This window comes from Diceros bicornis, chromosome 2 (genome assembly GCF_020826845.1).
Source record: "Diceros bicornis minor isolate mBicDic1 chromosome 2, mDicBic1.mat.cur, whole genome shotgun sequence".
Classification (NCBI taxonomy): domain Eukaryota; kingdom Metazoa; phylum Chordata; class Mammalia; order Perissodactyla; family Rhinocerotidae; genus Diceros; species Diceros bicornis.
This window is the reverse complement of record NC_080741.1, coordinates 51,036,714-51,153,234: the sequence shown is the minus strand read 5'-3', so window position 1 is coordinate 51,153,234 and position 116,521 is coordinate 51,036,714. Positions and strand designations below refer to the sequence as shown.

The 116,521-nt window shown below is 40.7% G+C and overlaps 1 protein-coding gene across 6 annotated transcripts; it reads right to left on the bottom strand.

Moving 5' to 3' along the window:
- Positions 1–2,024: 2,024 nt before the first annotated feature.
- Positions 2,025–116,318, bottom strand: RBM6 (RNA binding motif protein 6). 6 transcript variants are annotated; one of them, XM_058559082.1, is made up of 21 exons: positions 116,223–116,318; positions 96,556–96,666; positions 91,281–92,559; positions 89,104–89,193; positions 87,454–87,523; positions 66,373–66,446; positions 25,530–25,604; positions 20,379–20,439; positions 18,214–18,489; positions 17,644–17,804; positions 14,599–14,696; positions 13,845–13,887; positions 13,622–13,703; positions 13,083–13,168; positions 12,415–12,561; positions 10,457–10,552; positions 9,039–9,299; positions 7,320–7,394; positions 6,229–6,326; positions 3,010–3,139; positions 2,025–2,259 (listed from the first exon to the last, which is right to left on the bottom strand). In XM_058559082.1, exons 2-21 carry the CDS (start codon positions 96,597–96,599, stop codon positions 2,134–2,136), a joined length of 3,372 nt encoding a protein of 1,123 aa, XP_058415065.1. In that variant the 5' UTR covers positions 96,600–96,666; positions 116,223–116,318; the 3' UTR covers positions 2,025–2,133. The 6 variants fall into 6 exon arrangements, with proteins under 6 accessions (XP_058415065.1, XP_058415074.1, XP_058415085.1 ...); XM_058559091.1 differs by lacking the exon at positions 116,223–116,318 and adding an exon at positions 115,356–115,459; XM_058559102.1 differs by lacking the exon at positions 116,223–116,318 and adding an exon at positions 106,405–106,456.
- Between the last annotated feature and the right edge of the window lie 203 nt (positions 116,319–116,521).

The window sequence follows — 116,521 nt, the reverse complement described above, 5'->3', positions numbered from 1 at the left end:
ATGTCTATCTTCCCCAGTGAACTGAGTCCCATGGGCACAAAGACCAACACTGGTCTTGCTATAAGCTCCAGGAACAAGTAGAGTAGGCTCTCATAACATTCATAGAATGACCACTTAATAACTTGAGGGTGCTTCTGCTGGGCAGCCAATAACCTGGGTCAGCTAAGTAGCCTCTACAGGAGTCTTCAGTAGTGAAGCACTTGATATGTTCCACAGCTCACTAAAGGCCCAAGAGGATGACACAGAGTTAGAAGGAAAACCTGGTCTGGCCAGCTCAGGACAAACTTGGACCAGCTTCCAAAAAGTGTTTTGACCTACTCAGTGAAGGTCAGACAGAAAGTAATGAGATGTACCACAGATGTACCTGCAGATCATCAATTAGACCAGAAGGGCTCTTGGAGTCATCTGTCTGGGGCTGAAAGATGCAAATTGTCCATCTTCTGTAACGCTGCACTAGTGGTAGCAAGACACAGAACCTGGGACTCTTGATGCCTAAACCAATGTGCTCCTGATTTTGTTTGTTCTCCCTTTTGGAGGGGTAAAAAGACTTAAATATTAGAGATTAAGAGAAAGGGATTATATCTGGACACAGCATGGCAAACAATTTAAATTCACACTGACCATTCCTGTTGCTGGAAATGTTTTCTCTTTGGTATACTCCCACCTCCCCTTACATCTCTCACCCCTCACTGTGTATCCCCTCCAAAACGCCAATCCCTCCCCCTTTCTTTTTACAGAGCCCTCTTTGGTCCTGTCTTATGCATCCAAACTATGCCCTTGGACCAGAAGTTGGCAAACTGCAATTCCTGGGCCAATGCTGGCCTGCAACCTGTTTTTGTAAATAAAGTTTTATTGGAACACAGCCACAATCACTTGTTTATCTATTGCCTACGACGGCTTTCTCACTACAACAGGGCTGAGTAGTTGCAACAGATCATCTGACCTGTAAAGCCTAAAATATGAACTCTCTAGCCCTTTACAGAAAAGTTTACAAATTTCTGCCTTACACCATCAAGATGCTCTTCTAGACATGCAGCTCTCTTCCTAAAAAATATTCTTCCCCAAGACATCTGAAAAGTACACTTCTTAGCACTATAATGTGCTACCTTGAAGAATTTTTTTTTAAAAGTTTTAATAGGTTCATAAGATATAGTCCTTTTAACTGCAAAGAATTTAAAAACAAACCAAGGGCCGGCCCCGTGGCTTAGCGGTTAAGTGCGCGCGCTCCGCTGCTGGTGGCCCGGGTTTCAGATCCTGGGCACGCACCAACGCACCGCTTCTCCAGCCATGCTGAGGCCGCGTCCCACATACAGCAACTAGAAGGATGTGCAGCTATGACATACAACTATCTACTGGGGCTTTGGGGGAAGAAAAATAAATAAAATTATTAAAAAAAACAAAACAAAACAAAACAAAAAACCACCTCACTTTTGGAGCAAATCCTGTGAAATGGTATGAGTGATATGATGGGAAATTAAGAAAGATTTTAAAGAGGGCAAGCACCTCTTTGGAGAGTTTTAGCTATGGAGAGAAGGAAGAGCTGGGGCAGTGGCTGGAGAGTGGTAATTCTTACTATGCCAACTTGTTGTGGTGATCACAATGTGTGACGCATTGAGCACCCAGCAGATACTCAGAAAAAGAGTTGTCACATTGCTGCCCCAGCCCCGCCAACCATGGGGAAGTCAGAAAACTTCTGAAGGTCTAATGAGTAGTAAACCAACATAGGAAATATGTTCAGCCTCAGCAGTTATCAAAGAAATAGAAACAAACAATAAGATGCTATTTTCACTAATTAGATTAGGAAAATAATTTTAAAAATCTGACAGCATTCACACAGCTAGAGTTCAAAGGTCAGTGCAACCCGCCCACTCACACCAACAGAGGGCAGTGTTCCAGGGCTCAATGCAGCACTCCTTGCCATTTTAGCATCACCTTAAATGGGCCCACAACCAAGGCACTCTCTCCCTCCTACCATTAGCCTCACCCTCCAACCATCTATAGGAGAAAAATTAACAACCAAAAAATCACATTGAAAAAAAGTTTATTTAAAAAAGTTCTAGCAGCAAGAACAGTAACAAAACAAAAGGAGAGACAAACAAAATAAGAAGGAGCTGTGGGACTTCTCTCCATTCTTTAATCAAGTTCTTTATACCGAGCAAACATGACTCTTCGCACAGCATCTCGGTAAGTCTCATTGGACTGTCTCTTGCTGGTTCTTCCTGGAGCCCCCATACTGGGCCCCCTTATCCGGCCTTCAGTCTGCAAAACAAAACAAACAATGAAGCAGGCTCTATGAATTAATTAGCCTCAGGGCTGGTCTTTGACTACAAGCATTTCTGGACCAGTAAGGAACAGGATATAGGAGAATTTTTTAGAATGTTTAATTAATAAACACCCAAGATGAATAAGGAAGGTAGTGATGCCATAATTTCAGGATTCAACACGAGAAATATGAGAAGCCAATCTCCTATAGTTGGCATTTTCAGAGGGGGATCAGCCAACATAAAATGGGCTGTGTACCCTTTTATCACCTTCTCTCTCTCTCCTCTCTTCTTCTTGAAATGTGAGGGGCAAAGCCCTTCCTGGGAACCAGGACTAACTTCATGCTCCTCAAATTTTAGCCATTAAAGACCTCTGATGACAATCCCTCTCAGAGATGCCTTTGTACCTTTTATTGCTGGTTCCCTGGTTCTTTTCACCAAATGATTCTTCAGTCTCGAACTGCCTGATTCCCACACTGCCCCACCTCTAACTCCACGTTAAGAATAAGATTAGCCCCATTCCAACTTCTCCCTCCCCTTCCCACTGCCAACCAAACTGCAAAGGGCCCAGCATGCTTGGCTATAACCCAGTAATCAAGACCAACAGGGTCCCCACGTTTCATGTCCTTAGCCAGCAGTGGAGAAAGCCCAGCTAAAAGGCAAGGACACAGCTCTGGGGCACAGAGTGAGAGAAAGTTAAGGATATTCCAGGTTTATGCCACTCCCAACAAGATGGAAACCATTTCACCTCCTCTGCAGAAGCCAATCCAGGATGGCCATATCCAAGCCCTGCCCCCTTCCTCCAGTCAGTGGCCTGCTGGACACAGCCTCCTTTGCTGCTATTGTCAATACCTTCTTTACCAACAGGTTTACGATCACTGCAAAAGAAGGAGACATACTTAGACACCATCACTTGCAAAGTGACCTGCTTGTGAGCCTAATAAAAAAACCTCTCTCCTCTAGATTCAGATTTGCCTCCTCTTAAGTGTATTAAATATCTCTGAGAGTGCCTGCTCTCTATTTAACAGGCTTTGTCCTGCAGATACAGACATGACTAAGACCTGACCCTGTTCATGGGGAAGGATATGAGAAGGATAATATGTCAATAGACGCTTAAAGCACATTGAAGAGCTCAGCCATGAATGTGGCAACAGTAGATATCTGCTATGGAAACACAGCAGAGGGACCACAAACTCTGAAGGGGCATTATCAAAAATGACAGGAATTCCAACAAGATGGTACATGTGAACTGGGTCTTGACAAGTGAGGAGTTTGTAAGCTACAAAAACCATGGGAGGAAAAGAGGACACAGGCAAGGAGAAGTGAAAGAATATACAATTTGTCCAGGAGAGGAGTGGTAGGACCTGACAAAAGGCTGCTTGGGCCAGACTGAAAAGCCTTGAATATCATGCTAAAATCATGCCTCTTGACGTCATCCTCCAGGCAAAGAAACCCTGGGACCCAGGCCTCCCTCTAGGCAAGGTATATGTTCAAAAAGAGGCAAGTTTTAGGAGCAGATTTCTGCTTACAAAAGTCATTTTGGTGGTAGGTAGAGAATGGACTTAAGATTGAGGAGCAAAGATTGGAAGTAAGGAGTCCAGTTTGGAGGTGAGCTAGAAAGGAGGGCAAGGCTTAATTAGGGATGTGGCCAGTAACTCGATATAGGGGATAAAAGACGAAGATTGGGTCAGATCAGGTAGACAATTATGCTATGATGTTACTACTCTGAAACAGGAATGCAACAGTTTGAAGAGGGGAGGTTTCTTATTTAAAAGAAATAATGGGCCAGCCCCGTGGTGTAGCTGTTAAGTGCACGCGCTCCGCTGCTGGCGGCCCGGGTTCGGATCCCGGGCGTGCACCCACACACCGCTTATGGCCACGCTGTGGCAGCATCCCACATAAAGTGGAGGAAGATCGGCATGGATGTTAGCTCAGGGCCAGTCTTCCTCAACAAAAAGAGGAGTACTGGCATGGATGTTAGCTCAGGGCTGATCTTCCTCACAAAAAAATAATAAAAAATAAAATTAAAAAAAAATAAATAAAAGAAATAAAATTATCAGGGCCAGCCCGCTGGCATAGTGGTTAAGTTTACATGCTCCACTTTGGTGGCCTGGGGTTCACAGGTTCGGATCCCAGGCATGGACCTATGCACCACTTATCAAGCCATGCTGTGGCAGGTGTCCCAGATAAAATGGAGGAAGATGGGCACAGATGTTAGCTCAGGGCCAATCTTCCTCAGCAAAAAGAAGAGGACTGGCAACAGATGTTAGTTACACGCTAAGGTCCCTCACCAAAAAAATAAATAAAAGAAATAAAATTTTCTTTTATTAATTACCTTAATAATATTAAGTAATTGTTTAGTGTGAGAAGCCTGAGAGGTGTCCAAGAGGACATGCTCAGAAGGTAAATGGAAATAGTGATTTTGAGCTCAGAAAACAGAACTTGGGATGGAGCCATAGGACTTATTAGCCTGTTAGTGGTGACTGAGACGTTGGGTACCTTAGACAGTCCAGGTCAAGGGGATGGAGCAGCAAGAATAAAGGAGCACTGAGGGCAGAGTCCTGGAGAATATCTAGAATTACCCAGAAAAGGAAGAGGAGCAGGAGAGAAGACTAAGAAGGAGGAGAGCCAGTAGAATGTGGTGTGAAGGGTGCCAAGAACAGAGAAGGGTCTCTTTCTGCACCCAGCCCAACTGACTCAGAGCTAAGGTGTCCTTTCTCCTCTGTCCTAGTCCAGTATATTTCAGAGAATGACCCAATGAGATGTCACACTGACTAAGTGGCCCCACCTTAGCACTTCTTAAAAATGCAAACAGAATATACTAGAATAAAAATATCAGAGGTTATTGCACACAGTAAGGAAGTATTTTTCACGAAGATTTCTTTTTCAGTACTTACATACATAACACACACGATTACTGGGCCATGATTCAAAAATAATCTCTTATTGTGGGCTGTGAGCAAATAAGTTGGAATGCCAGAGCCCCAGAGCCCATCTAGCCTGCTTAGGGGCCTTTCTCCATCAATCATCTCCCCCTTCCCACAGGTATAATCTACCCTGGCTACTGCTTCTTTCGATTACCAACATATAGAACTGCTCAAGTCTCAGTAGATCAATACTCTGCTTGAACAACTTCATAACCTACCAGTGCCCTAAGACAAAGTCTCAGTGTGGCATTCAAGGAGTATGAACTGCATGAAGTGGCCTGTGTCTGCTGAGCCAACCTCATCTTCTGTCACTCAACCATATATCCCCAGTGTTTAGCCCCATGGAGCTACTTACAACTTCTCAAACGCATCATGACCTCTCTCTCTCTCATTCATGGTATATGCAGTTACCTCCAGTTGAAATGCCCTCCCCTTCTCCACCAGATTTCTATGTCTGCCCTACGAGACACAGCATCACTTAAGCCTTCCTTATTCTGTGTTCAGACAGTCAAGGATAATAAGTCTTGTCCACCTGAATATTCTTTGCACTTAATGCAGAACTGTACACAGTGGGTTATCAATAAATTCTAAATAACTCTGGGCTCACGACCTGGGAACTATCTGACCAGAAACAAGCACCAGGAGGCTAGAGATCATATATCTCTATCAGCAGCCAACCACATATTCGGCACCTATGCGTGAGAATGGAGGTTCCCTAGAGAAAAAGCCCCAGAGTGTGACATTTTTATCAGGCCCATAAGGAGGTACAGCATTACTAATGTAGAGAGAAAGCATTCCTAACCATGGCCACTCCAGCCCCGGCTTTGAGCAGCTGAAGCAGCCAGCCAGTCTTCCCTGCAAACACACATAATCCCTGTGGTCAAAAGGGTGGAGTGAACTTCATGCTCAAAAAGTTCAGACAGAACCTGCCCTTGATAACCTCACTTCCCTGAGAGAGAAAACAGCAGCACAGTTGGAGGAGGAGATGGTTTCACCAGTAGGCTTTGAGGCCTACACTGAGTGAAGAGTTCCTGGCTTACCTGTCAGTTTCCCTGGAGTATTTAATTCGTTTCCTTTCCGGAGAGTCAAAAGATTGGAGCTTTTCCCTGCGATCATTTCCTCTTTCTTTAAACCTTCCCTGTTGGTAAGCAGAAAAAGAGATCTCAGATTTCCATCTGAGGGCGCTGGCGAGTCGGGAAGCTTTACTTTATTTCTAATATTTCTTCTAATGTGAAGGGAGTTCAAATGATAACTCCTGGAATCTCTTGATCCTTCACACACTCTTCTTGAGAACGCACTGGCTTTTCTGACTGGTAAATTTGGGAATAATAAGCTGATATGCTTGGCTCAGCCATCTTTTCCTCTTCTGAAGAGGAGATGGTTGCCAGTAGGCCTCTATAAGTAGAGGCCTACTCTACTTATACTCTAACCATCACATAAGACCTGCCCTAGGCCAGTGAAGTGTGTGGCTGGATAGGTGAGTCTGCCTAACTGTGTGGTCCAGAAAGCAAGTCCACTTGGCTCTCACACTAAGCTACTTCCTCCAACTTAGCCTTTAACAGTAAAAGATGTTATTTCAGCAGTCCTATCCAACACTCCTTCATTGATTTTAAAAGCTGGGCAGGAAAGAGGAGTGTTATTTATTTGACCTTCTTGGAGATTCTAACATCACCTCTAAAAAAAATATGAACATGGGGCTGGCCGGGTGGCCTAGCAGTTAAGTTTGCACACTCCACTTTGGCTGCTGAGGGTTTGCGGGTTTGGATCCTGGGCACAGACCAAGCCACACTGTGGTGGCGTCCCATATAAAGTAGAGGAAGATGGGCACGGATGTCAGCCCAGGGCCAACCTTCCTCAGCAAAAATGAGGAGGATTGGCAACAGATGTTAGCTGGGGGCTAAGCTTCCTCACAAAAAAAAAAAAAAAAAGAACTTTATTGAGGTATAATTTATAAACAATAAAATATACCCATTTTAATGTAGTTTGATGAGTTTTGAGAAACATATGTACCAACTTCTAAGGCCACTTCGTTCTCTGTCTTCTTTTCAGCAGGGATCAGCAAAGCCTACAAATTCTACACCAGAAATCAAAAAGAATTGGGGTCAAGGGAATACAGATCACCAAAGCTTACCTCCCGTTCTCTCCTCTCCAGATAGGCTAGCTCCTGCTCAGACTGTTTTATCTTCCGGTGGATTTCCAGGTTTTGCTGAGAAGAGAGGGAGTTCTATGAGTATAGTCTAAAAAAAGTGGTCCTAGAAATGCCTCTAGGTCTTTCCTAATAGCTGCTTTACGATTGTAGCTCCTTTCACTGACCAACTCTCCTAAATGATCACTGCATGCTGCAAGCAACAATCCCTAACTGGTCCTACTTTAGGCTCACCAATGCGAATCCAGGTTCTAATGCTGGCTTGTTGCACAGATTAGTTATGTGGTGTGGCATGAGAGGGAACTTCACTCTACTTTTCTCCAAAAAGTAGAAGACACAAATCTGGTTTATATCCCTTTATCTAAGCTAAAAATTATGAGAGAAGGGAATGTGAGTATACCAGTGAAGAAAACCAAATGCCCATATGCTCTGCCTACCACCAGCACCACCCACCATCCTCAGACACTATTCACTCTTTCAAGCCACCAGAGAAACATGAAAAGGAACCCCAAGGTCCTGAAAGAACAAACAGACTGCTCTGTGAGTCCTGTACTCATTGAGGGTCCCATACTCCTCAAGCATGGCTCCACTACACAATGCCCTCAGGCATATATAAGAAACTTAAGGTGTCCAGAGCAGCTCTCATACAGAGGGGATTCTTTCCACCGGATCACTGCAAGGAAAGGAAAAGTCTACTTTCCACTGTCCCAGGGACAGTTCAGCTTATGGATTCTCAGACCTCTAGCTCCTTTTTCCTGACAACTATTTTTTATCTCTAGCCATTCATTAGCATTTTCATCAGAGAGCTGAAATTTAAATGCGCCAGGCTGATGACTCAGAATTCCATATGGTCAAAGAGACCTGGGAGGTAGTCTGTTGCAACAATTGTCAGAAGGAGCTTCTCAGAATCCTAGAAGCTTTGCAGAGACTCCACAGAGGCAGCTGGGAGAAAAGTGTGCCTATTACCAAAAGCAAACTTCTCAGTTTTCAGCTACATAAGACTCTGGGTTTTATATTGAGAAAAAGTCTAAATCTAATCCCCTCACCTGCTCTTGCAACATCTGCCAGAGAAGGAGTGTGAAATAAATTATACTGAGAACGAGTTCACCCTAGGGGCTTTGTCCAGAATTTGGCTCCTTCATCAGTACTTATAAATGGAAGATTGCAGGGGAGGACCAATGTATGTCAGTTTAACACTCCAAGAAGAGCTGTTGTGCCATGGCTTATAGCAATAAGAGCTGGCAGAATGGGACCCACCTTTAGGGAAAATTGTACACTGTCAGAGCTAGACAGAACTTGGTGAAGCGACCAAGTACCAAAGAAGAGAAGGGGCTTATCTGAGGTCCAAATATTAGGTTAATGGTAGAGCTAAGATGAGAAACGCCACAGGTGAGTTTCCTACTCCATGACCCCTTCTCCTCCTGTCTTCAGTACAGCCTCTGTGTTTGGTGCCCTAGCCCCAGCCATGCTGCTTGCCTTGGGTCTACACACTTAAGTTTTTTGAAGGTTGGCACAGCCTTAATGCAGAGCAACTCATGAACAAAAGGTAGAAGAGCAATTCATTCTTGAATTGGACTGATTTAATTATAGGAACTGGGGATGATATAGGCTAACGAAGGACAGCATAAGCTTCTTTATTCTCTGTAATGCTCATCAATAGTAAGAGTTAAAAGTGTGACGGGTCAGGGTCTCTTCCCCTAATACCTTGTGCAGATCTGAGAGCTGCTGGTGTTTGATCAGAACTTCTTTATTGGGAAACTGCCTTCTGCAGAGCAGACAAGCCAGTTTATTCCAGTCAGTGAGTTTGTCTTCTTCGTTTTCCTTCTTGGTCAGCTCCTCCTGCTGCTGGGGCTGTGCTGTGCGTGGCTGTGGAGGAGGGGTCTGCTCTTCTTCTTCCTCTTCCTCATAGTCACTATCTCCTCCATATTCACCCAGGAGGCCAATCAGTGGGTTTACTACCTTAGGCTAGAAGAAGAAGGCCAGGGATTAACACCAAACTCAATCTATATTTTGGGGCCTGTTTTCTGGATATTCTGATATGGGTATCTCATTTCTTCTGTTTTAGTTTAAATAATGAACTGGGTTCAAAGTAGGCCCACTAACCACATTGCTCATTTCCCAGATAGAAGTAACATGGTTTGAGCTTGACTTTTCTCATTGCTCACTGAGATAAGCCAGAAAAGTTCCCTTAGAAGTGACTCTAGCAACAGAATGGTGAAGACAAGGAACAGAAAGGGGAATTGACATAGAACACACAGGAAAAGAACTGAAAAGTTACAAGTTACAAAGAGGAAGAGATAGAAACCACCTCCAAGTCACTGGAGAAAAGGAAAAATAAATTTCATCACAGCTATAGTAACCCCTATAGCAAATGGGATTTAGGAGGTGGACTAAAAGCAACTGAAGGATAAGCGCTCAGGCAGACAGATCCAGCTCCTGAGTAAGGTAAAGGCAAAGGCATGGTTAGGATAGATGCTACAGTGAACTGAATTAACAATGTGGAACAGGCAAAGAGTATTTATCAGTAGCTTATAGGAAACTATTAAATGATGCATGGTCACTGGCCTATGAGCAATCAAAACACAAAAATAAACTGCAGTCACTATTGTTACATATTTACATTTTATCAGAATCACTTGTGATTAGATTGACACTATCACTCTAAGGCACCTAAAAAATAGGTACCAATGTTAGCATTGTTCACTCCGGCCAGGCAGGCAAACTATCAAAATGACCATGCATGCACTCCACATCTAAGAGATTCTTATGCAGTACCAAAAGGCAGGAAACATCGCAGCCAGGAAAATGGGTTTCCTTGGTCGTTTAGAAGAGACGAATTAACAAGAGCAAGATTATAACTTAAAAAGGGCCAGGCATTCCCTGGTCTGGTGGGAATGGCACAGGGTAGAGGGAAAGAGGACAAATAACTGCCTCTGATTCTCCAGTTATATCCCCATTAGCAGACAGGAAAATTTACATCATGCTTATACTCAAGAGTAGTCCTTGTTTGTGAGACAGAGAGAGCTAAAGGACCAACACCAAAGTGAGGCATCAGCCTTTGAACTTTCTTTCCCATTCAGAATCAGCCCCAGCCCTAGCCCAGGGCACTGGCTTAGCCTTACTGGTGGAGGACTCTCTTCCTTCTTCACAGTGGGAGGCAGGGGCTTCTTAAAGACGTCCTCTTGGGGGGCTGTCCCCTCACTGGCATTTTCCTGAAACTGATCAAACCCAAGGTAATTCTTATATGACACTCATAACAGCTGGGTTAAGAGTTACTCCTGTTGAAATTAGTCTGATTTCCCAAATTTCCTAATTTGGGAAATATCTGTAATGCTGCTATAATGATTTCAAAATAAAAAACCTTTAAAAACATAACATTTAGTATATATTGAGTGATTACTGTATGTCAGGCACCAGATGAGGCATTTACATTCTTCAGCCTTTACTACAATCCTCTTAGATACGCCTTAATATTCTCATTTTAAAAATGACTGGGGGGGCCAGCCCCGTGGTTTAGCAGTTAAGTGCACACGCTCCGCTGCGGGCAGCAGGGGTTCGGATCCCGGGCGCGCACCGGCGCACCGACGCACCGCTTCTCCGGCCATGCTGAGTCCGAGTCCCACGTACAGCAACTAGAAGGATGTGCAACTATGACATACAACTATCTACTGGGGCTTTGGGGGAAAAATAAATAAATAAAATTAAAAAAAAAAAAAAAAAAAGGCTGGGAATACAGTTAGAAAAAATAAGTGGCAAAAGCAGAACCCAAATATTAAGCCAGTATGTCTTTAAAGTATAAGTTCTCAGACTGACACACACACACACACTTTTCCCGCCCCCCCACCAACGATTCTCTGGATAAACAACTAGCGGTATTACAAGGGAAAAAAAGACAAGTTATGAATTGAGCCATAAACAAATCCATTTTCACTAATGCATAACTGGTGACAGGGTAATTCAATATAATTCTTTGGAAAATAATATGATTTTATGTCAGAAAGTGTAAAAATGTTCATCTTCGAACTTGAAAATTTATCCTAAGGAGGTTATTTAAAAGGAGAAATAAATGTCAAATGCTGCATATCATGAAAGTATAGGATTAGAAAGAGGAGACGGGTCAGCCCAGTGGCGCAGCGGTTAAGTGCGCTTGCTCTGATTCGGCGGCCTGGGGTTCGCAGGTTCGGATCCCGGGTGCACACCAACACACCGCTTGTTAAGCCATGCTGTGGCGGTGTCCCATATAAAGTAGAAGAAGATGGGCACGATGTTAGCCCAGGGCTGATCTTCCTCAGCAAAAAAGAGGAGGATTGGCATCGGATGTTAGCTCAGGGCTGGTCTTCCTCACACTCACTCTCTCTCTCTCTCTCTCTCACACACACACACACACACACACACACACACACACAAAGAAGAGGAGACAAAATGCAGGAATGACAAAGAAAATGAAGGTACAGTTTTACTGTGAATTTTTTTTTTTTTTAAAGATTTTATTTATTTATTTTTTCCCCCCAAAGCCCCAGTAGATAGTTATATGTCATAGCTGCCCAACCTTCTAGTTGCTGTATGTGGGACGCAGCCTCAGCATGGCCGGAGAAGTAGTGCGTCAGTGCGCGCCCGGGATCCGAACCTGGGCCGCCAGCAGCAGAGCGCACGCACTTAACCGCTAAGCCACGGGGCCGGCCCTTACTGTGAATTTTCACCATGCAGGCATTAAAATAATAAAGAGTATTATAGAAACATGGAAAAAATACTTATGATCAAATATAAAATGAATAAAGACTACAAAATGGTATCCTCTGCTACAATTACACCTATAGAAATGTATATACAGAATCAAGCACTGAAAAGGGAATGTAGGAAAGTGTAACTGTGAAGCTGCGGTGTTTGGGTTCGAGCTGAGTTGCTTTGTTCTACCATCCATAGCTTTTGCATTTGTAAAACAGAGAGTTACCACTGGCTGAAACATGGCTGCTTTGTTAGTTATTTTATACCTCAAACCTAGATATCCTCGGTCTATGACTCCTTTATTTTAATCTGTAATTATGTGGTGAAAAGACAGCAGATTCATAAGTCCTCTTACCCTCGTCACTCCTCGGTCTTTTTTGTCTTTGCCATCTCTTTTAGACGTTTCCTTCTTGCTACTTGACTTTCCTTGACTGGAGGGTTTCTTGTCTTTGATCTCTTCTTCCTCAGGTGACCCAGGGTCCTGGGGCACATAGACTTCTTGCTGTGATACAGTTGCAAACAGTTAAATCTATAGAATGTTTCACTGTCCCAGTAATTCCAGGTTTAAGGAGTACAGTTCCCTTCGGGGGGAAAGAACTCTCTCACAAGCCTAAGAAGGGACTACGTCAAATAATCTAAAAACCCACTCCAGGGGCCAGGACACATCCTGCTGTCCATTTTTCCAAGAGCAGCACTGTTCTTACCTGTAATGCCACAAGGCATTGATTTTCCATATAGGTAACAGTCAACACAAAGGTCATCATCTTTAAAATCCCCCTGAATAAATACAACTCAATGTAAGACCTGGACTTTTAAACACCAGACTAGACATGAGGTATGGACAGTACAATAGTCAGAGCAGCTGCCTGGAATGGAGAAATTCAGTTTCCACAGATTTAAACTTTTCCACTTTTTATGTGATGAGAAACCAGACAATCCAGGGAATTAAATCTCCAAAGTAACAAATTATAGGTGCTTTTTTCAAAAGAATCACTGACAAAGTAAACAAAGCCAAACACTCACCTGGGTGTTGGGGTCATAGTAAGTTCCCGCCAAGGGGTCATAATAGTAGCCAGTAGCAGAATCATATACATAGCAGTCAGATGATGCTAGAAGGAATAAAACCAGAGCCAATGTTAGTGCCTGTCCAATGACGCCCTTGCTGGGGACTCACCAAGAACAACCTAAGAATGAGGCTGGCTAACCCAAACAGGTGCAGAACCTATAGATAGTACCTTCTCTGAATGAGTACTCCCAGTCAACAACATCTCTTGCCAACTTGTTTTTGTTTTTGCTGAGGAAGATTGGCCCTGAGCTAACATCCACGCCCATCTTCCTCTACTTTGTATGGGATGCCGCCACAGCATGGCTTGACAAGTGGTGCATCGGTGTGCACCCGGGATCCGAACCTGTGGACCCTGGGCCGCCAAAGCAAAGCACGTGCTCTTAACGGCTTACGCCACTGAGCCAGCCCCTCTTGCCAACTTTGTGACCACAGAGATTTCAATTAATGAGCATCCAAGCCAAAAAAAACCCAAAGGAAATAAGACAAGGTCACTTACACTGTTGTCCTTGTCGATTTGTATCAGAAGACCAGTCTGAATTTCTGCCACTTCCTCTCCTATCTCGGAAATATTTTTTACCCTATCACAGAAAGGCAAGTTAAAATTATGGAACTTCTGATAGACATTAACCTTAGCAGTCACGCAGTGGAGAGAATTCAAGATCACTCTTTCAGTCATTTGAGGATTTTAACAAGAGCACTCCCCACCTGCTGAAGCCTACCTGATAGTAGTGCATGTGGTCAGAATGGTCCCCAGAATCATTTCTGCAACAAATAACACATGTCACGAGCCTGATACAAAAGCCACTTGAGGAGTGCCTAATGCTACAGATTCGCTGAGAAACTTTTTCACTCTTTTCCCCATTTTGCAGGGAAAGGAACCAACCCAGACAGCAAGCAGGCCTGATAGTGCAGAGACTCCCAAACGGAGGAGCAGTGGGACTCCTACAAAGCCGTCTGCTGGAGCAAAACAGCAACTGAGTTGAAGTGCTAGAGCAAGATATGTCCCATCCCTGCAAGCCTGCTGCTCTGATGCAGCCACTTCCCAGTCACCTCTCCTAGGTCAAGAAGAGTGAAGGAGTAAAGAGGAATTAGATTTCCCAGTGCTATGTAGGTATCAACAAGGTCAGGGGAATGGGAAGTCAGGACAGCATTTTCTTAGGATTCCAAGGGACAGGGATGTATCGAGATTTTTCTGCACATCCAAGACTGTATTATCCTTTCAGACCCAAAAATACCAGGCAGTCAAGAGAGAAAGGACTAAAGTACCTAGCACTACAATTTAAGAATAAAAAAAATTTAGAATCAGAACAAGGTAAGCTTCAGAAAAAGAAAATATACATGCACGTATTTAAAGCAACCCACACTGGGAAGGCATCATGTCTTACTATCTCCGTCTCTCTAGCCAGGAACAGGAGTTTCCTCCCAAAAACTTGAGTTGGGGAAGCAGAAGGGAGCCCTACCCCTCTGCCTTACCTTCGTTTTCCAGTGGCCAGGTTTACAGCTACCATCTTCCCATCAATGCTAAATGGTGGATCAAGGTTCTGTAAGATCTTTACTACGCGGAGAGCTTCCTGGGGAACCAAAGATACATTTGAACCCAAAGAGAAAAATGGCCATGTCCTTTGAAAGAGAATTGAACATAGATTTTCCTTCTCAAAAGAAAAATTTACTAAACATTATGTTCTGGTTGTAACTGTAATAGGAAGAGCACATTGGCAAAAACAGGCAACTCTTAATGAAAGGTTGCTCAGAACAGTGGTCGGAGTAGACGTCAGTTTCTGGTATAAATTTCAGAGATTCAAATCCTCTTCTTTTAGGCTACAATTGTCATCACATCAGATCCAATTTACAAAGTCCCTTGTGATTTTTGAGCAAGAAACCCCAATGATTTTCATTATTATCTTCACGTTACTTCCATATAAAAGGGCCCCACAACTAAAAATTCAAGCTGCGAGACACTTAAAGCGACACTGAGAGAAAAAGAGGAAATGTCCTGTTACCATCAAATATAAAACCGTCTGTGACTGGGACTGGGCAAAACAAGTTTAAGAAACTAGAAAATTCACTACAATCTTGAAAAGTTCAGTACTCAGATTCTTCACAAGTGACTAAGTTCTCACTTTATTTTAACTGGAAATTATAAATGCTGTAAGACAAAAATGGATCTGGAAAACTACTTAGAGTTCTAACTTTCAAGGGCAGTCACATCACCTGAATGAACATTAAACCAAAAGGAAAGAACAAGATGGGTTATGATACCAGGTAGCACATGAGAATTCTAATGATAAAGAAGTCATTCGAAGCACGTGAAAGACCTATACAATGAAAACTATAAGACATTATTGAGTGAAATCAATGATGACATAAAGAAATGGAAAAATATTCTATGCATTTGGATTGGAAGAATAAACATAGTTAAAATGTCCATACTACCTAAAGCAATCTACAGATTCGATGCAATCCCAATCAGAATCCCAAGGACATTCTTCACAGAAATAGAACAAAGAATACTAACATTCATATGGGGCAACAAAAGACCCCGAATAGCTGAAGCAATCCTGAAAAAGAAGAACAAGGCTGGAGGTGTCACAATCCCTGACTTCAAAACATACTACAAAGAGACAGTAATTAAAACAGCATGGTACTGGTACAAAAACAGACACACAGATCAATGGAACAGAACTGAATGTCCAGAAATGAAACCTCATATCTACGGGCAGCTAATCTTTGACAAAGAAGCTAAGGACATACAGTGGAGAAAGGAAAGTCTCTTCAATAAATGATGCTGGGAAAACTGGACAGCCACTTGCAAAAGAATGCAAGTAGACCACCCTCTTTCGCCATACACAAAAATTAACTCAAAATGGATCAAAGACCTGAAGATGAGACCTGAAACTATAAAACTCCTGGAGGAGGGGCCGGCCCAGTGGCGTAGTGGTTAAGTGTGCACGCTCCACTGCTAGCGGCCCGGGTTCAGATCCCAGGCGCACACTGAGGCACAGCTTGTCAAGCCATGCTGTGGCGGCGTCCCATATAAAGTGGAGGAAGGGGCTGGCCTGGTGGTGCAAGCGGTTGAGTGCGCGCACTCCGCTGTGGCGGCCTGGGGTTCACCAGTTCAGATCCTGGGCGCACACCGACACACCGCTTCTTAAGCCATGCTGTGGCAGCGTCGCATATAAAGTAGAGGAAGATGGGCACGATGTTAGCCCAGGGCAAGTCTTCCTCAGCAAAAAAGAGGAAGATTGGTACTGGATGTTAGCTCAGGCCTGGTCTTCCTCACAAAAAAATAAATAAAGTGGAGGAAGATGGGCACAGATGTTAGCCCAGGGCCAGTCTTCTTCGGCAAAAAGAGGAGGATTGGCATGGATGTTAGCTCAGGGCTGATCTTCCTCACACACACAAAAAACTCCTGGAGGAAAATATAGGTGATACACTACTCGTCATCAGACATAAAGGGGTCTTTTTGAATTCCATGTCTACTCAGACGAGGAAAACAAAAGAAAAAATAAACAAGTGGGACTTCATCAGATTAAAGAGCTTCTACCAGGCAAATGAAACCAGGATCAAAATGAATAGGGAACCCACCAGCTGGGAAAAAATATTGGCAAACCATATATCTGACAAGGGATTAATCTCCATAATATATAAAGAACTCACACAAGTGAACAAAAAAACAAACAACCCAATCAAAAAATGGGCAGAGGAAATGAACAGACACTTCTCCAAAGAAGATATACAGATAGCCAACAGGCACATGAAAAGATGCTCAACATCACTAATCATCAGGGAAATGCAAATCAAAACCACACTAAGATATCATCTTACACACGTTAGAATGGCTATAATCACCAAGACAAAAAACAACAAATGCTGCAGAGGCTGTGGAGAAATGGGAACCTGAATCCACTGCTGGTAGGAATGCAAACTGGTGCAGCCTCCATGGAAAACAGTATGGAGATTCATCAAATTAAAAATAGAAATACCTTATGATCCAGCTATCCCACTACTGGGTATCTACCCAACGAACCTGAAATCAACAATCCAAAGAGGCTTATGTTCATCGCAGCATTATTCACTATAGCCAAGACACGGAAGCAACCAAAGTGTTCCTCAACTGATGATGGGATAAAGAAGATGTGGTATATATATACCATGGAATACTACTCAGCCATAAAAAAAGACAAAATCATCCCATTTGCAATTGCAATGGATGGACCTGGAGGGTATTATGTTAAGTCAAATAAGCCAGAAAGAGAAAGACAAACACTGCATGATTTCACTCATATGTGGAAGATAAACCAACACACGGACTGATAGAACTGTTTGGTGGTTACCAGGGGCAAGGGGGGAGGGGATGGGCACAAGGGGTGGAAGGATGCACTTATATGGTGACTGATAAACAATTATGTACAACAAAAATCTCACAATTAAAAAAAAAAAAAAAAGAAGTCCTTCAAACCTTCTTGAGGTTTCCATAGCCAGCTGTCCCTAGGCCATTCCAAGCTGGGGGAAACTCACCGCATGGGAGTCGAGGTCAATAAAGCCATAGGTGTGGCCCATGGGGCCGGTTCTGTTCTTGATGATACGGACGTTGGCAGTAGTAAGGTGGACGTAGGGCTCTAGCACTTCCACTATCACCTCAGGTGGAGTGGAACGATAGATGCGTTTTAGCATGATTGCTGAACAAACCAAGCACAAATGGGAGAGGAGCAAGGAAAGAGAAACATTAATTTTTGAAGTCCTCAGAGCCTGATTGTCGTTTTTTACTGCAGATGACTGCAGATGCTACTCCACTCTAGCAAGGCTGGTTCTATAAAGAAATTCTAGTCAAATACTTCATACTTTTCTTTCCCAATACTTAGAAATCTAAAGTTATGCCTTGCTGCATTTGAATAGCAACTTGCTACGTGGAGGATGTAGATTCCTTCAACTTGTACAGCAAGGTGTGCAGAAAGCAATAGCCTCTACAGTCAGGCTGAGCAGTTTTACTGGCGTATGGGAAGCAGCTGGTCCCTAGCCAGAGCACAGGTCATCTATGACCCAACTGTGGTGGTTACAGTCTGGTATGTGCCCTGATAAACCACTTACTTTTGCTCTCCCCATCCTGGCGTGTCTCCCCAGACCATGGCTCCTTTTCTCGGTCTCTTCGGAAGGTGAGCCCTTCCCTTCGAGAAGGAGGCAGATACCTTTCTGCTTCTCTCTTTTGATGTCCCAAGCGTAGTTCTTGTCCTTCTTCCCACTTCTTGTGCTCAGGTTCTTTATCAGTTGACCTTAGGGGCTGGCTGGGTTGTTTTTCTGATGGTGTTGGTATGGATGTTTTCTGAGGCTGAGGGTAGGTTATTAATTCTTGCTTGGCCTCTGTCACTACAGGAACAGAAACAGAAAGAGACTCTCCAGCAGGTTTTATCCAAAAAACACTACTGCTATGATTCCTCCTTACCTGCCACCAAATCCTCATACTGAAATGCTTTTAATAATCTCAGAAATACCTATAAAACAGTCTTCTGACAGAGTTTAGAGCAGGCTAATGAGACAGCACATGAAAGAGGTCACAGAAGAAACTATCCAAGTATCTAAACAATTTAATCTTATGAGTTTTCTATCACTTTCCAAACATTTAAATTTAAGAAATCCTTCATGACACCCTGGACCTCATTATTATAACCAATGATAAGAAGAGATATGGGGACAAAATTATCAAAGATATGGCCTTTGCTAGAGGTTTGGTAGAAACATATATCCCAAACATGTATATCTAGGAGCCTTGCTTCTTCCATTGTTATGGTACTAAGACAGCTGTCTCAAACTCAGTAAGACCACAGGCCCCCTTTTCTCCAGCAAAGCTAAGAATAGACCTACCTGCATACAGCTCACTTACATGCAAATAATTTTAATGGGCAAATGTCCTTCAAAATATAAATGATTAATTCTAAATCTCCTTCTATAGCAGGATAATTTTTCAGTTAATTAAGGACATATTTTTGCAATTCATTCATTCTTGGAGGATTCACTAGAAGCCATGTGGCTCAAAAAGAGACATTCTATGGGAGCAACTAGTGAACACTTGCCATATATGTTTCCAGGTTAATGTTGTCTTGGCCATCTTGGAGGTATGGTGCCCAAGGGTTTCTATAAACCATCTATTCATTTGTTAGAAAAGACTGAGAAAGAAGGCTTTCTTGAGGGTTAAAACTCCACAATTTTGCCTAATCTGAAGTACTACAACAAGCTAAAAATCTCATTTTTTTTTTTAATAATTTTATTTATTTATTTTTTCCTCCAAAGCCCCAGTAGATAGTTGTATGTCATAGCTGCACATCCTTCTAGTTGCTGTATGTGGGATGCGGTCTCAGCATGGCCAGAAAAGTGGTACGTTGGTGCGCGCCCGGGATCCAAACATGGGCCGCCAGCAGCGGAGCGCGTGCACTTAACCGCTAAGCCACGGGGCCGGCCCATAAAAAAAAAAATCTCAGTTGTTTACTTACCTTCCCATATGTTGGTTTGGTCTCTAGACCATGTAGAGCCTTCTCCCAAAGATTTTCAGATGTTCAGCTAACATCTGTTGCCAATCCTCCTCTTTTTTGTTGAGGAAGACTGGCCCTGGGCTAACATCCCTGTCCATCTTCCTCTACTTTATATGGGACACATATAAAGGCCACAGCATGGCTTGATAAGCGGTGCATATGTCCGTGCCCAGGATCCAAACCTGAGACCTCCAGGCCGCCGAAGCGGAGCGCACCAACTTTACTATGCCACCGGGCCGGCCCCTGATTATTTTCTCTTGTTCGTATTTTTACTATTACTTTAACAAATGTTTTTCTGTTGAAGATCCTGAAATGTTTAGATAGAGTGTAAATGAGAAAACAATATCGATAGCAAATGATTCCCAATAACTTCAGAGAAGCAGGGGGTGGAGGGTCACACAGACTAATACCATGGAGACTCTTTCTCAACCTAACACCCCTAAAGGTATTCTAAATAATAACACTACTGACTTCTAGTTAGCTGTCTACTTAGGCCCCTCAGTCTGAGGAGCCCGCAACCCATTTCTTTCCCCTGGTGGAACTCTGAGATCCAAAATCATCCACTAACAGGTCGCATGAAGTTAGATATCACATTGCACTTTTAAGAGTTTTACAGATCAACTTGTATTTAGTGACGACCACTCTTTAAAGCCAAAGAAAGCATGAAACTTGTTTTGCTCAGTGCAGAAAATAAAAACCACCACCACCACTACCTCCACTACCACTCACCTTCCCTTGGGCACTTGCAGAATGAACATGAAGATCGGTGTCCACCAGTGTTGGCCTTACACTGCAAGGGAAAAAGAAAGAATTCAATTTGACCAAAAACATTTTAAAAAACCTTATGTATATCCAACACAGTAATACCCGCCAAAAATGAAAGAAATAAGCCATATCCCAAATCACCTTAAAGGCTAACGAGTCTGATGTCCCCCGACTCATCAGAGCTGGCAGACAGAATCTGGTGAGCTGCTGTTTGAGAGCTACCTTCTAACAGGGCATCTGGACTTTGGAGCAGCCCAAAATGCCTTTGCCCTGGACAAGAATTTCTATAAGAAATAAACTTAACTAAGAAAACTAGACTGTTAAATGGTTTACAGGATACTACTGCTCCAAAGCTGTTGCCATTCTCAAATCTGCACCCAAAATTTGGTCCCGAAATGATTATGACAGCCCCATTCAGGTTTGGCTGGAAGAATTCAATTATCAACTCCTTTCTCAAACACTGATTTAAAAAAGGGCAAAGGAAGGTAGAGGAAGACATACAGGTAGTGCCTCTGACAGCTATTGTGAGGATGTTAAAAGGAAAAGGAACATTTACTGGCCCAGAACAAGGGAAGAGAGGCTTTGTGATGTAAATGTAGTTCTTCTTGTCTGAACCTATGAAAAAAAAGGTAAGCACACTGCCGAACCTCAAAGCTCCTGAACCTTTGCCACTGAGCTTTCAAGTGCTTTGAGGGCAACGGTGACTGGCAGGAAACCAAAGAGCAAGAACTGAAGAGGATGCTATTTGAGTAGGGCCTTGTAGGGTAAGAGTATGCCAGATGGAGGAGAGGAGAGAACAATAATAACAGCAGCAGCAGTGGCTAATGATTAAACAGCAGACACCAGGTACCAGGCCTACTTCACAGGTCATCACTTATTGATCCAGACAACTATTATCTCCCCCTTTTGTAGACAATAAAACTGAGGCCTAAAGAGGTGAAGTAACTTGAATAAGGTCATTATAGTTATTTCATTATTCCCTTCTCTGTACGCGGATCATACACACAGCCCTGCCCACTGTCAAGTGACTGTGATGCCTGCCTCCTTGTAGGGTGAGTGGACTTCTCCTTTCCATTGTCAGCCTTGGCCACGTGTCTTGCTTTGGTCAATGGTATGTGAGTGGACATGACCTACACAGGTCTAGCAGAAGCTTTAAGAGCCATTGCTTGTGTGAAGGGGCCTCTTGTTCTTTCCCTTGGCCAGGAGAAGAGTAGTCCCACACTGGGACTGCTCCTTACACCTGGGTCCCAGAATGAGAGACCATGGAGCAGAACCATAGCAATGACCCATAGTCCCCAACATGTAATGTGAGTGAAGAATATGTTTGTTAATTTAAGCCACTGAGATTTGGGGGTTATTTGTTATTACAGCAGAGCTGTAAGTGGCAGAGTCAGGATCCTAACCTCAGTAGGTATAATTTAAATACCATAAAATTCACCTGTTTTAAGTGTCAAATTCAATAATTTCTAGTATATGTAGACTGCAACCATCACCATAATCTAACTTTAGAACATTTTCATCATCCCCCCAAAAAAGCTAGTGGAGTCATTTCCCATTCTCACCCCCAGTCCCATGGAATTGTGAGATATACGGTCTTTTTGTGTCCAGCATAGTTTTTTTCAAGGTTCATCCATGATATAGCATGTATCAGAACTTCACTCCTTTTTATTGCCAAATAGCATCCCATTGTATGGCTATTACCACATTTTGTTTATCCATCCGTCAGTTAATGGACATTTGGGTTGTTTCCACTTTTTAGCTATTATGAATAATACTGCTATGAATATTTTTTTTAAAAAGCAGGTCCCACAGCAAGGCAAAGGTCACACATGCAGGGTTGGTACCTCAACCCTTCCAAAAAGGCACAGAAATTACAAAGTTATCTCCAAGACAGCTAAGCAAGTGGCCTGTCATTTTAGGAGACAATGTAACCAAGCCATTCTGTTCTTTCAAGCAACAGTCTAGGCAACAGCTGTATAATTCTGACATCAGATAGTAACATTTGTTTTCTGCCAGTTAACAGAAAACAGAGTTCAAAAATTTCCCTTTAGTGTTAGCTCCCTCCATCTCCAATTACGAAAGAAACAATACATGTGCATTATAGCTGATACGTAAAGTATAAGAGAGAAGGGAGAAAAACCACCCACAATCTCAAGACATAGAGGCAATCACTATTAAAACATTGTTATCAAAATTTTCATGACCTTTTTGCAGAAATGGAAAAGCTGATCCTCAAATTTATACGGAATTGCAAGAGACCCTGAATAGCCAAAATAATTTTGAAAAAGAAGAACAAAGTTGAAGGACTCACATTTCTTGATTTCAAAACTTAATACAGAGCTACAATAATCAAAACAGTGTGGTACCAGCATAAGGATAAAAATATAGACCAACAGAATAAAACTCTAAGTTACAGAAATAAACCTATAGATCTATGGCCAATTGATTTCCAACAAGGGTGCCAAGACCATTCACTCAATGGGGAAAGAACAGTTAATTCAACAAATGGTGCTGGGATAACTGAACATCCACATGCCAAAGAATGAAACTGGACCCTTCCTCACACCATAAACAAAATTAACTCAAAACAGATCAAAGGTCTAAAAATAAAAACCAAAACTATAAAATTCTTAGAAGAAAACATAGGGGTAAATCTTCATGACCTGAGTTTGGCAATGGTTTCATGACATCAAAGCACAAGCAACAAAAGAAAACAATAGATGAATTGGACTTTATCAAAATTAAAACTTTTGTGTACCAACGGACACTATCAATAAACTGAAAGATAACACACAAAATGGGAGAAAATATTTGCAAATCACATATCTGATAAGGAATTAATATCTAGAATATAAAGAACTCTTACAACTTAACAACAAAAAGATAACCCAATTAAAAATGGGCAAAGGACTTGAATAAACATTTCTCCAAAGATATACAAGTGGCAACAAGCGCATGAAAAAATGCTCAGTGTTATTAGGGAAATGCAAATAAAAACCAGGATGAGATAATATTTCACACCCACTAGGATGGCTATTATCAAAAAAATGGAAAATAAGAAATGTTGGCAAGGATATGGAGAAACTGCTGAGAAATCACCCTTTTTTTGTGAGGAGATCAGCCCTGTGCTAACATCTGCCAATCCTCCTCTTTTTTTTTTTTGCTGAGAAAGACTGGCCCTGGGCTAACATCCATGCCCATCTTCCTCCCCTTTATATGGGACGCCGCAACAGCATGGCTTGCCAAGCGGTGTGTCGGTGAGCGCCCGGGATCTGAACCGGCAAACCCTGGGCTGCCGCAGCAGAGCGCGCACACTTAACCGCTTGCGCCACCGGGTCGGCCCTGAGAAATCACCCTTATGCATTGCTGGGGGGAACGGAAAATGGTACAGCTGCTATCTGTGGAAAACTGTTCAGCGGTTCCTCTAAGAGTTAAAATCTAAAAGTACCATATGACCCAACAATTCCATTCCTCAGTATATATTCAAAAGAATTAAAAACAGATGTTCAGGGCCGGCCCGTGGCTTAGCGGTTAAGTGCGCGCGCTCCGCTACTGGCAGCCCAGGTTTGGATCCCGGGCGCGCACGGATGCACTGCTTCCCTGGCCATGCTGAGGCCGTGTCCCACATACAGCAACTAAAGGATGTGCAGCTATGACATACAACTATATACTGGGGCTTTGGGGGGAAAAATAAATAAATAAAATTATAAAAAAAAAAAAAAACCAGATGTTCAAACAAAAACTTGTACACGAATGTTCATAGCAGTCTTTTTTTTTTTAATTTTATTTATTTATTTTTCCCCCAAAGCCCCAGTAGATAGTTGTATGTCATAGCTGCACATCCTTCCAGTTGCTGTATATGGGACGCGGCCCCAGCATGGTCAGACAAGGGGTGCGTCCGTGCATGCCCAGGATCGGAACCGGGCCGCCAGCAGTGGAGCGCGCGCACTTAACCACTAAGCCACGGGGCCGACCCCGTAGCAGTCTTATTCACAATAGCCAAGAAGTGGAAACACCCCAAATGTCCATCAACTGATGAATGGATAAACACAATGTAGTACAGCCATATAATATTATTGAGCCATAAAAACGAATGAAATACTGATACATGCTACAACATGGATGAAGTTTGAAAACATGCTAGGCGAAAGAAGGCAGACACAAAAAGTCACAGATTATATGATTCTGCCTATATGAAATGTTTAGAATAGGCAAATCCATAGAGGTAGAAAGCAGATCAATAGTTTCCAGGAACTGAGAGATAGAGGAATGGAAGTGACTGCTTAATACATAGGGGGTTTCCTTTTGGGGTGATGAAAAAGTTTTAGAACTAGATAGTGTTGATGGTTACACAACATTGTGAATATACTTAATGCCACTAATTATATGCTTTAAAATAGTAAATTTAATGTAATGTGCATTTTACATTTTACCACAATTTTTTAAAAAGTTAAATGTTTTTACTGAATTTTATCAAGTTCTATAATACTTTTAATGAATCATGGTTCAGAAACTATAAATTTTTCATAATTATTTTTGAAATAAGTAGTAGTAGTGAAAAATGAGAATTATATTTTAATGCTCATTTGAAATTAAACTGGCCTTCTAATAAGCGTATAGCCTAAAATCTTTAAATATGCCATTCTAGAAGAATACAGAGTTTAACAGAGGTAAAATGCCATGGTACCTGAAGTTCTACATCATTGGAAACCCTTGAATATCCAAAAAATGTACACCTCCCTCAGAACCAGCCTCTCTAAATTCACCTTTCCAAACACTAATTCCCCTGTAACCACCCCCAAGAAGGGTAACCAGGAAGAGGTTATAAGTCAAGGGACTGTTAAATTCTTTCAGTTCATAATGAACAGAAAGCATGGCATATGTCCCTGGGAAAGGGTCGTGTCTCCAATCGCAAGCCCAGAACGCTCTACGGCCAGGGGAAGCAGCTGGGAAGCAGAAATTATGGATGACCTGCCCTGACCTCTAGTTCCTCTAAAAGGAACCAAAGAAGAGCTTTGCCCTTGACAATGCATGCCAGGTAGCATTCTTGCAGACATGGAGGAGCTGTGATGCCAGATCCTTATGTTTCTAAGGAAAGGGATTCCTGGCACTTACCTGTTTGCAGTACCAAAAATCCAGGCTTGGTACATACTCGAGGGTGATCTCTTTGTCATGGATCGTTAGAGTTCCCTGTGAAGACAAAGACAGAAGCCATCAACGTCAACCATCAGAGAAATGGAGAGACAGGAAGGCACAGGGAGCCTTTCCAGTCCCCAAGCTGAAACGTTTTACAAAGAGTGAGCTTATTCATCGACAAAAGGAAATGGCTGTTTTAAGCCACAGACTTGGGGCAGTGTGGCAGAGCAAGCTTAAGCTTAGGTAAAAGGAGTGGGAGAAGGTGAAATCAGTCTTCGGCCTTGGCTCCTGTGGGTTGGGGTGCTGTCCTTGGGCAGGTTAGACTCAGTCTACTCCTCCAGAGGTCGTGTAGTGCACTCTTATTTGAGAACCAGCAAGTTCGCCACCTGGCTCAGGAGCTAGCACACTATGAAAACTCTTCCTTCTGCAGCACAGAGGCACAGGAGCCCTCTCAATTATCTTCTTTTCCATGGCTAACTCAAATCTCCTTGGAGAGGTAGTAAGCGTTCTTAACTTCGGTGCTCGAACACTGGCTGCGTGGCAAAAGCACCAGGAGAAAGAGGTACAACACCGAAGACAGGAAGAAAGGAGGAAGGTGAAAGTTTCATGGCAGGTCACACCCTTATATCAGGAAACTGAATGGCTGGTGGTGGCAGCATCAGTGGCAGCAGCATCATTCTGGCTCGGAGCCTACAGAGTGAGCTGGCCATGAGATCTGAGGAGCAACCATTGGCAGATAAGCACTTTGGGAAAGTCTGGCACAGGAACAGGTGGGGAAAGGGGCTCAACAAGCCTGTAGTTACAGAGCTCCTTGGCCTCTGCATTTTGTACAAGTCACAAATTCTACTTCACGTCAAGAAAAAACAAGTTTTGTTTAATAAACACTAGCCAGCAGATACATGTTAGAGCAGAGGAAAAAAAATCTCTGCCTACTGACAGACCCTCACCCACACTTGTAAGTGAACTAACCGAGGATGCGATTCTGGAACTAGCCCCTGCGCTGTGTTCATTCTCCGCCCTCTAGGGTCCTCTGTGTCTCCTCAGACAGGGCTCTGAGTTATACAAGGCATTTCTTTGCAATTGGACCTCAGTTTCTTGCTTGAATCCATACATCTGTCAAATAATGCTTTACCTCTCTGCTTTTCACACCAAAAGAGTCAAGAGAAATACACAGAATAAAATTATTGTCTCGTCAAAACCAAAGGAAAACTGCCTGCCTATTTAGGTCCCAGAATCCAGTCTCTGAGAAATTGTTTCCTGACTTGTTCTCAAGGCTAGAGGAGGATAATAAAAATTTGCTAACATTTATTAAGTGCTTACTCAGAGCCAGAAACTGTTAAGTATGTCATCTTATTTAATCCTCTAAACAATCCCATGAAGTAACATTATCTCCACTTTACAGATTGAGGAAACATGCGCAGAGAGGCAAGGTCACCTAGCTGGTGAACGGCAGGGCCAGATTCACATCTGGGGCTGTAGATAAGGGACCTCCTGCTGCATTCACCAACTCCTGCTCAGTATTAAGGATAGGCAATTTGCCCTCAGGAGCCAATCTAGGAAAGAGAAAAGTTCTGCAGTCAAGGAGAGTCAGGAGAAGATCACTCTGCCAAGCTCTACCCATACAGGAGGCTGGTCAAGATGGCACCCTTCCACCTACAGGCAGTATATCATATCACCTAAGAACATGGACTCTGGGTCAGGTTCTCTAAATTTGAATCCTGCCTCCACGTCATGACCTTCAGCAAGGTCCTTAATTTCTCTGCACTTCAGTTTCCTCATTTGTAAAGTAGGAATACCAGTACCTACTTCATAAGGTGGTTATAAAGATTAAGTAAATTAATACACGTAAAGCGCTTAGCATGGAATATAGTGAGGGCTGAATAAATGTATTTTGAGCCCTAAGTGTTAGAAAAGGACTAGAATCAGCAGGTGAGACTAGACAGGGTCAAAGAGTCACTCACTTCATCTTACTTGCTTGTCAGGCAGCAATATTTTACAACCCATTTCAATCTACTGAAAGATTAAGCTTTCTTAGGGAACGGTCACTGCATGTCAGAACCTGTATCTTTATGATAGCACTTAGTGTTAGTTGTCAATTGCTGGGCCGAATCTTAGAGTCTAGGCTAAATCTTGCTGGCCTTTTATTATCAGTACCAAGTGCAGTACTTGGTACAGAAAAGGAACTTAATAAGCAGCTGTGTAATGAACAAAAGACTGAATGGATCCAACTATCCCTGGAAGACTGCAGTGCTTAGCACACAGTGGCTCTGGAGGGAGGTATTGTTGTCATAGTGTACATCTGGACACCCAGTCCGTAAAACGTGTGGGGTTGCCATCAACAGTGAACAGTGCCATCGGAACAAGGCATTACTGTGAATTGCAGTCAATTGCAAACTCTTGATTTCACCACCTGAAGGCATCAGTAGATTCAGGAATTTCTAAGGCAAGGAGCACTCTATACTTCTCAGATAACAAATATGCCATTCCAGGAGCAGTGGATGACTTTCTGTCAATAATAGGGAACTCCCCCTGCCAGGAGTACTCATCAGCATATCAACTTTGAGAAGACTACCCTCACTTCATGTGTTACAAAGGCAATGATTTCTTATTCCTCAGAGTTCTCTACAACTAAGGCCACCCTTTCTTTTCAACCTGCACATGGCTAGACATAAGGCTGCCAGGGACCACTGTTAAAGAATATGAAATGGGGGGCCGGCCTGGTGGCGCAAGCGGTTAAGTGCGTGCACTCCGCTGTGGCGGCCCGGGGTTCGCTGGTTCGGATCCTGGGTGTGCACCGACGCACCGCTTGTCAAGCCATGCTGTGGTGGCGTCCCATATAAAGTGGAGGAAGATGGGCATGGATGTTAGTCCACGGCCAGTCTTCCTCAGCAAAAAGAGGAGGATTGGCAGATGTTAGCTCAGGGCCGATCTTCCTCACAAAAAAAAATAATAATAATATGAAATGGTTTTAAAATACTGTTGAAGAACTGCCAATTGTTTTAATAAGAATAAACAGACACAGAAAAAAGTTGAATGAGAACAATCAGGTTTATCTATGATTTGATGTCCCAGCTGCTATCATACAGAGGCTGCCCAGATATACCAAGCACAGGCATGACATACACTGTACCCCTCCCTATCCCTGCAAGGCCCTTTCTTCAGATTGCATAGAACAAAGATCTGCCAGTGTCCCTAGTGAAGCCACCTGTGGGGAGTTGGATTAATAAACGGGTAGGATGATTTCATCACTTTTTGGTTGTCCACCTTTAATTGTCTATTATCTACCATCTTCACACATTAGAATTTTTATTCATTATTTTAATTATTGGGTTATTTCTTAAGCTACTAAAGCAAAGGCACCAGGAAGAACACGAGTCTGATTGATTAGGTCTGGTTCCTAAAAAGGCACCATATATTTGAAAGTAAAACCAAAGACACCTCCTTTCTCAGTAGTGTTAGATTAAGCTTTGATTAAAACCTGCTAAAATCCTACCAAGCCCAAACCCCTCACTCAACAAAGTCACATATAGGTGTTCCTAAGTATATCTAAAGGGGTCTTAACTGTGAAGTTGCAAAAAGCCAGAAATAATTGCACTCCTGAACAGCAAAGCAAGTCCTACTCTTCACCTCAGGGACACTATAGAGGAGCAGACTCTGGGTCTGAGAACTGCTGAATTTAACATCAATATTTCCATTTCCCTTTTCAGCTGCTGCTCTTGGAGACTCCTAACTCCATTTTGCGACTGTCAACCTGTGAAGAGGACTTGGGTCAGAGAATTGAGACTCTACCATATGCTCCAGCTGGCTCATAACCAAGCCCAAGGCTGCTTGTTTTTTTTCTTTGCTGAGGAAGATTCACCCTGAGCTAACATGTGTTGCCAATCGTCCTCTATTTTGTATGTGGGTCGCTGCCACAGCATGGCCGCCCACAAGTGGTATAGGTCCACGCCCAGGAACTGAACACAGGCCGCCAAAGTGGAGTGCGCCAAACTTAACCACTAGGCCATGGGGCCAGCACTCCAAGGATTCTTAAGGTACTGGGGAGATACAACAGAAAACAGAAAGGAAAGAACATTTCTAGCCAGCAGCTTTGCATCTTTGTTGAAGATCTCCAACACAAGCACAGTCACAGTTAAACTCTGTACTGAGAATACAGTTGCTGTATGACATAACAAATCATCCTATTAAAGCATGTAGAGAGAGAGACAGATAGGATCAAAAGGCAGGAAAAAAGTATGTGAGCCTTTTAAATACAACTCACACTGAAAAATCAGCAATCCCTCTTCATAGATCTGTGCTTCTTCCAAACACAGAATGGGAGAATCAGGTTACTGGTGGCTGAGAACTGGTACTGTTTATCAGAGATAGTAATCTTTATTCACAAAGCAATTACAGTTTACAAAGGCATTCTTTACAAATGTCATCTTGCTCAATTCTCACAAGTAGGGCATATATAAAACTTATTTCCACATGGGAAAGTATGGCTGAGATACATGGAGCAGGCTGCCGAAGATCACAGAGGTAGTTAGTAACACATATGGGACTAAAAGTCAGGTTTTCTTTTCACCATATTGCTTTTCTTTGTTTGTAAACTTCCAGAGACTCAGCCAACACATAATGCTTGCCACACCAAAAAGGTGGCTTCTGATGAAAAGATGCAGAAGGTAAAGTCTAAAGAAATTCACAGGCAACGGACCCATAGGAAGTTGTTTTTTTTTGTGTGTGTGTCAGGATGATTGGCCCTGAGCTAACCTCCGCCAATCCTCCTCTTTTTGCTGAGGAAGACTGGCCCTGGGCTAACATCCATGCCCATCTTCCTCCACTTTACATGAGACGCCGCCACAGCATGGCCTGACAAGCGGTGCGTCGGTGCGTGCCGGGATCTGAACTGGTGAACCCGGCGAACCCCGGGCCACTGCAGCGGAGCACGCGCACTTAACCGCTTGCGCCACCGGGCTGGCCCCCCCATAGGGAGTTTTTAGAGAGACTGCTGTAAAGACCCTGCTTCTTTTTTTTTTTTTTAAAGATTTTATTTATTTACTTTTTCCCCTCAAAGCCCCAGTAGATAGTTGTATGTCATAGCTGCACATCCTTCTAGTTGCTGTATGTGGGACGCGGCCTCAGCATGGCCGGAGAAGCGGTGCGTCAGTGCGCGCCTGGGATCCGAACCCAGGCCGCCAGTAGCGCAGCGGACTCACTTAACCGCTAAGCCACGGGGCCGGCCCAAGACCCTGCTTCTTAATAGCACTGCCAATCCCCCAAACCAGGCTGCTCAGGTGCTCTTTATGCTCTTAAAGCACCTACAATTAGTTTAGGCACTAAGCCTAAAACAAAGAGGGCTGCTAATAAGTAGCTGCTATTAGGAGTTTCAGGACCACGACAATCAAATGTACCTCCAGAAAGAGTAAAGCTAGAGGAACAAAATAACAGGTTTAAAACAGATGTATGTCATTCCTCTTAGTATAAAAAGGTAGTTTTTGTAGAAATCTTTTGCAAAGCAGCCAGGCTCATTCTTTCTGGTTGCAAGGATATGTTACAGTTCAAACATTTTGTAAAACTCAGTATTCCCAAAGGCCAAACTAAAACGAGACAGAAAGAGGAGGGGAGGAGAGGAAGGAAAGAGGGAAGCAGAGGCCAGAAATCCTGAGGGAAGCACATAGAATGCTCTGCGACTACTCTAGCTCTGTCCACTGATCTTGCACCCTCTGCTTATACTGGTCTTTCACCCAACAGGATCTGAATTGCCCTCTGAGCAGCCAGGAGATGAGGCACTGATGGGATCTCCACTGGAAACAGAATCCCACTTCAGGGTCCAATTTAAGGTTGAGAGGCAAAAGAGACACTGCCCTCTTGGTTGCTACTTATCTTGAGACATCTTTTCCTGTTCAGATGAAAGCACAACAAAAATATTTTCTAAAATGCTCCTTAATAACATTTTTCACTACCTGGCCAGTTTATCTGTCATTTCCTAAGAGCATACAACCAGCCATCTTGCTAAAACCTTGTTTGTGCTCTTTGAAGCAATATGGCCGGCCTGTGTTTCACTGAGCCCCACCCACCGGGCTCAGAGCTGGCCAAAGTCAGAATCTCAAGATAAATTCTGCTCAGGAACGCAATACACTCTAGATCAGGCCCTGATGCACAGCAACTCGATTATTTTAAAGGCATCTGTTGCTGAGAATATATTCCACCTACTCCACCACCACTCCCTGCCAGTCTTTTGTGTATTTTAAAGTAAGATCCCAGTTCCTCTAGAAAAGGCCTCTTGTCATTATGAAAGAAAATCAGTGATCTGCAATCTTGGAGATAATTTCATTAACTTAGGTACAGGAAGACTTAGAAGAATAGACCTGGGGCCGGCCCCGTGGCTTAGCGGTTAAGTGTGTGCGCTCCGCTGCTGGCGGCCCGGGTTCGGATCCTGGGCGGGCACCGACGCACCGCTTCTCCGGTCACAATGAGGCCGTGTCCCACATACAGCAACTAGAAGGCTGTGCAACTATGACATACAACTATCTACTGGGGCTTTGGGGGAAAAAAATAAAATAAATAAAAATTAAAAAAAAAAAAAAAAAAAAGAATAGACCTGTCTATTAGAGGATCCACAAGACTCTCCCATTCTGAGTCATTTGAGTCAAAAATAAAGAGGCAAAATATAAGCAAACAAATAAATAAATGAGTAAGCAAATAATAATCAAAACAGCCAAAAGTCTTTTCTCTCCTTGTGAGAAGATAACGTTCCATCATAGGGACTGAGACTGCCAGGCAGATGGGGCACTCAGTAAATGCCTTTACCGCAAACATCTTACCATAAAGAAATGATTTACAAGCTCCAGCTATTAGTACTTAGAATAAGTGAACAAATGTGAACCACTAAAATGCAAATATTTTTTAAACTTTCAGTTTGTTATAATTTTGTATGTTTTAGAGCAATGTTTCATCCAATGTTTATAAGGACCTCAGTCTAGTTAAGATTTCTCTGATTAATCAATAATTTATTTCCAAACAGATATGACTTAATTCTCAGTGGAACAGAAGATTATGTTTGAACATATCTTATTGATAATATTCAGAATTCAGGTTTCTATAACTTCCATTTTATTTATCATTTCTCAGTTGGTTTTGATCACATCATAATGAAATAAAAGTACTCATAAAGTAGAATAGATACAGAAACAAGATACAGCTTGTTTTTTCCTAACAATTTTCTCAGATAACCCTAAAATAATTGTGAGGTATGCAGCGCAGAGGTTTTTTGTCCTAGATAAAAGAGACTCTCCTATTGCAATTAGGGCCACTTTTTCCCAACACAGCTGAAAGGCAGCTCTACAACGCTCTTTCATATTCTGAGATGACTATTGTTCTAGAACCCCAGGCTCTTTTCTTCTGGAAAAAATGGACCCTAAATTCAACATACATGCATGCTTCATTGTCTACATCTCTAAATTGAGTCACTGTAGGGGAAGAAAAGGGAGTTTCTAAGATCAATGTGGAAAATATAAAGCTTCTTATTTTCCTTCGTTTATTGAATAATGTAATCAAACCATTTCTTTCATTTCTTTTTCTCACAGAGCTGATGGCAGAAGATGGCAGGAACAGCCAAGAGCAGATGTGGCCCACAAATTCTAAGACACTGCACAGACCACACCGCTGAGCCCACCACAAAGGCTGCACAGTGTCCCCCAGGCATCCCCCAAAAAACCAGCAGCTGTTCTTCCAGCTTCACCACTGGAAAGAGATTATTTCTACTGGCTCTTTATCTACTACCTTCCACCCAAGAATGTTAGCTCTCTCTCTCTCTTTTTTTTTTTTGTGAGGAAGATCAGCCCTGAGCTAACATCCGATGCCAATCCTCCTCTTTTTCGCTGAGGGAGATTGGCCCTGGGCTAACATCCGTGCCCATGTTCCTCTACTGTATATGGGACGCCGCCACAGCATGGCTTGACAAGCAGTGCATCGGTGCGTGCCTGGGATCCGAACCTGTGAACCCCGGGCTGCTGCAGTAGAGCGCGTGCACTTAACAGCTGCACCGCCTGGCCAGCCCCACGTTAGCTCTCTTGAAGCCTGTCTCTCTATTAGCCTCTCCGGCTTCAATGTCCTTGCTCAGACATTTCAGAGAACCTTGTTGACATTGTTTTTGCAGGAACAGTGCCCTGAACAGCTGAATAAAATACAGAGCTGCGAGACTTCTGAACACACGCTGTTCAACCACCATATTAGAGAGGTAATCACCCACCATTCTTTTTTTCTTAGGCAAAAAACTATAGACCCAATGCCACTCTGACAGAAGCTACAAAAGACTAAGAATGGAAGCGTCGAGTCAGAAAAGGTCCACTGGGACAGGAGGTTAGGTCCCTAATCTTTTAGGTCTACTCATTCTCACATACAAATAGCACAAAATTATCAGACTTCAGCCCCTAATAAAAACAGGGGGTGGCTTTCACATTTAAGACATGCTCAGGTTAAATTAGTTCATACTTAGGAAGCAACACTTGCTGAGCTATAATATCATGGCTGCCGTTGCAGCAGATATTTATAGAGAATGAGGGAATAATCTCTGCACATGGCAGAAATCTCTGGTAATCCAGGAATTTGGCAGAAGACAAAGCCAGGAGGTCTCTAAGGGTACCTCAGCTGGAGTTGCTGCCAAGTGCTATAGAGGTACAGCCCACAGCCATCAAGAAACCCACCTAAGCAGACCTGTATGCCCTCAAAATCTAACACAGACTTAACCCTTGGATGCCTTTAAATACCCTTGGACCTAAGATACAACATCCAGTGCATTAAAAGGCATCCCTTATACTTGTTTGAAGGCTATCAAATAACCAAGATAATCATATAACTGAGAATTTCTCCCCTTTATAAGAAAAACTGGGAAAAAATACATTAGAAAAGGAAGAGCCTTGGCAGTATTAGGAAGAATCTTAAGGTTTCTACTATACAGAATAGCCTGCATGTCTAGATTTTCTAGCATCGTCCCAAATTTGTGTTCTGTCCTGTTGCAAGGCTATGTGTTAGGCAGTGCAAAACAATCTGAGGTTCAGGAAGATGGTCAACATTACAACACAGGACTGGCTCCTCTCCAAAAGATTTCAGTTCAGTGTACTGAGATTATTTCTTCTTGAGGGAAGACGTCTAGAGTTTCATAGATTAAAAAATGTCTACCAGCTCCTCATCCCCCAAAATCATTAGCCAGAATACGATATGTATTCTTTATTCAAGAACAAATATTTTCTCACAGCTGACTAGGCACGGGGGAGTTCAGCAGTGAACAAAACCTAGCAAGACGTTCATGGAGATTGTTTTAAGGTATGAGAACAATAAACAAGTATACTTGTAAACAAATAAGAAGCACAAATCTCTATCTGAAATTCTTATCAAGTGAAGTACAGAATGGAAAGAGTTCTTTAATATTGCAGAAAGTGAAGAGAGACAAAAAGAGAGAAAGTTTATGCTAACAGGTCAACTGTACTGACAGTTCACCAGGTATAAAACGTACTGTGAGCTGCACACACTATGGAAAAGCTGAATGTGACCCAGAGAGGAGAAAATGATAAAACACACTTAAACAAAGTGAGAGTGCCCAGAAAAAAATCAGATCAAGATATATTCTTATTCTTGCTAAGACAGGCCTGGTAGAAATGCTGGTGCTTTCAGATAGGAGGCATTCTACTTCTGTTTTCTATGAATTGTGTATGTTTACATGAAATAAGATTTAGAACAACTCATGCAGAAAAACTACATCCAAAGCTGCCCAGGTAAGACATGGTCTTTATCACACTGCAACTTCTCTAGCTTCTGAATCTATTGATCTTATATTCAAACTTTAGACACTGACACCAATGCTACTCTATTCCACAGCATATGCTTTAGCTACTAGTCATCAGTCTAGGTGTCATTTTAAAGAATACAAGAACAGAAGTGTACATTTTTTATTATATTTTATTACTATTTAGTATATTTTTTATTAATATAAGGATAATTAAGGTTTGGAGAAACAAGTTCTGTGACCCAAAAGAATTTGGAATCTGGTTCTCAATCTGGAAAATTAAGGCACTCTGAGTAGTCTCCCAATGCCTATTTGCTTCCTTTTCCTTGGAAGCAAATCCTTGATTTTTAACTGGGCACATGGCTGCCTGGAATAAGAGGTTTCCCAGCTCTCCTTGCAGTTAAGCATGGCCATGATTAAATTCTAATCAACTGTACATAAGTAGAAATAGTGCATGCCAAATCCAGGAAATTCTTAAAGGGAAGGCCAAGTCCATTTGCATCCCTTCTTCTTTCCTATTGGTCCACAAGTCAAAGCGATGGCTGACACTCAAGCAAGTCACTGTAGACAATAAGGTAGAAGTCACATGTTTAAGAGGATAGGGCTACAAGACTGAAAGAGCCTGGGTCCCTGATGATCACGGAACCACTATAAGAAAGCCTGGATGGCTTACACTTCATTTACATTAGACAGAAATAAAGAAATTCATTTAAGCCACTGTTATCTTTAGTGTTCTGTCACTCACAGCCAAATCTAATCCTAAATAACATAGATGCTTTTGGAAATTACTGGTGATAGGTAGAGTAGGTATTTTGCTCAAAAGACACAGACTTTGAAATAAAGAGAAAGCCGTGGAATAAACTAGTTAAGTAGTGGAACAAAAGGTATAAAAGAATGAGCATGAAAAAAACTTCGTGTTTTTTCTGCCAAGTTCCAGTCCTGTGTCTCTAATGGTTACCTAGAGGTCCTGCTGTCACCTCACACTCAACATATCTAAAACAGTCATCTTCATCCCTCCCTCCCAAATGCCTTCCCATTCCACACGCTTTATTTCTGTTCAAGGTAGTACTGTTCTTCTAAGCTCTGGGTGGCCTTTGAATCCGCCCTCTCTTTTGCCCCTCTGTTCAATATCCGTATTATCAAACCCCAGAGATTCTTTGTTCAAACTCTCTTCAAATCCTTTTCCTTACATATCTACTCCCAGCCCCTAGTGCAAGCCATCATCTCCTCACATCTCAATTACTGCTTTAGATCCTAAAGACCCTTTCTTCTGCAGTTTCTTCCCTCCAGTCAAGTCTATATACTACCACAAAAAGAGGTTCCCTATAGTGTCATTTTGATTTTGTTACATTCTTGTGGCTCTCCCATGTCTTCAAATTAAATACTAAATGCAAGGCCCGTGACAACCTGCCTGAACTACCCTGCACTTTCCAAGCTATTCCTTCCACTATTTCCCAGAGTTCGAGGACGAGAATCAGACAGGAATTTGGAAGCTAGAACAAACGAGATGCGGTTACCTCTGTCAGAACAGAAGTAGTACATTACAATTCACTATCAAAGATTATAGAGCAGAAACCTAATATAAGTAGCAGAATCGGGCAAATGAAGAGGTTCTCAGGGTGAGAGGACAAGAGCCTTCTACATTATTCGGAAACTAAAAAGATCTCTAAGTGTTTATAAAGAAGGAATACAGAGTCAGAAACCACTTTATTCAACATTAATTAATCCAGCTAAATATCTACAAATCATATGTTGCTAGGTACAGCTCTAAACCATTTTGGCAATGAAGGGGGAAAAAAAGTGGAAAAAAAAGAGAAAAGCAGGAGAGAGGAGTCAAGATGGCGGCGTAAGCAGACTCGGAACTCACCTCCTCCCGTGGACACAGCCAATTTACAACTACTCGTGGAAAAATTACCCCTGAGACAGAACTGAAAACTGGATGAGAGGAACTCCTGCAACAACGGACAATCCTAACTGAGGTGGAAGAGGCAGAGACTCCCTTCTGGAGAGGAAAAACGCCGCCTTCACAAGCCGCCAGCTTCACGGCCGCCGGGAGCAGCTCACAGGTACGCAGCCCTCCCTGGAGACACGGGGCCCTGAGGCGGGGAGCGCCCCCGCTGAGGGCATATTGTGGACCCAGCACAATCGAGACCAGCGGCATAATATGTGACTGTGCCTGCTACTAAAACACTGGGGAGCACCCCCAGAAAACCCGGTTCACAAAGAAACTAAAACTGCCTCTTAAAGGGCCCGTGCGCAAACTCACCCGTTTCAGGAAGCACCCTAAAATCACCAGAAAGAAAGGTGTACAGTGCTTTGGTGACAAGAGACTCACCTAATAGGCTCTGAGTGCATCTCGGTGAGGGGTGAGACCTCTCCAGGGACTGGGACATTGGCGGCGGCCATTGTTGTGGCCTGGTGTGGGTGTGCTGACAGACACCATTGGAGTTCTCCCTGAGGCCTGGTAGGCCAGGGTCTGCCCCACCCGCTAGAGCACCGATTTAATCCAGCTCAGCCAGGGCAGGCAGCCCACCCTAGAGACTGGCCCCACCCAACAACAAGCACTCAGGCAACTTGTGGGCCTGCATAGATTGGTGACTGGATTCTCTGCAGCCTGGCAACTGACCCGACTTGAGCGGGGCAGGGTGTGCACAAGGAGCGGGTGGAGAGTGTGTGGGGCTCCCGCCGTGGAGAGACTGGGTCCGCTTCGGGAGGTCGGGGCGCTCACACAGGGCAGGACTGTGTTGACTGTGTGTGTGGACCTGTGGGTGGCAGGGCTTCTCAGCCGCAGAAGACTTGTACTTCTCAAAGACCCACATAGGAGGTTTGCTCCACCTTCCAAAACCTGAAACAATTGGGTGCTCCTGTGCCTGAGGACAGCCCCACCCAGGTGCAATCCTCAGAGAGCTGACAAGAGACCTAATAGGCTAGAGGCTTACAGCAATTGTAAGGCCCTGAGCCTAACAACCTGCCACGTGGGGGCCTACTCACTTAAAAGAAATACTGCAACACAAATGTGGTATTAGAACTTGCAGCCAACTGTGCGGGGGATCCCCACACCTGATAAAGAGACTGAAGGGCCCACAACAACTACAAGCAGCTGAGCATTACAACAGCTGGCCAGGAGCATAACTCAGCCTCCCTGGGCGCCTATAGGGACAGCAAACAGGCCACAGCAGAAGGACACACATAGCCCACATAGGGGTCACCCCTGGAACATTGAGAACTGAGGGAAGCACACTGGAAGCCTCCTAAGCCATCACTTACATAAGGTCACCTATCCAAGAGCAGGAGACGTAGCTGACCTACCTAATACGTAGACACAAGCACAGGGAAAGAGGCAAAATGAAGAGGCAAAAGAATACATTCCAAGTAAGGGAACAGGACAAAACCCCAGAAAAGGAACTAAGTGAAACAGAAATGAGCAACCTACCCGACAGAGAGTTCAAACTAAGAGTGTTAAGGATGCTCACTGATCTGGGGAGAAGAATAGATGAACTCAGAATGTCAACAAAGAAATGGAAGATATAAAAAAGAACCAATCAGAAATGAAGAATACAATACTGGAAATGAAAAATTCATTAGAGGGACTCAAAAGCAGAGTAGAGGATACAGAAGAACGGATCTGTGAGCTGGACGAAAGACTAGAAGAAATTACCCGAGGTGAACAGGTAAAAGAGAAAAGAATTAAAAAGACTGAGGACAGTCTAAGGGACCTCTGGGACAACATCAAGTGCACTAACATCCGTGTTATAGGTGTCCTGGAAGGAGAAGAGTGAGACAAGGGGTCAGAGAATCTATTTCAAGAAATAATAGATGAAAACTTCCCTAACCTAAGGAAGGAAACAGACATCCAGGTGCAGGAAGCACAGAGAGCCCCAAACAAGATAAACCCAAAGAGGCCCACACCAAGACACATCATAATCAAAATGTCCAGAATTAAAGATAAAGAGAGAATCCTAAAAGCCGCAAGAGAATGTCAAGTTACATACAAAGGAAACCCCATAAGGCTATCAGCTGACTTCTCAGCAGAAACCTTACAGGCTAGAAGAGAATGGCATGATATATTTAAAGTGCTAAAGGAAAAAACTTACAGCCAAGAATACTCTACCCAGCAAGGTTATCATTCAAAATGGAAGGAGAGATCAAAATTTTCCCAGATAAGCAAAAATTAAAGGAGTTTGTCACCAAGAAACCAGTGTTACAAGAAATGTTAAAGGGACTGATTTAAGGGGAAAAGAGAAGACCACGAATAGGAAAAATTATCTATTTCCATGATTAGAACGTAATGGATACAAATGCACAACAAAGAGGTTAGATATGATATCAAAAACATGAGGGAGGAGGGGAGTTAAAGAGTACAGCTTTCAGACAGAGGTCAAACTAAAGTGACCATCAATTCTGTATAGAAGAAGCAAGGAACAGAGAAGGACTACTAAAACACTGAGAAAAAAAAAAAAGTTAAGAAATGGCAGTAAGTACATACTTATCAATAGCTACTTTAAACATCAATGGACTAAATGCTCCAATTAAAAGGCATAGGGTGGCTGACTGGATAAAACAACAAGACCCATATATATGCTGCATACAAGAGACACACTTCAGACCTAAAGACACTCACAAACTGAAAGTGAAGGGATGGAAAAAGATACTCCACGCAAATGGCAATGAAAAGAAAGCTGGGGTAGCAGTACTCATATCAGACAAAATAGCCTTTAAAACAAAAACTGTAAAAAGAGACAAAGAAGGGCATTACATAATGATCAAGGGAACAGTCCAACAAGAGGATATAACACTTGTAAATATCTACGCACCCAATGTAGGTGCACCTAAATATATAAAGCAATTATTAACAGACATAAAAACAGAAATAGACAGTAACACAATAATAGTAGGGGACTTTAACACTCCACTTACACCAACGGATAGATCATCCAAACAGAAGATCAATAAGGAAACATTGGCCTTAAACGACACACTACAACAGATGGACCTAGTAGATATATACAGAGCATTCCATCCAAAAACCGAAGAATACACGTTCTTTTCAAAGGCACATGGAACATTCTCCAGGATTGATCACATATTAGGCCACAAAACAAGTCTCCATAAATTTAAGAAGACTGAAATAATACCAAGCATCTTTTCTCACCACAACGGTATGAAACTAGAAATCAACTATAGGAAGAAAATCAGAAAAGCCACAAATACGTGGAGATTAAACAAAATGCTACTGAACAACGACTGGGTTAACGAAGAAATCAAAGAAGAAATCAAAAAATACCTGGAGACAAATGAAAATGAAAATACGACATGCCAGAATTTATGGGATACAGCAAAAGCAGTTCTAAGAGGGAAGTTTATAGCGATACAGGCCTATCTCAACAAACAGAAAAATCTCAAATAAACAATCTAACAATGCACCTGAAGGAACTGGAAAAAGAAGAACAAACAAAGCCCCAAATCAGTAGAAGAAGGGAAATAATAAAAATCAGAGCAGAAATAAATGAAATAGAGACCAAAAAAACAATAGAAAAAATTAATAAAACCAAGAGCTGGTTCTTTGAAAAGATCAACAAAATTGACAAACCTTTAGCTAGACTCAACAAGAAAAAAAGAGAGAAGGCACAAATAAGTAAAATCAGAAATGAAAGAGGAGAGGTTACAACAGACACCTCAGAAATACAAAAGATTATAAGAGAATACTAGGAAAAGCTATATGCCAATCAATTCGACAATCTGGAAGAAATGGATAAATTCTTAGAATCATACAACCTTCCAAAACTGGACCAAGAAGAAGTAGAGAATTTGAATAGACCAATCACCAGTAAGGAGATCGAAACAGTAATCACAAACCTCCCCAAAAATAAAAGTCCAGGACCAGACGGCTTCCCTCGTGAATTCTACCAAACATTCAAAGAATACTTAATACCTATCCTTCTCAAACTCTTCCAAAAAATTGAGGAGGGGGGGAAGCTCCCTAACTCATTCTACGAAGCTGACATTACCCTGATACCAAAACCAGACAAGGACAACACAAAAAAAAGAAAATTACAGGTCAATATCACTGATGAACATCGATGCAAAAATCCTCAATAAAATACTAGCAAATCGCATACAACAATACGTTAAAAAGATTATACACCATGATCAAGTGGGATTTATTCCAGGGATGCAGGGATGGTTTAACATTCGCAAATCAATCAACGTAATACACCACATTAATAAAATGAAGAATAAAAATCACATGATCATCTCAATAGATGCAGAGAAAGCATTTGACAAGATACAGCATCCATTTATGATAAAAACTCTGAATAAAATGGGTATAGAAGGAAAGTACCTCAACATAATAAAGACCATATATGAGAAACCTACAGCTAATATCATCCTCAATGGTCAAAAACTGAAAGCCATCCCTCTAAGAACAGGAACCAGACAAGGATGCCCACTGTCACCACTCCTATTTAACATAGTACTGGAAGTCCTAGCCAGAGCAACCAGGCAAGAGAAAGAAATAAAAGGGATCCAAATTGGAAAGGAAGAAGTGAAACTGTCACTATTTGCAGATGACATGATTTTATATATAGAAAACCCCAAAGAATCCACCAGAAAACTTTTAGAAGTAATAAACGAATATGGTAAAGTTGCAGGATACAAAATCAACATACAAAAATCAGTTGCATTTCTGTACACTAACAACGAAGTAGCAGAAAGAGAAATTAAGAATACCATCCTGGCCGGCTCTGTGGCTTGGCGGTTAAATGCGCGTGCTCTGATGTTGGTGGCCCGGGTTCGGATCCCGGGCGTGCCCCAGGGCACCGCTTCTCCGTCCAACGCAGGGCCGGGTCCCACGTGCAGCAACTAGAAGGATGTGAACCTGTGACATACAGCTATCTACTGGGGCTTTGGGGGGAAAAAATGAATAAATAAAATCTTTAAAAAAAAAAAAAAAGAATACCATCCCATTCACAATTGCAACAAAAAGAATAAAATACCTAGGAATAAACTTAACCAAAGAGGTGAAAGATCTGTACACCGAAAACTATAAAACATTTCTGAAAGAAATTGAAGAAGACACAAAGAAATGGAAAGATATTCCGTGCTCTTGGATTGGAAGAATTAACATAGTTAAGATGTCCATACTTCCTAAAGCCATCTATAGATTCAATGCAATCCCTATCAAAGTTCCAACAACATTTTTCACAGAAATAGAACAAAGAATCCTAAAATTTATATGGAACAACAAAAGACCCCGAATAGCTAAAGGAATTCTGAGAAAAAAGAACAAAGCTGGAGGTATCACACTCCCTGATTTCAAAATATACTACAAAGCTGTAGTAACCAAAACAGCATGGTACTGGCACAAAAACAGACACACAGATCAATGGCATAGAATCGAAAGCCCAGAAATAAACCCACACATCTATGGACAGCTAATCTTTGACAAAGGAGCCAAGAACATACAATGGGGAAAAGAAAGTCTCTTCAACAAATGGTGTTGGGAAAACTGGATAGCCATATGCAAAAAAATGAAAGTAGACCCTTACCTTACACCATACACAAAAATTAACTCCAAATGGATTAAAGACTTGAATGTAAGACCTGAAACTGTGAAACTTCTAGAAGAAAACATAGGCGGTACGCTCTTCGACATCAGTCTTAGCAACATCTTCTCAAACACCACGTCTGACCGGGCAAGAGAAACAATAGAAAAAATAAACAAATGGGACTACATCAAACTAAAAAGCTTCTGCACAGCAAAGGAAACCATCAACAAAACGAAAAGACAACCTAACAATTGGGAGAAGATATTTGCAAACCATACTTCTGATAAGGGCTTAATCTCCAAAATATATAAAGAACTCATGCATCTTACCAACAAAAAAACTAACAACCCAATTAAAAAATGGGCAAAGGACCTGAACAGACATTTCTCCAAAGAAGATATACAGATGGCCAACAGACACATGAAAAGATGTTCAAAATCATTAACTATCAGGGAAATGCAAATCAAAACTACAATGAGATATCACCTGACGCCCGTCAGAATGGCTATAATTAACAAGACAGGAAACAACATGTGTTGGAGAGGATGTGGAGAGAAGGGAACTCTCATACACTGCTGGTGGGAGTGCAAACTGGTGCAGCCACTATGGAAAACAGTATGGAGATTCCTCAAAAAATCAAGGATAGAACTACCATATGATCCAGCCATCCCACTGCTGGGTATTTATCCAAAGAACTTGAAAACACCAATTTGTAAAGGTACATGCACCCATGTGTTCATTGCAGCATTATTCACAATAGCCAAGACTTGGAAGCAACCTAATTGCCCATCAAGGGACGAATGGATAAAGAAGCTGTGGTATATATACACAATGGAATACTACTCAGCCATAAGAAACGATGAAATCCAGCCATTTGTGACAACATGGATGGACATTGAGGGTATTATGCAAAGTGAAATAAGTCAGAGGGAGAAGGTCAAATACCGCAGGATTTCCTTCATTAAGTAGTAGATAATAACAACAATAAACAAACACATAGGGACAGAGATTGGATTGGTGGTTACCAGAGGGGAAGGGGGGAGGGAGGAGGGTGAAAGGGATAATTCGGTACATGTGTGTGGTGATGGGTTGTAATTAGTATTTTGGTGGTGAACATGATGTAATCTATGCAGAAATAGAAGTACAAAGATGTACACCTGAAATTTTTACAATGTTATAAACCAATGTTACTGCAATAAACAAAAAATTAAAAAAAAAAAAAATAACACACAAAATGATGCAACAGTGTGGACCTCAGCACTCTTACCACATAATCTTTTCTGCAGTATTTTATCCTTTAAATGTTTTACTGAATCTTTACCAGGATAATCTCATTTAAAACAATCTTAAAATTTACAAAGTTTACCTTTTCCATGAAAACCTGTGATCCACCTAGACCTTTCTGAGAAGATGGCAAGATTCACGTCAAGAGACTTTTCAAACAACTTTTGTCATTAACATTTATTTCAATTAAAGAAATGTGAATTCAGAATTAATGTAAGGTAAAACCTCAAAGTATCTGGCAAAAGAAATGCTCTTAAGAGTTTGATTAAAATGTTTGTGGTACCTGTGCTATGTATTACAGACAGACATTACGAAAATAAAAAACAGTCTGAAAAAAAAAAAAAAAGAGAAAAGCAACAGTTCCTGCCCTCAAGAACTTTTCAATCTAGAGACATCTAATTATATCTGGTGATATTTGCTTTTTGTACATAGATCTTCACTGGTCATTACTCAGGCACTTTGTCTGGTTTCACTATTTACTCCTTTATTCCATATGTCTCAGGGCTCCAGTACTACCTTGAAAGTATGTAAGCAAATGCCTGACAATGGAGAGCCTCCTTCACCCCAAGCACTCAGAAGAGCCATAAGAAGCATTTTCCTAGGCAAGGTACCCAAATGAACGTTCTCTGACCTTAAAGAGATCCAGCTGAGCTTGGAAATCTGCTAGGAACAAACGCAAACCTGTCTCTAAGCTGACTCCTCCAACTTGTAAGGAACCCAACATATTCTGCACTGCTCTCGAGTCACAGTAAATAGGAATCAGATCAAAGGAAAAAAAAAGACCTTTACCCTATACCTTTAAATTAAAATACCTCAGGAACTAGACAACATGAGCATTATCAGATGCATAGGTAGAAACAATAAATGTGCCATTTAATGGTTGACTCTGAGCAGGAGAACCTGTAAGGAATGGAAAGAAGAAAATTAGCTGTTCAAGTATCAAATGCCAACCCTAGATATGCTCAAAACCCAAACAACAAAGACTGATCCAAGTCCAAGGCAGCAACTGCCTTGAGGCACCTGGCAGAAAAAAACCCCACAGCCCAAGGGAGAATTCAAAATGGCAATGTGGGCCAGCCCCGTGGCTTAGCGGTTAAGTGTGTGCGCTCCGCTGCTGGCGGCCGGGGTTCGGATCCCGGGCGCGCACCGATGCACCGCTCGTCCGGCCATGCTGAGGCCGCATCCCACATACAGCAACTAGAAGGATGTGCAGCTACGACATACAACTATCTACTGGGGCTTCGGGGGGGGGGGGGGGAATAAATAAATAAATAAATAAAATTATAAAAAAAAAGAAAGATGTGCAATTATGACATACAACTATCTACTGGGGCTTTGGGGGAAAAAAAGGAGGAGGATTGGCAATAGATGTTAGCTCAGAGCCAGTCTTTCTCAGCAAAAAGAGGAGGATTAGCACGGATGTTAGCTCAGGGCTGATCTCCCTCACAAAAAAATAAATAAATAAATAAATAAATAAAATAAAAACAAAATGGCAATGTGAATGCCCAAGGCTTCCAAAACAGAACTGAAACCTGGCCAGTGGAATTGTGAGTACTTCCTGTTTTCCACAACACAATACAGGTAGGCTATCCATTGGAGAAAGCTCCTGAAAAAAAACCGAAAGCTTTGGCATTTCCACTCCTAGATATATACCCGAGAACTGAAAATATAAGTCCACACAAAAATTTGTAAATGAATGTTCATAGTAGCATTATTCTTAGTAGCCCAAAGTGGAAACAACCCAAATGTCCACCAACTAATGAATGGATAAAGAAAATGTGTTATACCCATACAATGGAATACTCTTCAATCATAAAAAGGAAGGAAGTACTGATTCGTACTACAACACGAACTTTGAAAACATTATACTAAGTGAAAGTAGTCAGTCACAAAAAAGCGTATGATCCTATTTATATGAAACGTCTCGAACAGGCAAATCTACAGAGACAGAAAGTAGATTAGTGGATGTCTAGAGCTTGGGGTGGGGGAGAGTGGAGGGAAATGAGGAATGACTTCTAATGGGTACAGGGTTTCTTTCTGGGATGATAAAAATGGTTAGGAATTAGACAGTGGTGATAGTTGCACAACCTTGTGAATATACTAAAAACCACTGAATTGTATACTTCAAAAGGGTGAATTTTATGGTATGTGAATTATTCCTCAATTAAAACAAACAAAACAAAAAAAGCTTTCAGGGCTGCAAGACTATTGCCAGAACAAAGACATTCAGGTATTTCATTCCTCCCTCTCTGCTATACCCTGGGCCACTTAACCTGTCCCTGCCCCATTGCCTCTCAGTGAGCACTCTGCCTCCAACTTTTTCTCCTCTAACCATGCACACCACCGCCGCACTCATCCTCCTTATCACACCCCAAATGTTGCCCAAAGCTCTGGTTCCCAGTGACCATATATAACTGAAAATTAGAGGACTCTTACTAGAAGGGAACATCCATTTTCCCAACAAAAAGATGGCTGAAAAGCAATCTGACTGACCTTGAATGAAGAAAATTTTAGGAACGTAAATGAAATAGTCAAATGTCTATTAACACGTAATTTATTAATTTAATTAGTCTTAAACACTTAAATTATAAAATAAAATAATATGGTCTTAATTACTATTCTACCCCCTATACCTACACAATGGCAGACATATAAACATAGGAGGAGGACCAATAGCCATTGAATGATTGTATCTAGGCAGCGATCAATGAAACTATAAACTACTAGGTGACAGACTGAAGATACACTCAAAATCCAACAAGTCCACTCATGGGTATATATTAACAGAAATGAGTATGCCTATTCACCAAGAGAAATAACAACTTTGAAAGAGCCCCAAATGGAAAAAAACTACATGTCCTTTAACAGTAGAACTAATGAATAAATTGTGATATATTCTTATACTGGAAGACTATATAACAAAGAAAATGAACACATCCCAATTATACACAAGATCAATTTCAAAAATAATACCAAGTATAAAAGTCAGATAGAAGAATACATCCTGTGTGATTCCATTTACATAAGACTCAAAAGCAAGTCAAAGGACTCAATACTAGTAGAACTTAGGACAGTGACTACCTCTGGGTAGAAAAGAGTGAAAAGGATAACAACCAGGAGAGGGAAGAGGGGCTGTTGCATATGGAGCAGCACGTTCTGTTTATTGACCTGGGTGTTAGCTACATGGGAGCTACAGACAGAATGTTGTATTACCCCAAAAATTCATATGTTGAAGCCCTTATCCCCACTGTGATGCTATTTGGAGGGGAGGACCTTTGGGAGGTAATTAGGTTATGAGGGTGGAGCCATCGTGAATGAGATAGTACCCTTAGAAGAAGAGACAAAAGAGAGATGATCTCTCTATCATGTGAGGATATAGCAAGAAGGCAGCTATCTGCAAACCAGGAAGAAGGCCCTCACAGGGAACCAAACTGGCTGGCACCTTGATCTTGGACTCTCTAGCCTCCAGAACTGTGAGAAACAAATTTTTACTGTTTAAGCCACCCAGTCTATGGTATTTTGTTATAGCAGCTCCAACCGACTAAGAAAACGGTTATATTCAATTTGTGATAATTTACTGTACAATACACTTATAATCTGTGGCCTTTTCTGTATGTATGCAATATTTCAAGGAAAAAAAAGAAAGAAATAATGATTTAGAAACATTGCCCTTTCCATTTGTACACTTCTATTTCATTCAAGCTGTTTACATGCTCCATTTCCATCACCAACAGAGCCATTTTAGGTCATCTAGCAATTTTCTAGAGCACATCATTTTAATGGTCATCAAAGTTGTTTAAGATATACCACATTTTGACTTTGTGAATAATGTCATCGTGGGGATGTTTATCCTAAGCCACAAGTACCTTTTGGCATAAAATTATAATAGTCAATTCCTTTATTGGTCCTTTAAGTGAATCTGAATACTTATTTTATTTGTGAGACTATAAACCCCAGAATAATCACTGAAATTCTGTTCAATTTCTTTGCCTCCTTGAAAAAAAAAAAAACCAACAGATTCTATTACTTGACCTCTATAACCATCCAAAACTAGCATGGACTTGGGTCAGTGACTAATATATCTTCCTTAAATAATAGTTTGTGACTCAAAAGAAGTAAATGAGAAAACCACCCAGAAGAGTAAAGACTTTATAAGACCTTAAAAAAACAAAACAACGAACTTTGTAAGACCTTAAAATTATCTCTTTTCTAAGGGATAAATTCTTAGGAAACCTGACTTCATATTCAAAGTAATATATATATTTTCAACATTTCAAAAAGTCTAATAGGGGCCAGCCTGGTGATGTAGTGATTAGGTTCATGTGCCCCGCTTCAGCAGCCCATGGTTCGTGGGTTCAGATCCTCGGCATGGATCTATGCACCACTCATCAAGCCATGCTGTGGCAGGCATCCCACATATAAGGTAGAGGAAGATGGGCACAGATGTTAGCCCAGGACCAATCTTCCTCAGCAAAAAGAGGAGGATTGGCAACAGATGTTAGCTCAAGGCTAATCTTCCTCACACAAAAAAAAAAAAAGTCTAATAGATATCTCATATGTATTTACCTTAAGACTAGACAGGGTAACTAAGATATCCTGTTTTATTTACTTTTAGCTGAATACATACCAAGAACCAGCAATTCACAAAAGAAATACAAATAACTAGTAATCAAATGTAAAAATTTTCTATCTCATCAGTAACCTAAGACAGGAAAATTAAATCACTCCCTTCTTTGCTACACTGGCAACATTTCTTTAAAAACTTACGAAATATTTCAAACACACAGAAAATTAGAGAATACAATAACAAACATCTATGTACCACTACTCAGTTCAAGTATTTTGTCACTAACACTTGGCACTGGTTAGGATGCCGAGAATACAGGTACTCTCAAACACCATTAGCAAAAGAATAAATCAGGAAATTTCTGGATGGCAATTTGATTACATTTATGAAGTTATAAAATATACTTAATCTTAATCTGGCAAGTCTACCTGGAAGAATTAACTAAAGAAGTAATTAAGGATGTGTGACTCTTTAGCTACAAGGATATTCATCACAGAATTGTTTAATATGATAAAGAAATAACCTCAAAATGTCAAATGAAGAACTAGTTAAATCATGGTCATCTATATTATGGAGCATTATAGAGCCATAAAAAGTGATGTGATAAAAATTAATAATTTAATGACAAAGGATGTCCACAATATTTGAAGTGAAAAGGTTATAAAATCATGTGTACAAGATCATCCTACTTTATAAATACAGAGTTTATAGATGATATGTGCATAGAAAAATCTGGAAGGGCACACATCAAAATAATAGCAGTAATCTAATCAATATTTATAAAACATTTCATCCAACAAGAGAAGAATAAACACTCTTCTCAAGCTCACACGGGATATTCACTAATATAGACAACATTCTGGGCAGTCAACCACAAACTAACAAATTTAAAAGAACAGAAATCATACAACGTATCCTCTCAGACCACAAAAAAATTCAACCAAAAATCAGTAACAGGAAGATAGCTGTAAAATCCCCAAATACAGTACTTGAAGATTAAACATTTCTTTTTTTTGGGGGGAGGAAGATCAGCCCTGAGCTAACATCCATGCTAATCCTCCTCTTTTTGCTGAGAAAGACCGGCTCTGAGCTAACATCTATTGCCAACCCTCCTCCTCTTAATTTTTTCCACAAAACCCCAGTAGATAGTTGTATGTCATAGTTGCACATCCTTCTAGTTGCTGTACGTGGGACGCGGCCTCAGCATGGCCAGAGAAGCGGTGTGTGGGTGCGCACCCGGGATCCGCACCCGGGCCGCCAGCAGCGGAGCGCCCGCACTTAACCGCTAAGCCACAGGGCCGGCCCTAAACAGCATTTCTAAATAACACGTATCAAAGAAGAAATCTCTCAAGAATTTTTTAAAAATTTGAACTAAATGAAACTGAAAACACAACTTACCAAAATTTGTGGGATGCACTGACTTCAAAACATACTACAAAGCGATAGTAATCAAAACAGCATGGTACTGGTACAAAAATAGCCACACTGATCAATGGTACAGAATTGAAAGCACAGAAATAAAACCTCACATCTACGGGCAGCTAATCTTCAACAAAGGAGCTAAGAACATACAGTGGAGAAAGGAAAGTCTCTTCAATAAATGGTGCTGGGAAAACTGAACAGCCACTGGCAAAAGAATGAAAGTAGACTATCTTCTTTCACCATACACAAAAATTAACTCAAAATGGATCAAAGACCTGAAAGTGAGACCTGAAACTATAAAACTCCTGGAAGAAAATATAGGCAGTACACTATTCATCATATAGGCAGTACATTATTCGCCATCGGTCATGTACAGATCTTTTCGACTTTCATGTTTACTCAGACAAGGGAAACAAAAGAAAAAATAAACAAGTGGGACTTCATCAGATTAAAGAACTTCTACCAGGCAAATGAAACCAGGATCAAAATGAATAGGTAACCCACCAGCTGGGAAAAAATACTGGCAAACCATATATCCGACAAGGGATTAATCTCCATAATATATAAAGAACTCACACAAGTGAACAACAAAAGAACAAACAACTCAATCAAAAAATGGGCAGAGGAAATGAACAGACACTTCTCCAAAGAAGACATACAGATGGCCAATAGGCACATGAAAAGATGTTCAACATTACTAATCATCAGAGAAATGTAAATCAAAACCACACTAAGATGGGCCGGCCCCGTGGCTTAGTGGTTACGTGCGCGCACTCCGCTACTGGCGGTCCGGGTTCGGATCCCGGGCACGCACCGATGCACCGTTTCTCTGGCCATGCTGAGGCCACGTCCCACATACAGCAACTAGAAGGATGTGCAACTATGACATACAACTATCTACTGGGGCTTTGGAGAAAAAAAAAAAAAGGAGGATGATTGGCAATAGATGTTAGCTCAGAGCCGGTCTCCCTCAGCATAAAGAGGAGGATTAGCATGGATGTTAGCTCAGGGCTGATCTTCCTCACACACACACACACACACACACACAAAACACACTAAGATATCACCTTACACACGTTAGAATGGCTATAATCACCAAGACAAAAAATAACAAATGCTGCAGAGGCTGTGGAGAATCGGCAACCCTAATTCACACACTGGCACAGCCTCTATGGAAAACAGTATGGAGATTCGTCAAAAAATTAAAAATAGAAATACCTTATGATCCAGCTATCCCACTACTGGGTATTTACCCAACAAACCTGAAATCAACAATCCAAAGAATCTTATGTACCCCTATGTTCATTGTAGCATTATTCACTATAGCCAAGACATGGAAGCAACCCAAGTGTCCCTTGACTGATGAGTGGATAAAGAAGACACAGTACATATATACAATGGAATACTATTCAGCTATTAAAAAAAGACAAAATTGTCCCATTTGCAACAACATCAATGGACCTGGAGGATATTATGTTAAGTGAAATAAGCCAGAAAGAGAAAGATAAACACTGCATGATTTCACGCATAAATGGAAAATAAACCCATACATGGACAAGAGAGAACTGTTTGGTGGTTACCAAGGTCAAAGGGGGTGGGGGTGGGCACAAGGGGTGAAGGGATGCATTTATACGGTGACTGACAATAATGCACAACAATTTCACAATAAAGAAAAAAGAAAGGTCATCATGGGTTGCACACTAATGTGACTGTACTTAATGCCACAGAAATGTACACTTAAAAATAGTTAAAATGGTAAATTTTATGTTATGTATAAAAAAAAATTTGTGGGATGCAGCAAAAGCAGTATTAGAGGGAAATTTATAGCACTGAATGCACATAACAGAGAAAAAGGAAGACCTAAAATCAACAATCTAAGCTTCCACCTTAGGAAACTAGAAAAAGAAGGGCAAATTAAATCCAAAGTAAGCAGAAGAAAAGAAATTATAAAAATTAGAGCAGAAATCAATGAAATAGACCAGGAAATCAATAGAGAAAAATCAATGAAACCAAAAGCTGGTTCTTTGAAAAGATCAATAAAATTGATAAATATCTAACCTGGCTAAGAAAAAAAGAGAGAAAATATAAATTACTAATATCAAAAATGAAATAGAGGCCATCACTACTGATTTCATGGACATTAAAAGGATAATAAAGGAATATTATGAACAATTCTATGCCCACAAATTTGATAACCTAGTTGAAAAGAACCAATTCTTAGGAAAATACAATCTGCCAAAACTCCTACGAGAAGAAAAAGACAATATGGATAGGTCTATATCTATTAAAGAAATTGAATCAGTAATTAATAATCTTCCAAAACTCAAAGTACCAGGCCCAGATGGGTTCACTGATGAATCCTACCAACATTTATTTATTTATTTATTTTTATAATTTTATTTATTTATTTTTCCCCCAAAGCCCCAGCAGATAGTTGTATGTCATAGTTGCACATCCTTCTAGTTGCTGTATGTGGGATGTGGCCTCAGCATGGCAGGAGAAGCTCCCGGGATCTGACCCCGGGCCGCCAGCAGCAGAGCGCGTGCACTCAACCGCTAAGCCATGGGGCCGGCCCTACCAAACATTTAAAGAAAGAATTATACTAATTTTCTATAATCTCTTCCAGAAGACAGAAGTAGAGGGAACACTTCCTAACTCATTCTATGAGACAAGCATCACCCTAATACCAAAACAAGACAGAGACATAACAAGAAAATAACTACTGACCAATATCTCCCATGAACGCAGATGTAAACATCAACAAAATATTAGCAAATCAAATCCAACAACGTACAAAAAGAATCATACAGCATAACCAACTTGAATTTATTCCAGGTATATAAGGCTGATTCAACTTTCAAAAATCAATTAACGTAATCCATCGCATCAACAGGCTAAACAAGAAAAACATCACATGAACATATCAATAGATACAGAAAAAACATCTGACAAAACTCAACACCCATTCATGATAAAAACTCAGCAAACTACGAATAGATGGGAACCTGCTCAACTTGATAAAGAACACTGTGTGTGGAGGGGACCTATAGCTAGCAAATAAGCATAGGAAAAGATGAAAGATGCTCCACATCATGTTATCAGGGAAGTGCAAATTAAAACAATGCAATACCCTACACACCTATTAGAATGGCCAAAATTCCGAACACTGACAACAAATGCTGGTGAGCATGTGGAGCAGCAGGACTTCTCATTCATTGCTGGTGGGAATGCAAAATGCTACAGCCACTTTGGAAGACAGTTTGGCAGTTACAAAACTAAACATACTCTTACCATGCGATCCAGCAATCATGCTCCTTGGTATTTACCCAAAGGAGCTGAAAACTTATGTCCACACAAAAACCTGCACATGGATGTTTATAGCAGCTTTATTCATAATTGCCAAAACTTGGAAGCAACCAAGATGTTCTTCAGTAGGTGAACGGATAAACTGTGGTACATCCAGACAATGGAATATTATTTAGAGCTTAAAGGAAAAAATAAAAGAGCCATCAAGCCATGAAAAGACATGGAAGAACCTAAAACGCATATTACTATGTGAAAGAGGCCAATCTAAACAGGCTACATACTGTATGATTTCACCTATATGACACTCTGGAAAAAACTATGCAGACAGTAAAATGATCAGCAGTTGCCAGGGGCTTGGGGGAAGGAAAGGATGAGTAGGTGGAGCACAGCGGGTTTTTAGGGCAGTGAAACTACTCTGTATGATACTATAATGGTGGATACAGGTCATTAAAAATTTATCCAAACCCATAAAATGTACAACATAGAGTGTACAACAAGGGTGAACCCTCATGTAAAGTATGGACTTTGGTTGATAATGATGTATCAATGTTGTTTCATTGATTGCAACAAATGTACCACACTGGTGCAGGATGGTAAGAAAGCCTGTGAGTGTGGTGGTGGAGGTGGGGTAGGTATTATGGAAACTCTGTATTTTCTGCTCAATTTTTTTTGTGAACCTAAAACTGTTCTAAAAAACAAAGTCTATTTAAAAGGATAGGAAAAAATCCATTAATTAAAAAAATCATAATAGCAGCACATAGATTACTGAAGATGTTAACTCCTTTTCTTTTAACCTGTGTTTTCCACTTTTTCTACAGTACAATGAGTACCAACTACCCTGAAGAGTGGGTGGGGTGGTGAAGAACTAACCTAAGTAACTTTGGAAAACAGTATTTTGACTATATACTCTCAGGCTAAAGATAAAAAGAACTGTACCCAAATACTGTACTCTAGTTCTTCACAGGGGTATGAATTAACAATTCTGAAACTACTTTATGTATACCCTAGGATTGAGCACATAAGTAAACATGTTGTGCATAATGAGAGCTAGGATTTTCACTGTTAGCAAAAGGAATTACAAATAAGGAATGGAGTAAAGCTAGAATAAACTCTGATATTGGATTGGAATTGGAGTTATCATCATGAAATCACGGTTTTTAATATATATACACAGAGAGATTGATATAGAAATGCGTTTGTGTGTATATACCATATATTTTTAGTTCTGTTCATTGAGAGGGCCCAGAAACAATGAAACCTTAGCAGCAATGAGCATACCTACTGCCCAGATCATGGTTTCTAAATACCATTCTCCATTAAAAAACCTGAGATCTTTGGAAAAATGGCTGATTCGAGGGCTGGGGCAGGGAAAGTATAAGATGAACTTGGAATATCTTGTGGTGCCAGAAAGTAAGGAAGTGCTTAAAGAAAAAAAACAAAACAAGATGAAGGCATGTTGACAGGACACAGTAGCTAATTTAAAGGCTCCCAATGGCCAAACCCAAGACAATTTTAACAAAATAATAATAATAGTAATGGATTATAACTCATAGGATAAAAATCCATTAATTTTTTCTGATACAAATAAATAAATAAAATGGAGAAAGGATGGCTCTTCCTTACAGTAGAATTCTAACAAATGTGGAAGAAATGACAGAAATAGATAATTACCATTAGACAAACCCCACAGTAATAACTGCTACACACAAGAATCACCAATGGATGCTACAATTATTAAGTGAAAAAAGTGTGCTGAGAAACCAGATAGTTATATAATCTCAAAGTATGTTCCCCACAAGATACTTATCAATTATCATGAATTAACAAGTTAATTATACCTAAGGTAGTAACTTTACAGTGCAGAAATTTGACAAACATCACCTTAACCAAGTGGTCTAAGTTAAAACCACTAGTAATGGAACAAAACCATGTGCCACTTGATGATGTATTGGGAAAGACACCACATCGCTCCTGTGGTATTCTTGCCCAAAATGCATAATCTGAATTTAATCACAAGGAAACAGACAAATCCAAATTAAGAGATGTCCTGCAAAACAACTGCTAGTACTCTTCAGAAGTATCAAGGTCATGAAAGACAATGAGAGACTGAGGAACTGACAGAGAAAAAAAGGAGATATGATAACTAAATACAACACGTGATCCTGGATTGCATCCTACACCAGAAAAAGGACATTATGGGACGACGGGCAAAATCTGAAAAAGTTCTGTAGATTTAATAATATTATATCTATGTTAACTTCCTGATTTAGATGACTGTACTATGAGATGTAGGAGTGAAGAGTATTTGGTATTCTTTTTACTGTCTTTGCACTCCCTTTTAAAGTCTGAAATTACTCTAAAATGAAAAGTTTAAAAAATTAAAACCTTTTTTCCTTTTTGGCTGAGGAAGATTCGCTCTGAGCTAACATCTGTTGCCAATCTTCCTCTTTTTTTGCTTGAGGAAGATTAGCCCTGAGCTAACATCTGTGCTGATCTTCCTCCATTTTGTATGTGAGTCACTGCCACAGCACGGCTGACGAGTGGTGTAGGTCTGCGCCCGGGATCCGAACCCACAAACCCGGGCCATCAAAGCAGAGCACACCAAACCCAACCCCTATGCCATGGGGCCAGCCCCACAAAATTAAAAACTTTTAAACAGTCTCGTCCCACTAGAATGTAGGGAGATATGTCCATTTTATTCATTAATAAATGTATACCACCAAACCTATGGTCTTGCACATAGCAGGTGCTTAGGATTCACCATATTAGCAAAAGTTAAAATGAGTTGCTTCTGATACTTCCAATGTGATTCCAGACAGACCAATCAGTATTACATAGCAGAGAAGGTCCCATTTACAGCAGAGTGCTTTTCATATTAAGATAAAATATATGCATCTTTTACTTTGAGTTTAGTCTTTATCATTAATTCAGCATGCTGGCCCCAGTTATATGGCTCTGTGAAACCTTCTTCCAAAATAAAGCCAAATGAAAAGATGATCCAAAGAGACTTCAAACGTTTGATAGACTATAACCAAGGGCTGTGAAAATCAGCACCTACACTTTAAACATTCCCTGGAAAACTAACTGACATGTGAAGTACAATCTGTTTGGAGAAATCTCAATTTGTCTGGTTTTTCCAGTCACTGCTACCAAACGTGTATAATCTGCTGACCCCCAACCCCCATATTTAGCAGGTATATCTGCTGGATAACAGAATATCTTAATCATATCTCAGCCTGATTCTAAAAATCACTTTTGGTCATTTAAAGAACTTATTCTGGTCAACATATCAAATAAGTCTCATTCTAAAGCTCCTACCCCAAGGGCAGACGCTAGGCTTGTGGCAGTCTGGAGGGTGGGCAGGAGCCATGTCTGCACTCTCACTATACTGCTAACCCCACCCACCACTCCTCACTCTGTTAGGACCAGGAGGAAAGCAAGGAGAAAGATGATTCATTATGAGACAACCAATGGCAAGCTGGGTCATCCTCTCTTTGGCTAACCACAACACTTGTCCCTTTATACCAAGGCTTCTCAACCTCGGCACTATTGACATATTGATCCAGATAAACTCTTCATTATGGGGGTTGTCCTGTGCATTGTAGGATGTTTAGCAGCATCCCTGCTCTCTACCCACTAGACACCAGTACTGACAACCAAAAATGTCTCCAGACAGTGCCAAATGTCCAATGGTTGGGGAGGGGAATAGAGGGTGTCAAAATTGCCTCCTCTCTCCCTCCCCCCACTGTTAAGAACCACTGTCTTACAAAAAACATCATCAGGCCAGTGGAGGTAAGTTTGCTTCCTTTTTCCCCTAGCTGCTGTTGCTTCTTGGTCCAATGCTGACTAGCACATAGCCCCTCTTTGTGTATCAGGCATCCAAATGCTAACTCTCATGAGGGAACACATTTGTTGTTTTTTTGAAAAGCCCCACAAAAACCTCATGGTGCCCAGGAATGGGAGATTTGAATCTGGCCCTATTTCCCATCCCCCAACCCCAACCTCGGCATTGCCTAGCAGGGGACCTTCTTGGGAGCATTGACAAGATAGCATAAGCCCTAATCACCTTCCAAAGCATGTACTCAACCCACGAGAAATTCACATACCTCCCCCCACCAAAGAGCACCTCCAACGACCAAGGGAGGATGTGGTGGAAGGACAAGTTAAATGATGCCTTTTTTCAAGAGAAGGGATCATTGCTATTCAAAAATCTCTGCATTCAAATATGGTAAAATGTTAACATTTGGGGAATCTGGGTGCAAAGCTCTCAGGAATTCTTTGTACTATTTTTGTGACTTTCCTATAAGTCTGAAATCCTTTTTATTTTAATTAAACGTATCCCTGAACTGAGATATTATTGGAACAATAAAAATGTTCTAAAACTGGATTATAATGATGGTTGCACAACTTGGTAAATTTACTAAAAATTGTTGAATTGTACACTTAAAATGGGTGAATTTTATGATACATAAATTATCACAATAATATTTTCCTTAAAAAAAGCCCTGTATTCCTCATACTAGAGGTCAAAGATGACAGCCACAATGTCAATGCTGCTGGAAAGAAGCCTCTAAAAAAGATAATTCAGGGAGGGAACCTACCCCAGTAGTGATTTGGTCTCTCCCACCCCGACTCCAGCTTTGAGCTTTGCTTAACAATTCCAGGAAATCAGGAAAGATCCAAGTTGGTACCTACAAACCATCCAATTATAGGAATATTGCCTCTAAAAAATAGCCCAAGGATTTCCTAAATGGCATTTTCATTTTAAATCTACTTCAAAATGGTCCTTTCCTTTACTTCTAACTGTGTAAATACTAAAGTAGAAAGCCCACTCAACCACACTGAGCAACTACTGTGAACAAGCCACGTGGGCACTTCAAATGCAGCTTGTTACCAATTCCATCCATCACCTTTCAGATTTTTAGCTTAAATGTTCTTCTGTGGTAAGTAGACACCACACCAAATTCTGCATACATTTTAAGATCTCTAGCTTCCAGACAAATTAATAGACCACTTTTTTTTTTTCGGTAAATGAATTTGTATTTTAGACTTGGACTCATTCCCATTGGGCTGGGACCATGCTAATACTCCAAGCTAAGTTTAAAGACTTTTTTTTTTAAATTGAGAGATAGTTCACATATCATAAAATTCACTTTTACAGTACTTTATACAATTCAGTGGGTTTTAGTATATTCAGAAGGTTGGTCAATCATCACCACTATCTAATTTTAGAAAATTTTCATCACCCCAAAGAGAGACCCTAGTTACGCACTATCCCTTCTTGCTCTCCCTCTCTCCCTGGTAACCAATAATCTACTTTCTGTGATAGATTCTTTTTCTCCTATGTATTTTCCTTTGGAAATGGCATTTATACAGATTAAACACAAATTTCTCGTGGCCAAGAATTTTGGAAAAATATACATTATTAGTACACAACATTAGTGTTACTAATCTCACGATGTGAGATTAAAAATAATTATTAATCTAGATAAGCGTATCCACAATTAAGTCATACATCAATACTCTTAACAAGAAATATATACATATTACATGTAATACACTATATTATATATCTAGCTCTTAACACAAATGAGCTAGAGGGTGGAATGACAACACCTGAACATTTGGCCCCGTGGAGAATGAGACACAAAGATGCATTATAACCTCCAAGTTCAATTTGGATAGAGATGCCTAATAACACTCAATGCCACTTGTAGTCTAAGAGAATTCTCTGATAGAAGAACTATCAGCAATGCTAGCTTCAGAAACAAGGCCCTCTACCGCAGAAATGATGGAATGGCCATGGTCCTCTGCCCTCACATGCCTGGAACCCTGTGCACTTACTTATCCCTCAGACACTGTCAGGAGAGGTGCTACCCAGCCTGTTTCACTGTCAGTCCAGACATCTCAGTCTCAATGGGAGAGGCAGTGGGCAAAAACACCACATGAACTGGCTGCCAAAGACCTAGCTGCCACCCACAGCAGCGCTACCACTTTTCAGGCATCTCTGAGTCCCAAGATGTGGATAAGCAGCCAAGGAAGAGGACAACCAAGCAGAGTCCAGCTTATAGAATCACCCTTTACTACTGTGCACGTACCATATGCTGGCACTGCACCAAGTACTTTACACACATTACACACTCTAATCTCACAACTGCTCTGAGGTAGGTAATATGATTATCCCTCCATTTTACACATGAGGAAACTGAGATTCAGAAGTTACAAAGGAGCTAAGTGATGCGGCTGGAATTCTAAGCCTATCTGTGCTTCTAACCCTATACTGTTTGGAGGCATACAAAGTCATAAACCAAAGTTATAATCAAGATCACAAACTGAAGTGTGCCCTTGTATAAAACTTGAGCTAGTTAATTAGAATTATACCTATCCTGCTTGTTCTTTCAATAACTATCTGTAATCAAGTTCCAAAAGGCCACAAGACTGAGAATTTGCACTTTGCACAATCCCATTTTTATAAAAAGTCGAACATTAACTAAAAATACAAGCTGAAAGAGGTATGACAACATCAAAGCATAAGGGTAAAATATACAGGCACATTTCCAATTTAGTACAAATTAAGAACTAAATTACTTCAATCCAAAGAAATTAACCATGATATATATACAACAAAAATAATTATAAACTTCATTGTAGGAGACATATTGGAAGTTCCTCTTAAAACTGCCAAATGATAAACATTTATTTTTCAAATTCAAGAATATTAAACTGAATCAAGTTTAGAGCACCTCTTATAATTATTGGAGAAAGTCTGAGATACGGCAAAGCTAGGGGTTGGATATCAAAGCTTGGGGTTTTAAAGCCACAGGCTAGATTTCCAGTGTGGTCTAACCATATTCCATGGCACATGTAGTGCATCTCCTGCTCTTTCTCTTGAGAGAATTTAAGATTTGAAGACTAAAACAGCAGAAACTCCTAGACAGACCTGGAAGCAGTCCCCTGATAATCAGTCCAAGCCAATAGGCTAAACGAGAAGTATCATTTGCAAAAATAATCCTTCTGAGGACTGCCACCAAATCCTTTTATAGCCATATACTTCATGAAGCCAAGACTGGAGCTGCTGTAACTTAAGACCTTTTGTTCCAGTCAGATGAGAAGTTGTCGTGATAATAACAAATAGACACTCAATGTTCATTGCGTGCCAGGCCTAGTTCTAATCACCTTACGTGCATTAACTCATTTAATCCCTAGAAGTATGAGAGGACACTGCGACACAGAGACGTTAAGCCACTTGCCCAAGTTACACAGTAGAAGGTGACAGAGCTGGGATGCAACCCCAGCCAGTCTGCCTCCAGAGTCTATGTGTTTAACTACTACAATATACTGCCTTGTGCCCAGTCAAGACTCAATCACTGGATAGGTAACAAAACTGCGTAACCAAATCACAATTCTTAAAATCATTTTTAATTGTCCTGAATACCCCAACTCTCCAGAGAGCGAGAATATTCAATAACCGTTGATTTACACTCATTTTAGAACGCATTTTCCTTTCTATTTCCCACTAATACCTCTACTAAGAGCAATCAGGAGAAGGTACTGAAATGGACGTTTCCACGAAGAATGGCATGACTCAAACCACAAGTTATACAGCTGAGCCCTGGCCAGGAGGCTACACTCTCTTCAGTGAAATAGTTTTGGGGTGAGGGTTTAGGCAACACCACAACCTTGCAGGAATTTTATAGATTATTGTTTTTTGTTACTTGGAAAACACACAATTTAAGTACTGAAGTGTTTCATACAGTATTGCTATCCAATAAACTGCATCTTCACTCATTTTTTCCACAAATAGCCTTCCCATCCCCCAAAACATAAGGTTGCCCTACTGATCTCATTTTTTTTTTTTTTTTAAACTTTTTTTTTTTTTTTAAAGATTTTATTTATTTATTTTTTCCCCCCAAAGCCCCAGTAGATAGCTGTGTGTCATAGCTGCACATCCTTCTAGTTGCTGTATGTGGGATGCGGCCTCAGCATGGCCAGAGAAGCAGCGCGTCGGTGCGAGCCCAGGATCCGAACCCGGGTCGCCAGCAGTGGAGCGCACTCACTTAACCACTAAGCCACGGGGCCGGCCCCTGATCTCATTTTAATTACAAAGACAGGTCCCATTTAAGATTTGGCTTCCTTCACATACCTTCACAGATACCCTGGCCATCCTGGTATCTTCAAAAACCCAAACTCTCTTAGTTTTGTTGACACAAAAAACACTACTTCATAAAACTGTGTATTCTACAGCCTTCATCCCCCACACCAGAAAACAGCCAATGTCTGCAGGAATTTTCATATTAGGTGATAACAGCATCCTTTTCCTTGTACTTTATAAAGTCAGGCTGATTCTGTCATATAGCCAAGTCATCTTTGGCTAAAGAAGACCACTAATGCTAAGAAAGTTGAGTAAAAATTCCCCAGAATTGAATTCTTCTCCCAGAGCTATCTCTTATAAGGGCATTTTAGTGAATATTTGATCAAACAGGAACAGGCAACAAACAACACATCTGCAAATGTGAGAAAATATAATGCTAATTCCTGCAGACCAAATAAATGACAATACTTGGAGAGAGTTAGTACTCACAACTGGGACAACTGGGCAACCACTGAAAGGGATCAATACTCTAACACAATGCTTCCTACTACCCTCCCCAATTCCCAATGCAATGGCACACACAGCGAAAGGAGATAATATTCACCCTTAATCTCCAGGGACTTGGACAACAAAGAAAGCCAAGGGTATGTGACACTGCTAGAAATACCTTTCCCAGTAGGGGTAGAATTAAAGGCTCTGCCTCACAGTGTTTGCTGGCTTCTCATTTCTCCTACACGGAGATGGTGAAGGTATGAGCTACCAGACCTCTGCTGGAAATTACTTGCCCAAACAAGACAGCTGCTGGCTAAGCGATTCCCTGATAAGTCCCCCTGGCCACAATGCTCAGTACTGCTCCAGAGTGGCCTAGTGTTTGATGCCTCCATGAAGGAACTGGGAAAGGGCAAGAGGAGTCTCGGTTATCATCCTGAACAATCTCATTAAGGCACACATACCTCACAATACTTGACAAAACAAGCCTGCAGAAAGTTCCTTTATTCCCTTCCCCTAGACTTATAAGTATTAGTCAACAATAAATAAAAGACATTTCACATCAAGAGTCAGCACAGCAAAGAATTACAAAGTACTCAACCCAAAGCATTTCATAAAAACCTCCTGAAAAGCACGCGCACGTGCACACACACACACATTCTACTCCGAGGTGCCCAGCAGATAGTGACTCAGAATCTGTACAATTTAATCTGTAAGTAAAACTTGGAGGGAAGGAGAATGGATGAATAAACAGAGACATTCATCTTCCATAAACATTTGCTTTATGCACTCTGAGGAGTAAGGACTTTTTCCTTCAAATTCTAACATCTCTCCTAAGATTCCGAGTTATTCGGAGTTATTACAGTGTTATTAGAAGCTTAATCCACATCCATTTCCTTAAAGAATTAGTTTTAATAAACTCCAGATATAAAAAGAAATTTATTTTCCTAGAATTATGATTGGAAATTACTTGACATGAAGAAAGGAGAGAAGAGAAGTAGGAGATGATCATCTAATTTCAAATGCTTATTAGGTACTAGATGCTATGCTAAGTGTATACATTATTCAACAAGACTCACTACTCAAATGTAATGTCACTCTTCAAGAAGCTTCCCTGACCACCCCATCTAAAATTGCCCCCATCACATGTTCTCTCAATACCCTGGTTCACTATCTTTATCGCACTTAGCACTATCACATATTATATTACTTTAAATTTGTCTACCTGCTTATGCTCTGTCTTCTATCACAAAAAACAGAAGTTATATAATCTGTCTTATTTACTGTAGCATCTCCAGCATCCAGAAAGGTGCTTGGCACACAGCAGGCACTCATGAATGTATGATCTCGTTTAATCCACACCAGAGCCCCATGAAGTACTGGTAACAGGGAATTGAGGCTGAGAGAGGTTAAGAAACTTGCCAGAGACAATCCAGCTAAGAAGTTACATCTCACTGCAGAACCTACACTCCTCTTTTCTATGCTGTACCACCTAAGTACAAAATTTCCCTGGAGATCCCATTCTCAAAAATTTCTCCATCAAAATGATTTGCACACATCTGAGTTGTGGTAAAGGTTATTAAAAGAATGCTGATGGGATCATGAAGTCTCTGCAGTTCCACAAGAGAGGATTCTGTTGTATGGCAGTGCTAGCAGGATGCCCTCTGTCCCATGTCTAGTGGAAGAATAAAAATCTAGGAAATGGGGTTGACTGAATAAGGATATGGTGATGTCATATTAAGGAATAACTCCAGTGAATATTGAAAATGAGATCAGTCAAAAATTTGGAGTTTATTTGAGAGAACACCCTATGGGATCCATGAGTACCACATAATCTGTCACCTTTCTTAGTCTGAGAACATAAGGTCCTAGAAGACAGAGGTTGTCTCTTACTTATACTCCTGCAGAGTGCCATATGGCTACCCTATGCATGAGGATGGCTACCTGTCAGAACACTCTATTTCACATCTGGAAGAATTCTGGCCCTGTCCTGCTTTGTTCTGGTGCCCCATTTACTGGGCAAGAGTCATTCATCAGGGATCTGGGAGCCCCAAGAGTGTTTATAGAACGGGTGGTGGGGGGATGTCTCTAAGCCACACCTCCTCGATACTGCTTGTATAAATGAACATTTTTTCCAGATATAGCTCCAATAGAAACTGCCTACAGATAAACCTTGTTTTTTTGTTTTTTTGTGTGTGTGTGAGGAAGATTAGCTCCGAGCTAACATCTGATGCCAATCCTTCTCCTTTTGCTGAAAAAGATTGGCCCTGGGCTAACATCCGTGCCCCGTCCTCCTCTACTTTATATGGGACACCGCCACAGCATGGCTTGACAAGTGGTGTGTCGGTCCGTGCCCGGGATCTGAACCTGCAAACCCCAGGCTGCCAAAGTGCAGCGTGCCAACTTAACCACTCTGCCACTGGGCCAGCCCCGATAAACCTTGTTTTTAAAGAAGGTTGCCCTAGTTCTACTTGACACTACTCTTTACGGGACTGGAAACTTTAGACAGGATTTTCTCTTGGGACAGAGGGAAGAGGCAGTTAAGACATAATATTGTTATTTTTAAGATCAAAGATTAAATAGCTCTGATAAAAAGCAACACTCCTCTAGGAGAAACACACAGTTGGGATAATGATACAAACGAGATGTCAACTGTCATGGCTCCCCCATTTATGTTTCCATCACTCACAGTATTATTTAGTACAGTGGCAAAGGACTTAACGACGATTCACTGATAAGAAGAAGATGCTTATGAACTAAATGAGTGTTCTCAAATTAGGATACCGTCAGAATAGAATCAACCATAAGCATTCAGATTGGGACCTTTATTCTTCTCTCCAAATATTGGTAGGTAGCACAGTTTCTGACACATAATTAGTATCTGTTAAGTGACTGACTCAATGATGGACACTGAATCAATTGATCTTGTCAAAAGAATCGACAAGAACCCTGTCAAGGAAATAAGGTCCTAAGCCAGTCATTCTCTGAGGATCTAGCAGTATTTATATTACTAATAACAGGTATGGATACATCAAAAGTTTCCTCTAATTAGTGCTTGCTCCCAAAGGATTTATAGCATGTCATCTCCACACCCCTAAGGGGAGAACACAGCCAAAGAAGGGAAAAGGTTAAGTGTAATGAGGCATGCTGAATGGAACAAAGCTGATGAAAGGGCATTAGGCTATAAGAGAGGAAGAGTTCTCATACAATACTCCTCCTCTCTGGCAGAACTTTCTTTTCTTTCTTTCTTTCTTTTTTTTTTTTTTTGCTGAGGAAGATTCACCCTGAGCCAATATTTGTGCCAATCTTCCTCTTTTTGTTATGTGTGCCACCACCACAGCATGGCCACTGACAGAAAAGTGGTGTAGGTCTGCGCCCAGGAACCGAACCCAGGCCACCGAAGCAGAGCATGCCAAACTTAACCACTAGGCCACCAGGGCTGGCCCTGGCAGAACCTTCTCTTAAGAGTCTGAGCACACTGCATTCACATTGTTATGTATAGGCAGTGGGTACATAAAAATCAAACTATATCACTAACACTTCTTTCTCCCACTTTATAGATGGAGAAACTAAGACTTCGCAAAGAAAACAACTCTCCCCAAGGAAATACCGTGACAATAAGGATTCTATCCATTTCATAATTCCTCCCAAAACCACCAGGCAGGGCTCAATTAAAGACCCAGATGCCAGTTCTAGGTGGCAAGCTGAATATATCTAGGTGTTTCAAACATAAGGTAAGTACAGATTCAGATTCACCAGCTCTGACTGTATGCAGCCTAGAACTTAAGTACAAAACTCCAATTTGCAGAGAACAACGATGAATGCAACAGACACAAACAATCCACAACTCTCTCCTCCCTGATGGCCCTCTTATGAAAGTAGCACATGCAGGCAGGACCTGAGTGCCACAGAAGTTGCCATCAGTGGTCTTCACCCTAGGTCTGGGTGTAAGTATTAACCTAGAATTCCTGTGCTGGGAAGATCCTTGGGATCACAGACAGTCAAGGATCGTTCTTCACATCAGGATCCCTATCTCAGTCACCCTCCAAAGGGAAGCACTCTAGACCTGTCATTTTTTTCCATCTATTGTCTTTGGAGTCTAGTCCAACTGCAACTGGGCTCTAGTTTTTAAAATACTCTCTAGAGGTAGGTGCCCCTTAACTCTTCTAGAGAAACCTTCTCACCCTCTTTGAAAGTTTCTCCTCACAACCACTTTTTGGTTGAATGTGGTATGCTCCAAATATAGATTTCTGGTACCTTTCCAAAGTTTAATCACTGGAAACCCTCCCTCCCCATACATAAAAAATATATCCTTCCAGCATCATTTGACCGAAGTATAAAGCAACCTGGTTGGCATCCATGCATCCGATGGCATCTTCCAAGAGTGAAAATTCCACGCAGACATAGCCATAGTCGTAACCTGGGGACAGCATTTAAATACAGACGGGAGTGGTGTTAGTGCCTTGCAAACACAAAAGACACACTTAAATCCCCTGTTTCTGAACCCCTTAAACATAAGCCCTCCCAAGTAGCCCCTCCCTCCCCTATACTAGGCAAAGATGCTACCCCAAACAGAAAAAAGTACTGAAGGAAAGTCTGGATGTTTCTGGACTTTTGAGAGTCATCCCAAAATGGCTTTTTCTATTAACCAAGAAGATCCTTTCCCCTCTTTAGCACTGATGATCTGGCAAGGGTGCCCCAGAAATGGGTGATCCCACAGAAAGTTCAAGTGGGGACCTGAAACATTTTAACCACAGGCTGAATGTTCTGGAAAAACAAAGTCAACAAGAACAGAAAGTATGTGGAAAAAAAAATGTATCTCGAGAGAGGAAGGAGAAGCAATTATCCCCAAGCTATGCTAATAGTCACCACTTTTCAAGCAGAAACCACCTTCAAAGATAGAAGTGCTGACAGACTGATGGAACTATTCTGTTTGGATACCACAGGAGGCTTCTGGTTGGCAGGGGATAGACCATTTCAGGTCTCCTCTTTTTTTCCTTGTTTCAACTCAAGTCATAAACCAGCTAAAATCTTTATGAAAAGAAGCAAGTGTAAAAGCATAAATAAGCGCAAATAGCTGGGTCCAAAATTGTGCTTATGCACAAACACTGGCGGCGTGGTAGGCTGGAGGAGAGACAGCAGTTGTTAGCGATCAATACATGTTCAAGAATTGTACGTACCATTAGAGTTATAAAACACCCTTCACCTTTCTCCTGAGCAAGTGTCATTTGCGGCTCTCATGACCCATGAGATTGGGAAGTCATGGGATTTACAGCTGCTGAACTCTAATACTAACCCATCCTATAATTTCCCTGATACTGCCACCATATGACTACAAAAATACACTTGTCAATGCAATGCTTCACAAATGGCTTTCACGCTTGCTCCACTGCCTCACAGGAAAAAGAAGCTCATCTTAGGAGTGACGCTGTACAAATGGAAGAGCGAGAAAAAGATGTGTTTTGTTCAGATGAGAAATAAAACTCAGGGAAAGAGAAACAAGACAAAACCTAGTAGAATTTTGAGTACAAAGTATATATAACAACAGGAAACTGATATGATTGAATCAAGGTATCAAAGGCCAAAAAAATAAAAAAACAAAAAGAAAAACTAGGGCAGTAGAAAATATAACTTAAAAAACAGACTAAATTTGGTGAAACGGGCTGGATATCTTGTCACATGGAATGAATGGCCTGAAATGTTCTATTTGATAATAATAAAGCTGTGACTTTAGATTTGTTAAATATTTCAAGTTCATTACGAAATGTTACAATGGTATAGGTTGATTCTCACTTTGAGTTTTAGGAAATGACCAGAAAGGAGAAAAGAAAGCTACTAGATATCTCAATACCACCTTAGGTTGACAGAGATTTTTCTACTGGATTTCACAGCTTTGACCAACATAGATCAAAACTAACCCCTGCAACCGCTATTTAAACTTACCACAAAATCAGTCTCCTCTGAATAGTAACTATTTGAAGAAATGAAACTACTTTTAAGAAACAGTGTATGTATTTGTATATATCCTATTAACAGTGGAAATCACCTTGTTACTTAATTCCTTTCAAGTCGACTTTTTGTGTGTGTGAGGAGGACTAGCCCTGAGCTAACATCCGATGCCAATCCTCTCCTTTTCCCTTTTTTCTTGAGGGAAATTGGCCCTGGGCTAAAATCCGTGCCCATCTTCTTCCACTTTCTATGGGACACCGCCACAGCATGGCTCAACAAGCGGTGCGTCCGTGCGCGCCCAGGATTCGAACCTGCAAACCCCGGGCCGCCACAGTGGACCGCGTGTACTTAACCACTGCGCCACCAGGCCGGCCCCTCAAGTAGATTTTCTTGATCAAACTCAGTGAACATCTCATACATAAAACATTCTGCATTTTGTAAAAGGCTCTGAATGTCCTGGGGAAATACTGTAGAATAGCAGAAGCAACAAAGGTGCCTTTTATCACCAAATATCTACAGCAAATATTCAAATACATGTCCACATTCAGAAAGGGGTAGTCATGGAACCAGCAACAAGCAGATGTACTCTCAAGTGTGTTGATTACCTCTACAGAACATATTAAAGGAGTATCCAGGTGTGTGGAAAGCAACCCTCTCCATGGCCACCAAAATGAAAAACACAGGGAACTAACACCAAATTGGCAAAGCCCTGAGTTTCCTTTCTGTGCTTAAAAAAGTAACTACTGTGGCCCAGAGGAGTGCACAGAATTTGGGCACAGAGAGAGAGAGAGAAGATTCATGACAACACTCATACTTTGCTAAAGGACAAACAGACTTTGATACTAAAGTCAGTGGGAAGGAAAAGATACAATCTGCAGGAGATATGAGCATCTAACAGCACCTCTATAGATCAACCCTGCAATACTATATGTTGACAACGTACTTCAGATTTAATATTAAATTCACAAGCCCAACACTCAATTTCTTCTGCCCGAAACTTTAGCTATCAAAAAAGAACAGACATTTAAGGTTTAATTATAATGCCTAAAACTTAAAAAAATTAAAAAGTATACAATCTTGATCCCAGGCAAAATATTTTGTGTGTCCAATACTCATTTTGCACTATAAGGATTTTCACTATACACTAAGGATTTTCATTTTGTCCTATAAGGATGATATAAGTGATACTTACATAGCACTTGTTGGCGCAAGGCTGTATTCTAAACACTTTACATATAGTAATTTAATTCTCACAAGACTACCCTATGAGGTAAATATTATTAACCTCATGTTACCCATGGGGAAGCAGACAAGGAAAGAATAAGTAATTTGCCCAACATCATCTCAATGGTAAGCAGCAATACTGGGCTTCAAACCCAGGCAGTTCAGATTTAAATCAATGCTATTAACCACTATACTGTATAGTCTCTTACCCTTTAATAGGATCCTAGACTGATATAAGTGATCTGAATTCCAAATTCTACAGAGCCCTATTACAGAAAGGGTCCCACACGCCTGAGCATAAGGCATGTCTATTAGTTAAGAAATACAGAAATTTGCAGCACCACAGTTACCCTTATACTAAATTACCTATGGCAGAACCATTGTGAGCAGGCCCGAGTACACAAGTTAGAAAGTACTCACTCTCATGAACTGACTATACTGGCTACCAAAATTCTTCTGAAAACACAAAAACCCAAAAGTCTTGTTGTAAATGATGGCTATAAAAATTACAATATGGTAAGATACTTGATATAATTTTCTTAATACAGTACATTTTAAAAGCTTTAAAAATGAGGACAATTACACAAAATGTGTACAGGAAAAAGGACTGGAATTAAATACAGTGAAGTCACACCTAACTCAGAGGTTAGAGACAAAAGTCAGCACATGAGATGAACACATGCATTGTCAAAATTATACTCGAACATCCCAAGGTGAAGAACAACATACCACCTCTCAATATAGGTTAGTCCAATACTGCCAGTTTTTCGTCCAGCAATAGATCACTTCTTTTTTGGTTGACACCAGATGAAGCGGCTGGCTTGCATTTAAGGGCCATGATGTATGAAAAATATATCACTTTAAATAACAGAATCACAGCCAGTACAGTGAATGCTCACACTCAAAGAAACTTGGAAACAGAAACCAACTGAATCCATAGCCAAGTCACATCCCTACCTCTCATGCTCACTCCATGAGAGGGAAAATGAGGTGTGGGACGGGGGAATGGGGCTGAGCAAGCACTGGTGAACATAAAACTCTGAAAATGATATAATGCAACACAATTGTATACAATAATTACCACAGTGGTTATACTGTTATAGTGGGACAATTGGAGATTTTTTTATTTCTCAAATGTAATTTTATAACTCACAGAAAAAGTTCGAGTAGACAGAAGATATTCTATCCAGAGACCTAAACATTCTGAAAATGACCAATCAACCTTGCATTCAAAATTGCTAGGAACCATTTGGAACCGTCAAGATGGTAAACACAATGTTAACAGTCCCACAAACAGATTCTTACCTAAAAAGAGTAACAAAAAGTCTCTTTTATTACCTTTTTCTTCCACTGTCACATGCTGGGAAGAAGTCTGGTGGGCTGATGGGTCTTTGTGCTTATTTATATGACTTATGTACATTTATACTAAAAAGCATATCTTATTCCATTGTCTAACCTAAATGTATAGATTTCTCACAGAAACACGAATGCTCCTTACACTTTTTTTCGCAGCTGAGAAGGATGAGAACAGGGCAAGGGAAGGAAATCTATAAAGGTAACATTAAAATTTCAATTCTTCGTCATCTTCATTAACTATGTGGTTGCCTGTTCCTTGAAAAAGTATCTGTGATAAAAGCTAACCTAGTGCTTAAGGGGGAAGAAGGTACAGAAAACAAAACTCTGATAAATAATATCCTATCCCAGAACTAATTCTCTTTTTTTGGGGGGTGGGGGGGAGATCAGCCCTGAGCTAACATCCATGCCATTCCTCCTCTTTTTGCTGAGGAAGACTGGCCCTGAGCTAACATCTATTGCCAACCCTCCTCGTTTTTTTTTTTTCCCCTTTTTCTCCCCAAGGCCCCAGTAGATAGTTGTATGTCATAGTTGCACACCCTTCTAGTTGCTGTATGTGGGACGCCGCCTCAGCATGGCCAGACAAGTGGTGCATTGGTGCGCGCCTGGGATCTAAACCTGGGCCGACAGTAGCGGAGCGCGCACACTTAACCGCTAAGCCACGGGGTCGGACCCCAGAACTAATTCTTTATCTCTGCCCCTAGAAAAGCTGACTTCGCAATGCTGACAAACATGGCTCCAACTGTTCGAATCAATTGTTAAGTCTACATCAAGCTCCACTTTCATAACAAATATAAAGCAATATTTATTTAGGCAAACGAGGTAAGCAGCTGATCTAGAAAAACCCAACTAACATAAACAAGTTCAAGTGAATTTCCCATTAGGAGAGTACTGGTTGACTTTGAAAAAGCCCAGAAAATATATACCAACTATGACATGTAAAAAGGAATCAGAATTTTAAAGGAGACAGCAGAGCAGAAAAGAGGTTTCTTTATTTTATTGGGTATCCTTGAGGGAAAACAAAACATAAAGTTTTTTTTCCCTCTAAACAAGCAGTATTATTTCTGTGGGAACAGAACACTATGAATATAAAAAGCACCATGAAAAACAGAGATTCAAGAGGTCCTGTTTTCCTAATTCCTTTTCATTGGAGATATAGGCTTTTAGAAGAAAAGTAAAATATTATCAAGTTAGAGATTTTAGCAAAAAACAAAACAGAATCGATCCAGACAACTGAATTCCCATCAATGGGAGTAACACAACAAAGGAGGCCTGTGTGTAAGATTTCCAATAGGTACTTTGCTCAGGTAAATCCTCAAGTGAATATGCACCTGCAGCTTTCATTATGAAAACTGGGAAAATATCTGATTTATATGTCAAACTACCATCTGGGAAGAATGCAATTGGCCCACATAAAATCCATCACTTTGACACCTTATAAGCACTTTCAATTCTCTCCCCCACAACTATGCATATAAAGGTTGCTGGTTTATCATAAAACAGATGAAATGAGGAAGATATACACTGATGATTACTTGCTAAATTTTTGAAAACTGTACATGGCTCTATTTTATTTAGTTCTCCATCTGCACCAACTGGTTATTTAAAAAAAAAAATTTTTTTTTTTTGGTTTATATTTTCAAGTAGTTTCCAAACCCCAAAATTAATACTAGGATTACTTCATCTGATGATGGTTTTCTGTGCCCAGGATAACATTTATTAGGAAATTCTGTTACTCAATTCATTTCAATTCCACTGACATTAACAATGGTATATGAGCACAGTGGAAGGGACTGTCCTTGTCCTCAGAGAGCTTAGTTTAACGGAAGAGTTATGACAAGTAGACAGGCATAGACCACCTCAAGACGCTAAGTCAAAAAAGGGAACAATTATATAATTGACAAAACATTGTATTAGTTTTAGGTATACAACATAATGATTTGACATACGTATATACTGCAAAATGATCACCACAATAAGTTTAGTTAACATCCATCACCACACAGTTACAATTTGTTTTTCTTTTGATGAGAACTTTTAAGATCTACTCTCTTAGCAACTTTCAAATATACAATACAGTATTGTTAACAATAGTCACCACACTGCACATTATATCCCCAGGACTTATTTATCTGGAAACAATTATTCTTTACAGAGCCAATGATCTAGTTCAATTTTTGTTCACTTGAAAACAAACAAACAAACAAACCTACAGAGCAACCATCAGGAGTAAGAGAGGGAACTTTTGCAGATCTGCTTTTTTTCTTTCCCCAGCCAGGAAAATTCCAGCCTGGCAAGAAAGATGGTAGAGGCATGGCAAAAGGATCACCAAAGAGAGGAGCAGCATCAATGCTGCAGCAAACTGCCCATGCAGAGAGATGATTCCAAAACAAGAGAGGTCTCAGATTAGAAAGTGAGGTCTTCTTTTCATTTTTGTATCCCCAACACTAGCATAATACCTGGCATGCGATAGTGCTCAGTCAATGCCACATCAATTGTACATTCATGCATACCTTAACTACGGGGATATGGTCTGAGAAATGCATCATTAGGCAATTTCATTATTGTGTGAACATCATAGAGCATACTCAAAGGGAACAAAATTTGCCACCCCAAAATATGCCTATTTAATGTGAAGATTCTTTTAGGCTTTTTTTTTTTTTTTTTTTTGGGGTGAGGAAGATTAGCCTTGAGCTAACATCTGTTGTCAATCTTCCTCTTTTTGCTGAGGAAGACTGGCCCTGGGCTAACATCTGTGCCCATCTTCCTCTACTTTATATGCGGGACGCCTGCCACAGCATGGCTTGATAAGTGGTGTGTAGGTCCACACCCGGGATCCAAACCTGTGAACTCCCAGGCTGCTGAAGCAGAGCTTGCAAACTTAACCACTATGCCACCAGGCTGGCCCCTAGGCTGATTTTTTTTTTTTTTTTATTGATATTTTAATGGTTTCTAACATTGTGAAATTTTGGGTTGTACATTTTTGTTTGTCCATCACCCCATATATGACTCCCTTCACCCCTTGTGCCCACCCCCCACCCCCACTTCCTGGGTAACCACAGTCCAGTTTTCTCTGTCCATGTGTTGGTTTATATTCCACATATGAGTGAGATCATACAGTGTTTGTCTTTCTCTTTCTGGCATATTTCACTTAACATAATACGCTCCAGGCCCATCCATGTTGTTGCAAATGGGACGATTTTGTCTTTTTTTATGGCTGAGTAGTATTCCATTGTATATATATACCACATTTTCTTAATCCAATCGTCAGTCGAGGGACACTTAGGTTGCTTCCACTTCTTGGCTATGGTGAATAATGCTGCAATGAACATAGGGGTGCATAAGCCTCTTTGGATTGTTGATTTCAGGTGCGTTGGATAGATTGCCAGTAGTGGGATGGCTGGATCATAGGGCATCTCTATTTTTAATTCTTTGAGGAATCTCCATACCGTTTTCCATAGAGGCTGCACCAATTTGCATTCCCACCAGCTGTGTATGAGGGTTCCTGTTTCTCCACATCCTCTCCAACATTTGTTGTTTTTTGTCTTGGTGATTATAGCCATTCTAACGGGCGTGAGGTGGTATCTTAGTGTTGTTTTGATTTGCATTTCCCTGATGATTAGTGATGTTGAGCATCTTTTCATGTGCCTATTGGCCATCTGTATATCTTCCTTGGAGAAGTGTCTGTTCATTTCCTCTGCCCATTTTTTGATCGGGTTGTTTGTTTTTTTGTTGTTCAATTGTGTGAGTTCTTTATATATTATGGAGATCAACCCCTTGTCAGATGTATGTTTTGCAAATATTCTCTCCCAGCTGGTTGGTTGTTTGTTCATCTTGATTCTGGTTTCATTTGTCTTATAAAAGCTCTTTAGTCTGATAAAGTCCCACTTGTTTATTTTTTCTTTAGTTTCCCTAGTCTGGGTAGGCATGTCATCCGAAAAGATTCCTTTAAACCCAATGTCAAATAGTGTGTTGCCTATATTTTCTTCTATGAGTTTTATAGTTTCAGGTCTCACCTTCAGGTCTTTGATCCATTTTGAGTTAATTTTTGTGAATGGCGATAGCACATGGTCCACTTTCATTCTTTTGCATGTGGCTGTCCAGTTTTCCCAACACCATTTATTGAAGAGACTTTCCTTTCTCCATTGCATGTCCTTAGCACCTTTGTCGAAAATTAGCTGTCCGTATATGTGTGGTTTTATTTCTGGGCTTTCAATTCTGTTCCATTGATCTGTGTGTCTGTTTTTGTACAGGCTGATTATTTTTAAGAAACAAAATACTCAAAGTTTTTCTTGTTACCTCCCCCTTAACGGCCTAAAAGAATTCAGAGTGGCCAGCCCAGTGCACTGGTGTGTGCCGGGGATCCGAACCCGGGCCACCAGCAGCAGAGTGCGTGCACTCAACTGCCAAGCCACGGGGCCTCCTTGCTGATTTCTAGTGTATGCTAAAAATATAAACTGCTTCCTCCATAGGTTACAAAGCTATTTTTATTTTGACTGGGGAAAAAAATATGGCCCATAAACATTTTTTCCCACTGCCTTGGCCCTAGTGCAAAAAAAAAAAACACAAAAGAACAACTCACCACTGTTCTAAGGGGCTCTGGGAAGGTTCCACAAAGATAGTGGCTTCTGAAGTGGAAGTTGTTCAGGACGACAGCATATATTACTGGCCCAGCCACTCACCTATTCCAGAAGTGAACCAGCATCCCAAGAAAGGTCAGACAACTGGCATTCTGTAAGACTCACACTTTGACCAGACTACGAGCCTAGGTCACCTATGCCCTGTAACAGAAAACCAATGCCCAACTAAAGATACTAGGTACCAGCCAGATTTAGCTTTGGGATCCCATCTGTGGTATTTGGTCTTTATTCCAGTTTCCTGGCACAGAGCTCCTAAAACTCTTGGAATTTCCTGAGTGATAAGGGTGATATGAGTGTCTTTTGATCTTTTTTTTTTAAATTTTTTGTTTATTGCAGTAACATTGGTTTATAACATTGTAAAAATTTCAGGTGTACATCATTATACTTCTATTTCTGCATAGATTACATCATGTTCACCACCAAAATACTAATGAGTGTCTTTTGTTCTAATGAGGCAACTCTTAGTGGGATCCTAGATGGCTCCAGCAGGGGGCCTGGTCATCAGAAAGACCAAGACTTGATTAGAAGCTTGGAACTTCAGCCTCACCGCACAACCTCCAGGGAGGGGCAAGGGGCTAGAGACTGAGCTAACCACCAGTGGCCAACTATTTAATTAGCAATGCCTACATAATAGAACCTCCATAAAAACCTCTAAATGATGGGATTTGGAAAGCTTCCGGGTTGATGAACACATCCACATTCCTAGAGGGTGGTGCACCCCAATTCCACGGGACAGAGGCTCATGCTCTGGATTCTTCCAGACCTACGTACCTATGTATCTCTTCACCTGGTCCTTTATAATAAACTGGTTAAGTGTTTCCCTGAGTCTTGTGAGCCTTTCTAGCAAAATATCAAACCTGAAGGAGGGACTGTGAGAACCCCCGACAGAAACATGGGTAACGTGGGGATCTGATACTTTTGACTGGCATCTGAGGTAAGGCCAGTAGGACTGAGCCCTTAAACCTTGGAGTCTGATGCTAATTCTGGGTAGTTAGTGTCAGAACTGAATTGAATTATAGGATACCCACTTGGCACCAGAATTGGTCAACGTCAGGAGGTAAAAAATCTCTCATCATCTCTCTGGCTATATGGCACGGGAGGCAAACACTGCTTTCTGTCGATGTCATTCCTGAACATGTTCAGACCTCCATCTCTCAATTCACCTGAGGAATGTTCCCTCCCTGCACTTTATGCCAAGGTCAACTGCAAATACCACTGTAATCAGCTAACTTACTGACAGCACTTGTCCTCCATGCAGCCATTTTAAAATATAGGACTACTCTTGGTTAAGGTTTCCAAAAAAAGGGTCCATTTCATCAGACATGCCATACATTTGTCAAACATATTCACTGTCTGATAAACAAGGTAAGCAATTTCTAGAGTTCAATATTAATCCAAAAGCTAAAACAAAAATTTTAAATTTTCTAACAAATATAAAATTTTAAATTACTTAAAATGATACAAACAACAGAACAGAAAACTCTCCTCCCTCAATATAACACCACTGCATAGTTTTAGAAATTAAAATTAACTCTGTCAGTACATTTTTGGGGAAAATTTCTTGGGAGGTTCTACTCATTCAACGTTTTACTTCCCGAGTTTGCATATATATGTTAAATAATACATTGAAGTTGAAGAAAAACATCCCAATACTTACAAATATTTTTATATTTATATAATATATTATTAACAACAATTCTCATACAACCTACATTGCTGCCAGGAATTTTTATAGCATGGAGTGCGATATAAGACAATGTGACTAATATTTTCTTCTTTGATTTGGAAACAAGCAAAGGCAGGAAATCATTTAGTTTGTGGCACAAATGCGGTTGATAGGTTACTAAGAAAAACCTAATGAAGCTTATGCTATGTGATGACTTTCCTACCCTGTCATCATCATTCAGGGACATTGGATTCATTTCTGTGTGTCTGTGTGTGAGGAAGATTAGCTCTGAGCTAACATCTGTTGCCAATCCTCCTCTTTTTGCTGAGGAAGATCAGCCCTGGGCTAACATCTGTGCCCATCTTCCTCTACTTTATATGGGACACCACCACGGCATGGCTTGACAAGCAGTGTGTCAGTCCACACCCAGGATCCAAACCCGAGAACCTCGGGCCACTGGAGCAGAGTGCGCAAACTTAACCCCTACGCCACCAGGCTGGCCCCTGGATTCATTCTTTTAAAATGACATTATCTAGTCACTTTCCCTCACCAGAACGATGAAGTACTATTCACAGCCCCCTCCCCAGCTCCTGTACCACGGGATTTTCTAACAAGCATTTGACAATTATGACAACCAATATTCACTTTTGATAAATGCAAAAGCACCTGTGGGCATTCAAATGAAATACAGAAAAAAGGGAAAATTTTGTTCTGTTTTACTTTGTTTTTCCTGCTTCCCCTGCCCCTAAAGCAACTGAATGAATCTTAAAGATACAAATCAAGCCAAAGAACATCTTTTTTCTCTTTCCAAGCCAAATCTAGTTTTAATAACAGTAGGGAAAAAATAGCAGTAGGCCCAACACAATCAAGAGAAGAGGGAATCCCACAAGAAAACCAACATTCTTTCAACAGAGCGAGGACTAAGTTCTACAAATGAAATATCATTACCATTTCCCTATCTTAGTTTCTAAGGTACATTTTGAGGTGGTTTGGAAATCAGGTTTCAGATCACCCTAAACAACTCAAAGCGCTCCTGATTATTTAAAACACTCCCCTGAAAGCAAAGCAGTCCTCCTTTAGTAAGAAAAAATGATGGAGAAACTTCCCCAACACTGAGACCAAAACGATCAAGACCTTTCAAATTCTCCGAAGGTCTATCGTATAAAAGACAGCTCCTGTCTGGGAATTTACAAATTCTTTCAACCCAACTACATTTGAGAGGTTGAAAATATTCCTTTTAAAAAATATGCATTGGAACAGAGGTACAACAAGTCGTCTTCTAGAGAATACACAAAAAAGCTAGGTCCATCTATACGCATTTTTCTCTACTTCTTGTCTGATCATTTCATATAACATCCATGAAAAACCCTGACTTCTTTTATTTTACCTCTCTGAAACTCAGGGTACATTACTAACAATTATTTGCTGATGTCTCCAACGAATGATTACCTCCAAGCATTCATTTATGTGTTATTCTCTCTCTCTTTTTTTTTTTTTGAGGAAGATTGGCCCTGCACTAACGTCTGTTGCCAATCTTCCTCTTTTTTTTTTTTGCCTCCCCAAAGCCCCAGTACATAGTTGTATATCGTAGTTGTAGAGTTGTAGTTCTTCTATATGGGACACTGCCTCAGCACGGTTTGATGAGTGGTGAGTAGGTCCACGCTCAGGATCCAAACCAGCGAACCCTGCGCTGCTGAAGTAGAACGCGCAAACTTAACCACTACCCCACTGGGCCAGCCCTGATGTTATTCTCTTTTAATCTACAACTCCTGTTCTTGTCATCCTCTAGTAACTTTAGGATTAGAAATGACAGAACACTTTTCATCAAGTTATCCAAAGAAGTAAATCCTTCAAACTTTCAGCCAAAAAGAACCCATGATGTGTGAGAACTCCCAGATCCCTTCACAAAAATTGTATTACAAGATACTGTGGCCTATACAGAAGAGGAATACAGAACACTCATCCCAGATACCCATTTTCCATAAAAGCAAAAGCCCCATAAAGTCAAAGATTACATTGCTCGTGTTCACTAACATGTCCTCTGCATCTCAATACTCCATAGATATTGGGTGGATGAATGAATTAATAAATAAACAATAACAGTGTCCAACAATTTCAATGTAGAGCCATACATAATCAGAATAGCACATATTTGGTGGGTAACACCAAAGAACAAATCACAAGTTCTTCAAGGTTAAAGAGTGCTGTCTTATTTTAAAAGATGAAAATATAACAACATTTTCTACGCATAGCATAATGAACCAAACTGAGACTAGGGACAATCAATTATGAATTCTACCAGGAAAGTATAAGTACCAGTCAGTAGGCCATTAACATCTGTGTTGAAGCTCTGTAAACATTCTCTATACTCACGAAAATGCTTTTAAGAAATCAATCTTTATAAGACATAACCAATTTTCAAGGCTTATTTTTTAATTGAAGTATAATTCACAGACTATAAAATGCACCCTATGAAAGTGTACAGTTCAGTGGTATATTCACAAAGTAATGCAACCATGACCACTATCTAGTTCCAAGAAGGCTTATATTTAAATCAGATAGAAGACCTAAGTAATGACCTAAGCAAGAAACATGGAAGCAGATAAACACTGCTTTAATTTATATTCTGAGGGTAGAGAATGTAAACTACAACGGGAGAGCCCAGATCAGATTTCTGGTACAAGGGGAAGGTTAAAGGAAGAAGTCAATGTATTTTTAAATCCTATAAATAGTTTTTATGGATGCCCTCTATTCTGCTGCCCATTGAAGGTAACTGTATAGACGACTTCTCCCTGGATGAACACTGGGAGTCAAGCCGGTTCCTGCACTATTCAGGCTGATTAATGACCCTTTTCTTCTTGCTACTCCAGCAGAGGAAACTCTTCAGTGAATTCTTCTGATCACCAAAAGGCATAGGAAGCTCCAATCAGCCTTATATAACCCGGAAAACTCAGCCAAAGTCACCTGAGCATTTGGTCAAAGAGACAAGTGAGGACTACAGAAGGCAGGAGCAATTCTCCCAAAGAAAAGTGAGGAACTCAGAAAGGCAGTGGAACTGACAGAGGGCTGTAAACAGAGTTCAAACACCTTTCCCATCTCAGAGAGGCAAATTCCATCTCAGCTAAATAGTTCTGGGGGAAAGGATATATATACACCGACTAAGGCATCTTCTCATCATTGTCATGCAATATTCTCAAAACAGCTATCTGTTCTACCTCCCAATGTTATGTGTGGTTTAGGCAGAGACCTCCAAGGCTACACAGTCTATTGACCAAAAACCAACAACTTAGTGGGTTCTTGCTTCTGAATAAAGTGATGCCTTGGGTTGTAAAGATGTCCTATTCTCAGATCTAGAATGAGACTCTATACCCAAAAGCCCCAAGGAAAGGTAGCCTGCAGGGAGCCCAATAAAAGTCAACAATAATATTAAAACTTCCCTACCAGGACTGCAAACTATGACTGGCCATCCTTGCTAACTTAAAAGGTTTCAACAAAGGGGCTTAGACTGAAGAATGAGTCAGCTCCCAGAATAGAAAGTGAGTTTCATCTTAAGTGTCAGGAAAGTTAACTACCCAAAAGAAAAAAAGGCTGCTTTAGTTAAGTTAAACCAGTAATACTAGTCTTGCTCTCCAAAACAGTACTGAGATCCCACTTTAAAGTCAGGACAAGTCCTCAAAGTGTCTAGCTCTGACCAAGCCCTGAAACGATACTTGTATTCTTTTAGGCCATCCCTCCCCTCACTAGCTGACAGGAGTAAACTCAAACTCCCCTGACACTAAACCTTAGTGCCTCACTGCTCCCATAAAGTCTATAGGGACTTCAAGCTATCCTTCCCCAACAGCCCAGTGAGCCCCTATTCTGCAGTAAGCACCACACCACCTAGTGAGGTTTAAAACATATCGTGGTCAGAGACAACTTGCTCACTTCTCTGCTCAAGGTACCTAGCCAAGTTTTCCACTCCTAGGCTCTACACCAAGGTAATCTCTCATATGAGAAGTAATCCCTTAAAATGAGGGTAAGGGTCACAAAACACCCATACTCACTTAGCAGAACCTTCTACTCAAAGTCTTTGCAGGGGGAAACTTTAAAAATGAAATACATAAGGCAAATCTCAGGTAATTCCAAAGATGACTAAAATTAAGCCTAGTTCCAGCACCTCTCCCCAGGTTCACTGATCCCTCCAGCACCACATGATGGCATTCTCCTCCAAGTGTGTTGTTGTCTACTCAGTCACAGGGTCCATTCACTGCCTCCACAAGACTCACACAACCCTAAAAAGTGCCTCTTGGCTTCCTAGACATTCTTATTTTTAAAGCTCAGCCACCTTTCCTTGAGGTTCATCTGTAAACATCCTCCCCAAATGTGGTACCAAACCTGGTAACACTCCTGGTTGAAAACAACACCTTCTGCAGTTTTATAGATGTGACAAGTAAATGTGATATTTTCTGATTAGCCTGTGGTCAGTTTTTCCCTAAGAACTAAAAATATTTGTCTATTTTGTAAATGCCAAAAATACTGCAAAAATGTGTATCTGCATTTTCCAACTATAATTTATTTTTTCTAAATACTGTTAAGCTACCGTGTCTTCAGTTACTCCACTTGGGATACCATAAACTACGCATGTTTTGTATCATCAGTGTCAATCCATTTCACAATGGATTTCTGCCCCTAAATTGAAAGATCCTTTCTGGTTTTTTCTTCTTTTCTTAAGGAAGGCACTTCTGTTTTATCAACATGGAGATAAACACTCAAACCATTTCAACTGTGAAAAATGAAAGGATATGAGCCTGTTACCCATAATAAATGCAGAGGGAGGGTAGGGGGCCTCTGATACAATGTCATTTTCAGTATACCCAAAACGCTAGGGTAGAAGACCAAGTGACCTGGTCACTGCTCACTTTCTGAGAAGAAATTTCCTTCCAAGCGCCACAGAAACTGTATGAACACTGACAGAATCAAAGCAAGATACTGCTTCTTCCTACTAATACCACTTTATTAACCTTCTAACTTTACGATGCTAGTTAACAAAAACAGTACTAAAATAATTCTGTAGCACTTTAGTTACTATAGAGTTACTTTCTATATTTGAGACTTATTAGGAAACATAATCCACAAGCTATATCATTTTTTCTAAATAATACAAATTCCCTTGGAAAAAACATCATGGCAAGCTTATATACTGTATAGTATGCAAGTCCACCTAAAAACCAAGAGCAATTCTGTCTGCATTCATATGTCACAGAAACACTGTGAGAATGAGAACATCTACAACCATTCCAGGATCTCTGGAGGAAGTATGCTACAGAAACAGAAAGAACAACCAAAGACATAAAATAACATCATTACTCCAGCTCCTGCCCCAGCTCTGTAGAGCAGAACTAATATCAGGTAGGCAAGGCACATGCTTGCCATGGGCTCCTAAAATACGTAAGCATTAGCCTTTTCTACTTACAGAAGGTCCACTTGCTTATCAAGTCCCTTTTAAACTGGGCAAAAAAGTTCCAGAATAAAGAATATAAACAAATAGTCGATCTCTCAATGGTTCTCACAATTCAGGGTGCATCAAAATCATGTGGAGGACTCCGTTAAAGCAGAGATTGCTGGGTCTCACCCCTAGAGTTTCTGATCTGGTAGGTCTAGGGCAGGGGCTGAGAATCTGTATTTCTAATAAGTTCCAAAGTAGTGCTAACACTGCTGGTCCAGGACCCACTTTGAGAACTACTACTCTACAGTTTACTTGTTGACAGAAGCTGTACATTGCAGTTTTTATCTTGCAAGATTTCTGCTGATTCATTTAAAAATAAAATACATTAGCTTTATGTCAGTTTTTCAACTTTTTGTTGGAAATAATTTCCAAGCTACAAAAAAACTGCAAGAATAACAATACAAAGAATACACTCATATACCCTTTACCCAGATTCACCTATTGGTACATCTACTTTATCATTACTCTCTTCCTCCCTTCTCCACATACACCAAATATTTTTTCTAAACCATATGTGAGAAAACTGCATACATCAAGGTCCTTGACTCCTAAAAACTTCCGTGTGTATTTCCTAAGAATAAAGATGTTCTCTTACATAACCACAGTAGTTACCAGCTTCAGTGAATTTAACATTGATACACGCTACCACAATCAATATATAGAACAGTTCCATTATGCCCCAAAATTCCCTCATGCCTCCACTTTACAGTCAACCCCTCCCCCAACACCCTGACAACCACTGTTTTCTATTCCTATAATTTTGCCTTTTCCAGAATGTCATATAAATGGAATCATACAGTATGTAGCCTTTTTTAAAAATTATGATCAAATACACATAACATAAAATGTACCATTTTAACCATTTTAAAGCGTACAATTCAGTGGTATTAAGTACATTCACAATGTTATGCAACCATCACCACAATCTACTTTGAGGACATTTTTATCACTCCAAAAGGAAACCCCGTACCCACTAAGCAGTGGGTATCACTCCCCATTTCCCTCTTCTCCAGCTCCTAGCAACTACCAAACTACCCAAACTGCTTTCTGTGTCTATGGATATGCCTATTTTGGATACTTCATATAAATGGAATCATACAATATGTAGTCTTTTGTGTCTGGCTTCTTTCACTTAGCATAATACTTTTAAGGTTCATCCAAGTTGTAGCATGTATCAGTACTTCATTTCTTTTTATGACATTGTGTAGCCTTTTGAGTCTGGTTTCTATCACTCAGCATAATGCCTTTGAGATTCATCCATGTTGTTACGTGCGTGAGTAGCTTCTTCATTTTTATTGCTGATTTAACATTCCACTGTATGTACATACCCGAGTTTGCCCAGTTACGAAGACATTTCACTCCTGGTACTTTTTCCAGGAATATGATCATGTAACTCAAGGTAATTTACAACTAATGAGTTATAATGTATTTGCAAATGGCAAAAGAAAAACTCAAATATACACAATCTCTTATCTGCAATTCCAAAATCCAAAAATCCCTTAAATATCAAGTTTGTTGGTAAATTTTCAGTGAAGTCACTTAAAGACAAATCCTGACCTACACTACTTCAAGTCTCTTTATAGTCTTTTTTAGTCATTTTAGCGAGAATATTCATATACTCTGCTACAGCAGTATTATTATGTTTAATATACATTCACTGGGGGATATAATTCATATATGATCTATGTACCACATTACTTTTCTATATTCAGAAAATTCATAAACTCATCTTGACCCCACAGATTTTGAATAAAAGTTGTGACCCTATACAGCTCTAAATGAGACAAAAATCAAATTGATAATTACTAGAGTCAGTGAACAGGCATTAATCTTTTCTCTCTGTTACATACTGGTTCCTCATTACATCAACTAAAAAGATGAACTCTACTCCACAATCCCCCTCTTATGAGCAACATCCATCCTGCATAGTCTTTGCAGGTTATCACACAGCCTAAAAAAACTGACTGCCATTTATAAAAGTCACTTTTTCTATGGGCCGGCCCCATGGCTTAGCGGTTAAGTGCGCGCGCTCCGCTGCTGGCGGCCCGGGTTCGATCCCAGGCGTGCACCGACGCACCACTTCTCCGGCCATGCTGAGGCGGTGTCCCACATACAGCAACTAGAAGGATGTGCAGCTCTGACATACAACTATCTACTGGGGCTTTGGGGAAAAAATAAATTAATTAATTAAATTAAAAAAAAAAAGATATAAAAAAAAAATTTTTAAAGTCACTTTTTCTACTGAAATTCAAACAATATATATATATTTTCTTTGTGTGAGAAAGATCAGCCCTGAGCTAACATCTATTGCCAATCCTCCTCCTTTTTTTTTTTTCCTTTTTCTCCCCAAGGCCCCAGCAGATAGTTGTATGTCATAGTTGCACATCCTTCTAGTTGCTGTATGTGGGACGCCGCCTCAGCATGGCCGGACAAGCGGTGCGTCGGTGCGCGCCCAGGATCCGAACCTGGGCCGCCGGTAGCAGAGTGTGCGCACGTAACCGCTAAGGCACGGGGCCGGCCCCCACACAATCTTTTAAATGCTAAAGTTCTCAGTGAGTGTTCCAAGGCATACTCTTCAGCAGATATGTAAGACTGCATTGCTGTGAAACCTAAACTACTCTTTAATGCTCATCTAAGAAGAGATCACAGCTGCTCCCCATATACATCACAGTTATTCATTCCATGCATACTGGGAACACATCAGTGCCAGGCAGAGTGTCAAGTACTGGGGAAACAGAAGGGAACAAGACAGATAAGGCTGCTGCTGTCACGGAGCTAACTCTCTAGTGTGAGGAATAAGACACATAAAACCACTGAGAAAAGTATCAAAGTGATAGATCCCAAGATGAAAAACTGGGATATGGTGAAAAATTTACTGAAGAATGATTTTAGATTGGATGCTGAGGCAAGGCCTCTGAGAGGTGAAACTGAAGCCAAGAACTAAAGCCCAGAAGACATGTGAAAATCAGAGGGAAGAGCAGTGCAAAAGCCTTGACAGAGTCTGTACTGGTCAAGAACTAGAGAAAGGCCGAGTGTGGCTACAGCATAATAAGAAAGGTGGAGAGGGTATGGAATGAAGTCAGACAAACAGCCAAGGGCCAGCACATGCAGGACTTTGCAAGTCAGAACAAGGAGTTGAGAATTTCTTCCAAGTAAGATGGAAGGCCATTTGAGGATTTTAGACATGGGAGTCACATGATCTGACTGATATTTTCAAAAGTTCATTCTACTTGCCACACACAGATGTAATATGGATAACATGGGACTGGTAATCCAATCCTTTCATTAAAAAAAGAATATATATACACACAAACACACACATATATATGTGTGTGTTTGTGTGTATATATTACACTATCACTTCATATAATAAAATGCCAAGAGAAGACTGCATTTCCTGAAAGGCGTATATTTTTTTTAACCAATGTCCTGAATGACTTCATATGTGTATCAATGTCTTTGGTCTGTCAATTACGATTCTAATAGCTATCACAGCTAGTAAATTTAAGAACTTCCTCTGTGGACCCTATACATTAATATAAGTCTTACTTTGCTAATAAATCTGATAATATAAATAAAAAGTCAGTGAGTACTAAAGAAATGAAGAGTTTAAATTGTTGCTATTCAAACATTAAGATATCTCTTCTTTCCTAAATATACCAATACTTAATGAAAGCACAGTTCATGAAACAAGATCAAAGCTAAGGTTATTGCCCTGTCAGTTAAAAAGTAACTGCAGCCTATAAATTCTACTTTTAGTTCCCAAAGATAATAGTAAATCAAGAAAGTGTGAGACATGCAAAAAAAAAGTAAAGTGTGCAAGAACAATAACATAACTACTCTTTGTCATATTTCCACAAATTCAGAATTGATGCTTTTAAAACAAAGAAATAATTAGCTTTCCGAGAAATAATGCTTCTGAGTTTGTTCTCAAATTACAGAAAAAATATTTCTGGACTTAATGCAAATCCCAGATTATTTCAAGCACAAAAATTTATTTTTGTGAATAGCTTCCTTCTGCAGAACCAATCTAAAGAAGAAGCTATCTAGCTATCACAAAAATTTTATTCTATGGTAAACTGTTTAAAAGTAAACTATATCCTCAAAAATAAGGCATGCTCTTACTTGAAGAGATCTTTAACTTGGATTACTGAAATCCTAAATTCAGTGAAAAGATTAACGCTCTACTTTCTTCAATTTAAAATTCTGAAAAATAGATCACTTAAAGATTACCTTTATTCTTAAACCATTTCATATTATGTAGTCCTAAAAATACTGGTCAATACCTTGAGTGCTTGGCATTTCACTTTTGAATACTTTTTCTATAACAAGATTTGAAGGAACTGACTGAACTTGGTGTAGTCATCCCTTAGTATCCGTGGGGGATTGGTTCCAGGAACCCCCGTGGATACCAAAATCCAAGGACGCTCAAGTCCCTTATATAAAATGGTGTAGTACAATGAATACAGTTGGCCCTCCATATCCAAGGATGCAAAATCCATACTGTACACTAAAATACCAGAAGGATATTCTGAAAAGTTAAATCTGCAGTTCAGACCACAAACAGAGGTCAGAGAAAGCTCTTCTGGATCTATTAATGGATTTCATCAAAATAGCTGTTGAAGGACTCCATTCTCAGAGAGCAAGACTGAAAATTCAAGAAATCACTAATTTGTACAATTTCTCTAGAAAGTTGTAAATTTCACTCCGAAGCAATGAAATATAAAATTTTACATGTAGTAGGTTTATTAAATCCTATTAGGCTCAAATGTAAACATTCCACCACCATGAAGAACATAAACAGTAAGTTTAATGATTTAATTATATAAAATATATTCAGGGACAAATGCTGCAACACACATTATATCTCACTCAGAAGAGTGAGATGCACGCAGAAGAACTGGAACAAGCATCCGCATTGCCTATGTGTGGACAAACATCCACAAAAAACCACAGCTAAGACTAAAGCTGGCTGTTACTTGAAGGCACCAACAGGAGGCTTCTGGAAATTTTAATTGTGTTTCCTTAAAAAATTCTGAGTAGCACACGCTGCAGAAATCTGACAAAGACCTTTCCTAACCCAAGGCCACATGCATGTCGAGAAACTCACCTGTGTTATACTCCTTCAACTGCAAGTCCTTTACAGGCATGCCATCAGGAGTCCGAAAGGCATTAAGAATCTGCAAGAATATGGTTTTTATATTAATGATATAAATCATAATCAAATATTGAATATTATATTTCTACTGATTTTTATTCTACATAATTTAAAGCTATGATTACTTTATAAAGGCAAAATTAAGCTGTGCACATCCTGAGAGTCAATCTTTTTCTTTTTTTTTGAAGAAGATCAGCCCTGAGCTAACATCCATAGCAATCCTCCTCTTTTTGCTGAGGAAGACTGGCTCTGAGCTAACATCTATTGCCAATCCTCTTCCTTTTTTTCCCCAAAGCCCCAGTAGATAGTTGTATGTCATAGTTGCACATCCTTCTAGTTGCTGTACATGGGACGCGGCCTCAGCACGGCCGGAGAAGCGGTGCGTCGGTGCGCGCCCGGGATCCGAACCTGGTCCGCCAGTAGTGGAGTGCGTGCGCTTAACCGCTAAGCCATGGGGCCGGCCCTAAGCTGTGCACATTCTGGGCATTCAAAAACTGTTGAATAAGTAGAACATAATTATTCAAAAATTCCCAAGACTATAAAAGGCAGAAGAGTATAACCATCAAGAGCTCAAGCTCAAGCTCTGAAATCAGACTGCCTGCATTCCAAGCCTCTCCTGCTCACTTGCTGTGGAACCTCTCAGTGTCCAGTTTCTCTTCTGTTAAACAAGATGATGCACTGAGCTCATTTCAGTTGAGGGCCATGGCACTTGAACTCCCTCAGGCTGGCCAGTTCTTTTCCCCTCTTCAAATGGGCTATTCTCTCACTCCATTCAGGCCTGGGCTCAATGATGCCTTCCCTAACTACCTGATCTAAAACAGCCCCTACCCCAGTGACGCTCTAAACCTTTACTTTAGTTTTCTTCAGAGCACTTATCACTGCCTGAAATTGTTATCTATTTTTTGCTTACTTTTTTATTATCCATGGAGGCAGTGACTTTATAATGTTCACTGCTATACCACTGAGTGCCTAAAACATTGCCTGGCATACAACAGCACTTAATACTTGGACTGAATGAATAAAGAGCACCTATTCGTAGGATATTGTGATAATTAAACAAACTAACGTTTATAAGCATCACACAATGCCTGGCACAGAGTAAGCACTGTTTGCTCTTGTTGTAATATTCTGACCAAATTATTCCATTAGTTCTACCATAATTTAGTCAGCCAATCCATTAACACTGAGGAATTGGGCAGCACCCAGCTTTTACTACTATAAATAAACTGCATCTTTATGTAAGCACTCTAACCCTCCCTCTTGGATTATGCCCTAAAGGATGATTATCAGGTCTGAGGACAGCAATCATTTGTCATATTTTTTTTTTTTTTTAGAAACCTCACCTCAGTGAGGGCATGTATAACTGGTGAAACCTGAATAAGCTCTATGACTTGTACCAAAGCCAATTTCCTGGTTTAGCTATTGTACTATAGTAATACAAGATGTTAACACTGGGGGAGGCTGGTGAAGGATACCTAAGACTTCCCTGTACATTTCCTTGCATCCTCCTGTGAAATCTATAATTTTTCAAAATTAAAAATTAAAAAAAAATTTTTAATTGATAAAAAAAGGAAAAGGAAAAAGAAAAAAAAAGAGCCTTACCTCTTCTTTTGTGGCATTTTCAGGCACTCCACTTAATCGAATAAGCTTGCTTGGTTTCTCCTCACTTGAGTCAGTCCTATAATCTTGATCCTTGAATCCAGAATAAAAAATTATTTCAGAAATAAATGTTAGTGTGGAAAATGAAGCTGAACATGAATACAGGTACTCAGGATCAAAAATCAAAATGACTTGCATCATAAAAAAAAAAAATGACTTGCATCATATGAAGATCTGAAAAATTATAATTTTCTCTATTTTTCTGAGTTCCAAAATTTTATTTCAATTATTAGAATACAAGTATGCTAAGACAAACGCTCATTGATGGTGCCTTAAAATAGTAAAACAGAATGTTAAGAGGACTTTTATAACCAGAAAAAAAAAACCTAACATATTCTCAAAACTATAATTTTCTTTTTCTGAATGAGAAAATGGCAAAAAAAAAAAAAAGAAAAAGAAAAAGAAATTTAAACCAGATGTCAGTTATCAAAGATGTCACCTATAAACAAATTTCACAACAAAGTCAAGAGTTGTCATCTGACCATACAACTTAACAGTACAATTCAGAGAAAGCAGCACTTTCCATATTCATAAAAGTCTCAGCTCCAACTGACTTCCGTCTCAGAAGTTATAAAAAGGATTTAACTTTTGAGAAAAAGTCTCCTATAACTAAGTGACCATACCTCCCCGTTATGCTTACTGTCCTGGCATAATTATCAATAAATAATGTCCTCTTTTACTCATGAAAGTGTCCTGATTTGTAAACTTTTATTTTATTTTTTTATTTATTTTATTTTTTCCCCCAAAGCCCCAGTAGATAGTTGTATGTCATAGCTGCACATCGTTCTAGTTGCTGTATGTGGGACGCGGCCTCAGCATGGCCAGACAAGTGGTGCATTGGTGCGCACCCGGGATCCGAACCCGGGCCGCCAGCAGCAGAGCGCACGCACTTAACCGCTAAGCCATGGGGCCGGCCCGCAAGTGTCCTGATTTGAACAATAAATTATATGGTCATCCAGCTCTAACACTCTCAAAATCCATTATCTGGTTAGCATGTCTTAGGATTACTGTCCAAAATAACAGAAACCTGAGTAGAGATGGGTGAAATCTATTTTAAAAGATAATATTTTCATTGTCCAACTGCAAACATAACTCTCCTCGCTTAGATTATATATGCATTAGATTATATATTATATATATAGAAATTCAACACTGAAGTCAATTAAGTTAGCTGCAAGAAGACACTTTTTTTTTTTTTTGAGGTAGACTGGCCCTATGCTAATGTCTATTGCCAATCTTCCTCCTTTTTTTTTTTTCTTTTTTCTCCCTAAAGCCCCAGTACGTAGTTGTGTATCACAGTTGTAGAGCTGTAGCTTTGCTATGTGGGACACCACCTCAGCATGGCTTGATGTGTGGTGAGTAGGTCTGCACCCAGGTATATGAACCGGTGAATCCCAGGCCACTGAAGCAGAAGGTGCAAACTTAACCACTACACCACTGGGCCAGCCCCAGAAGATACTTGTAACATTAACCTCACCTCCTCAAGACTAGGGAAAGACTCCTAAGTATTCTCTAAATGAATTTAAATAAGAAAATGAACCCTAAAAAGCCACAAGGCCTTACTATGCAAAAGTTGAGAGACCCAACTCCCAAAGACAGGTGCTTTCAAACTAAATTATCCCAAGGCATTTAAATCAGCACCATAAAATAAAATAATGAAGAGACACACATCAAAAATATGATCTGAGCTGAGGGCCCTTTCTCTAGAGATGTATATTCCATTCTTGAATACAAATTTTGCTTTTTAATGGTTTTACAAGGAGAGACCCAGGACTAACAGTCCTGGACTCTATACTTCATACTTCAGAAAAGCCTTATTGAAAAGCAAAAAGTGGGGCCAGCCCTGTGGCATAGTGGTTAAGTGTGCGCGCTCCGCTGCTGGCGGGCCTGCGTTCGGATTCCGGGTACGGATCCCGGGTGCGCACCGAGGCACCGCTTGTCAGGCCATGGTGTGGCAGCGTCGCATATAAAGTAGAGGAAGATGGGCACAGATGTTAGCTCAGGGCCAGTCTTCCTCAGCAAAAAGAGGAGGATTGGCATGGATGTTAGCTCAGGGCTGATCTTCCTCACAAAAGAAAAAAAAAAGCAAAGCAAAAAGGCAATCCACTCCATTAACATACCTGAAGGTCCCGCTGGGCATCTCGGGAAGTTTTGCCCTCTGGAAAAGACTTGCTCTGGCCATAGCCAAATATCTGGCTTCCTGGCAGCCTGTGATCCACATCACGGTACTCCATGCTTCTGTAATCAGTGTCTTGCCGGCCAAGAAAGTCCAGACTACCTGCTTCTTTAAACAGATTAGCATCCGAACTCTGTTGTTCACCTCCAGAAAGCTGTGACTTGTCTTGGTCTTGAAGTGGACTTTGGCTATTCTGAAAGTCTGACGGAGACTCATGTTCAAAGGCTACACCTTGTGTTTCTCCTTCTCTTGGTTCTGAATGCTCAAATTCTCCCTTCTGAATGCCAAAAGCAGGCCTTTCTGTTGTATGGTCATGGGTGGATTCTTCTCTCTTGTTCACATTCAGACCAGAATGTTCTCTATCTTGTGTAGAGGGCTGAATGTAATCCAAAATATTTGGATCCACAGAGGGCATCTCCCTATCTTTAAATTCCATACAAGGTCCCACCTCTCTGCCCCTAAAATCCTGATCAGTCCTGGACCGGTGTCTACCTCTGAAATCTGAATGTGGGGTATCCCTGTCCCTAAAGTCTAGATCACTAGTACCTGAACCTCGGCCTCTAAAGTCCCCCTGTGTTCCATCTTTGTCCCTGAAGTCCAAATCAGATACATCTCTATTCCTAAAATCAGAACGGGACTGATCTCTGGCCCTGAAATCCAAATCTGATAAATCCCTTCCCCTAAAATCTGCATGGGATCCATCCCGGCCTCTAAAATCTAAATCATAAGTGCCCCGGCCCCTGAAGTCAGATGGAGGAACATCCCTACCTCTGAAGTCAACAGTGTGAGCATCCCTATCTCTGTAGTTAATGTGAGATGTCTCCCTACCTCTATAATCTACAGAAGCACCATCTCCACCTCTATAGTCCATAGGTGGTCCTTCTCTATCCCGAAAATCCCCAGAATGTATGTCCCTACCCCTGAAGTCCAACTGTGATGAATCTCTGCTCTGGAAATCAGAAGATGAAAAATCTCCCCCCCTGAAATCATGTCCAGGTGCCTCCCCAACTCGATAGTCACCATGCAGTCCGTCTCTAGCTCCATAGCTGAAAGAATGCTCCTCTACATTTGCAAAGGGAGGCCCCGAATGCCCCTGGAAATCAAAGGGAAGTGAATCTCTGCCAGGAAAGTTGCCAGAGTGTCTCTCTTGAGCATGACTCTTAAGGGGAGGAGGAGGATAATCCCTGTTCCACCCGGGAGCAAACCTTTCTTCTTGGCTCCCACTGTAGAAACAAAGACAGTGTTATTTATATTGTCCAGAGAGTTTGAAATCTACACACCAGCATATTCTTCTCTAATCACAGCACATTCTTCTGTAACCATTTTTTTTTTGGCAGAGTTCTGTAACAAGGTCCTAGATCTGCAGAAAACAGCAATGTTTTGCTATTTTAAGACGAAGTGACGGAGTAAACTTTTATGCTCCCATTTCAGAACACGAGGAAAGTCAACACAAGGTTTTCAACATGACTGCTGCAGAAAAAGCTTTCACTCAGTCCTGCAACAGGGAAAATCCGCAACACCAGATAAGCTAGCAATGGTGACATGCTACAAAAATTTCCCACAGCCAGGGAACTTAGAATTCCAAGATCAACATGATTCCTATACATCAGAAAAATCAATGCACTGTAAATTTCTTACAGTAAGTTTCAGGAGGTGTCTTTCTCCTTGTTGCATACAGGAGTAACATTCCAAAATATTTGATTACAGCTACAGTACAGACACCACCCAATCAGAATGGATGCAGGCCCAAAATGAAGAAACACTGGCTGTAAATCAGCAGTAGGAGCACACTAGTGTTCACCAGGTGAGCATCAGCCCCGGATACATCCAAATCCCAGTTCTAGTGGCTCCGCCTAGAAGCACTCTCACCTGGGTCCTATTATTATAACTACCCAAGGGTATCACAGAAGGCAGCATGAATCATGTCACAAAGCATGTGTAAGTTGACTAAGCCAAACAACAGCATCCAGGAGCTTAACGCTGTTAATCCTAGAGCGTGCATTAGGCCTTCAAGCATTATCCCCAGGTCTCAAATGAAGAAGCTGATGTTTCAGATTCCAATGCCTCATGCTAATTTCTCATGGTAATAAAATATATTTAAAGATAAGCACAGTATTAAATATACATACTTAGTTTACAGAACTCAAGAGATGAATGAAAACTGGCCCAATCTTTCATGTGACCCAACTTCTTCCCTTTGCTTAACCTCCAGACCACTTTACGTGTTTTGGCTTTAGTAAAGGATTAGGGAATTTAAGTTGGCAACGAGGTACCTAGGATCCTGAGCTTGAGTGGGAGGGGAGGGCACGAAAAAGGAAAACATGAAATGATTTGAAGAGTTATCTGCGATTTAGCACTAAAACAAAAATATTAAGAGATCAAGTCCAACTCAGTTCTCTCCTCCCAGAATATATATATAGGTTCTGTTATATGACCCTTCTGAGCTCAGACTACAGCACTATAGAAAGATTCAAAGGACAACTGATTCTGGGTCACTCAGTTCAAGAGAAACAATTACAATGCCGAACGCTTTCTTCAAGTAATAGGAATTTAACAACAGTAACCTAAACATTAGAATGATGCATATTTAACAGATTTTCAGAACATGATGACTTCCATTAGCTCCCATTAACATTAATTATGTCTATGTGATTCATCATAAGAGGAGCAAGTTTAAATGTTCTTCATAAGTAATACAATTTAACACTAAAATTAAGACATTACCAATAACTCTAGTGTCTCCCATAACTAAAATCATTCAAATCTCAATAGCTTGCAGGAAGACTTAGGCCTCAGCAGACACTCATGGGATGAGTGCTGAGGCATCTAAATCTACATGTTTCCTGACCAGAACACATCCAACACTGTCTTTAAATACTGCCCTAAGGATTATCTTACCCTCATAAGTTGAGAAGATCAAATAGATCTAGAGAAACCTACTGTACCAGGGTTCTTAGAACTATATTTTATGCAGACTCTTCAAGCAACAGTTCTATTAATATAAAATACCAGTGGCTATGAAAATAATTTTCAACCAAATAAAAAAAAATTTAAGAAGCTGTTAAAATGAAATACAAAATCATTTTCCTGTAAGATACCTTTCTTAATCCAAATTAGCCCCCCCCAAAATTATGTCATATAAACTATGTCCCCTCCCCTCCTGGTCAAAGATCTTAAAAAACACTATGTAATGACTCATATTTAAACTAAAATTAAGGTGGGAAAATATAATTTTAAATAATAAATTGGTCAAAGAAAAAATGTTGTGAAAATTTTTTTAAAGTTATGCAATAGAGCTAAAGCTATCTAACATTTCTGAAGGCTTACCTAAACCATCTAAATGGATTGATTTTATAAGAAACAGCCTTACTTACAAAATAATTATCCATAAATATAAGTAGAAAGGATAGATTACAATCTAAATATTCAAAAATGTTAAAGTACAAGCCCACTGATCTAGACTAGGGATTGGCAAACTTTTTCCATAGAGAGCCAGATAGTAATTATATTAGGCTTTGCAGTCTCTGTCACAACTATTCAACTCTGCCACTGCAGCATGAAAGCAACCAAAGATAATTTGTAAATGAGTAATCACGGTTGTGTTCCAATAAAACAAAAATGAGCTGTGGGCTGTAGTTTGCTTACCACTGATCCAGACCTTAATATTTTGAAAGGAAAAACATACCCAGCATCATTACCATTGCTCTAATTTAAAAATCACTGAGCAGAAAGTAAAGATCCTTATCATTTAGTATTTACGAAACACTAGCTTTACTAAATATTACATGAATTTTTTTTGTGTGTGTGAGGAAGATCGGCCCTGAGCTAACATCGGTCAATCCTCTTCTTTTTGCTGAGGAAGACTGGCCCTGGGCTAACATCTGTGCACATCTTCCTCCACTTTATATGGGATGCCGCCACAGCATGGCCTGACAAGCGGTGCGGTGCGTGTGTGCGCGCCCGGGATCCCAATTGGCGAACCCTGGGCCGCCGCAGCAGAACACCACACTTAACCGCTTGCGCCACCAGGCCGGCCCCTACATGATTTTTTTTAAACACAGTTCTCTATCTAAATTTTTCATTGGACCCCCAAGCTTCAGAATAATGAATGGAACATGCTGCATTTGCACAATAAAATCTTGCAGACTCCCAATCCAAAAGAAAATTTACTAGTAACATAAGTTTCAACTGAGGCATCAATATTTTTTAATGTATAACTTTATTATTTTATTTATTTATTTTTTTTGTGAGGAAGATCAGCCCCGAGCTAACATCCATGCCAATCCTCCTCTTTTTTTCTGAGGAAGACCGGCTCTGAGCTAACATCCATTGCCAATCCTCCTCCTTTTTTCCCCCAAAGCCCCAGTAGATAGTTGTATGTCATAGTTGCACATCCTTCTAGTTGCTGTATGTGGGACGCGGCCTCAGCATGGCCAGAGAAGCAGTGTGTCAGTGTGCACCCAGGATCCGAACCCAGGCCGCCAGTAGCAGAGCGCGCACATTTAACCACTAAGCCACGGGGCCGGCCCTAATGTATAACTTTAAATGTCAGATTTCTTTGCCAAATACCAAGTAAAACCATAAAAATCCCATTCCTATAGCATTTTATTAATTGTAAATACAATGCAAAAGTTTTAAAAATACCACCATCAGTGTTTATTATATTGGCTATAAAAAATGAACTCCCTACAAATGTAAAATATAATCCATTTACAATTGAATGGTACTGCCTTCTCCACTTATCTTTGTACCCGGTAACCAATAAAATTAAAATGTAGCTTAGAAAATTTCATCAAGTAATTTTTCTTTCTCAGAACTATTTATGGTAGCTGAAACACAATGTGCCAGAAGCAAGACACAGCTCTGGATTCTAATAGAACTTAATAGAAGATTTATGTACATTTATAAACATTTATGTACATTTTTGCTAGCTTTCCTTATTAGTCAAGAATGTATTACTTTGCTAAAAGAGAGAAAAAAATAAATGGGGGTTTTTTAGTGTTTAAAAAATGCTAAAACATAAAACAGCATGGTGGGTATTCAGTTTCATGATCACTTCAGAAATGACTAGAAATTTTTTAAATAGTTTCTATTTTTAAAAAATCAGAGCTATTTCTACACAAAGAAAATATCTCCCTTTATGGTAGACCCAAAAATGCTATACTATATCTTTATCATTAAAATATTCACAATTTCAATATTTAAATTTTAAGACTTACCGAAAAGGTCCTGTTCTGTTAGCAGGTCGAGAATCCCCCCACATCTCTTTCTATGTCAAGAAGTCCCAATAACTAGATCCTTTTACTACCAAACTTTCGTTACAGCAGTATCTGTACAAAACAAACCACAAAAAATAAATACATTAGAACATGAAGTAAAGGCTAAACTAATTTCCTCCTGCTTGGTTTATCAGAGACATCAGTAGGGATATTTTTAGAAGTTATTTTTAAACATTTACATATTAATTTATAACAAGAAAAATACTTTTTGTGTGTGAGGAAGATTAGCCCTGGGCTAATATCCACGCCCATCTTCCTCTACTTTATAGGGGATGCCGCCACAGCATGGCTTGACAACCAGTGCGTAGGTCCAGGCCCAGGATCTGAACCTGCAAAGCCCTGGCCGCTGTAGCAGAGCACGCAAACTTAACCGCTATGCCACCAGGCCGGCCCCAAGAAAAATACATTTTTAATTAAAAATGTGTACTCTGGGGCACCATAAACTTCTCAATGTACTAGGAATGCTTCACATTTACTAAACATTTACTAATTTTTCCAGCATCCATTCTATCTTCCTTTTTGGAAACAGCACGTTAGCATTAACACCATTCTCAGCCCATATGGCTGATCCTCCACCATCCAGCCTGGTCAATCAGAATAGTCTATTACCCTCGCCACAGTGAATGCTCTGAAGATGGGCATGTAACCCAAGTCAAACTGAGAAGTCATCTCCAGGACCTTTGCTGCAGCTACTAAAAAAGAGGCAAACTTTCATGACCTTGGATTTAGCAATGGTTTCTTAATACGACACCAAAAGGACAAGGAAAAAAAGAAAAAATAGATAAAGTAGACTTCATCAAAATTAAAAACTTTTTTGCATCAAAGTACACTATTAAAACAGAGAAAAGATAATCCACAGGTCAGCAGAATGCAGACTAAGAAGTTCCAAAGACTTGTGCCTCCAGAGAAACATCAAAAAACAAGCAGTAACTGTCTGAACCAACTTTGTTGGAGCTTTAGAAAACAGTCAAAAGTTTACAACAACCAAGCCAATACTCAATCAAGAAAAAGCGATCGTCAAAATAATAGGAAAGTTTTGTGGTGTTTTTAGTCATCACTGCCCCATACCACTCTCTAGCATGGCAGTGGTTTTGGTCCTGAAGCAGTGGCAGCCCAGTTCCCAGCTTCCTCCCTCAAACCAGAGGAAAACCTGATTTGCAAATTATCGTGTACATCTGCATCTGTTCTAATCTGTCTGGGGGATATCTGAAAGACTGGTACAAGGTGCTTGTTTCTGTTTTACCTAACTCAGAACTCTGCTGGGGGGAAAAGTGGCAGGCATTGCTAATAAAAGCTGCAAAGCAGACTAGAGACTCACAGATATGGAGAAACTGGGGTGAAAACACTTTGGGAAATTAGGACATTCCAAAGCAACAGGTATATGGGAAAATATAGAAAACACACGCATACCCAGGCAAGACACATGATCAGACAAGACCTGAGAAGACCTTAAGCTTTCACCCCAGGCTGATCTCTGGGCTCAAAGCAAGCCTACCTAAGTGTTGAAGGAGTGCCCTAGCACAGAACCAACCTGTAAAACAGAGAGTGGGTATTCTTCTGCTTTTCTCTTTTTTGTTTTTGTTGGTGTATTTTTGTTTGCTTGAGCTCCTAGCATTACAGGAAATCTTCATTAAAACATTAGATGAACAAGAGCTAAAAGAACAGCTGTCAGTGATCACACATGATAAGAAACAGACATTGCAAAAATAGTTTAGAAGAAGTCTCAAAACAGACTACTACAGCCTTCAACAACAACAACAAAAAAATGAGGAAACCCCAAGAAAGGGGGAGAATCTGATTTCCAAAGTTATCACATTAGAATACTCACATGCCCAATTTTCAAAGCAACAACAAAAAAATTACAAGGCATACAAAGAAACAGGAAAATATGGCCCATTCAAAGAAGCAAAATAAATGAACAGAAACCATTCCTTCATAAACTAGACTTTATAATAACTGTCTTAAAGATGCTTAAAGAACTAAATGATAACATGTTCAAAGAACTAAAGGAAACCAGGAAAACAATGTATACACAAAATGAGAATACCAACAAAGAGACGGAAATATATACAGAGGAACCAAATAAAAATTCTGGAGCTGAAAAAATACGATAATTGAAATGAAAAATTCACGACAGAGGTTCAACAGCAGATTTGAGCAGGCAGAAGAAAGGATCAGCAAACTTGAAGATGGGATGATTGAAATTATCGAGTCTGAGGAACAGAAAGAAAAAAGAATGAACAAAGGTGAACAAAACCTAAGAGGCCTGGAGACACCATCAAGCAGACCAACATACGATTATGGGAGTCCCAGAAGGAGAAGAGAGACAGAAAGTGGCAGAAAGATTATTTGAAGAAATAATAGCGAAAAAAAATCCCCAAATTTGATGAAAGATATGAATCTGTAAATCTAAGAAGCTAAATGAAATACAAGTACGATAAACTCACACCAAGACATACTATGATCAAACTGTTAAAAAGACAAAGAATCTTGAAAGCATTGAGAGAAGCAATCTGAAATATAAAAGAGAGCCTCAATAAGATTATCAGCCAATTTCTCATCAGAAATCTTAGAGGCCAGAAGGCAGTGGATGATATATTAAATACTGGGAGTCGGGGGGGACAAATTGTCAATCAAGAATTCTAGGGGCCAGCCCAGTGCCTTAGCAGTTAAGTGCGCACGCTCCACTAGTGGCGGCCTGGGTTCGTATCCCGGGCGCACACTGACACACCGCTTCTCCGGCCACGCTGAGCCCGTGTCCCACATACAGCAACTAGAAGGATGTGCAACTGTGACATACAACTATATACTGGGGTTTTGGGGGGAAAAAAAGGAGGAGGATTGGCAATAGATGTTAGCTCAAAGCCGGTCTTCCTCAGCAAAAAGAGGAGGATTGGCATGGATGTTAGCTCAGGGCTGATCTTCCTCACACACAAAAAAAAGCACTAAAAAAAAAAAAAAGAAAATGAGAAGGAAATCAAAGCATTTCACTACAAAAAATAAACTAAACACTAAAGGAGGAAATACTGGAAAAAATGAAGGACAAAGAAAGCTATAAGGCATACAGAAAACAAATAGCAAAATGGCAGAAGTCCCTCCTTATCAGTACATAATTATTTTTTTTTTTAATTTTTTGTTTATTGCAGTAACATTGGTTTATAACATTGTATAAATTTCAGGTGTACATCATTATACTTCTAGTTCTGCATAGATTACATCATGTTCACCACCCAGATACTAATTACAACCCATCACCACACACATGTGCTGAATAATCCCTTTCGCCCTCCTCCCTCCCCCCTTCCCCTCTGGTAACCACCAATCCAATCTCTGTCTCTATGTGTTTGTTTGTTGTTGTTATTATCTACTACTTAATGAAGGAAATCATGCAGTATTTGACCTTCTCCCTCTGACTTATTTCACTTTGCATTATACCCTTAATGTCCATCCATGATGTCACAAATGGCTGGATTTCATCGTTTCTTATGGCTGAGTAGTATTCCATTGTGTATATATACCACAGCTTCTTTATCCATTTGTCCCTGGATGGGCACTTAGGTTGCTTCCAAGTCTTGGCTATTGTGAATAATGCTGCAACGAACACAGGGATGCATGTATCTTTACACATTGGTGTTTTCAAGTTCTTTGGATAAATACCCAGCAGTGGAATAGCTGGATCATATGGTAGTCCTAATCTTGATTTTCTGAAGAATCTCCATACTGTTTTCCATAGTGGCTGCACCAGTTTGCACTCCCACCAGCAGTGTATGAGAGTTCCCTTCTCTCCACATCCTCTCCAACACGTTATTTCCTGTTTTGTTAATTACAGCCATTCTGACCGGCCTGAGGTGATATCTCATTGTAGTTTTCATTTGCATTTCCCTGATAGTTAATGATTTTGAACATCTTTTCATGTGCCTGTTGGCCATCTGTATATCTTCTTTGGAGAAATGTCTGTTCAGGTCTTTTGCCCATTTTTTAATTGGGTTGTTAGTTTTTTTGTTGTTGAGATGCATCAGTTGTTTGTATATTTTGGAGATTAAGCCATGTGCCTTTGAAAAGAACGTGTATTCTTCGGTTTTTGGATGGAATGCTCTGTATATATCTACTAGGTCCATCTGTTGTAGTGTGTCGTTTAAGGCCAATGTTTCCTTATTGATCTTCTGTTTGGATGATCTATCCGTTGGTGTAAGTGGAGTGTTAAAGTCCCCTACTATTATTGTGTTACTGTCTATTTCTGTTTTTATGTCTGTTAATAATTGCTTTATATATTTAGGTGCACCTACATTGGGTGCGTAGATATTTACAAGTGTTATATCCTCTTGTTGGACTGTTCCCTTGATCATTATGTAATGCCCTTCTTTGTCTCTTTTTACAGTTTTTGTTTTAAAGTCTATTTTGTCTGATATGAATACTGCTACCCCAGCTTTATTTTCATTGCCATTTGCATGAAGTATCTTTTTCCATCCCTTCACTTTCAGTTTGTGAGTGTCTTTAGGTCTGAAGTGCATCTCTTGTATGCAGCATATATATGGGTCTTATTTTTTTATCCAATCAGCCACCCTACGCCTTTTAATTGGAGCATTTAGTCCATTGACGTTTAAAGTAGCTATTGAGGGCTGGCCCCGTGGCTTAGCCGTTAAGTAAGCGCGCTCTGCTGCTGGCGGCCCGGGTTCGGATCCCGGGCGTACACCAACATACCGCTTCTCCGGCCATTCTGAGGCCGTGTCCCACATACAGCAACTAGAAGGATGTGCAACTATGACATACAGCTATCTACTGGGGCTTTGGGGGAAAATAAATAAATAAATAAAATTATTAAAGTAGCTATTTATAAGTATGTACTTACTGCCATTTTTTAACTTTTTTTTCTCAGTGTTTAAGTAGTCCTTCTCTGTTCCTTCCTTCTTCTATACAGAATTGATGGTCTCTTTAGTTTGACCTCTGTCTGAAAGCTCTACTCTTTAACTCCCCTCCTCCCTCCTTTTATGTTTTCGATATCATATCTAACCTCTTTTCTGTGCATTTGTATCCATTACCCTCTTATCATGGAAATAGATAATTTTTCCTATTTGTGGTCTTCTCTTTTCCCCTTAAATCAGTTCCTTTAACATTTCTTGTAGCACTGGTTTCTTGGTGACAAACTCCTTTAATTTTTGCTTGTCTGGGAAATTTTTGATCTCGCCTTCCATTTTGAATGATAATCTTGCTGGGTAGAGTATTCTTGGCTGGAAGTTTTTTCCTTTTAGCACTTTAAATATATCATGCCATTCTCTTCTAGCCTGTAAGGTTTCTGCTGAGAAGTCAGCTGATAGCCTTATGGGGTTTCCTTTGTATGTAACTTGACTTTCTCTTGTGGCTTTTAGGATTCTCTCTTTATCTTTAATTCTGGACATTTTGATTATGATGTGTCTTGGTGTGGGCCTCTTTGGGTTTATCTTGTTTGGGGCTCTCTGTGCTTCCTGTACCTGGATGTCTGTTTCCTTCCTTAGGTTAGGGAAGTTTTCATCTATTATTTCTTGAAATAGATTCTCTGCCCCTTTGTCTCACTCTTCTCCTTCCGGGACACCTATAACACGGATGTTAGTGCACTTGATGTTGTCCCAGAGGTCCCTTAGACTGTCCTCAGTCTTTTTAATTCTTTTCTCTTTTACCTGTTCAGCTTGGGTAATTTCTTCTAGTCTTTCGTCCAGCTCACAGATCCGTTCTTCTGTATCCTCTACTCTGCTTTTGAGTCTCTCTAGTGAATTTTTCATTTCCAGTATTGTATTCTTCATTTCTGATTGGTTCTTTTTTATAGCTTCCATTTCTTTGTTGACATTCTCACTGAGTTCATCTATTCTTCTCCCCAGATCAGTGAGCATCCTTAACACTCTTAGTTTGAACTCTCTGTCGGGTAGGTTGCTCATTTCTGTTTCACTTAGTTCCTTTTCTGGGGTTTTGTCCTGTTCCCTTACTTGGAATGCATTCCTTTGCCTCCTCATTTTGCCTCTTTCCCTGTGCTTGTGACTACGTATTAGGTAGGTCAGCTACGTCTCCTGCTCTTAGATAGGTGACCTTATGTAAGTGATGGCTTAGGAGGCCTGCCATGTGCTTCCCTCAGTTCTCAATGTTCCAGGGGTGACCCCTATGTGGGCTACGTGTGTCCTTCTGTTGTGGCCTGTTTTCTCTCCCTGTAGGCGCCCAGGGAGGCCGAGTTATGCTCCTAGCCAGCTGTTGTAATGCTCAGCTGCTTACAGTTGTTGTAGGCCCTTCAGTCTCTTTATCAGGTATGGGGAGCCCCAGCACAGCTGGCTGCAAGTTCTAATACCACATTTGTGTTGTAGTATTTCTTTTAAGTGAGTAGGCCCCCAGCATGGCAGGTTGTTAGGCTCAAGGCCTTACAATTGCTATAAGCCTCCAGCCTTTAGGTCTCTTGTCAGCTCTCTGAGGATTGCAGCTGCGTGGGGCTGTCCTCAGGCACAGGAGCACCCAATTGTTTCAGGCTTTGGAAGGTGGGGCAAACCCCCTATGTGGGTCTTTGAGAAGCACAAGTCTTCTGCAGCTGACAAGCCCTGCCGCCCACAGGTCCACACACACAGTCATCGCAGTCCTGCCCCGTGTGCACACCCCAACCTCCCAAAGCGGACCCAGTCTCTCCACAGCGGGAGCCCCACACACTCCACCACTGCCCCACACTCTCCACCCGCTCCTTGTGCACGCCCTGCTCACTGAAGTCGTCTCAGTTGCCAGGCTGCAGAGAATCCAGTCACCAATCTATGCAGGCCCACAGGTTGCCTGAGGGCTTGTTGTTGGGTGGGACCAGTCTCTAGGGTGGACTGCCTGCCCTGGCTGAGCTGGATTAAATCGGTGCTCTAGCGGGTGGGGCAGACCCTGGGCTAGCAGGCCCCAGGGAGAACTCCAATGGGCTCTATGTCAGCAGGCCCACACCAGGCCACAACAATGGCTGCCGCCAATGTCCCAGTCCCTGGAGAGGTCTCACCTCTCACTGAGATGCACACAGGGTCTGTTAGGTGAGTCTCTTTTCACCAAAGCACTGTGCACCTTTCTTTCTGGTGATTTTAGGTTGTTTTCTGAAACGGGTGAGTTTGCATGTGGGCCCTTTAAGAGCCGGTTTTGATTTCTTTGTGAACCAGCTTTTCTGGGGGTATTCCCCAATGTTTTAGCAGCAGGCAGTGTCAGATATTATGCCACTCGTCTCGATTGTGCTGGGTCCACAAAATGCCCACAGCGGGGGCGCTCCCGGCTCAGGGCCCTGCGCCTCCAGGGAGGGCTGCATACCTGTGGGCTGCTCCCTGACGGTCGTGAGGCACTGCAGCTTGTGAAGGCAGCGTTTTTCCTCACCAGAAGGGAGTTTCTGTCTCTTCTACCTCAGTTAGGATTGTCTGTTGTTGCACAAGTTCCTCTTATCCAGTTTTCAGTTCTGTCTCAGGGGTAATTTTTCCACGAGTAGTTGTAAATTGGCTGTGTCCGCGGGAGGAGGTGAGTTCAGAGTCTGCCTATGCCGCCATCTTGACTTCCTCCCATAATTACTTTAAATGCAAATAATTTAAACTCTTCTAATCAAAAGATGAGACTGGCAGATTAAATTAAAAATATGGTCCAACTACAGTCATGTGCCGCAAAAATGGTCCAACTACAGTCATGTGCCGCATAACAACACATATATGATGGCGGTCCCATAACATTAGTACCATACAGCGTAGGTATACCATCCAGGTCTGTGTAATTACACTCTATGATGTTCACACAATGGTAAAATCACCTAAGGACTCATTTCTCAGAACGTATCCCCGTTGTTAAGCAACGCATGACTGTATATGCTGTCTACAAGAGACTCACTTCAGATCCAAAGACACAAACAGGTTGAAAGCGAAAGGACAGAAAAAGATACCCCATGTAAACAGTAACCAAATGAGAGCTAGGGTGGCTATATCAATATCACACAAAACAGATTTTAAATCTAAAAAGGTATGAAAGACAAAGGACATTATATATTAAATAAAAGGTTCAAAAAATAAAGCAAGAAAATAAAACAATCATAAACGCTATGCATCTAATAACAGATCATCAAAATGTATGAAGCAAAAATTGAAAGAACTGAAGGGAGAAATAAACAGTTCTATAACAACAGTTGGAAACTTCAAACCTCACTTTCAATAATGGATAGACTGGGGCCAGCCCCATGGTCTAGTGGTTAATTGCATGCGCTCTGCTGCTGGCGGCCTGGGTTTGGATCCCGGGCGCACACTGATGCACCATTTGTCAGACCATGCTGTGGCAGCGTCCCATATAAAGTGGAAGAAGATGGGCACGGATGTTAGCCCAGGGCCAGTCTTCCTCAGCAAAAAAAAAAAAAAAAAAAAAGAGGAGGATTGGCATGGATGTTAGCTCACAGCTGATCTTCCTCACAAAAAAAATAAATATAAAAACATTAAAAAAAAAATAATGGATTGACCAGACAGACTGTAAGTAAGGAAAGAGAGAACTTAAACAACACAATAAACCAACAAGATCTAATCAACATATATAGAACACTCCACCCAACAATGGCAGAATCACATCTTCTCAAGTACACATGAGATATTATGCAGGATGGACCATTTGTTAGGCCACAGACAGGTCTCAACAGATTTTATAAGATAAATACCATACAAAGTATCGTTTCTCACCAAAATGGGATGAAGTTTGAAATCAATAAAGGAAAACTGCAAAATTCACAAAATTTATTTATTTATTTATTTATTTGTGTGTGTGTGAGGAAGACTGACCCTGAGCTAACATCTGTGCCCATCTTCCTCTATTCTATATGTGGGACTTATAGAAGCATGGCTTGATGAGCGGTGCATAGGTCCGTGCCCAGGATGCAAACCTGCCAACCCCAGGACACCGAAGCAGAGTGCGTGAACTTAACCACTATGCAACCAGGCCAGGCCCTCACAAAATTTAAAACGCATATGACCCCTGACTTTTCTTTTTTTTTTTTTTAATTTTTATTTATTTATTTTCCCCAAAGCCCCAGTAGATAGTTGTATGTCATAGTTGCACATCCTTCTAGTTGCTGTATGTGGGACGCGGCCTCAGCATGGCCGGAGAAGCAGTGCGTCGGTGCACGCCTGGGATCCGAACCCGGGCCGCCAGCAGCGGAGCACATGCACTTAACCGCTAAGCCACAGGGCCAGCCCTAAAACGCATATGACCCCTGACTTTTCAGTTCCTCTTTTAGGATTTCATTCTCTAGAAACTTACAGCATGAGGTGACATGTTTACAAAGGTACATAATGCAGCACTGTTTGTAATAGCAAAAGATTATAAAATCTAAATGTATATCAATAAAGTATATTTGTACTACTGACATACTACACAACTCTTAAAAAATGAGATAGCTATATTAATTGATATAGGATGAGCTATTATATATTAAGTTTAAAAATATGGACAAAATATTATTTGTAATGATATCATCTATGCAAAAGAGAAAAATATATGCAGTTATGCATCACTTGACGTAGATACATTCTGAAAAACGTGTAATTAGGTGATTTCATCATTGTGCAAACACCATAGAGTGTCCTCACACAAAACTAGATGCTATAGCCTACTACACACCTAGGCTACATGGTATAGCCTATCGTTACTAGGCTACAAATCTGCACAAGATGTTATTGTACTGAATACTGTAGGCAACTGTCACACAATGGTAAGTATTTGTGTATCTAAACACAGAAAAGGCACAGTAAAAATACAGCATGAAAGATAAAAAATGGTACACCTGTATAGGGCACTTACCATGAATGGAACTTGCAGGACTGGAAGTTGCTCTGGGTGAGTCAGTGAGTGACTAGTGAGTGAACATGAACGTCTAAGACATTACTGTACACTAGACTCTATAAACACTTTATAAAATGTTTATATAAAAACATCTTTTTAATAAAGTATATTTATAAAAAAACTTTCTTCAATAACCAATTAACTTTAGCTTACTGTAACTTTTTTACTTAATAAACTTTAACTTTTTGACTCTTTTGTAGTAACATGTAGCTTAAAACACAAACATTGTATAGCTGTACAAAAATATTTTCTTTCTTTATATCCTTATTCTATAAGCTTTTTCTATTTAAAAATTTTTTTTAATTTTTTAAACTTTTTTTTAAAACCTAAGACACAAACACACACATTAGCCTAGGCCTACACAGGGTCAAGATCATCAATATCACTGTCTTCCACCTTCACCTTTTGTCCCACTGCTAGGTCTTCAGGGGCAATAATACACATGAAGCTGTCATTTCCTATGATAACAATGCATTCTTCTGGAATACCTCCTGAAGGACCTGAAGGTTTGTTTATACCAGCATCACCACAAACTTGTGAATAATGCATTGCACTGCAATGTTATGACTGCCATGACGTCACTAAGCAATAGGAATTTTTCAGTTTCATTACACTCCTATAAAACCACGGTCTTAGATACAGTCTGTCATTGACCAAAACATCATTATGCAGCTCATGACAGCACAATAAAGTTAGAGGACTCACACTTCCTGATTTTAAAACTTACTACAAAGGTACAGTAATCAAGACAGTATGGCACTGGCATAAGGATAAGCATACAGATCAATGGAAGAGAATTGAAAGTCCAGAAATAAATCTTCACATTTAGAGTCAAGTGTTTTACACAAGAGGGGCAAGACAATTCAATAAAGAAAGGATAGTCTTTTCAACAAATAGTACTGGGACAACTGGATGTCCCCAAGCAAAAGAATGAAGTTGGACACCTACCTCACACCATGCATAAAAATTAACTTAAAATAGATCAAAGACCTAAACATTTAAGAGGTAAAATTATGAAATTCTTAGGAAAAAACGTGCATACATCTTTGTGACCTTGGATTAGGAAATGATTTCCTAGATACGATAGATACCAAAAGCACAAGCAACAAAAGGAAAAATAGATAAATTGGATATCATCAAAATTTAAAACTTTTGTGCTTTAAAGGACACCATCAAGAGAGTGAAAAGACAGCACACAGAATGGAAGAAAACTTGTGCAAATCACATATTATTTGATAAGGGACTTATATCTAGACTATATAAAGAACTATTTTATAAGGCTGGCCCCATGGCCTAGTGGTTAAGTTCACCACGCTCTGTTTCGGTGGTCCGGGTTGGGTTCCCAGGCGCAGACCTACATGCCTTGTCAGCAGCCATGCTGCAGCGGTGACCCACATACAAAATAGAAGACGACTGGCACAGAACCTTAGCTCAGGGCGAACCTTCCTCAAGCAAAAAGAGGAAGATTGGCAACAGATCTTAGCTCAGGGCGAATCTTCCTCAGCAAAAAAATATAATAAAATAAAATAAGAATTTTTTAAAAAAGAACTATTTTATAACTTAATAGCAAAAAAACAAATAACTCAAAATTTTAAAAACGGGCAGGGCCGGCCCCGTGGCTTAGCGGTTAAGTGCATGCGCTCCGCTACTGGCAGCCCGGGTTCGGATCCCGGGCGCGCACCGACACCGCTTGTCCGGCCGTGCTGAGGCCGCGTCCCACATACAGCAACTAGAAGGATGTGCAGCTATGACATACAACTATCTACTGGGGCTTTGGGGGAAAAATAAATAAATTAAAAATTAAAAACGGGCAGAGGCTATGAATAGACATTTCTCCAAAGATGATATGTAAATGACCAAAAGGCAGAGGAAAAATGCTCAATACTACCCATAAGGGAAATGCACATCAAAACCACAATAAGACACCACTTCACATCCACTAGGGTGGCTATAATAAAAGACAAACTGGCAAGGATGTGGAGAAATTGGAACTCGCGTACACTGCTGGTGGGAATGGGCAAAAGACGTGCCAAACCATCTAGTAGTGGTTCCCTCCAAAGTTTTCCTCAGGATAGCTGGAGTTCTTACAGACATGCAGTTTAATCCAGCAAAGCAAATGATTATTGGTCTTGGGGCCAAAATGACCTCAAACTATTCTCAAACTTTAAATGGGTAAAAATTCTGAGTTGCTGGCATGGAGTCAGGGTCACTTTTGGTAAGCAGAACTGGCACTATGAGATGAACTGAATGCCAGGTTAAGGCTTTAAATGTCGAAGCTCATCAAACTCCAGCAAAGATACTGGTTGATATATAGAGCAAGACAGGAGCCAAGAAAGTCAGAATCTACTAAGGAGTATATAACAAATCACCTACCACAGCATCTAACTCTGAAAATAAGTGGCACTAAAACATCAATTCTATACACGTCTATGGCTGGCAGTGAAAATGCAAGTGGGAGTGAGAAGGGCCTGCTACCTCAACTGCCCAGATCCCACCCCCAACTGATGCTACACAGCAATAAGTAGAAGGGCCTCTGTGGTGAGTTCTGAAAATCAGGATGTGAGCCCAGGTGAAGCTGCTGCAGGTGCAGATCTTGGTGGTAGTAGTAAAGAGTCATATAACAGCTCTGAAGGTTGAAGTGAAAAATGGTTCCACATGGATAGCAGTTGAATAGGGGTCAGCTGGTCCTCAGAGACGGCGAGCATCACATAAAGCAACAGGCTATACCCCTAGTGATGTCCTTCTATCAATCCCTTTAAGTTTCAGCTTTGCAATCACACTCCCCCAGAACCTAAAGACTCTGGTTTCCTGGAAGCTGACCAATGGGTAGGTCAGCATCCTTTATGGTTGGAATTATGATGGTGCTGATTGTTTTCGAGCCTCCTCCGCCCTTAATTCTTAATTAATAGAAACATTCTTGGCAAATGTTTTCACTCTGGTCCATCTTGCAAAGGCCAAGAATTTCACCTCTAGCAGCATAATACCAATACCCAGGGCCATCCCTTTTAATCACAATTCCAGTTCCAAAAGCCAACAAAGCAGACCAGGGGGTCCTATTCTATTAGTTTTAGCTGTGGTATGCAGGGGCTTGATTTTGCTTTAAACGCTTTAATATTTTCCAAAGTAAATACTTCGGGCTCCATAGGACACTCAGCTAAGAGCATCAAGGGGGCAGTGACTGGCAAGGGCTGGTCTGAGCACCTACCCAACTAAGATCCAACTATAAGTTTTTATTTTTATTTTTTTTTATTTTATTTGTTTTTTTTCACCCAAAGCCCCAGTAGATAGTTGTATGTCATAGCTGCACATCCTTCTAGTTGCTGTATGTGGGATGCGGCCTCAGCATGGCCGGAGAAGCGGTGCATCGGTGCGCGCCCGCGATCAGAACCTGGGCCGCCAGTAGCGGAGCGCATGCACTTAACTGCTAAGCCACGGGGCCGGCCCCGAGATTCATTCTTAAGAAGAGCATTTACTGAAGGTGAAGTTTTGTGCATGGATTCCCTTAAAAATATACATGCCCACTTTCTCCTTGGAATGTTTTTGTGTACTCCTAGATTGAAGACTGTAGTTTGAAGAACTTACCCTTACCTTGTTCTATCACTTACCTCCTTTTTTTTGCCTATATTACCACTCTGCTGACTGCTTTCTTTTTGTTTGTAAACATACTCAAGTCTCTCTCATGCAAAACACACACACACTAATAAAAAACCTTTAAATATCAGTTGAATAAATAAATGAATGTCCATCAAATATTGCTAATCCCCCAGGGCTCAATACTATTCCCCAGCACTGTTCTTGATCCACGTGCTATCCCCAGGTGCCATGGACTGAATGTTTGTGTCCTCCCAAAATTCATATGTTGAAGCTCTAATTCTTAATGTGATGGTAGGGCCTTTGGGACATAATTAGGTCATGAGAGTGCAGTCCTCATGAATGGGATTAGTGTCCTTATAAGAAGAGACAAAAGAGAGATGATCTCTCTCTCCACCATGTGAGGATAGAGCAAGAAAGTAGCTGTCTGCAAGCCAAGAGGTTCCTTACCAGGAACCAAATCATCTGGCACCTTGATCTTGAACTTCTCTGCCTCCAGAACTTTGAGAAACAAATTTCTACTGTTGAAGTCACACAGTCTATTGTATTTTGTTATAGCAGCCCAAGCTAAGACACTGGGCAATCTCATCTATTCCCAACTTAACCACCAAAACTACCATCTCTATGAGGATAATTTCCCCATCTCCACCTCCTGCCTAGACTTCCCCTATAAAGTCCAAATGCTTGCCAGAAATCACTATTCGGCTATCCCATAGGAATCTCAAGCTCATGTACAAATTAGACTTTATTACTGTAGGGAGACATTTAAATACTTCATCAGAGCTGCTTTTTCTTATGAATAAAAATTTCCCAGGTTTTAAATATTCTTATATCCTGGTCCCTTACACCAGCAAATTACAGTCAGGTTCCTAGGTTAAGAGAGAGCTTTGTAAGGAAGTACAGTGTGGTGGTGAAGGGCTACAAGTGCAGTCTCTGGACATACTCTGCTTGGGTTCAGAGCCAGACTGCTTGGAGGCTCTGCCACACTGTAGAACCTTAAACAAGTTATTTAACTTAACACCTCAGTTTACTTATCCGTAAAAATAAGGATGAAGATAATGTCTACTTCATAGAGTTAACAGGATACAACGACAACGTAAACTTGTTAAAACAATGCCTGACAAATAAAATGCTCTGTAAATGCTAGCTACTACTATTTTAAGAGTTTATTTCAAAAATCATTGGGATATCAACCAAGGTGACCTCAAAAAAAAAAAAAAAAAATCACTGGGATTTGGAATGCATTCCCAATGATGCAGTCTGATTTGGCTAAATGACTGACATTAAAGTTTTATTTGCCAATTACATTATATGGCAGACATTTTCCATAAAATCTGCAGTTCCAAGGTTCTGACAAATATATATTTAAAGAACGTATGCGGGGCTTGCCCCGTGGCTTAGCAGTTAAGTGCCTGCGCTCTGTTGCTGGCGACCCAGGTTTGGATCCCGGGCGCGCACAGATGCACCACTTGTCAGGCCATGCTGTGGCAGCGTCCCATATAAAGTGGAGGAAGATGGGCACAGGTGTTAGCCCAGAGCCAGCCTTCCTCAGCAAAAAGAGGAGGATTGGCATGGATGTTAGCTCAGGGCTGATCTTCCTCAAAAAAAAAAAAAAAACATATGTAATACATATTATGCCAGAAAATACATCCCTTGCAGCCATTTATGACAGAAATGTTAAGATGCTAACTTAAAAATGTGCAAGGAGGTAAATGAGCTATTCAAAATTTTAGGGGAAAATTTTTTTTAATTCTCTTAAGTGGTCCAAGAGTAAAAGGGTTTCAAGGTGGTTGGCCTAGTGCAAGTGTTTTAGAGTCAGACTCCTTGGGTTTGAATCAAAACTCCAGTTTTCTATCTATATACCCCTAGTAAGTTATTTAACTTCTATATGCCTCAAAGCTCTTCTTCTATACAATGGGAATAATAATGTTATCTACCTCATATGATTACAATAAGAAGTAAATGAGATCATGTATAAGAAACAATTATACTCAGAGCAACATTATTTATAACAGCCAAAAACTGGAAACAATCCAAAAGTTCATCAACAGGTAGATGGATAAACAAAATGTGATATACCCATAAAAAGGAATGCAACAACATGGATGAACCTCAAAACACATTACAAGTGAAAGAAGCGAGACACAAAAAACTAAGAATTGTATAATTCCAATTATAGGAAATTTTTAGAAAATATAAAACTACAGAGACAGAAAGCAGATCAGTGGATGCTAGGACTTGCAGTTAGAGTGGGATGTGGGAATTAACAACAAACAGGAACTAGGGAATGTTCTGAGGTGTTGGAAATATTCTAAATCAGAATAGTGGTGATCCGGCCAGCCCCGTGGCTTAGCGGTTAAGTGCGCGCGCTCCAGGTTCGGATCCCGGGCGCGCACTGACGCACCGTTTCTCAGGCCATGCTGAGGCCGCGTCCCACATACAGCAACTAGAAGGATGTGCAACTATGACATACAACTACCTACTGGGGCTTTGGGGGAAAAAAAAAAAAGGAGGAAGATTGGCAATAGATGTTAGCTCAGAGCCGGTCTTCCTAAGCAAAAATAGGAGGATTAGCATGGATGTTAGCTCAGGGCTGATCTTCCTCACAAAAAAAAAAAAAAAAAAAAGGAATAGTGGTAATGGTTGCATCATTATGATATGTAAATTATGCCGCCCCAAAAAAAAGCTTTGAAAAAGCAACGATGTATTAAATATTACAACTACTGCTACTATGTTCAGGTATTTAAAATCATAACAACATTAGCTGGAAAGGACCTCCCTGAGTATGTCTATTCCTACCCTGAAACAAGAATAATAAAGGCAAGCACAGCTGAGTGCTGACTCCGCCACAGTTAAGCATTTTACATGGGTTCTCTCATTTAATCATCACAAGTCCTCCATGGGGTAAGTTCTATTACTATCCCCACTTTACAGACTATGAAACTGAGGCTCAAATAGGTTGAGAGACTTGCCCCAAAACAATACAATTAATATGAAGAAAAGCTAATATGCCAACTCAAGACCATCTAATTCCAAAGCCAATGCTCTTAGAAAAAACCCATCCAGAATTTCAAAGGACTCTACACAACCAAAATAATCTTGAAAAAGAACATAGTTGGAGGACTCACAGTTCTCGATTTCAAAACTTAACTACAAAGCTACAGTAATCAAAACAGTATGGTATTGGTAAAAGGACAGAACATATAGAACAATGGAATACTGAACTGTACACTGAAAATGGGAAAAAAAAAGGGGGTCAGCCCCATGGCCTAGTGATTAAGTTCAGCAAGTTCCGCTTCAGCAGCCCGGGTTAGGTTCGTAGGCACGGACCTACACCACTCGTCAGTGGCCATGCTGTGGCGGCATATAAAATAGCGGAAGATTGGCATAGATGTTAGCTCAGGGCAAATCTTCCTCAGTAAAAAAAAAAAACGGAAAAAAGAAAGAGAGAGACATACTACTTCACATCCATTAAGGTGGTTATTGTCAGAAAACAAGAAAATAACAAGTGCTGGCGAGGATGTGGAGAAATTGGAACCCTTGTGCATTACTGGTGGAAATATAAAATGATGTAACTGCTGTGGAAAAACAGAATGGTGGTTCCTCAAAAAGCTAAACACAGAATTATCATAAGACCCACTTCTGGGTATATACCCAAAGATACTGAAAGCAGGGACACGAAGAGATATTTGTATACCCATGTTCACAGCAGCATTATTCACAAAAGCCAGAAGGTGGGAACAATCCAATTATCTACCAACAAATGAACATATAAACAAAATGTGGTCTATACACACCAATAGAATATTATTCAGCCTTAAAACAGAATGAAGATGTCAATTACATTTCAATTAAAATTTTTTTTTAATTTTTAAAAAAGGAATGAAGTTTGAATACATGCTATGACATGAATGAACCCTGAAAACATTATACTAAGTGAAATAAACCAGACACAAAAGGATATTGTATGATTCCATTTATATGGGGTACCTAGAACAGGGAAATTCATACAGACAGAATACAGATCCGAGGTTACCAGGGGCTGGAGGGAGGAAGCAATGGGAGTTACTTGCTTAATGGTTAAAGCTTCTGTTTGGGGTGATGAAAAAGCTTTGGAAATAGACAGTAGTGATGGTTGCACTACATTGTGTATGTAATTAATGCACTAAATTTTACACTTAAAAATGGTTTAAATGACAAATTTTGTTACAACATACGTAACAAATTATTGTTTTGTTGTTCATTACAATTATTCATCACAACTTTGTAAAAATATTAGTAACGTGATACATGAAAAACCATTATACACCTTAAATGAGTGAACTGTATGGTGTGTGAATTATATCTCCACAAAGCTTAGCTTAAAAAAGAGGTAACAGTGATGGCTAACATTTAGTGAACACTTTCTGCATACCAGGCACTGTTCTAAGGGCATTACATGTATTATATAAACCTCACAACAACCTATATGAGGTGGTTAGATTTCGTAACCTCATTTCACATGAGGAAATTGAAATTAGGTAACTTGTCCAATGTCACTGAGTTAGTGGACGAGTCAGAGATTCAAACCCTATCAGATTCTAGAGCTCCTTACTGTTACCAACTCCGCTATACTGAGTCCTACAGTATGATAGGAGGGTTATAAAAGGCACTCAATAGATGCCCGTTAACTAAGTGAATGAGACGAATAACATATTGGTGGAGTCTAGCAGAAAAACTGATTCTAAGCACTTGATATACAGCTGGAAGAGTCCATCAAAGAAGATTTATGATCTTTAAAGATTCAGAACTTTCCAATAGTTTTAATCTTAATACAACTCTGAATCAAATTATTAACACCATCTTATACATTTAAACATTGGCAGAAGAGTATAACCTTGCCCAAGTATCTTCAGTAAGACCAGTGACTTCATTCAGTAACCTCCCCTTTGACAAATCTCCTCTGAAAGGCTACAAGAAGTTAGGATCGTAAAGGCAACAAAAATAAACCCAAGTCTGGTAAGACAATTCTATAAACAAGGGTGCTATAAATGTCCAGAAAGACAGACCCAGTACCTAACCTAGATTAGAGACCTAGTACCTAACCTAGGTTAGGTACCTAGTTAGGTGCTAGTTAATATGACAAAGCTCAGGTCCAAATTTTGTTGTGTTTCACCAAAATGGTAACATACCATTAGTTACTTCAGACATTGGCAGTCCTACCACTCATCAGTTCTTGATACCTCTTCCTTAGAGTCCTCCCAAGTTTGCTGATGTTGACATTATTAAAGCACTCACACTGGTGGCATTACTCAACAGGAAGTTGAAAACTAACAAACCTAGGGCACAATCCAGAGTTCAGAAAATGAACCAGGTGACCAGACGCATCAATCTACTGAACTCGTTCACTGAGATCCAGCAACGCTGACCTTCACAAACAAACCTGGAATATGTAAAAAATACAATTACCCTTACAGTTTACGTGCCCTACAAAAAAAGGCCCGTTCTTTTCGTTAAAAAAGGCACTCCAGAGTTGAACCCAGAAGCACAACATCAATTCTAAAGTTAAGGGAAAAACACAGATTTACAACGCCAAAAGGAATCTAAAGAGTGAACACAAGGAAACATCCCTCTCCTCTCACATTTGCCCAACGGGCGCGGAACCCACTAGACCACTCCCCCGCCTCCAGGTTCTACCGCCCCGGGGGCCGGGCTCCGAGCTCTCGCGCCCTGTGGTCTAACCGAGCCCACTCGTATCTGTCCAGGCCTGAGCGCGAGGCTACGTGCTAGGCACAAGAAGGGCTCCCTCTGAAGCGATGCCTGAGAACTGGATCAGATTCCTGCAACAGCATGAAAAAAGGAGGAAGAAAGGGCCCGCCTGCGGCTCCGCAGACCAGAAGCACCGAACCGCAACCACGCACCAGCCCTCGATCCCGCGGCCGGCCGCCCGGAGGCTGGACCGGTAATTCTACCGCCGCGCCCCGCCCCGGGCCCGCGACCGTTCCGGGGCGTTCCTCCGGTGGGCGGTGCCTCCCTCACTACACCGCCACTTCGCTCTCTTCTTTCCGAGCAAGGCCGCGGCCGCCCCGCGACGCCGAAGCCGCAGCTTCCAGGCCGCGCGGGCCCGCGACTTCCAGAGCGGCCTGACAGGTCAGCTCCTTCCCCGCAGACTCCGACAAGCCCTCTCTACCGCCCCCGGCCCTTACCGAGGCAACGCGGCCTCCACGGCCCGCTCCTCCTAATACTCAGCCGCCGCCACCGACCCAGCGCCGCGGAGACCGGAACTTCCTCCGCACCAGGGCGCTGCCTCCACAAAGGCGCGGCGCCGCCGCCTTCAGCGCTCAGCCCGCCGGGAAATGGAGTACAGCAAGGAGTTGTACTCCCGCCGTGCCCCGCGCATGGGGGGGGAGGGGTTAAGGGGGTATTTTGCCTGCGGGGGCGGGGCGTAAGGATACGCTGTTCGTTGGCTTCCAATGGGAGGGCGCTCTTCTCCGCCCATGTCCGC

What these genes read in the sequence shown, in the direction of transcription:
- RBM6 (XM_058559082.1), bottom strand. Translation starts at nt 96,599, where the DNA reads ATGTGGGGGGATTCTCGACCTGCTAACAGAACAGGACCTTTTCG. An exon ending in AAGACCGAGGAGTGACGAGG is followed by an intron (nt 10,553 to 12,414) that starts GTAAGAGGACTT and finishes GGGTTTGATCAG; the next exon opens with TTTCAGGAAAATGCCAGTGA. An exon ending in GATTGGCTTCTGCAGAGGAG is followed by an intron (nt 2,260 to 3,009) that starts GTGAAATGGTTT and finishes TTTGTTTTGCAG; the next exon opens with ACTGAAGGCCGGATAAGGGG.